This window comes from Sphaerodactylus townsendi, linkage group LG02 (assembly GCF_021028975.2).
Source record: "Sphaerodactylus townsendi isolate TG3544 linkage group LG02, MPM_Stown_v2.3, whole genome shotgun sequence".
NCBI lineage: Eukaryota > Metazoa > Chordata > Lepidosauria > Squamata > Sphaerodactylidae > Sphaerodactylus > Sphaerodactylus townsendi.
Window position 1 is genome coordinate 164,367,579 of NC_059426.1, and position 144,179 is coordinate 164,511,757.

At 46.8% G+C, this 144,179-nt stretch overlaps 2 protein-coding genes across 2 annotated transcripts in view; both read left to right on the top strand.

Moving 5' to 3' along the window:
- The window catches only part of LOC125426938 (ATP-dependent RNA helicase TDRD9-like), a 56,162-nt gene extending 54,173 nt beyond the window's left edge, over window positions 1–1,989 (top strand). Inside the window, exon 23 of the mRNA XM_048485819.1 lies at window positions 1,199–1,989. Coding sequence (XP_048341776.1) covers window positions 1,199–1,300 — 102 coding nt within the window. The 3' untranslated portion in view covers window positions 1,301–1,989. The remainder of the gene's footprint in view (window positions 1–1,198) is intronic.
- A 14,294-nt stretch (window positions 1,990–16,283) lies between these two features.
- Window positions 16,284–116,902, top strand: ASPG (asparaginase). The gene is made up of 18 exons (XM_048485380.1): window positions 16,284–16,484; window positions 28,433–28,562; window positions 35,216–35,327; window positions 42,166–42,291; window positions 43,872–43,955; window positions 46,841–46,967; window positions 58,574–58,686; window positions 64,106–64,291; window positions 69,043–69,156; window positions 76,871–76,990; window positions 78,474–78,569; window positions 79,999–80,167; window positions 80,448–80,452; window positions 99,307–99,376; window positions 100,277–100,286; window positions 109,830–109,929; window positions 114,702–114,759; window positions 116,411–116,902. Exons 1-18 carry the CDS (start codon window positions 16,310–16,312, stop codon window positions 116,458–116,460), a joined length of 1,845 nt encoding a protein of 614 aa, XP_048341337.1. The 5' UTR covers window positions 16,284–16,309; the 3' UTR covers window positions 116,461–116,902.
- Window positions 116,903–144,179: the final 27,277 nt, after the last annotated feature.

Below are 144,179 nucleotides of genomic sequence, written 5' to 3' on the forward strand. Positions count from 1 at the left end.
ACTTGAAATGGGAAGTGCCCAGAAGAGCGAGTCGGCAGCTTTCTCAAAAATGGGACAGTAAAAGGCAGCGGAGACTGGCAGGACAAATTAGTTTAAAGGCAGGACTGTCCATAAAGCGGACATCTGAGATGCCTTGATTTAGATGGGGTTTTCGCGTGGCATGTTACAAGGGAGGGGGCAAAGGGGCATCCCTCAGTTCTTCTTTAGCCACCATGAAGTTTCGATCGTTGGATTGTAGCTCTGTCATCATCGTTCTGGCCTAACAAAATGGCTGAACTGAAGGAGGATACCAAATTTAAAGAAAACAAAAAACAACGTGCTACTTGCAGCACAAAGGTGACCTTGCTACCAGGTTCCCTTTTTAAGCAAAAATACCACCAATTGAATGAGGGACCTTCTGCCTCCACGCATGTGGTCTGCCACTTAGCCGTGGCTCCCAAGAACGATGACGAGGCGTAGCTCGTTCCGAATGGCAGATAGCTTCCACTCTGGGCTCCCATATCCCATGACCCTTCGAGCAGAGATTCAAGGGCTGGGTGAGCATTTCCACAAAGCTCTGTCCTCGTCCCTCTTCTTCACCGTGGCCTTTTCCTGCCAGAACTCAGAAGTCCTCACTTTTTGCTGCGACCTAGCGAAGTACAGTGGGCATAAGGTTTCATTGCCTTCCGGTTTTCGCCGGTTTTAGGTTTTCATCGATTTTTCAGTGAAAATTTGTCTCCGTTTTCATTGATTTGCCTCGGTTTCATCGATTTGCAGCAAGGTGCAGGGATTTGTGGAAAATCACCCGGACAAAGCTGTTGCAGGCCGGGTCTGGAACTTGTTTAATGACAATGTCTTGCCCCATTTCAGACAAATCTTAAAGAGGAGTTAGAAACAGACCTCTTTGGACAGCTTTCTGGTGCGCCATTGGTCCACTGGCTCTGAAGCTGGTCTCCTAGTGTTACTGTTTGTTACTGTTTTCAGCATTAAACACTATGTTTATTCACCAAAAAATGTGGTTTTGGTATTTTTTTGGAGTGCCTAGAACGCATTAATTGGATTTACATTGATTCCTATGGAAAAATTTGCCTTGGTTTTCAACTGTTTCGGTTTTCATCGATACTTTTCGGACAGATTACCAATGAAAACCGAGGTTCCACTGTATTTTAACACCCTTGGAACTGGTTAATAATCTTTCCAATTTTTGTTTTTTCATTAGCTGAAGACGAAATTTGTCATTGACCAGTCTGATGTGCGGGAAACGAATGAGAACAACGTGCCTCTGTACCAGCTGCATAAGTTGATTCTCTTAAACGCCTGAGTCTCCAATACCAAGCATGCTCACTGAAAGGAAATCCCATTGAAATTGGCAAAACTTATTTCTGAATAAATGTAATCTGAATGACGTTCTGGATAAATGTAATTTCAGAACGTTGACTGTTTTAAATGTAATTTCAGAACGTTGATTGTTTAAATGTAATTTCAGAACGTTGACTGTTTAAATGTAATTTCAGAACGTTGACTGTTTTTGCAGCCCTTGTTGTTCGAGTACGAGACAAAAGGAACACAAGAAACGTTTGAAGAAATGCGTCTGAAGTTCTAAAGTTGTGTCTCTCCTCACCCCAATCATCTTTTTGACCCTAAAAAAATCAAAAGTATGTTAATTGTGCCTAAAGTTGGGGTGATGTGGGGAGAAAACCTAGTTCTCTCAATATCTTGTCTTAATCCCCTTCTCTTGAAAGTTTGCTAAATAGCCAAGAGTAGGGGAAATTGGTTAGGGATGATTGTGCTGGGAGAAAAAGGTATTTGACCCTTCTGTGCTATTTTCCTGCTCTAAATTTGATTCTCTTGAAGCATAGTTTTATCCAGTAAGGGGGAGCAGATGGGAGAGATGTATGTCTTCCTTACTGAGGCAAATAGTTCCCCCAGAAAAGCTTTCCTACCCCCCTTGACCAGTCCAAAATCATTCCTAATCTCCCCCCCCCCCCAAAAAAAAAATAAGTTCACATAGACCAGTGGTGGCGAACCTTTGGCACTCCAGATGTTATGGACTACAATTTCATCAGCCCCTGCCAGCATGGCCAATTGGCCATGCTGGCGAGACTGATAAAGGAAATTATCAGTCCATAACATCTGGAAATATAAGAACTCTCCTACTGGGCCTCAAACAATGCTTATTTGGCTCCTGGTTTTCTCTTTTGAAGTTTAAGAAGAGGCCTGTTTTGCTACAGTGAAGAAGCGTCTCTTTGCCGGTAGTTTGCTTAACTGTTCATCTAACTAAAGAGTTTGAGTTTTAACTCTGTGACTTTTCTGCCAGCCTATTGTTCCATTCAGCATTTCTCTTTGAATTAACATATTCCAGTTGTTAACGTGTTGCATTTAATATCAACCCTTTCTGTTTAGTGGGTGCGTAAAAATCACTCTAGGTTTTGTTTTCAAGGGGGAAAAAAGTGAATGAACACCATTAATGGTGACTTAGCATTGGACAAAAAAAAAAATCCTAGCAAAATAACGCCTGAGGCGAAATCAGTTTTGTTTTGCTCTTTCCATCCACACAGTAAAGCGGGAAATCTTGCAATATTTTCCTAGTCCGGTGGAAAATCCTTTTGAAATAGTATCGGTTACTGAACACCAACATTCAGTTTGATTTAATAAAGCCCTCCAGTGTCTTGAGTTGTAGAGATATGGCGGGGTATAAATGTAAATAAATAAGTAGAAGCTGCTGTGAGACTTGTTTTGTCTTCATTGGAAATCAGTGACCTGCTAAAATACAGCATTTTGTGTTGGGGAGGGATGTTAGTCATGGTCTGAATAGCCTCAGTGGTGGCGAACCTTTGGCACTCCAGATGTTATGGACTACAATTCCCATCAGCCCCTTCCAGCATGCCAATTGGCCCTGTTGGAAGGGGCTGATGGAGTATGGTGGAGATATAAAATCCTGCTTCTGAAGTGAATGGACCCACACTTGTGAGAGCTTGGTAGGTCAGCTTGGTTGACCACAGACAGTACTTGGATGGAAGACCATCTAGGGCAGTGGTTCTCAACCTTCCTAATGCCACGACCCTTTAATACAGTTCCTCATGTTGTGGTGACCCCCAACCATAAAATAATCTGTACAAATATCTTGACAACTAGGTGACACAAGACCTTTACGAGGATAGATATGATATGGACTCCTAAATCCTTATGTTCTATAACTAATATTAACATTGGAAACAGAGTTCTCTCAGACCATAGCCCAATTACTTGGGAAATAGGTCAACACAAAAGGAAAAATGTTTGGAATATTAAAGACTGGGTGCTGAGTAACACTAAATGCAGAGAGAAACTAGATAAAGAATTACAAGAATACTGGAAAGTAAATAAAAACTCAATACAGAATAATGGAACAATTTGGGATGCACACAAGGCGGTAATGAGGGGTTATATACAAAGTGAGGCGATTAAGATGAATAAGCAAAAGAAAGAAAAGAGAGAGAAGTTAGAGGAAGAACTTCATAAACTAGAAAAGGAAGTAGAAAGAAGACTGCAAAAAATTTAGAAATAATTTGTCATGCCCTTTTCTTTTTTTTAAAACAATAAAGAGAGTATATTCAATGAAAAAATATATATCTGTACCGCTGGGAACCCAATCTGGATGCTGAGGGATTGGTCTTAGAAACCCCTGTGAGAAAGGGAATTAAGTGTCGACGACCCCAAAGGGGTCCACGATCACGGAGTTGAGGACGCCGCTGATCTAGGAAGATTGGGGCTGCTGTGCAGAAGGTGGCAGTGGCAAACCACTTGACCACTCCGTTGTCCTGGGGTCACCATGAGTCGGTTGCTCATGACCCATGCTTGTCAGATCATGGAAGCTACGCAAGGTCAGCCCTGGTTAATATTTGGATGGGAGACCAGCAAGGAAGTCTCGGTTTCCTGTCCAGAGGAATTTAATAGAATCTTAGAGTTGGAAGAGACCACAAGGGCCATCAAGTCCAGCCACCTGCTATGCAGGAACACACAATGCAGGAAGACGATGACAAACCACCTCTGTTTCTTGCCTTGAAAGCCACATGAGGGCTCGTCATAACTTTGCTGTGACTTGACAGTACTTAATCCTATTAGTTACCTAAAAAGAGCATATTTGATCCCAAAAGGTGTCTATTTTGGGGAGAGGAAGGGAAAGTAGTTTGTAAGCCTCTTTGAGTCTCCTTACAGGACAGAAAAGGGGCTGTAAATCTAAACTGCTTCTTCTCTTCTTCTGCAACACTCTGTCAGATGTCCAGTGCTGCCTGTAGACTCAGAAACACCGGGGACCCTGATCTAGACTGTTTTTCAAACCATGATATGGGAACCATGTTTACAACTGCAATAATAAATCCCATTCTAAACACAATAAAGGAGCCGCGTGGCGTAGTGGTTAAGTGCTTCCACTGCCACTCACACGGTCAGGAGTTTGAGCCCCCTGTGAGTCAGATATCCTGGCAGCTGGCTCATGGTCAACTCAGCCATCCGTTCATTCCTTGGTCGGTAAATGAGTACCTAGCACATAGCTAGGGGGTAAAGCAGGGGTGGGCAATTCCACATAAGAAACAGAAAATATTGTGGAGGGCCAGGCCAAAAGGCAGGGGGGCAAGGGGCTTTTGAAAGCCCGCATGAAACCTTCGGCAGCCAAGACAGCACCCGGCTTCTGCGGGGCTTTCAAAAGGCATCGCTCCCCAGCACAGCAGAGGGAGCCAGTCAGGGTCATCCGGTGGCGGGCGGATGTAACCCGGCAGACCCATATAATGCCCAGGTCTGGGGTTAAGAATAGCCGGGGAAAGCAATGGCAAACTTCCCCACAAAAACAGCTTGCCTATGAAATCACTGCTTGCAGTGGTACCTCAGGGTCGAACACGACTGAAGGAGAAACTTTACCCTTTAAAAACACAATAAAAATGGAAAATAAACTAGGTAGCAGGTTGCCTTTATAAACAATATATTATATATTCCACAGCTGATCTAAATTGATTAATGATCCCTTAGTATAACTAATAATAAGTGCAGATCCGTTTATGGTGTGTTTGTCTACTATTATTCTGATTTTTGTATTTCTTGTTTTTTCTTTGTTTTCATATTGTTTTCTGGGAAAACAATAATTTGTGTTTAAAAGAAAAGAGTGGAAAGGGGAGGCCATGATGGTGTCATAGCTGCCTCAATCATATGTCTGGTGGAACAGCTCTGCAAACTAATTACCCTACCACCTTAAAAGGAAAATATTCTCCTATGAGGGCAGATCAAGACAATAGGAAAGCATGTCAAATACAAATACATGTAATCATGGCATAGTGGTTAAGAGCAGGTGTACTCTAATCAGGAGGAACCGAGTTTGATTCCCCGCTCTGCCGCTTGAGCTGTGGAGGTTTATCTGGGGAATTCAGATTAGCTTGTGCACTCCAACACACGTCAGCTGGGTGACCTTGGGCTAGTGACCTAGAGGTCTGCAGCCTGCGGCTCTCCAGATGTTCATGGCCTACAATTCCCATCAGCCCTGCGAATGGCAGTGGAGTATGGAACGCCCATCGGAGAAACACTGGAATTAAAACCCTCCCAGAGTGTTTGTTGGGGGGAGAGGGAAGAAGAAGAAGAGTTGGATTTCTTGTTGGAGTTAGTGGTGCTTGGTAGTCAGCACCATCGGAATCTCCAGAATATCAGATTCACATGATTAACAGTTATCACATCAAAGCAGCTGACATCCCTCTTTATTGTCCATGGAGTTGTGTCCAGACATCTCAATTAAGCATTGCTTTGCTTGCGACTACAACAAATTGGCTCTTTTGTTAAAAGCTTCATTCATGCGGGACATAGGGTGAAAACTTCCTGTTAGATAATCTTCACTTTAAGGTCACTTTTGTTGCAGCATCTAAATTCAGGTGTTTTTAACAACTTGGTGTTTGGTCCTCCGTAGTTTAAGGCACCCCGTAGCAAGAGCCCATCACAAAGAACCATAAGAACATAAGAAAGAGCCTGCTTGATTAGACCAGAGTCCATCTAGTCCAGCACTCTGCTACTCGCAGTGGCCCACCAGATGCCTCTGAGAGCTCACATGCAGGATGTGAAAGCAATGGCCTGCTGCTGCTGCTGCTCCTGAGCACCTGGTCTGCTAAGGCATTTGCAATCTCAGATGAAGGAGGATCAAGATTGGTAGCCATAGATTGACTTCTCCTCCATAAATCTGTCCAAGCCCCTTTTAAAGCTATCCAGGTTAGTGGCCATCACCACCTCCTGTGGCAGCATATTCCAAACACCAATCACACGTTGCATGAAAAAATGTTTCCTTTCTATAAACCAGTTTCTATAAACTTAATTTGAGGATTGGCTGACTTGGTATCAGATTAAGATATCTTTCTCCACAATTAACCAATGCAACAATACAATGAAACCCATATTAAGCCGATCCTTGCAGATGGGACCGATCACCCACATTGAGTCTACTGTACTTCATTTCTGGGTATCTGCTGCCCCCTGGTGGGCTTTGTAGGTTTACTTAACGTTTCAATTGTTTTGCAGTTCATGTTTATATTTCATTTCCATTAAAAGGTTCAGACTTTAGAGCCTAGGATGCAAAAGGTCGCAGGCAGTCAGTAAAGTTACTCTCACATTACCAGCCTCCAGAGCCCCACCTCTTCGGTCACTCTGGCAGGAGAAGGGCTTGGAACTTGACTGGGAGAGCTGCTAATTTCTATGCAGAACCCAGAGAAATAAAGCTTCAAGATCAGCAGCAGGAAATCATTAAACAGCTCACAGGGGAAGCAGCAGCCCTGCTCTTGTTTAAGATAACATTTTGGCCTCGCTGTTGACTTTGTCTTACTGGGCACGGTTTGCTATGTGCCGTTGTTCGGCGTTCCATTCCTGAAGGGCACTGAAGTTCCTGTCTCTTTAAATTTTGCTACGTTCATAGGCATTATGATTTAGATTTATTTGAGTTGTAAAGTTGTAGGTCTTGTGAAAATGCTTGTTACTTTTAAAGTTACACACAGACATTGCTTGTGAAGCAATTTCACATTTGGTTCTGGTGGGTTTTCCGAGCGGCCACACAGCCCGGGAAACCCACCAGAACCAGTTGAATCCGGCCGTGAAAGCCTTCGACAATTTCACATTTATTTGTCAAACCCAAAGGCTTCTGTCGTTTACTGATTTGAATCGCTTTCTCTCACACACCAACAGGAAAAGGTAGTTAAGGAGACAGATCTGCATAGCCAGAGTTCTGCTGGGTTGCACAAGCATGCTCCAAAATACAGTAGCTGTCTTACCACTGGTGCCACAGGAAATAGGATGAGTAAAGGCAGAGTTAATGATGTGGAAGGCTTCTCTGGTGAATTGTGGTGTGCAGGAATTCTTTTTACTGTACTTCTAGCTCAGGGGTCGGCAACCTTTTCCACCCAAAGAGCCATTTGGACCGGTTTTCTACAGCCCCAAAGGTCTACCGAGCCGAAGAGGCGGCTCCGCACGAAGCCGCCTCCGGTTCGGCCCCTCCACTCACCTTTCCTTCCAGCGCTGGGAGGCGGAGGCGCCAGGCAGGGAAACCCCCTCTGCCTGATGGAGCTGGCAGCCACCTGCTCCATGGGGCAGATGGGGGATGGCGGCTGCTCTGGAGGGACATGCCCACGCTACCCTCCGACCTCCAATGGTCAGAGGGCAGCGTGGGCGTGTCCCTCCAGAGCAGTGCTGGAAGGAGAGGTGAGTGGAGGGGACACGAAAAGCTGTGCCCTCATGCACGGAGCGGCCTTCAGTTCGGCCCCTCCACTCACCTTTCCTTCCAGCGCTGCTGTGGAGGGACACGCCCACGCTATCCTCTGACCTCCAGGCCATGTGGAGCCGCAGTATAAGGCTGAAAGAGCCGCATGCTGCTCCGGAGCCGCAGGTTGCAGACCCCTGTTCTAGCTTATTTCGTGTGAAAAGAGACTGAAAATGCAGGTCTTGCTAGCATCCTTTAGCATTAGCAGATGCAACCATACCTGTGCTGACCTACCATTAAGCATTTCTGTCATTTTGTGTTCTCCGTGAGAACCCAACAAAGCTTTCAGTACCATTCTCCCTTCCTCTACTTTCTTGTCACAACTGACCTGTGAGGTAGGTTGATCTGAAAGGTGTGTGACAGACCCAAGGCCACCTGGTAAAGCATCCACAGCAGAGTGGGGTTTTGAAACCAATTCTGCCAGATTCTAGTCTGCTCTGAACCACACCACCACACTGGCTCCCAGAATGCTGAGAGAGCTTAAGAACTGTGACTAGCCCAAGGTCACCCAGCTGGCGTGTGTTGGAGTGTGCAGACTAATTTGAATTCCCCAGATAAGCCTCCACAGCTCAAGCAGCAGAGCAGGGAATCAAACCCAGTTCCTCCAGGTTAGAGTGCACCTGCTCTTAACCACTACACCACTGCTGCTCCTTGGCTTCTGGTATGGGCTTGGGATCACGTTCTTCTGGTCTTCATGACTTTTGATACCATAGACAACAGTGGCATAGCTAGTTCATTGAGAGCTGGTTCCTAGAAGGCAAAGGTGGATTCATAGACGACAGGTCCAGCAGTGGCCACTGATTGACAGGAGCTCCCACATCCCAAAGCAATGGTGGAGCCACAAGGGGACGGTGTGTGTGTGTGCTGTGCACCAGGCGCATGCCTGGGGGGCACAGAAAATCACCCCCGGCCCCTCCCCCTTGCCCCCCGCAGTGCCCACTCCCACGGCACCCCCCTTCCCACACTTACCTTAGTTCCCTTCCTTTTCCTAGAACTTTTTCAGGCTGAAAAAAGGCCTGTTCACGGTACAGGCTAAAAACTGCCTGAGGAACTACAGTTCCCAGGAGACCTTGGGGCTCACAAGGTATCCTGGGAAGTATAGATCCCATCAGGCCGTTTTTAAGCCTGAACTGCGAATAGGCCTTTTTTTCAGCCTGAAAAAGTTCTAGGAGAAGGAAAGTAAGGCAAAGATGTGGGAAGAAGATACGCTGAAGGAGCATAGGAAATGAGAAAATATAGACTGCGCACTGGGCGTAGTTTGGCCCAGCTACACCTCTGTCCCAAAGCAGTAAACTTCTTAATAGCAATGCTAGGCTGCAACATCAGGGGAAGGGTTTGGTCTCTGTGACCTGTTCGTCGTGGTTGGCTACTGTGTGAAACAGGACATTGGATTAGATAATATCACTAGTTTGATCCTGCAGGGCATCTCTTATACCTTGTGCAGGAAAATGTCACTGTCAGCGTCTAGGAGCTTCCCCGTGTCATTGTTTTCACACCCAAAAGCGCTCAGAGAGGTCATCTGAAGGTTTGCCCCGAAATGCCGTCAGTAGACAAGTTTTAAAGCTGCTGTCCCAAAAATCTCACCTCCCTCTTCAGCCTTAGAGGTGAAGGTATGGGAGAGAAGGAGGTGACTCAAATGTTTCCCCAGTCTGTTTCCTTACTGCCATTGCGAAGCGCAGGGAGTGGAAACCTTCCTTTAGAAAGGGAGCTCTTTCCTCTGGGCCTCTGCCTCTCCTTATTTCTCCGTTTCCTTCTGATTGGGTTGGACACTGCCCTCGTTTTCTTTTCTTTCGTTCCTGCCTGTGGTACCACAGGTCACCTTTAATGACATCATCGACAGTCTGCACTATACAGAACACTTTCCAAGCTTTCTCCTTCTGTCCGGGCTACAGAACAAATCCCACAAACCTTGTCAGGAAAGCGTGTGCATGACAGATGTGGAAATGTTTTTTTCCGACCGTTATTAATAACACCATGGTCCAGAATGACCAGGAAACATGAGTCCCCATCTGCACGTTTTGGGTTGACTGGGCCCTGCACACAAACCCTTAGAGACAATTCAGGACCCTTAGCATTTCTTCCGCAAAGAATAGTTCCATGCTTTTATCCTCCTATTAGAGTTGGCTCGGAAAATTCCTAGAAATTTGGAGGCAGTGACTGCAGAGGGTAGAGTTTGAAAGTGAGGCAAGGAACGCACCCTCCAAAGCTTCGTTTCCTCCAAAACAACAGATCAGTGTACCCTGAAGATCAGTGTAATTCGAGGCTTCACCCTGAAGTTACTTACTAGTCTTAGCAGTGATATGCTTGCTTTGTGTACACTGGTGTTCTTTGAATTGAAAGTGTGGATAATCTTTAATCAACTGGTTATTGTGGGTTTTCCGGGCTGTGTGGCCGTGGTCTGGTAGATCTTGTTCCTTGTTAGGAACAAGATCTACCAGACCACGGTCATACAGCTAGGAAAACCCACAATAACCAGTTGAATCTGGCCATGAAAGCCTTAGACAATCTTTAATCATGCTGTCCGGGTTCAGACAGGTACCTGGGGCAAGCATAGTCCAAAACACAGTCCAGGATTAAAACACATGAATTTAGAAGTCCAAGCATAAACCAGAAGGTCACATTCAAAGCTAGATCACAGTCCAGAAGGCTAAACACACTGAGGTCTAGAAGCCAGAACAGATTGACAACAGCAGGCGTTCCTCGTTGCTTGTGTCAGGAGTCATCCAGGAGCAGGTGCAACGCATCAACCTGCTGTGTCATCCAGGGACAGGTGGAACTCACCAATGGGGCTGTCAGCCTTGATCCGGTGGTGGCTCAAGTTCACAGGCAGAGGTTGACTGTCGCTGGGCTACCAACTGTCCTGGTTCCAAGTCTCTCTCTGGGCCCTGCTTCTACAGTGTTCCAAGGGCTCTGGTGACCCTGGGGGTGAGGCTGGCGGCTGTAACATTTCTACAACAAAGAAATACTTGGGTGCAATGTAACTAAACCGGAAAATGAGGAAGTGTTGCACACATGCTGCCACCACAATTTAATCAGTGCAAAAGTGAAAACAAATATGACATCAAAGATTGCACATACACAGATCCATCAACCAAGTGCAAAGTGAATATACAAAGAACAAAATGCACTGTACAATATATGAATCCAACCACAATATTTCTGAACTTCATTTGACAGACAGACTGTCCCGTTAAAGGTCCGGTCTATATATCCCAACCTCGTGGGAAATGTCAATGTGATGGATCTAATACAGCCTCTCACAAAATGTGGATCTTCTTCCAGAGCTATGTGTAGAGGCATAGCAAGGGGGGAAAGGGACTGGTGCACTGGGGCGTCCTCCGCCCCCATCCCGCCCCAGAACACCCCATCCCACCCCGGAACTCCCTCATCACACCCCCACAGGGGCGCCTCCCCCGGTGCGTTGCTCCCCCGTTCCCTTGGAGCTACGCCTCTGGCTATGTGCCAAATATAAATGTAGAAATAAATGGTACAGATGGTACAATCTGTAGAAATAATATCAGGTTCTCTGATTGATGCTGGACATTTCTACTTCAGCTTCAGGTCCTGGATGTGGAACTGAAGGGATGGTGTGCTGACTTCAGCCTGAGACTTCCCCTCTGCACCTGGCAGAGTCTCCAGAAGAAGAGTTTGGATTTATACCTTGCCCCTTTCTCTCCTGTAAGAAGACTCAAGGCAGCTTACAAAACTCCTTCCTCTCCCCACCACAGACACTTGTAAGGTAGGTGGGGCTGAGAGTTCTGATCGAACTGTGACTAGCCCAAGGTCACCCAGCAGGAATGTAGGAGTGAGGAAACAAATCCAGTTCTCTAGTCTGACGAGCCTTCCTGCAGCCTTCCTGCAGCGGCTAGGGCTGGCTTCCTCACCCAAGGAAGCGCGGGTAGGCAGACTCACGACGCGATTGGAAAAGAACATAAGAACTAGCCTGCTGGATCAGACCAGAGTCCATCTAGTCCAGCACTCTCTGCTACTCGCAGGGGCCCACCAGATGCCTTTGGGAGCTCACATGCAGGAGGTCAAAGCAATGGCCTTCTGCTGCTGCTGCTGCTCCCGAGCACCCTGGTCTGCTAAGGCATTTGCAATCTGAGATCAAGGAGGATCAAGATTGGTAGCCATAGATCGACTTCTCCATAAATCTGTCCAAGTCCCTTTTAAAGCTATCCAGGTTAGTGGCCATCACCACCTCCTGTGGCAGCATATTCCAAACACCAATCACGCGTTGTGTGAAGAAATGTTTCCTTTTATTAGTCCCAATTCTTCCCCCCAGCATTTTCAATGTATGCCCCATATTCTCAAGCACATGTATCAAGTGGGATGGTACAACACTTTCTGCTCCCGTGTTGCAATGTTCAGATTATCTGAAACACCAAAAAAAGTGGCAGTATAGCTACATGTACAGGACCAAATAGTATACATTTCCGCCACATTTTGGTTTGTGGTATTTTTTTTTTAAAAAAATAACTTCTTTACTTAAGGCATTTATGACTGTACCCTGCCCAGGGACTTGTGATGGGTAAAAAACAAAATTCACAGATAAATAAAATAAAAATACATTAACTCCAAGCAGGATGTATTTTCACAAATAAGTCCTCCAAGAAGCATTTCCAAAAATATTTGATCTGACCTCGTCTTGTGCGCCCTCTCTGTCTCTCCCTGTTAGATAACTTTCGCTGGACATGGAGTTTCTCCCAAACAAAATGTACAGCATCTTTTAAATTATTGTCACATACTGTCATAATAATTACGAGAGTGTAATTGTGGTTACAGTGGTTTTATTTAGCAATATGACTGTGCCCGGTGCTCTTCATAATGTGAGAAGACAGTCTGTGCCCCAAGGAGCTTACAGTCTATAGTGATAAAAATCTTCGTAACTTCCTTTGATGGTCCCAGTGAGTTCAGTGGTACTCTAAGGCAACAGAGTAATCTTAAACACAGCTACATCCATCTGAGCCCACTGGCTTCAACAGAAGGGTGTAACTCTGCTTAATTTCGCACTGCCAGCCTACACAGGATTAGCAAAGAAAATTTCAGTTTTACTTGCCTCATAGTTATTTTTGTCCCGTTCTGTTTTTGTGTCTCAACATTCATTTGAAAATACAGACCTAGGCAAGAAATGTCTATTTTTTGCATAAAGCATGGAATATATTATTTTCTCTGAGGTAAGACATAGGTTTTGAAATTATTTTTAGTATGACACAGGGAAGATCTGAACCCAACCCCTTTTGGTTGTGGTGGGTTTCCCGGGCTGTGTGGCCGTGGTCTGGTGGATCTTGTTCCTAACATTTCGCTTGCATCTGTGGCTGGCGTCTTTTTTGTGGAAGAGTTAAAAAGACTGGCTAGGAATTCCCTTCCTTAACTTCCTTCTCTCCCATCCCACCCCATCCTATCCTCACAGCAGACAGGTACATCTTGGTGCCCCCTCCCTAATGGCTGCCCCACTACCCCCATCACTGGTGTTGAGCCTGACACAACTCACAACTTCCAATGCCCAGCCCGCTGCAGCTTCACTCTCACCAATTGATGTTGCCGTCACCAGGGCCACTGTGGCTCCCAGCCACCCACCATATTCCTGTCAGGTGCTGCCGTGCTCCTAGACTCCATCACTCGGCCCATCACAGCTTCTCCTTTCAATCACTGCTGCTCTTGGAGAACTGAATTTGATTCCCCACTCCTTCACCTGAGTGGCAGAGGCTTATCTGGTGAACCAGATGTGTTTCCGCACTCCTACATTCCTGCTGGGTGACCTTGGGCTAGTCACAGTTCTTGGGAACTCTCTCAGCCCCACCTACCTCACAGGGTGTCTGTTATGAGGAGAGGAAGGAAAAGGAGCTTATAAGCCACCTTGAATCTCCTTACAGGATAGAACGGTGGAGTATAAATCCAAACTTGTCCTCTTCTAGATCTAGATCTATAAACACGAAATACCACTGACTGACTCATCAAAAGAACTCAAAAACCACCAAACCTACAAAGTTGAAATTCGGCACACCAGTTCATTATGTGGTTTAGGTGCTCACTAAGAAAGGATTTTTCAAAATATTCAGTTTTACTCGAGTTATTACACATTTACTGTTGAACTCTGGCCATCTGCGTTACTGTTGAACTCTGGCCATCTGTGCGAACATTCTAAAGGTGACAGTTAAAAACCTGCTTGCCAAGCTAAAAGATGCAGTACAGGGAGTAAAAATGATTCGTTTCACAGGAGATTTTAATGAAGGGCACTGACGCTCTACTTCCATGTGTTGAATTGACAAGTTCTGATAATGCACACCAAACAACAAGCACAATTGAGCCAATGGTGGTCCAACTGGATTCTACCACCGACATCCTCACCGCATACAAACCTGTTCCTTCGGTTGAAAGCGAGGAGAGGGATTAAACGCAGAAAGCGATTTATAGATTCGGTTAGAAAAAAACTGCAGGAAGCTGCTGCAAAATATGCGAAAAACAACCTGAAGTTCATAGAGAGGCTGTGAAAAAATATTCCTCTAACAACCCTCATGTTAACCAGACCGCTACAGCCAAATACAATAAAAAATATTACAAATCAAATTATCACCTTGGACTAAAAAATATTTGTCGGGTTTTGAATATGGATCTCACATTGATTACTGTGGAGAAAAGGTGATTGATCTCGGACTTTGATCACCTTGTGCTTGGTGTCAAGTGGTGGGATGAGCACCCAGGAATGTGCTGCAGTGGCAGTAAAGTTCAGCTCCCTGCCATTCAACCCTACCCTGAACCTCTTCACAGCCTTCTCACTCATCAGCATCCAATGGCAGAACACTCTCTTTCTGCTTCCCAGAAATACAATGGATGCTTCCAAATGACGTCTTTTGGAGCCCAAGAGGTGAAAGAGAGCAATTTCATGCCAACATTCAAAAGTGCAGGGGCAGGTCTACCACAGGATAGGAAGCCTCTTGACGGGACACCATCAGCAGCCGTCATTTCTTCAGATATATTTTGTTGGAGATGATAACAATGAGAGGGACATTCAGAGTGCTCCAGAGTTAGTTCACCTGACAGCTTGGTCATCCTTCAACCAGAGAGAAAAACCAAGAATATTGTTTACAGGGAAGTTTTGAGCACTTAATCCAGAGGCGTAGCTGGGCCAGAGTGCGCCCAGTGCACACTCTGGCTCCCCCTCCCCCCCCGGCGCGGAGATGGAGGAGGAGGAGGAGGAGGAGGAGAAGAAGAAGAAGAAGATGATGATGATGATTTTATTTACAGTCAATGACCAAATATTACCCTTTGGTGAGTCAAAGTTCATCAGCTGGTTTTAATGCACGTTTTATTTTGTAAAAATTGAATGTTTTGTAGCCCCCAGAACCTATTCCATTCTCACTGCACTGTATTTAGCAAGCATATGCACCTTCTCCCTTGGCCTGTCCTACAAAGATGACAGGAGAGACATTTTCCAGGATATATAACCTTTTGTGAGCCAAATCTCACCAGCTGGTTTTAATGCACGTTTTATTTTTTTAAAACTTAATGTTTTGGACAGTTGTGGGATTCAAATAATTTAACAACCGGTTCCAGTGGTGGAATTCAAATAATTTAACAACTGGTTGTTTACAAGCACCATTTTAACAACCGGTTCTGCCCTAGCAGTGCAAACCTGCTGAATCCCATCACTGGTTTTAGAGTTCCCAGAATCGACTCCATTCCCTTTGCTCTCTAGGAAAGAACAATAGGGGCAAGGTTTAGTTGTAAAAAATAGACTTAGTTGTAAAATATTACTACTGGGGATAAAAAAAGAAGCGCTTTCCATCTTCTTTCATACTCTGTTGAGGGTCTACTCTAAGAATGTCAGCTTTGCTATTGTTGAGTATTCTGTTGAGTCGCACCAGCGCCAACGACATTTTACAGGATTGGCCCCTTCCGCACATGCAGAATAATGCACATTCAATCCACTTTCACCACTGTTTGAAAGTGGATTTTGCTATTCGGCACAGTAAAATCCAGCTTCAAAGTGCCTCGAAAGTGGATTGAAAGTGCATTATTCTGCATGTGCGGAAGGGGTTTAACGAACATTTTAGAGTCCTCAGAACCGATTCCCTCCCCTTTATTTTATTTATTTATATTTTACATTTCCATCCCGCCGATCTCCCAAAGGACTCGAGGCGGCTTACATAGATATAAGCATCTAAAACGATTTTTTAAAAGCTGTATTGCGCTGTATTTAGCAAGCATCCATCTTCCCCCTCGGCCTGTCCCCTGAAGAAGGCGGGACGGGGAGAGAACTTCTGCCCGCTCCCTCCCTCATCCGCAGCTGCTGAGGCAAACCAGCGGCCGTTGCCACCCCGCTCCAGCCGTCCCCGGGAGGGGAGAAGCCGCCTTTCCCGCCATGCCGACACAGGCCGCGCTCCCTCAGGCGACGTCCCTCCTCACAGTACACCGAGTGGGGCCTAGTGGGCGGGTGGTGGTAGTTCGTCCCCGGGGTAGGCCGGCCGAGGCCCGGCCAATGAGAGCAGGCCCGTTGGGCAAGGGGCGGCCCCGGCAGCCGGTGTGGGCATCCTCACGTTGCGCAGCTCGGCTCGCCACAAGCCGGCGGCGATGGCCGAGTCAGGGCGACTCTCCCCTGGCGGGAGCCGCGAGCTGGGCAGAGCCCTTTCCGCCACCGAGCCTTCCCCGGCGCTCGAGACCGGGCAGGGCTGCAGGGCCGGGGCCGAAGTGCGGGTGCTGGTGGTCAACACGGGAGGGACCATTGGGATGATGCCTCAGTCGGAGGGTGAGTGGGGCGCCCGGCTCGCCTGGGGGGGAGGAAGGCTGGGGATCGCTCCCCGTTTTGCCTCCCCTTCCTCCAAGCCCCCGCCAAGATCTTGCATCCTTCCTACCTGTTATAAGGTTTTTATAAGTAGTTTTTGCCATACACAGTGTTGCTAGTGCGGGACAACAGACAGGTGATTCACCAAGATCTAGTGGCTTTCTTATCCTTTATGAGGTTTCAAAAGTAGTTTTTGCCATGCACAGTGTTGCTCCTACTGGACAACAGACAGGTGGTTTGCCAAGATCTTGCATCCTTTGTATCCTTGCATCAGGTTTTAAAAGTAGTTTTTGCCATACACAGTGTTGCTAGTACGGGACAACAGGCAGGTGATTCGCCAAGATCTAGTGTCTTTCTTATCCTTTATGAGGTTTTAAAAGTAGTTTTTGCCATGCACAGTGTTGCTCCTACTGGACAACAGACAGGTGGTTTGCCAAGATCTTGCATCCTTTGTATCCTTGCATCAGGTTTTAAAAGTAGTTTTTGCCATACACAGTGTTGCTAGTACGGGACAACAGGCAGGTGATTCGCCAAGATCTAGTGTCTTTCTTATCCTTTATGAGGTTTTGAAAGTAGTTTTTGCCATGCACAGTGTTGCTCCTACTGGACAACAGACAGGTGGTTTGCCAAGATCTTGCATCCTTTGTATCCTTGCATCAGGTTTTAAAAGTAGTTTTTGCCATGCACAGTGTTGCTAGTATCGACAACAGGCAGGTGATTCGCCACATTCAGTGTGTCTTTTCTTATCCCTTTATGAGGTTTTGAAAGTAGTTTTTGCTATGCACAAAGTTAATTCCTACTGGACAACAGACAGGTGTTTTGCCAAGATCTTGCATCCTTTAGATCCTGTAGACTGTGGTTTTAAAAGTAGTTTTTGCCATACACAGTGTTGCTAGTACGGGACAACAGGCAGGTGATTCGCCAAGATCTAGTGTCTTTCTTATCCTTTATGAGGTTTTGAAAGTAGTTTTTGCCATGCACAGTGTTGCTCCTACTGGACAACAGACAGGTGGTTTGCCAAGATCTTGCATCCTTTGTATCCTTGCATCAGGTTTTAAAAGTAGTTTTTGCCATACACAGTGTTGCTAGTACGGGACAACAGGCAGATTCTGGCCAAGATTCAGTGTGTCTTTCTCTTATCCTTTATGAGGTTTTGAAAGTAGTTTTTGCTATGCACAGTAAGCTGCTCCTACTGTGGACAACAGACAGGTGGTTCGCCAAGATCTTGCATCCTTTTTCTCCTTCATCAGGTTTTAAAAGTAGTTTTTGCCAAACACAGTGTTGCTAGTACGGGACAACAGGCAGGTGATTCGCCAAGATCTAGTGTCTTTCTTATCCTTTATGAGGTTTTAAAAGTAGTTTTTGCCATGCACAGTAAAGCCGTTCTACTGGACAACAGACAAGTGGTTTGCCAAGATCTTGCATCCTTTGTAACCTTGCATCTGGCCTTTGGGTAAAAGTAGTTTTTGGCCATACACAGTGTTGCCTAGTAATGGACAACAGGCAGAGTGAATTCCGCCAAGATCTGAGTGTCTTTTCTCTTTATCCCTTTATGAGGTTTTGAAAGTAGTTTTTGCCATGCACAGGGTTGCTCCCTCTACTGGGACAACCAACAGACAGGTGGCTCGCCAAGATCTTGCATCCTTTTTCTCCTTCATCAGGTTTTAAAAGTAGTTTTTGCCAAACACAGTGTTGCTAGTATGGGACAACAGGCAGGTGATTCGCCAAGATCTAGTGTCTTTCTTATCCTTTATGAGGTTTTAAAAGTAGTTTTTGCCATGCACAGTGTTACTCCTACTGGACAACAGACAGGTGGTTTGCCAAGATCTTGCATCCTTTTTCTCCTTCATCAGGTTTTAAAAGTAGTTTTTGCCATGCACAGGGTTGCTAGCAAGGGACAACAGGCAGGTGATTCGCCAAGATCTAGTGTCTTTCTTATCCTTTGTGAGGTTTCAAAAGTAGTTTTTGCCATGCACAGGGTTGCTCCTACTGGACAACAGACAGGTGGCTCGCCAAGATCTTGCATCCTTTTTCTCCTTCATCAGGTTTTAAAAGTAGTTTTTGCCAAACACAGTGTTGCTAGTATGGGACAACAGGCAGGTGATTCGCCAAGATCTAGTGTCTTTCTTATCCTTTATGAGGTTTTAAAAGTAGTTTTTGCCATGCACAGTGTTACTCCTACTGGACAACAGACAGGTGGTTTGCCAAGATCTTGCATCCTTTTTCTCCTTCATCAGGTTTTAAAAGTAGTTTTTGCCATACACAGTGTTGCTAGTACGGGACAACAGGCAGGTGATTCGCCAAGATCTAGTGTCTTTCTTATCCTTTGTGAGGTTTCAAAAGTAGTTTTTGCTACGCATTGTGTGTTACTCCTAATTAATAACAGCAGACAGGTGGCTCGCCAAGATCTTGCATCCTTTTTCTCCTTCATCAGGTTTTAAAAGTAGTTTTTGCCATGCATAGGGTTGCTAGCAAGGGACAACAGGCAGGTGATTCGCCAAGATCTAGTGTCTTTCTTATCCTTTATGAGGTTTCAAAAGTAGTTTTTGCCATGCACAGGGTTGCTCCTATTGGACAACAGACAGGTGGCTCGCCAAGATCTTGCATCCTTTTTCTCCTTCATCAGGTTTTAAAAGTAGTTTTTGCCAAACACAGTGTTGCTAGTATGGGACAACAGGCAGGTGATTCGCCAAGATCTAGTGTCTTTCTTATCCTTTATGAGGTTTTGAAAGTAGTTTTTGCCATGCACAGCATTGCTGCTACTGGACAACAGACAGGTGGTTCACCAAGATCTTGCATCCTTTTTATCCTTTATGAGGTTTTAAAAGTAGTTTTTGCCATGCACAGGGTTGCTGGTACAGGACAACAGTTTGACCCTCCAAGATCTTGCATCCCTCTTATCCTCTATCAGGTTTTAAAAGCCGTTTTTGCAGTAACAGTGCATGACAACAGGCAGGTGATGGCATTGCAGTCAATGTGTAGAAAAGAATGGGCATGGTTGTACAGGTGCACATTGGATGGGATAACAATCTCTCCTTTTTTGGAGTTAGTGACCCTGGCCCTGCGTGGCAAATTTTCTCTTTTGACAAAAGGGTTCACGAGTAAACGTGAAGATGTAGTTGCTGCAGAGGTAATAGTATTTATTTTTGCAATCGTTACAGAGGTAATAGGATTTCTTTTTACATCATTTTGCGGGAGTTTGTGGCACTTAAGAGGCCAGCAAGATGTTGCTCCAGCATTTCATGGACTAGAGCCCGCTTAAAGGTAGATGGTAATAAACTTTTGTTGGTCTTTAAGGGGCCACAGGAAGCCACTCGATGGCACTTAACACACACACAAACACACAAGTGCCCCAAAGTCCAGTAAAAAAAAAGGAAGCAATTTTTTCCTCAAACAATTTGATGGCCAAAATTTCCTTTAATTCCAGAAGCATCTGGAATTAAAACTTGCCAAGGCTCCTGCCTGACAGGTAAAAATTCAGCAGGTGAAGCATTATCCATCCATGCAGCTACAGATGCGTGTGTTGAATTTCAACCTGATGCAGCTAAGGCAGTCCCCATGCAGGAACATTGGGCTTAGAATATATGCGTGCATTTACTTGGGGGTTGTGAATGGAGCGTGCCTCTGCGGAGCACTATTCCTGGATTCCTGATTGACTGGGGAGAATGGTATGCGTGAGGACTGCATGCCGACATTCACCTGTGGGGTGGGGTTGGGGAGGGTCCTGCAGCTGCCATCTGCTACTAATATTATTCAGCCGGCAGTTTTCAAAAGCAGGGTGGTTAAAATCATCCATATCTCTTCTGACGGCCAAGAAAGCCAATGCGATTCTGGACTGTATCAATAGGAGCATAGTCTCTAGATCGAGGGATGTAATTGTATTTCTCTATTCTGCACTGGTTTGACCTCACCTGGAATATTGAGTACAGTTCTGGACACCACAATTCAAGAAGGATATTGACAAGCTGGAACGTGTCCAGAGGAGGGCATCCAAAATGGTAAAAGGTCTGGAATCCATGCCCTACAAGGAGAGACTTAGGGAGCTGGGTGTATTTAGTTTGGTGAAGAGAAGGTTAAGAGGTGACATGATAGCCATGTTCAAAAATTTGGAGGGATGTCATGTTAGTGAGAGAGCAAGCTTGTTTTCTGCTGCTCCAGAGACTAGAACCAGGAGTAATGGGTTCAAGGTGAAGGAAAAGAGATTCCACCTAAACATCAGGAAAAACTACCTTCAGGGCTGTTCGACAATGGAATGCACTACCTTGAAGTGTGGTGGAGTCTCCTTCTTTGGAGGTTTTCAAAGAGAGGCTGGATGGCCATCTGTCAGGAGTGCTTTGATTATGTGTTCCTATATTGCAGGGAGTTGGACTTGATGGCCCTTGGAGCCTCTTCCAATTCTATGATTCTGTAATTCTCTTTCAGTGCATGCTATCCACGTTAGTAATTATAAATACAAAATATAGGTACTTAGGGTTGTCAATGGGGAGTAGGATTGCTAGATCTAGGTTGGGAAGCTCCCGGAGATTTGGAGATGGGTTAGGGTAGCTGCCTTAGCCCAGGGGAGGAAAGGGGCAGGATTAGGAAGCTGAGCTGTCTGTCTGATGTACAGCCCCCCACCCCACTCCTTAAAGGAGAAGAAGGAGAAGAAGAGTTTGGATTTATATCCCCCTTTCTTTCCTGAAGGAGACTCAAAGAGGCTTACAATCCCCCCCCCCCCGCACAACAAACACCCTGTGAGGTGGGTGGGGCAGAGAGCGCTCCAAAGAGCTGTGACTAGCCCAAGGTCACCCAGCTGGCGTGTGTTGGAGTACACAGGCTAATCTGGTTCACCAGATAAGCCTCCACAGCTCAAGTGGCAGAGCGGGGAATCAAACCGATTCTCTAGATTAGAGTGCACCTGCTCTTAATCACTACACCACACTGACTCTCCATTAGGGACCCAATAAGGGATGGCAGCCTAGCGATGGAACCTGGAGCCTCCCAGGAACTATAGCCCATTTCCAGACAACAGAGATTGGAAGCCAAAGCCGTTTTGGAGGGTGGACTCCATGGTGTTACAACTCAACCGGGTGTCATGTTTTCTTGGTTCGCACATACACGTTGTCCAGTTTCTGTTGCCAAAGTTCCATTCCAAAGGTCAAGCGCCAAAAGTCCAAAAACTCCTAGTGGTCAGGTCCAGGACAATCTGAAAGCACAAGTCCAGAGATTCAGGCCAAGGTCAAGACAGAGCAAACCATCCTCTGTGCTTTCTCTGCCACCAAGGTGCTTCATGGCAGGGAGTGTCCTACATGGGGGGCCTCACCTCCAGAGTTGTGGATCATCCTGGCCAGGTTTTTTCAAGGACTGGGGGAGGTGCATTTTTGATTCCTGAGGAGGGGGCTTGGCCTGTGTAGGGTAGGGCAACGTTTGATTTCTGCCTTAGTCGGTATCCTAAGCACTTTGAGTCCTTGTGGGTGGGGCTGCGGTGGTGGGGGTCACTCAGAAAACTCATATAATGACCACCTAGCGTGCTTCCATGGCAAACTGGGGATTCGAACCTGGGTCTCTCAGATCCTAGTCTAACCCTCTGACCACTACACCACCAGTTGTTAGTCGTCCGTAGATATGCTTGTAGAATATTTCACATAGCTTTTCCACTAAACTCTTTATTTACATTCTGTGTCTATGATTTATTTATCATTTAACGTCATTCACAGCGTGCCTTAATCACTGAGACTAGTGGATTACAAAATATGAAAACCAATTCAAACAGACAACAAAGAGCACCAGTAAAGAAAGGAGGCGATGCATGCTATAAACACTGTAATTATGGTTGTAATCTTTGTGTTGGTGTCATATTTTAACACTTTACTAATACGTATATGCCATTGGTTCGCAACCTTCCTAATGTTACCGCCAGGAAAATAAACAAAATATTTTCCTGAGTCAGGTTGCCTGGCTACACTGGCTCCATGCCCAAACGCGGAGACTTGTGTGGTTCAGAGGCCTCCATAAGGCTCATAGAGAACGCTTATGTATGCTTGTGCCAATGATATATGGTTTCCCTCTTGTTTATGCCATTCTAGGATGTAATAAAAGCCCCTTTAGAGTTGAATTTATGATTTTCTTACTGTTTAGGATTTTAGTTTGACTAGGTTCTCCAGTTAGTTTAAGGTCCTGTTATTGTTAGGTTTAGGAAAGTCTTGCCTATAAGTATATGTGTTTATCCCTTTAAGGTTTCCCTAACGTTTAAGTTTAGAAATGTTATTTTTGAAATTTGTGTCTGATGGCCAAAGCAGTGGCCTGAAAGGTTTGATATTAAGGGACAAGGAAGTTGGCTCTGGAATGCAGCTTAGACCAACACCCAGCCGACTCCTTAACAAAGACAAAGACCCTCTTTGGACTTGCAAATCGAATCTGTTGCCAGCACCCAAAGGTCCCCAGCCGTTGGGAGACGTGCAGGGACCACCATTGGACAGTTTGAATTTTTCTTTGTTGCAGCAACTTGAGGCAGGAGCCTCAGGGTATTACTGAAGGAAACAGCCATCTGATAAAGGAGATAGCTGGGTGCGGTAGCGAGCCCACCTGGATTTTGTGAATGGACCTTATCTGCTCTCCATTCAGCACCATTGCGAGATCTTGCGGGAAGACGGCTGATAGCGGGATTTGGTAATCCCATTCAGAAAGTGTAACTGTATCTTGCTTTTGAGTTGTTTTGTTTTCCTATTTTTGTTTTGATGAGGGACTTGCCCCCTCACCTCCCACCTCCCTACCCCTTTGCCTCCTTTGAAGTTTGGGAATAAAAGTTCTTGCACTGCGTTGCAAGGCGCGATTCTCCTGACCGAGCTGTGACCATCACTTGCAGATAAAATCCTTTTGCTTTGAAGAACGTCGGCTTCCCGTGCCTCATTACGTTGCTGAGCTGAAATCACTGATTGTTACCCGAGCAGCAGCGGTAACACTAATGCCACGACCCTTTAATACAGTTCCTCATGTTGTGGTGACCCCCAACCCTAACATTTATCCATTTTGTAGATGGAGAACACTGATGCAGAGAGTCTTAGGCGACCCCTGAGAAAGGGTCATTCGACCCCCAAAGGGGTCGCGACCCCCAGGTTGACAACCACTGGTATATGCCATGTCCTGAATTTGCTCAGTAATTATAAAAACGGCACGGCTGGCATCCCCTGGAATTTCCCAGTGGCACAAGAAAGTTCCATCACTGGAGTGTGACTTCTCTCCTCCTGCCTCTCACTGCAAAAGTCAACTTCAGCCATGTACCCGGACCACCCCTGTTGTACCTGAGATTGCGGCAGAGGCACAGGGATGCTGCCACAGTGTCCTATGCCATGTCCCACCGTTGGGGATGGCGGCGATGGCTGCGCACTGGCGGTTTAACCCTTCCGCTGGGGTCAGTGCCCCGGGGTGGCCGTGTGCTGCTCCCATGCGTGGATTTGCCACCCCCCACCTTTGGATGGCTCCACTGATGAAATTTCTATCTTGTCTTTTTTTTTTCAGAGAAGATTGAAGGGATATTCATGGTTATTGTCCAGGCTGCCCCTGCCTTGATGCACTAACATAATCAAGTTTTCCGTGGGTTGCTCTCCGTTGCTCCTCAAGCAACACACCCCAGAAAGTCAAGGTGTAAATTAGATAAATAAACACTGTGGGGGCTTTTAAAAATGCAAATGAAGCCCTCTGATGGGGGAGAATGGCTACCCCGAGGGACTGGGCAAGGGAATTGTGCGGAAGCGCTGTTGCTTACATGCTGTATCGGCAGTTGCGTGCGCAACAGAGAAACCTTATAAGCCTGCCCCTGTGTGGAAACACTGTTGTACATCAGTCACTTGGGAGACTTCCAGGTGCTATGTAAACATTGCATGTTTTGTGCTATGTATTTTTCCAATTATTTCATTGATTGTAACACATGTTGCGTTAAAGGACTGATTAAATGCCCCTTGAAATACATGCAGCCAATATGTATTGTGTTGACCAGTTTTACTTGACTGATATTCTCAGATCTGCCCAGAGCTTAATACTTGCTTCTTTATGATATTGAACTCTTGCATAAGAAGAAAATACTGCCATGGGCCGAACAGAGTGGTTGGGGAGAACCAACCATTTTACTTTTACCATATATACTCATGTATAAGTAGAATTTTTCAGCACATTTTTAATGCTGAAAAAGCTCCCCTCGACTTATATGCGGGTCATTAATTTTTTTTTGTGTTTTTACTTTGCCGGCCAGCAGGGGGCGCAGTTTTTATGCTAGCAACACCAAATTTTCAGGGTACCCTCAGAATACTCTCCTGATGATACCAGCCAAGTTTGGTAAAGTTTGGTTCAGGGGGTCCAAAGTTATGGACCCCCAAAGGAGGTGCCCCCATTCCCCATTGTTTTCAATGGGAGCTATTAGTAGATGAGGCTACCCTTTTGAGGGTCCATAACTTTGGACCCTCTGAACCAAACTTCACCAAACCTGGCTGGTCTCATCAGGAGGGTCTCTTTATGATACCAGCCATGTTTGGTGAAGTTTGGGTCAGGGGATCTAAAGTTATTGATCCCCAAAAGGGTGCCCCATCCCCCATTGTTTACAATGGAAGCTAATAGTAGATTTTCCATTTCTGATAATATCCCTCTTAAAATCTAAGTTGAGTTACATTTGGATGATGATGAGGTATCCAGTTTTGAAGGATTTTAACTTGGTTGCTGATTGAGCTAAAGTTTTTGTACTTTTAAAGTTATTGTTGATACCATATTGTTCTTGTTGATCCTCTTTTCCACTTACAGAGCCAGTTTACTGTTTTTCTTTGAAATAAATATTAAAAAACATTTAACCTACTGATTCCTCAATTGATGTAATTTTATTGGTATCTATTTTTATTTTTGAAATTTACCAGCAGCTGCTGCATTTCCCACCCTCGACTTATACGCGAGTCAATAAGTTTTCCCAGCTTTTTGTGGTAAAATTAGGTGCCTCGACTTATATGTGGGTTGACTTATACACGAGTATATACAGTATATCCTGGTTATCCTTTTCCCCATAGATGAAGCAAAGATTATATCCCATGGCTGCACATTGATAAGTTGGATCTGTTCATGTTTATTTGCTGTCATGCTGAAGTTAGGGAAATATTTATCTTAGTCTGTTTGTGGCTTTGTTCAACAGTGTGTGTGTGAATCATTAATGAACGGTGTTCTGCTTGATCCAACTTTCATTTTCATTTACGAGTTTTGCAGAAGGTCAGCCTTCAAGCTGGTGTAATCTAGATTCTTGTCTTAACTTTAAACAAAAGGAAAGAAATCCGGATATATCTGGTATGGTGTCTGCACCTGTCTACAGGTGGGAGGGGCGGGAAATGAACCACTGGAAACTTCCCTCGAGATTTTAAAGCGGGTTTGCTTTTTCTTGCCCTCTTTCTTAGAAGGATTGCAACAGCGTTGTGTGTAACGATCATTTTTCTGTGCAAACATTTCAAACGATGGTGAAATGTCACCAGGTAGACGAGGTTATATATTCCAGGAACGCAAGCACGTCCATTTCAGGAAAATGTTCCTTTTGCCTTCTGCGACATTGACTTTTGTCCTGCATGCATAATTACAATGAGGATATGACTCAGCTGGAGCCACACTTCGATTTGTATTGCATACTGTTTTTAAATTCTAAGGTCCCAACACTGCATTTTTAAAAGATAGGGTTGGATCCCGTGCAGAATTTCCACTTGCTCTGGAGCGCTTGCGCGAAAGAACAATAGAAAAAGACACTGGTAGCCGCTTGCATTAATTCAGGCTGTTTGTGCCTTGTTTGCATTTCTCCTTGCACTGGATCTTAAATTACCAGTTTCTGAACACTGCAGTACATAGTGATTGAATTGCTAGATTTTTGCTAAAGATCTAGCCCGAGCATAGGCAGAATTGTACTTAAGGCCCCTTCCGCACAGGCAGAATAATGCACTTTCAATCCACTTTCAATCCCACAATGCACTTTGCAGTGGGATTTTGCTGTGTGAAATAGCCAAATCCACTTGCAAAACAATTGTGAAAGTGGATTGAAAGTGCATTATTCTGCCTGCGCGGAAGGGGCCTCCCTCTGTTTCTGTTTGCATCTTGCTGCATCCAAGCCAACGCATCCCCAAAACTTAAGAGAATGAAATATAACTATTTAATTTAGGGTCCCAGTCTTTTAATTCAGCTAGAAGGGTTATCTTCCTTTTGGATCCCTCTCCCATCAATCTTTCACCAGCTAGGCCAGGGGTCTGCAACCTGCGGCTCTCCAGATGTTCATGGACTACAATTCCCATCAGCCCCTGCCACCATGGCCAATTGAACATCTGGAGAGCCGCAGGTTGCAGACCCCTGAGCTAGGCCACTATCTGGACGAGCCACTTGTGCAGTGGTGGGATTCAAATAATTTAACAACCGGTTCCGGTGGCGGGATTAAAATAATTTAACGACTGGTGTGTAACAGACTTCTCTCTGTGATACACCCCTGAAGATGCCAGCCACAGATGCAGGTGAAACATTAGGAACAAGATCTACTAGGCCAGTGGTGGCGAACCTTTGGCACTCCAGATGTTATGGACTACAATTCCCATCAGCCCCTGCCAGCATGGCCAATTGACCATGCTGGCAGGGGCTGATGGGAATTGTAGTCCATAACATCTGGAGTGCCAAAGGTTCGCCACCACGGCCATGGCCACACAGCCCGGAAAACCCACCACAACCAGTTGAATCTGGCCATGAAAGCCTTCAACAATACATTAACAACTGGTTGTTTACAAGCACCATTTCAACAACCGGTTCTGCTGAAGTGGTGCGAAGCTGCTGAATCCCACCACTGCACATGTGCCGAACCAGGAATGTGTGGTGGTGGGGGGAAGCAGTTCACTTGAAAACTGACAGAAACAGCCTTCCAAGCCATGTATCAGCCTCTGTCTCTGGAAAACGGAGGAACACAGGGGAAGGGGAATCAGGACTTGGCAGAGAGGAAAACTTGTAAACCCAGACTCCAACTGCTCCCTGATTAATCCAACAGTTTCTGAGTTTTTCAATCAGTGTTGATAACTAAAGTGGTGATAATGTCCCCGTAAACACCACCTGAATTTAATATATTGCACAATCTGGGGTGATCTCCCAGAAGAAGTCAATAATCACCGGAGTATTTGCGCAAGTTAAATTATGTAAGTAAATTTAGTTAGATCACAGGGGACTGCAGAAGCTTTCAGTTTAATTGACAAAGTGTATAGGAGAATTCTGTGAATCTTTGTCTAACACCTTCCCTGCTAGACTTCATTGAAAGTAGACCTGGAAAAATGTTTTAGGCTAGAGATGTTTTTATTATTTTGCATTCATTGTTTAGTGTTTATATCGATCAGTGGTTCTCAACCTGTGGTCGGGACCCCTTTGGGGGTCAAACGACCCTTTCACAGGGGTCGCCTAAGACTCCATCTGTAAAATGGATAAACGTTAGGGTTGGGGGTCACCACAACATGAAGAACTGTATTAAAGGGTCGTGGCATTAGGAAGGTTGAGAACCACAGATACAGATAGAAATGTTGGTATTAGCAATTGTAGCAGATCCCACCCAGCTGGTGTGTGTTGGAGTGCACAAGCTAATCTGGTTCACCAGATAAGCCTCCACAGCTCAAGTGGCAGAGCGGGGAATCAAACCCAGTTTGGACGTATCTTATGGGATCTGCAGAGGCAGGTCCAAAGTAGCCAATATCTTTTATACTTGAAGTATTGTTACCATTTAAAGGAAGAGCTCTATAAGATCACCACATCTGTAGCGTCACTGTCTTCACCACTGCCCTTATTGCAGTGAGTTGCCATACAAGATAAGCCCACTTGTATCCTATGAGGAAATAATTTTAAAACATTCAGGATAAGTGCAAATCTGTTTTCATTTTATGATTTTTCTTTTCCTGTTGTAGGTCTTGCTCCTGAAGCTAACAAATTAGCAGGGGCTCTGGCAAAGATTCCAATCCTTCATGATGTCACGTATGCCAAGGAAACAAAACTGTATGACCGCCTCGCGCTTGGAGATGACACTTTGGTGCTTCCGTACGTATTGGAAAATTTCGTGTTTCCACTTCTGACAAGTTCTGACTTTTTCTGTAATGTGTTCTATGATTTCAGCTTTTTGCCTTGTGTCTGGCTAATGAACATTATGAAAGCTGTATGCTGCAATTGGGCGGGTACACATAAAATATCTTCCTGAAAATCTCCAAGAGTATTTTAAAAAGCAAGGCCTGGGTCCTGTGAAGGAGTTCCTTGTATCCTAGATCATCTTTGCCACAGAGGACATCCCCTCTTCCTCTAAAAATCTCAAGTTTGTTCAAGGAACCATTGGAAACATTGATGTGGATCAAACGGAAGTTTTAGAGAAAGTGGAAATGTGTTCAGCTCAAGGAACTCGTTCATCCAAGCCCAAATTTTTTACCCTGGGGACCAAATCTTTTAAGCCAATGGGCACCTTTGAATTTTCACACAGGGTGATGAGTGCAACCACAAATTGGCTGCTGCAGGAGATGGAGCCAACCACAAAAAGGAAGTGAAGTTTTGCATAACACAATGTTAATAACTCTTCAGAGTGGCATAGTGGTTAAGAGCAGGTACACTCTGTGGAGGCTTATCTGGTGAACCAGATTAGCTTGTGTACTCCAACACATGCCAGCTGGGTGACCTTGGGCTAGTCACAGTTCTTCGGAGCGCTCAGCCTCACCCACCTCACAGGTTTGTTGTGAGGGGAGGGGAAGCCCCTTTGAGTCTCCCTACAGGAGAGAAAGCGGGGATATAAATCCAAACTACTCCTCCTCCTCCTCCTCCTCCTCTTCTTCTTCTTCTTCTTCTTCTTCTTCTTCTTCTTCTTCTTCTTCTTCTTCTTCTTCTTCTTCTTCTTCTTCTTCTTCTTCTTCAACATTTCAGACAAAACCTTTCTTTAGCAGAATGCCTTTTAAAACATTTTCTTGCATACACACACAGTAACACGGTGAAAAATCCTATGGTGGCTAAATTGCTACAGTGGCTAAAACTTTTCAAAATCTGTAGAGCCAATCAGACCTTCAGTGGCCAATCTGAAGCCCTGCTGGGCAAGCGTCCCACTTGGCCCCACCTACTTTCTAACAACACTTTTTGGACCCCAGGAAAACCATGGTGCCAGTGGGGTCCACGTTGAGGACCCTTGTTGTGATCGACACGGTTGAAGATCTGGAAGTGGGGTATGTGAGCAGCAGTGGCGTAGGAGGTTAAGAGCTCATGTATCTAATCTGGAGGAACCGGGTTTGATTCCCAGCTCTGCTGCCTGAGCTGTGGAGGCTTATCTGGGGAATTCAGATTAGCCTGGGCACTCCCACACACGCCAGCTGGGTGACCTTGGGCTAGTCACAGCTTCTCGGAGCTCTCTCAGCCCTGCCCACCTCACAGGGTGTTTGTTGTGAGGGGGGAAGGGCAAGGAGATTGTCAGCCCCTTTGAGTCTCCTGCAGGAGAGAAAGGGGGGATACAAATCCAAACTCCTCCTCCTCCTCCTCCTCCTCCTCCTCCTCCTCCTCCTCCTTCTTCTTCTTCTTCTTCTTCTTCTTCTTCTTCTTCTTCTTCTATGTCTACTGCAGTTGCTGAATGAGATTTCTAGTGGTTGGAAGAAGAGGTCTCAGTGCCCTGATCGATGAAAGTAGATTGTACAAAATCGCCAACATTAAACTGGATTCCATAGAAAAGGCTGCTTAAGGTGTATTGTCGAAGGCTTTCACGGCTGGAATCGCTAGGGTGTTGTGGGTTTTCCGGGTTGTATGGCCGTGTTACTGGAAAAAGCTACTGGAACATGGCCATACAACACGGAAAACCTGCAATACCCCTCTTAAGGTGTTGGTGCAGAGAGTTTTCCCTTTCTCCAGCAATCAGGGAAGCTGGGGAAAAACTTTGTACTGTGGTGTGGGACCCAACCTTTTATGCACTTTTTGTACTTTACATAAATTACAGTATTCGATATGCAGTAGTACACAGATAAATAGATAAGTTTGTTGTTGTGTCCCCATGGTCATAACAAGCATAAATTCAAAAGCAAAAGCATGTCAAACGCTTTCACGGCCAGAATCAACTGGCTCTTGGGGAAAACCTTTGTACTGTCGTGTGGGATCCAACCTTTTACACATTTTCTGTACTTTATGCAAATTACAGTATTCGATATGTGGTAGTACACAGATAAATAGATTAGTTTGTTTTTGTATCCCCATGGTCGTAACAAGCATAAATTCAACAGCAAGGGCATGTCAACACTTTCACAGCCAGAATCAACTGGCTATCATGTGTTTTCCTGGCTGTGTGGCTGTGGTCTGGTAGTTTTTGCTGCTAGCGTTTCACCCGCATCTATGGCTGGCATCTTCAGATCAATAAGTTCTACATCTGTGCCTACGACCTTGATAATAATTTGACTTAACCACCCTTCTCTTATACCTTCATAAAAGAGGCAATGTAAGATATAATGTCTGAGGTCCTTCCACTTGGTCCCGGGACAGAGGCACTGCTCTACAGGAACTTTATTAGTCCACTACCACTAAAGCATATTTTAAATTAAAATAAAATGGGCTCAAGAACAGGGAGAGGGAGGGTGGGTCACCCCCCTCCTCCTCTTCCTCCCTCTTCCCTCCAGGAGAGCAGCCCATATTGCAGTGATGGCGAACCTTCTCGAGACCGAGTACCCAAATTGCAACCCAAAACCCACTTATTTATCGCAAAGGGCCAACATGGCAATTTAACCTGAATACTGAGGTTTTAGTTTAGAAAAAACGGTTGGCTCCCAGGCGTGCATTACTCAGGAGTAAGCTTGGTGGTAGTCGGTGGCCTTGCTTTGAAGCAACCGTGCAACTCTTCCAACGGGTGAATCATGACCCTAGGAGGGTTTACTCAGAAGCAAGCCCCATTGCCAGCAACCGAGCTTACTCCCAGGTAAAGGATCGTGCTTTAGTTCTTCCCATGAAAATCAGTGGGGTTTAACAGTGCTTAACAGGGTTAAACCTGCTTTCCCAAAACTGGGTCTTAGGTTTAATGCTAGTAATTGAGCGCAGCGGCCCAGGCCAGCCTAGATGTGTGGGAGGAGGTGGGGGCGACTCTGTTTGTGTGTGCCCACAGAGAGGGCTCTGAGTGCCACCTCTGGCACCCGTGCCATAGGTTCCCCACCACTGCCATATTGTTTGGGCCAGGAGGGACTCCTGGTGGGGGAAGGTAGGCGGGATGGAATGGAATGTCATAAGTCCTGCACACCAATTGGCCGGGGGTTTGCTGTTGGACATTCCATCCCTTAGCCATAGGTGTCAAACTCAGGCCCTCCAGGAGTTCATGGACTACGATTCCCATCAGCCCATGCCAGCAGGACCAATTGGCCATGCTAGCAGGCTTCTGGGAATTGTAGTCCATGAACATCTGGAGAGCCTGAGTGTGACACCTGTGCCCTAGGCAATTATGTATAAGGGTGAGTTGGATTTCTTCTGATCTGATTTTAATATTTTGTCAGAACGTGCTGACACTTGTATAGATGCCCTGATGTGTATGGGCACTTCATTTGATAGCGATCTGTTGTTTTCATGGTTGCTGTAAAAAAGGAACAGTTACGTTCTCACTGTTATGTATACCCGGCTGTTTGTCTTAGCAAGAGAACAGGCAACAGTAATTTTAATAATTTACCAGCTGTATGAATAACCTTGGTCCTAGATTGGAAGATAGCCCCAAAATTCCAAGGGGGGAGATGTTGCTCTGGGTTGAATATTTCCACCTTCTTGTAAAAGTAAACACCTTATCCTAAGTCAGTGATGGCGAACCTTTTCGAGACCGAGTGCCCAAATTGCAACCCAAACCCCACTTATTTATTGCAAAGTGCCAACCCGGCAATTTAACCCGAATGCTGAGGTTTTCGTTTAGAAAAAAACAGTTGGCTCTCTCTTCCTCCGCCCCACCCGCTCAAGCAGGGGCCAGCCTGCTGTAGGATCCAGCAAGTCCAACGCGTACTGCTCTGTGTCTCTCTAGCATCTCTGCCCCCTCTGCGCCCCCCGCCCCAGGCAGCAGCCACCCAGAGCATAGGCACCAGACCCGCCAGCCGAGTCCTCCCTGCTCACCGCGGTGCGCACATGTCATGCTCAGTGGCCCAGGCCAGCCTAGATGGGTGGGGTGGTGGTGGTGATTTTCCACCCCCACATGACGAACTCTATGTGTGCGTGCCCACAGAGAGGGCTCCGAGTGCCACCTTTGGCACTCGTGCCATAGGTTCGCCATCACTGTCCTAAGTCATAGATGTCAAACGTGCGGCCCTCCAGATGTGATGAACTACAGTTCCCATCATCCCCTGCCAGCACAATGCTGGCAGGGGATGATGGGAACTGTAGTCCATAACATCTGGAGGGCCGCACGTTTGACACCTGTGTCCTAAATCATACCCTTCATCTGTCAAAATCAGTATTTTCTACTCTGATCGGCAACGGCTCTCCGGGATCTCAGGAAGAGACTTTCACATCACCCGCTGCTTCATGCTGAACCTGGGGCATTTTGCATGCAGAACAGCTAAGCCGGGAATCCTCCTCCTCCTTTCCCAATAGATCAGGGGCCCAGTACTCAAGTCACCATTTCTGTGGATCCGATTGCAAAGCCGTAGCTTCCAACTCAACATGCCATTCAGGGAAGGTGTTTATAGGACTTCCGGATTAGTTTCCATTTAGAAAAGCTGCAAAGACATCTGCTGAGAGGATAGGGGGCAGGCCCACAGTGCACATTCAGCGGGTCCAAGGGACTGTGTCTCAGCTGGGCATCAGTCCCTGGCGTCTCCAGTTAATAGGATCTTGGCATCGGGAAAGCAACAGTTTGCCTGAGTCTGCTGCCAGGCTTGGAAAGTATCGAAGTGGGTTGGCAAAAGGTTTGATTCTATATTAAGGGAGCTGCATATGTTCAGTCAATTTAGATTGAAACACTTCCCAACTGAGTAAAGCTTTTTCCAACGGTTCAGGCAGCAGATTTGGAAAAAGAATACTGCTATTCAACGCAAGGATTTAAAAAAGGGAGAAGGTAATCACCATCTGACAAGGGTCGTTCCGGTGTGGTATAGCGGTTAAGAGCAGGTGGATTCTAATCTGGAGAACCTGGTTTGATTCCCCACTCATCCATCTGAGTGACAGAGGCATATTTGGTGACCCAGATGTGTTTCCGCACTCCTACATTCCTGCTGGGTGACCTTGGGCTAGTCGCGGTTCTTTGGAACTCTCTCAGCCCCACCTACCTCACAAGGGTGTCTGTTGTGGGGAAAGGAAGGGAAAGCCACCTTGAGTCTCCTTACAAGAGAGAAGGTGGAGTACAAATCCACACTCCTACTCCTCCTCCCCTCCTCCTCCTCCTCCTCCTCCTCCTTCTTCCTCTTCCTCTTCCTCTTCCTCTTCCTCTTCTTCTTCCTCCTCCTGGTCTGGATCTACCACAAACGGGGGAGGGGGGGCGCTATTTACACCATCTCTTCTCTACCCCTGCTATTCCTGGGTGTTCACTGTCCACCAGCTGTAGCACTTCAGGAGGCCTTGTGGATTGGAGGCAAGATGTGAGGAGGTTGCAGGTAAAAATTATGTTCATGGAAATTGCTTCCAGATTCAAACAACTATTTTACAGAAGGGGAAAAAATGGTCTCTTTTATGACAGTGGCTGCTAAGGGCTAAACTACATTTTACAACCTACACGAGTCTGCAGCAGCCATATTACAGCGGAGAGTTCTCCACCACGGGGCCCAAATTCATATTAGGATGGGAAGGGAAGGAAGGAGGAGCCAGGCACACAGGTAAGGGGTGAGTGGGGGTTTCACGGGTTCAAACTCCTCCCATTACATGTCCGGCTTCCTTGAAATGGAATGGAACAGCCGGAAAGTCAGCTCAGTCACTGAATCCGCCCCATAAAAAATAGATACCTGCGGCACTGGTTCAAGAAGAAGAAGAAGAAGAGTTTGGATTTATATCCCCCCTTTCCCTCCTGTAGGAGACTCAAAGGGGCTGACAATCTCCTTGCCCTTCCCCCCTCGCAACAAACACCCTGTGAGGTGGGTGGAGCTGAGAGTGCTCCGAAAAGCTGTGACTAGCCCAAGGTCACCCAGCTGGCGTGTGTGGGAGTGCACAGGCTAATCTGAATTCCCCAGATAAGCCTCCACAGCTCAAGCGGCAGAACGGGGAATCAAATCCAGTTCCTCCAGATTAGAGTTCACGTGCTCTTAACCACTACGCCATTGCTGCTCCTTGCCTCCCTCCTGTGCTGCATTCCCAATCTGAATTGGCTCTTGAGGGCGTTATTTACCCCGTCTTGCCCCCAGGGCATGGTCCCCAATCCAAACAGGCTGCCCTGAAGCACTGATAAATGGCATTCCTACAGAGAACTCGCAGCTGCAGTACACTTGCAAGTCCTCGTGGTACTCTTTCGTAGGTTGAAATGTATCGTTTGATGCTAAGATGCGCACAGGCTACATTTTTGAATGAACATCAACTATTTTTAATGAAAAAGAAGAAGAATAGTGTTCAATACAAAGTTTTGCAGATGTGCCTGATTAAGACTGATCGTGGCTTCCAACTTTTGACTTGGCGAGGGACATCCTAAAGTCCAGGCCAAAATGCTTCGGAATATCCCCCCATCCTTGGAGAGAAGGCAAGTGGCAGAAATAAAATCACTCATCCCACAATGTTATTTTCTTTCTCTCTCTCTTTGACAGGCTGTCTAAGGAAAATAAAAGAATAATCTACACCATCATGGAACTTTCCCCACTGCTGGATTCCGCAAATATGACGCCAGCCGATTGGGGCACGATTGCAAAGTGCCTTCAGGTATTCCAGAATTTGCCTTGCAAAGGATATGACATTACACATAGAATTTTGTTTTGTTTTATATTATGATCCAAACTGTTTCAGGGGTCAGATATGGCCTGGCAGACATCAGTATGTGTGCACGCATGCACAGAGATGTTGGAGATGCATCAAGGTCTGTTACTCCTTACTGGACCAATCCAGGTTCTGCAGTTCACACAATTGGCTTTCTTTACCCTCAACAAAGTGTTGTTTACATTCCACCTCCTTTTCAGAACGATCTTCCAAGCTGACTGTGGTTTAAGATTTGTGGAATTACACTTTGTAGTAATCTGCTAAGTGCAGTGCTACACTAGGAGCAGCAGTGGCGTAGTGGTTAAGAGCAGGTGTACTCTAATCTGGAGGGACCAGGTTTGATTTCCCGCTCTGCTGCCTGAGCTGTGGACGCTTATATGGGGAATTCAGATTAGCCTGTACACTCGCACGCCAGCTGGGTGACCTTGGGCTAGTCACAGTTCTTCTGAGCTCTCTCAGCCCCACCTACCTCACAGGGTGTTTGTTGGGTGGGGGAAGGGAAAGGAGTTTGTAAGTCCCTTTGAGTCTCCTATAGGAGAGAAAGGGGGGATATAAATCCTCGTCCTCGTCCTCTTCCTCGTCCTCGTCCTCCTCCTCCTTCTTCTACTACTACTACTACTACTACTACTACTACTACTACTACTACTACTACTACTACTACTACTACTACTACTACTACTACTACTACTACTACAATGTTGGTTCTAAACAAGTTTACCAGAGATGAATAGTTAAGGAGAATTCAAGTAAATAGTTTACCAGAGATGAATAGTTAAGCAGAATCCAAGTGAATAGTTAAGCAGAATCCACATGATGTCCTGCTCGTGGCATTATCTATGGTAAACAGATTCTGGGGTATTTTTTGCCTGTTGCAGAAGTGTATAGGAAACCTTTCCAGTTTTTAGTTTCTGGTTACAATCCATTTGACCACAAGGTGGCGATAGAAGGCAACGTAAAGCATTGCCAAGTTTTCCCTGTGGCATGTTAGTGAGCCTTTTTTGCGCTAGAGTAAAATATGGTAGGTGATTGAAATGCTCCCTGAAGGACAGGCTCTTCACTGCTCTGTCCTACACTGGTTCCTTACTGAATTCCCATTTAAAATACCTGCAAGAGAGAGGACTTTTGGATCCTTTAAAAAAAATGAGATGGTGACAATGTAGGAAAGAGAGGAAAAGCTAACAGCAGTATATGCACATGCACTTGTATTACATAAATATCTCAGAAATCATATAAGTATACAAAAACATTCCTCTTCCATCTATATTAGATGCAAGACAATCTTCTTTACTTCTTCCTCAGGCATTTTCTTTTTCCAGTATTTAATAAGCACAGAGCATCACTGGCCAAATAGGACTTTTGTCTGAATTTTGTTGGAATCTCAATGTGTTAAGCTCTTGTCCTTCCTTTCTCTCAGCACAAGGGTCTGCCAGGCACAGCTGAGATAGGAAGGCCAATGCTAGGGGCATGACGTCCTTTGTGCCACTATGTCTCTTCCAGGGAAAACTGAGCAGTGACAAGGAATTGCTGGAAACGCTGTGGTATCATAAGAACTATCATAAGAACATAAGAGCTATCATAAGAACATAAGAACATAAGAACTAGCCTGCTGGATCAGACCAGAGTCCATCTAGTCCAGCACTCTGCTACTCGCAGTGGCCCACCAGGTGCCTTTGGGAGCTCACATGCAGGAGGTGAAAGCAATGGCCTGCTGCTGCTGCTGCTCCTGAGCACCTGGTCTGCTAAGGCATTTGCAACCTGAGATCAAGGAGGATCAAGATTGGTAGCCATAGATTGACTTCTCCTCCATAAATCTGTCCAAGCCCCTTTTAAAGCTATCCAGGTTAGTGGCCATCACCACCTCCTGTGGCAGCATATTCCAAACACCAATCACACGTTGCGTGAAGAAGTGTTTCCTTGTATTAGTCCTAATTCTTCCCCCCAGCATTTTCAATGAATGCTCCTAGAGGGACTCTACATCGCTTTTGGGTTTCCTCCAGAAGTGACCCAGCTGGGCACAGCAGATGCTGATGTGTTTTAATTTTTTCAAAAGAAACATTTCTCAAACCACTGCAATGGCAGCACAAGGGGGTTCCCTAAGCTCCCGTTCTTCTGCAGAGGCATCATGACCCCACCCCCCAATTTAGAGAAAAACAAGAGTTTGATTTTATACCCCACCTTTCTCTCCTGTAAGGAGACTCAAGGTAGATTACAAGCTCCTTTCCCTTCCTCTCCCCACAAGAGACACCTTGTGAGGTAGGTGGGGCTGAGAGAGTTCAGAAGGAACTGTGACTAGCCCAAGGTCACCCAGCAGGAATGTAGGAGTGTGGAAACACATCTGGTTCACCAAATAAGCCCCTGCCACTCAGGTGGAGGAGTGGGGGATCAAACCTGGCTCTTCAGATTAGAATCCACCATCTCTTAGTCATTGCACCACGTTGGTGCAACCAGGTTTTACTATTACCTGAACTGGACCTGGGGGCAGGGGAGAGAATTAGCTATTACTGGGTTACAAGGGAACAAGGGATCTTTGTGTGTTTTTGTTGTGTATCTCTGGTTTTATTCCAGAATAGTGTCCCCAGGGAAAGAGTATCATCAACCAACTAATTCAAACACAAGGAAGTCTTTATTCATTAGCAATCAATCACACTACTGTGAAATCACTAACAGACTACTGGTGAGCCATAATAAACATCCATAAGCAGCTATAAACTACCCTCTCCTTTCCAAATACATGCCCACACTCTACGAGGATGAGGTTGGGATGCGGAATGAGACAACAAGAGGGAAGGAAGAACATTCAGTTGGGTGATACTGCTTGATCCGGGTTATGTGGGAGAAGAAGAAGAAGAAGAGTTTGGATTTATATCCCCCCTTTCTCTCCTGTAGGAGACTCAAAAGGGCTTACAATCTCCTTCTCCTTCCCCCCTCACAACAAACACCCTATGAGGTGGGTGGGGCTGAGAGAGCTCCAAGAAGCTGTGACTAGCCCAAGGTCACCCAGCTGGTGTGTGTGGGAGTGTACAGGCTAACCTGAATTCCCCAGATAAACCTCCACAACTCAAGCGGCAGAGCTGGGAATCAAACCCCGTTCCTCCAGATCAGAATGCACCTGCTCTGAGCCACTATGCCACTGCTGCGCATGAGAATGTGGGAGGGGAGCCCATGAAGCAGACGTCCAAGGCGGCACAACGGCCCCTTCCTCACAGGAGAGAGGGTTGCAGGCGTGATAAAGTAACCTGCAGTCCTGCTGTCCCGTTCGCAAGCTTCCGTGCAGGCAGTGAGTGGAGCCTGCGGAAGCAATGCAGACTGTCGTCGCGCCTTTGCACGGAGGTGTGTCTTTTAAAAAAAACCTCGCCTCCATGCTGCGTAGCTACGCGGAGAAGACCATTGAAAACCGGGTTTTCAGAGGTCCTCTCCGCGCAGCTACACAGCCATTCGCTCGTGAGTGGCTTCGTTCCAATGAACTAAACCCATGCTAACTACGGGGAAACTGAAGCTTAATGGGGAAATAACGAAAGCCTCTGTGGGGGCATGACACCTAATATCCAGCCGGTACCTTTCTGCCCGTAATTTAGACCCATTATTATAGGTAATCTCCTCTGCTGCCAACAGGAACGGCTCCCCGCCCTCCTCTAAGTGACAGCCCTTCAGATACTTAAAGAGAGCAAACATTTATGTTTATCTTTGCTCGGAACATAACTTTGTCAAACTTCGGAAAATAAAAATAAAATCCTGTTCAGGAATGTTATCAAAGCATAGTTAAATGGGTGCTGTGGATTTTCTGGGTTGTATGGCCGGGTTCCAGGAGCATTTTCTCCTGATGTTTCGCCTACATCTGTGGCTGCAGTGGTGGGATCCAAAAATTTAAGTAACAGGTTCCCATGGTGGTGGGATTCAAACTGGCGTAGCGCCAGTGGGGCTGGACGGGTCACAACGGGGGCGAGGCAGGGCATTCTGGGGGCGGGGCATTGCTGGGCAGGGCTGTAGCAAGGACACAGCCACTGCGTCGGTCCTTGGGCGGGAAACGATGCACGCAGGCGCAGGCTGCCACGCATACCGGTGCACCTCCTGCTAGACTGCTTCCAGTTCTGCGCGCTACTGCTGAGAGGAGGGGCGTAACTAAGGCAAAAACCATGCGGCAAAATCACCAATTAGTAACCCCCTCTCGGCACACACAAATAATTAGTAACCTACTCTCGGGAACCCGTGAGAACCTGCTGGATCCCACCTCTGTGTGGCTGGCAAGTTCAGAGGATCTGATGGTAGTAAAGCAAACGGAGTATGTATACGTGGTATGTGTGTGTGTGCGTGTGTATGTGTGTACCTAATTCACAGTTCAATGAATTAGATGGTGCATAAAATGCATGTGCTATTCCCGAGTTTTGAACGGAAGAGGGCAGTGTTTCTTTAGCAGTTGGCCTCTCTTGAGGTTCGCTTACAGGGCTGCCTCCCCGGTCCACCACAATAGCCTCAGTTTGCTTAATCTGTTCTCGTAAATGTTATAATCCCCAAAGTAAAAGCGGGCGGCAACAACAACAACAAAAAAGTCCGTCCATACGACTCATTTACATATGTTAACATTCCTGTTTTAAAGCCGCCGCTAAGCTTTGCTTAATTAGCAGTCTTCCTCTGGTTAAGAACACATCATTAATATGTATACGTGGCAGTGCGGGTCTTTGAATTTCCCTCATAATTAACAACTGAAAGAAATAAGATTTTATGTCGACTCTGTTCCCGAACAATTAATTATGTGCAACTGGAGAAAAAAATGGTTCTCCTCTGAAAGGAAATATGAAAATGCCAGATAGGAAAACGCAAATCAAATGAGACCTCAGTGGCGTAGCTTGATTTGCCTTGGTCAGCGTGTATTGTGAGGCCTGCTCCCCCCCCCCCCCCCCGCTCCCTTGCAGGTTATTCCCAGCCCTTTTCCTCAACGTTCAACTTCCATCTTTTTCCTGAAATGAGCCTAGCTGTCTTATGCATACAAACATACACAGATGCCTTACATTGAACCTCACCAGTATCATTCCCTCTGTCTGGCAGAGGTGGTCAGAGACAGCTCTTTTCTTAGCCCTGCTATTTGAGAATTTTTCAGTGGCACTGCCAGCGATTGAACATCTCCTGTGCCAAGGAGCTACAGCATTGATGTAAGAAAATATGGGCACTATAAGGGAATGCCGCTCTCCTTGGGAGCATTCCGCGCATTGAGTATCTCAGCACGTTGGGATGAGTTCACGGGGCACTGGCTTTTTTTGGGTCGGATCCAAGTCTTCCGTGAACAAAGTCGCTTTCCGAGAACAATTTTTAACGCCTCCCCTAGCAACCCAAATCCTGACCCTACCCCGTACCCCTGAAAATCCGCTGCTGATGGACACCTAGATTCGAACACCCGAAACAAGATTTTGGGGGTATGCGCTTCTGAGAGGCAAAGCTGCCTTTGTCAGATACCGAAGGGATTTTCGCACAGAGCTGGAGGTGAGATTTCGTCCGGTTACCCTTCTAGCATCAGCCCCTCTTTGCCTAGCTTATTATTGTGAAGGGTCCCCAACTCTCAGTAGCGAATATCTTGGTTGGTGCAGAGAATTTCCAGAGAAGGGTGGTAAAATCACTTCTACAAATACACAATTTGTGATAGTCTGGATTTCACCTGTTGCCTTCAAATGATAAACCAAGTAACTTTAGAAAATATTAGACTACATACATCTTAGCTTTTTATATTGCTTTACATTGAGTTACAATGCCCACCTTTCCATGTTACCTTCTTGTTTCCCAGTCTGATTGGGGGTTTCTAAGGGAAGTGAATGAAGGAGGACTCACAAAAACAAAAAGCAGAAAAATTCAAAGGTGGAAAGCAAGGCTCTATAACAGGGATGGCCAACCTATGGTACCCCAGATGTTCATGGACTACAATTCCCATCAGCCCCTGCCAGCATGGCCAATTGGCCATGCTGTTAGGGACTGATGGGAATTGTAGTCCATGAACATCTGGGGTGCCATAGGTTGGCCACCCCTGATCTATAACAAACAGTGGCAGCTCTTTTTCTACACTGTTTAGTTACTTCAGTATTGAAATGACGGCATCTGAAATACACACAGTCTTAAAAGGTTATTTAGAGAGGAACAGTCATTGTGAATAGTTTTTTAAATCAACAGGCGTGCTCCTGTTCTTAAAAATACTGCGTCCTATCATTCCCTTTTGCAAATGGTGGCATACACCTTCTTCCAATGCAAGAGGCTTTTTTTTAGTGGAAAGCTCCTAGCAGTGGAGGAACAAGGCGTAGTAGTGAACGTAAGAACATAAGAACATAAGAACTAGCCTGCTGGATCAGACCAGAGTCCATCTAGTCCAGCACTCTGCTACTCGCAGTGGCCCACCAGGTGCCTTCGGGAACTCACATGCAGGAGGTGAAAGCAATGGCCTTCTGCTGCTGCTGCTCCTGAGCACCTGGTCTGCTAAGGCATTTGCAATCTGAGATCAAGGAGGATCAAGATTGGTAGCCATACCAATCTTCTCCTCCATAAATCTGTCCAAGCCCCCTTTAAAGCTATCCAGGTTAGTGGCCATCACCACCTCCTGTGGCAGCATATTCCAAACACCAATCACATGTTGTGTGAAGAAGTGTTTCCTTTTATTGGTCCTAATTCTTCCCCCCAGCATTTTCAATGTAGTAGGATATAACCCACCATATTTATTTAATGATCCTTCCCAGTCAGGGTTGGGTTTTTTTCCTCTTTTTCTGAAATTCCCCTTCTTAACATGAGACATTTCTTTTTGGGTTGCCAGGCGAACTACGAACAGCATGACGGCTTTGTGATCCTTCACGGCACAGACACAATGGCTTACACTGCCTCAGCATTGTCGTTTATGTGCGAGAATCTAGGAAAAACCATAATCCTGACTGGGTCGCAGGTAAGTGGTTTCCTTGAAAAGCCCTGAGAGTTAGAAGAAGAGTTGGATTTATACCCCACTTTTCCCTCCTGCAAGGAGAATCAAGGTGGCTTACAAGCTCCTTTCCCTTCCTCTCCCCACAGCAGTGGGGACTGTGAGACTTCCGAGGAATTGTGACTATCCCAAGGTCACGCAGCAGGAATGTAGGAGTGCGGAAACGCATCCGGTTCACCAGATAAGCGTCTGCTGCTCAGGTGGAGGAGTGGGGAATCAAACCCGGTTCTCCAGATCAGAATCCACCTGCTCTTAACCACTGCACCACGCTGGCTCTAAGTTCAGAAGCTGTTTGCCCTAAGTTAGGCCTGAGTTCAGCTGTTTGTCTTACTCAACTATGAGCAGATGTCGCTGAGGGGGAGCATATGAATTTTCAAAAGAAATGACCCAACCCTTGCAGCGACACTGGAGCAGATCTTATGGACAGATTCTGAGTTAGCTGGATGTCTGTGCTGCAGACTACATTTCCTCTTATGCTGTAACTTAATTTGGAAAGATCGGTGGCTTTCAACAGGTCCTTCTGCAAATGGGTGTTTTAGTGGAAGGGGAAACGCACGCTGAGGCAGAGGCGATCACGTTTGCACAGAATTTGTTCGCAGGATGCAGGACCTCGTTAGACGGGTGTTTACTGTCACCACATCAAGGAAGGGAACGTGAGAGTGTGAATTAGCATTATCCCCTAAAGCAGTGATGGCAAACCTATGGCACGGGGGCCAGAGGTGGCACTTGGAGCCCTCTCCGTGGTCACGCGCACACAGAGTTCGTCATGTGGGGGGTGGAAAATCGCCCCCCCCACACACACATCTAGGCTGGCCTGGGTCACTGAGCATGATGTGCGCGCATCGCGGTGAGCAGGGAGGACTCGGCTGGCGGGCCTGGTGCCTGTGCTCCGGGTGGCTGCTGCCCGAGGCGGGGGGGGGGGGGGGCAGAGGAGGCAGAGATGCTAGAGAGGCACAGCGCAGTGCACACAGGACTTGCTGGAGGCTAGAGCAGGCTGGCCCCTGCTCGAGCGGGTGGCGCTGAGGAAGAGGGAGCCAACCGGTTTTTTCTAAACTTTGGCACTTTGCGATAAATAAGTGGGGTTTGGGTTGCAATTTGGGCCCTTGGTCTCAAAAAGGTTCGCCATCACTGCCCTAAAGTCTATATGATGATTGTGCTATCCTCCGCCGGAGCCCAGTAGCCACTGTCGAAACCGGCCGAAATGTCAAAACAAGAAGCAAAGCCACAGATTTACTGTTGGATGGCCGTTCTTGTTGATACGTCTTACACCTTGAATTCACCCTCTCTCCTGCCCCCAAAATATGAAAAAAAATATATGCAAAAGGGAAGGATAATTTCATGAGGCGGGAGAGAATAATGTTTGATATTCAAAGGGAGAAATCCAACCATCTGCCATGGATTAGGATGAAGAAATATGTCCGAGTCCCAGTAAATCATACGATAAGAGAATGTTCCATAAATTATTCATGGCCTTGTATTTGCTTTGAGACAGGAGCTTCCTTTTTTTTTTCTCTTCCATTGCCTGTAATTTCTGTCTTTCTGCTTAGGTGCCCATATATGAACTGAGGAACGACGGCCGGTCCAATCTGCTGGTGTCCTTACTGATCGCTGGACAGTTCGTCATCCCGGAGGTTGGGTTGTCTACGCTGTCCCCAGTCTCCCCTTCCAGTTTTCTGCCGTGGAATCAAATGTGCTGCTATTGGGGAACTGCTAGTTTTGCCAGCTTGCCATAGAAATGAAAGCATTAAAAAAAAAAGCCAACTGGTGGTTGCCCTCGAGGGTCTTGAGCAGAAGTCTTTCCATCCCTGCTACCAGATCCTTTTAGAAGCGTTTGGATTTATATCCCCCCTTTCTCTCCTGCAGGAGACTCAAAGGGGCTTACAATCTCTTTGCCCTTCCCCCCGCACAATAAACACCCTGTGAGGTGGGTGGGGCTGAGAGAGCTCTAAAAAGCTGTGACTAGCCATGGGGTAGGCAACCTTTACCACCCAAAGAGCCATTTGGACCCATTTTCCACAGCCCCAAAGATCTACCGAGTCAGAGAGGCAGCTCTGCACAAAGTTGCCTCCGGTTCGGTCCCTCCACTCACCTTTCCTTCCAGCGCTGGGAGGTGGAGGCGCCAGGCAGGGAAACCCCCTCTGCCTGATGGAGCAGGCAGCTGCCTGCTCTGTGGAGCAGAGGGGGGATGGTGTCTGCCGCCTGCCCGGTGCCGCCACCTCTCCGCTGCGGGAGGCAGCGGCGCCGGGCAGAGTGGGGATGGCATCTGTGGCCTGCCCGGTGCCACCGCCTCTTGCGTTGTGGGAGGCAGCCGCCTGCTCCGTGGGGCAGAAGAGGCATGGCAGCTGCGGGGATGGCAGAGGCGGGATGGCGGCTGCTCTGGAGGGACACATCCACGCTACCCTCCAACCTCCAGGGGTTGGAGGGCAGCGTGGACATGTCCCTCCAACCCTCCAGAGCAGCGCTGGAAGGAGAGGTGAGTGGAGGGAACATGAAAAGTGGCGCCCTCACGCACAGAGCTGCCTCCGGTTCGGCCCCTCCACTCACCTTTCCTTCCAGCGCTGCTCTGAAGGGCTGGAGGGACACGCCCATGCTACCTTCCGACCTCCAGGCCACGTGGAGCCGCAGTATAAGGCTGAAAGAGCCGCATGCGGCTCCGGAGCCGCGGGTTGCAGACCCCTGGACTAGCCCAAGGTCACCCAGCTGGCATGTGTTGGAGTGCACAAGTTATTCTGGTTCACCAGATAAGCCTCCACTGCTCAAGTGGCAAAGCAGGGAATCAAACCTGGTTCTCCAGATTAACGTGCACCTGCTCTTAACCACTAAACCACGCTGGCAAATAAAGTGCCTCCTGCCTGGCCATTCGCTTGCATGCGGCTGCAACCCGGGATTTTTGAAAAGGATCGCTTCTTTAGGGATTTTCAAAAAACCCAGGTTGGGGGAAATAACACATGGCAGACGTGCCTTGGGGGCGGGATCTCCCCCCCCCCCCTGCAAACGGGTTTTTTAGCACCCTACACCCCTGTTTATTGGCCCATGCGGAAGGGGCCAGAGAGAGACTTTTTGTTTTGTTTTCAATTCTCTTTGAGATTTTTCTACTGTATTGGCTATTTTACGTTGAGGACTTTTAAAGATTTATCAGTGGTGTTTTACTGCTGATGGGAGGCAAAGTAGCATGGAATAGACTGATCTTAGAAGCCAAGCAGGGTCGGTTCTAAGATGGGTGACCACCAAGGAGGACTCTGCAGAGAAAGGCTTCTGCTTTTTGGCCACTTCCGCACATGCAGAATTATTCACATTCAATCCACTTTCACAGTTGTTTGACAGTGGATTTTGCTATTCCGCACAGTAAAATCCAGCTTCAAAGTGCATTGAAAGTGGATCGAAAGTGCATTATTCTGGATGTGTGGAAAGGGCCTCCACTTGCTTCAAAAGCCCCTTATTGGATAATTTGGTTTTGAGTTGTCAGTCCTTTGTTACCTTTATTATCAAGCACATTATCGGAGGAGGTGGGATACAAACATTTCAAACAAACAAATAGAAGTAATGTATTGCATTGCAGAGCAGAAAAGACATCTACTCCATCCCTCTGGCCAAATGGAGTAAAAATCACATAATGTGGTAAATGCTACTGTGGTCACCACTATCTTTTAGAGTGCAATGTCAACATTAGCCCAAATAAACTCAAAAATACACACGTTGCACTCTGGCTGTGTCCAATCTTATATATTGATCTTACATATAATTAAACAACTTAACACTTCTATTTGTATTTACATTTCCTTATTTCTCTGACAAAGTTCTTAAAGATACAGCATAAGTCTTCCAACTCTTATAACTAAACATAAATAATCACTTAGTCCATTCAATTCTTTGTTCAGAAACAAAGCTTCAGTTCCATATAGTCCATATTCCAATTCTGTAGGTTCTACATAAAAACGTCTCGCGCGTACAGAACGTTTTTCGTGTGTCTTCCTCAGTATGCCAGTATGTTCAATCAACTTCCAACAGTTCTTTGAGGCTTCTAATGGGTATATCTGAAATTAAAGTTACACAAATATATATAAATACTGAAATCAAAATTATGCCTATTCATCTATCTTTCTTGAACCAGTCCATTTCATCTCTCTTTCCTGCTACTGTGGTGCCATTTCATGATTGGCACTTGACGCATGACACGCCTTTAATCTTCCTCCTTCTTTTTAACGTCTTGGCCCCTTGGATCGGAACCTCAGAAGTTATTGGCAGTCCTTTCGAGCTGGGAAACCTGCTTGTGCTAAGAAATGCCACATGCAGTTAACTTTATATTTGGTTTCTGTTGTCTTTATAACCCAAATTATAAACTGCCAGATGTGGCATTTCTTCAAGCATACAGGATATGAACCTCCCCAACGTAATTCTCATTATATTTTAAAGAAAAAGGAAGACGAGTGTTTGTTTTTTTTAAAAAAAAATTAATTGGTTGGATCTTTTAATTATAAGGTTTGCACCCTGACAGGTTTCTTTTCTTGTCCTGTAGGTGTGCCTGTACTTTTATAATAAATTGTACAGGGGAAACCGGGTGACTAAGGTGGATACCGAGAGTTTCAAAGCCTTTTCCTCACCTAACCTGCCTCCACTTGCAAATGCTGAGGTTGATATTACAAGTAAGCGATGCTGCGATATTTCTCTGCAACAATATCATCTGTAACCCTTGCGTGAACGGTTGCAATGTGGGATTAGGGTTCTGAAATGTTGTCCACAGTATATGTGTGTGCGCGTGCTGTGTGTGTGTGTTGGCTTGCATGCGTGTTGTAAGCTAGTTTCGGGATACTACTCGAGGTTGCTTTGATAAGTACCTAGCTTAAAAACTGGCATGAGGATTCCCCATTGTCCGCACCTGTGAGTCTCTGTGTGGCTGCCCCACAGCTTATCCAAAGTATGGGATGGTATAGAACAGCGGTCTTCAAACTATGGCCCCCCAGATGCTCATGAACTACAATTCCCATCAGCCCTGCCACTTAGCCATGCTGGCAGGGGCTGATGGGAATTGTAGTCCATGAACATCTGGAGGGCCATAGTTTGAAGACCCCTGGTATAGAGGAGGGGGAGGAGTTTGGATTTATATCCCACCTTTCTCTCCTGTAAGGAGACTCAAGGTGACTTACAAGCCCCTTTCCCTTCCTCTCCCCACAACAGACACCTTGTAAGGCAGGTGGGGCTGAGAGAGTTCCAGAAAACTGTGACTAGCCCAAGGACACCCAGAAGGAATGTAGGAGTGCGGAAACACATTTGGTTCACCAGATATGCCTCTGCCACTCAGGTGGAGGAGTGGGGAATCAAACCCGGTTCTCCAGATTAGAATCCACCTGCTCTTAACCACCACCCCACGCAGTCTCTCAAGGCATGTGCTCTCGTGAGTCCTGTTTGCATCACTGCAGGCTTAATGTGCAGCCAGCTGGCACTCCCTGGATGGGATGATGCTATGTTGGATTACAGAGAATTTTTTAGCCATTACTTCAACAAGTTAGAACAGCTAGATTCGAGTCCGGTAGCACCTTGGAGACCAACAAGATTTTCAGGACACGAGCTTTCGAGATTCGACGCTCCAGCACTTAAAAGCTTGTTCCGTGAACATCTGGGTCTCTGTGGTGCTGCTGGTGTCCGGAGCTTTGGCCCTTGAAAGCTCATGCCCTGAAACTCTCGTTGGACTCTAAGAAGCCGCTGGACTTCAATCCAGCTCTTCTACTGCAGACCAACACAGCTACTCTCTGAAACTATGTTAACAGCAAAAGTGCTCTGGGTGAGGCAGGATCTTGCTGCTGGTGTAAATGCCCCTTAATGCGGTGTAAGTTAACTTTACCCTGGCGTGCCGCACAGCTACTTGAAGGCCAGGCACGAAAGCTGCTGTGCTGCCAACAGACCTCTGGTGTAGCAGCCCTGCCAGTGCTGATGGCAGAGGCATAGCTAAGGAAAATGGAGCCTGGTGCAAAATCTGAGTTTTGCGTGCCCCCCATGTTCATTTGTGTTTTTGAGTGGTTTTTCAGTTCCTGGCCTGCAGGGGGCGCAGTTTTTAGGCTAGCAGCACCAAAAAATTCAGGGTATCTTTAGGAGACTCTCCTGATGATACCACCCAGGTTTGGTGAAGTTTGGTTGAGGGGGTCCAAAGTTATGGACCCTCAAAGGTGAACCCCCCATCTCCTATTAGCTCCCATTGGAAACAATGGGGGATGGGACACCCCCTTTGGGAGTCCATAATTTTGGACCCCCTGAAACCAAACCTCACCAAACCTGGGTGGTGTCATCAGGAGCGTCTCCCAAAAAAAATCGCTGAAATTTTGGTACTGCTAGCCTAAAAACTGCGCCCCCTGCAGGCCAAAAACTGAAAAAACACTAAAAAATACAAAAAACAAGCCTGAATTTTTGCACGCCCCCCAGCGTGCGCCCAGTGCAATGCGCACCCCCAGGTCCCCTTGTAGCTTCGCCTCTGGCTGATGGGTACATTCCTAGGGGCAAAGCCCTTCCTGACTCCTTTGAGCCTGGGAATTCTGCCGTTTGAGGATGTAGACTTGCACCAGAAAAAGGGTGGTGTGGCCCATCGGGCTGCAGAGGGGCTTTTCATTGCCCTAAAGGAATATTCCTCGTTTTTTTGCTGGGTGCGGCGCCACAAACCTCTTTGGAGGCAGTAGGGCTGCACCGTTCCCGGCTGCCGCTCATCTATCCTGTCCCCCTCCCAACCCCAGGATTGCACGGCCTGGAAATTAATATCTTGCAAGCTTTCAGCAGTAGGATCCAGTGTTTAAAAGGGGCTTCTTCTTCTTTGTTGTACCTAATTACTTGTCCCAGAATCTCAGATGTGAACAGTGCTTTTTTAAGATCAGAAGATAATACGGGGATTGACAGAACAAGGCCTGGTCTGTCAGTATCTGACTGAAGCAAGGAAGGTGTGAGCCAGCTCCCTGAGCATCAGTATTGCATCATCATATTCTTTAGTTACATCACTCCCAGTACTGGAGGTCTGCCACAGTCTTCCTGATCATCCTTGGTATTGGATTGCTGCCTTGCTCTTTGATGGGTGTTGCTGAGCCCCATCATTTGTCTCAGAGCGACAGAGGAGACTCAAGGTGGATTAAAAGCTCCTTTCCCTTTCTCTCCTCACAACAGACATCTTGTGAGGCAGGTGGGGCTGAGAGAGTCCTGAGAGAACTGTGACTAGCCCAAGGTCACCCAGCAGGAGAATGTAGGAGTGCAGAAACACATCTGGTTCACCAGATAAGCCTCTGCCACTCAGGTGGAGGAGTGGGGAATCAAACCCAGTTCTCCAGATTAGAATCCACCTGCTCTTAACCACTACACCATGCTGGCTCTCTGGAAACCCCTTCAAGCCAAGCTCCTTGGCCAAGCACACCCTCTCTGAAGGGAGGAGCAATTCCACTAATCTGAGCGAGTTCTTGAAAGCAGCAGGCTTTTTGGTTAGGCAACCGGCTGGAGCCACGCTTGCAGTACAGGTTTGAACTCATTCGTTTAGCGGAGCGCAGCAGCTCCAAGAAGCGACGCCTCCCTAAGGAGGGGTGACCAAATTCCACATTGAGAAATCAAACCAGAAAGGCAACTTTCAATGAGATCCGTGCCCCAGACAAACTGCGGCGCTTGCTTCCCACCCCTGACCCTGCGAGGCGAGAGGCGAACCTGCCCCATTACGTCAGCTTGTGCCAGCTTTTGTTCTGAAGGCAGCCAAGAGGTGGGGAATTTTGAACAGCCGATGAGTAGAAGCCCTTGGAGGAGGCATGAGTGCGGTGGAGCAGTTCAGAGTCCCCCAACGGAGACTCAAGGGGCTTACAACATTCTCATTTTCTCTGATTTATTCTCAAAACAGCCTTGTGAGACCAAGAATGCAGGTGGCTGACTCAGAATCACCCAGCAAGTTTCCACAACAATGGGGGGATTTGACCCTCGGTCTCCCAGATCCAAGCCGAACCCCAGGCCGTCCTTATACATAATCCACTAAGGATTGTAACATTGTGATGACGATTCCCCAGTCCATGAGTGCTCAGGACTCACAAAGTGAGTCCTACGTGCCCATTGGTTGGAAGTGCATTTCTCGCATTCCAACCCCTCCCCCTCCCCCTCCCCCTCCCAACCCCAAACAACATGCCTGTTGCCGGGGCAGTGGTAGTTTGACCCCCCCACTGCCCTACAGCCCCCTCTACATTCCCCTGTGCCCTTTCCCAACACCCCCAACAATGCGCTAGGTCAGTCTCCATCCCATTTGGGTGTTAAGGGTGCAATTAGCAAGCTTGATTTGCATGGGTTGGGTGGGATCCACCCACTTAGCATGTGAGTAACCATGAAGATAGCATAATCAATTAGTGAGGGCATCTGCATTGTAGTAGCCTGGCCTTTTGATCCCTTTGATTTCTTACTTCCCAGAGTGGCGGGTGGTGTTTTGTGTGGTGTTCACTAGCCCTTTCATTGCTTACTACCTGAAGACATCCTTTGTCTGGGTGGTGTTCATTAGTCACTGTCTTAATTCTAGTGTTTTTCAGTACAGGTAGCCAAATACCAGGATTATTGTGCAGAGGAAGGCAATAGCAAACTGCCTCTTTTAGTCGCTTGCCTTGAAAGCCCTACTGGCTGGCCATACGTTGGCTGAGACTTGACAATGCTTTACACACAAAGGGAGGTCATGGGAGGATAGGTATCCCAATGTAGCCCAATTTTATCAGATCTCAAAAGCCAAGCAAGGTTGAGTCTTGGAAGGGAGACCTCTAAGAAAGGCTCTGCAGAGGAAGGCGATGGCAAACCAGCTCTGCTTTCAATTGTCTTGAAAGCTCCTTGCTGCCACCTGCGACTTGGTAGCACGTACATACATACGTACATACATACATACATATGTAGAGAAGGCAGGTGTAATTGTCAGGTGTTTCAGGCAGGTAGTTTGGGAGCTACTGGTTGGGGAAGCACATGCACAGTTGAGAATCTTGTCCAAAGAGACCAAAAGTGTGCAAAAGTCCTCAAGTTCTAGGAAATGGGAGTGAACTCTAGTTCAGGGCCTCGGTACCATAAGAATTGCTTCCTGCTAAATGTGCCTCCTTCTGAGAAGGCTCAGTTGAAACAGCTCCACCTTTTGGAGGAGAGACAACTTTGCTACAAGACACAGGGACTTCTTGGCAGTGACCCCCTTGTTATAAAATTGATTGTCTACAAAGGCCTGTTTGATTCAGACTCTTTCCCGCCCACACTATTATCAGTATTTTTTTATGAGAGATGCCGAGTATGGAGACAGCAATCCTAAGAACATTTTCCTGGAAATAACCCTCAATACATAAAATGTAACTAACTTCTGAGTAGACCTGTTTAGGCTTGCTCCCTAATCCTTGGTATATGTAAGGCTTGGGACTTGATGGACTAGTGGCATATCCTTACGTCCTCGCTCAGTTTATAGGTGCGAGTTGTATTGAATGCATTCCATGATCTCTGGCCGGAATTCCATTCCCTTTTTGACATGATTGCTTTGCTCACATATCAGTGTCTTACTCAGTCACTGTCATATCACTTTGTTGTTGTTGTTGTTGTTGTTGTTGTTGTTGTTGTTGTTGTTGTTGTTGTTGTTGTTGTTATTTATTCGATTTGGTAGACCACCCTACCCCCGAAGGGCTCGGGGCGGTTTACAAAACAATAAAACAAAATACATCGAATAAACTCAGTTAAAACAATAAATACATTAAAAACATTTGCCGCAGTAATCTTCTATAGTTAATTAATTAAAATGGATGGATTACATCCGGTATTTAACTTTAGCCTATCACTATGTGTATATGAGAGGTAAGAGATATGTCAGTCATTTCTAAATATATTCTTATTTTATTTATTTATTTATCTATTTTTTATTTATCTATTTTTTATTTATCTATCTATCTATTTATTTATTTATTTATTTATTTATTTATTATTTACTTACTTACTTACTTACTTACTTATTGTTTAGATTTTTATACCGCCCTATCCTCAAGGCAATGTACAACAAGAATCAACACAATATATTCATTAAAAACTTATTAAAATTCCATTAAAACAGCAGCTCATACGATAAAAGGCACCCGGTAGACCCATTTTTTAAGAACCCTCCCCAAAGAAAGGGGGGAAAGGCTGGGCCCCTCCATAAAAGGGCTACCCAGATGTAGAAGGGCAAAAAGGTTCTTATGTAAATAATATCATATATACATAGTGTTCATTTTTTAAATTAATTAATTTTTTTTGGTTGGATTTATATCCAGCCCTATCCCCAAGGGGCTCTGGGAAGGTTACAACATAGTTAAAAACATTCCATAAACATTAAAAGTTAAAATATAAATCTTAACCAATTAACAATTTTAAAAAACGCTGAGATAGATGATGTAAGTTTATCCTTCCCACCTTCCACCCTTCCTTCCTCCCCCTCCCCCCGGAGACCGAAAGATGTTATGCTGTTTTCAATCAATTTCGCAGGCTAGTTGGAAAAGGCCTGGTGGAACAGCCATGTCTTGCAGGCCCTGTGGAATTGACATACTTCCCACAGGAGACAATCATTTTATCTGGTCTAGTGCTGATAATCATTTTATCTGGTCTAGTGCTGTATTTTTACAGGCTCAAGAAAAATTAGCCTGATGCTGCTGCACAAGCAGAGGTATTTGCCTTACATATTTGTTTTGTTCTAAAGGGCTAGGTGTGAATGTTCTTGTGTTCTGAAAGGGTGTTTAGAAAGGTCATAAATAGATCACAAGATGGTGTGGGTGTGGAATTCATGTGGGGAAGATGGACTGCCTATCATTAAGGGTAGCCATGGGCAGTATTCAGCTGTGACCTTGCAGGAGGAAGTGATGTCCCTTCTGGGTGACACTAGGAATTTCCCTTAATCTCTGATAAAGACCATAGACACTAGCACAGGGGTCTGCAACCTGTGGCTCTCCAGATGTTCATGGACTACAAAAGCGCAGGGGTCTGCAACCTGCGGCTCTCCAGATGTCCATGGACTACATATCCCATCAGCCCCTGCCAGCATGGCCAATTGCTGGCAGGGGCTGATGGCAATTGTAGTCCATGGACATCTGGAGAGCCGCAGGTTGCAGACCCCTGCACTAGCAGAAAATCCTTGAACAGAAGTCCCCAACATGGTATACACTGGCTCCATGGCACCCATTGATACCTTTCTTGATGCCCACCAAGTGTTTTTAGAAAGTGTGTGTGGCCCAGGGTCCTTTTGCCGAGCAAGGCTTTTGATTGGCCACTGGAGATTTGATTGACTGCACAGTTTTTTTAAACTTTGCTTTGACAACAGCTTCTATCACAGCACACAGATCTTCAATCTGTGACTGAAGGGAAGCTGTGACCCCCATTTTTGGGAGCCATTTTGTGTCTGCACCCACCACACTGTTTCAGAATTCCACAAGTGCTCGAAGACTCAAGAAACTAGGGACCCTGGCCTAGAATTGCCCTTGTGGGTCACCTTAGCAAAAAGGCTGAGAACTACTGTTCTTTCATCCTATCTGAGGTAAAAACACTGAGAAAGACAAACCACGTACATATGCCCAGCGTGATGTGGTTAGAGGGCTGGCCTAGAACTGGGGTGGGGGAAATCAAGATTCGAATCCGTGCCTCAGGATGATCTCGGGCCACACCCTTTCAGCCTAACCTCTCTCACAGAGTTGCGAGGGTAAAAATGGAGGACGGAAGAAACATGCAACCACTCTGAGCTCTTTGGATGATGAGTCAGGTGAAAATGTGACAAGCAGACAAAAACCGCTTTACAAGTTAGGTTGGGTAGATATGCAAGTTGACATTTTTGTAAGGTCGCACCTGTAAAGTGTAAATGCAGTAAATACCTGGGAACCCTGAGAGGGTGGAAAACAGGCATAAATGCATTTTAAATGAATATAACAGCTGGTGACCAAGGTATTGTACAGCTGTGCTAGCTGAGCCAAGATTTGCTGCATTTCCTTATTGTATGAACACAGTGGCAGGTTGGCCTTTGCTGTCCTTTGTGGGCAGGGCTCCTTCTTTCTCATAACGTCTTACCGTGGACCATATGTTCATATGTTATATTAACGCCAATCTTCATGCTGATGGAATTCATTTGGATGGAATAAGTATTATCAAGTTTTCCCGATGAGCCTTTTGTTAGCAATTATGAAATGAGCTTCTAACTCCATTGCTGGTTCTACCCACGTACCAGTGCTTTGAAAAGGGCTTGAACAGATTTATGGGGGAGAAGTCGATCTATGGCTACCAATCTTGATCCTCCTTAATCTTGGATTGCAAATGTCTTAGCAGACCAGGTGCTCAGGAGCAGCAGCAGCAGCAGGCCATTGCTTTCACCTCCTGCATGTGAGCTCCCAAAGGCACCTGGTGGGCCACTGCGAGTAGCAGAGAGCTGGACTAGATGGACTCTGGTCTGATCCAGCTGGCTTGTTCTTATGACAGGGATGCTCGATTGCTTGTGCTCCTGCAATGCAACCAGCAGGCTAGTTCTTATGTTCTTATGTTCTTAGTGTGCGACATCATTGCTGATTTGGGACTATTGGCTACCGTTTATGAACTAAAAATAACCAATTTTCCTATTGGAGGGCCTTGGTAGAACAATTGAGGATTTCCAACAGCATTGAAAAGATTCCCAAGAGACTTTGGCCGATTCCTGGAGATCCCGGGAGACTTGGATAGAACCTTTCTTTCTATTGAATGATTGTTAAATTAACTTATTTCCTCTTTATTGTAACACGTTTAAGTGTTATATTCATACATCGGTTAATTAGAGGTATTATAAGTAGAGATTTTGTAAGAGGGATAGATGATGCTTGAGAACTTGTTGGTATGAATGTGGTGTATTGCATGAATGGGTAACTGGTTGTTATATTAATTTTCTGCACCATTAAAGGATTTTTTGCACTTTGTAATATCGAGATCTTCAGAGGCACCCCACGGCGAGATGTGTTCCTCTGACGTTTCTGCTTGCAAACATGTGCGTGTTCATCTGAATAGGGTTAGTCGGTGGTGGGATTCAGCCTGTTTGCACCTATCTGGTAGAACCGGTAGCTAATTTTTTGTCTAGTTCAGAGAACTGGGACTTGACCTGGGGCGTACAGACTGCCGTGGTGGTTAAGAAGGCCCAGCAAAGACTGTACTATCTGAGACTTTTAAGGAAACAACAACTGAATGGAAAACTCCTGGTGTCCTTTTACCACTGTGCTATAGAGAGTGTCTTAATCTACTGCATCTGTGTATGGTTCTCCAGTTGCACAGTGGCAGATAGGAAGGCGCTCCAAAGGGTGATCACTACTGCACAGAGGATTACCGGCTGCCCTCTCCCCTCCTTGGAAGAACTCTATAATTCCCGAAGCCTAAAGAAAGCCCAAAATATTCTGAGAGACCCGTCTCATCCAGCACACTCTCTTTTTGAACTGTTACCATCGGGCAGACGATACAGGTCTATCAAAACTAGGACAAAGACGCTTAGAGATAGCTTCTACTCTAGAGCTGTGGCTATGCTAAACTCCGCGGCTTCGTGTTGATGTGTTTGGGGCTGTGTAGGGATGGGTGGAGGAAGGGGAAAGGGAGGGTGGGGTATGAGTCTGAAATTGTGTGCATCGAGGAATGCTGCTGTAAATTTCGTTGTGCGTGCACAATGACAATAAATGTTTATGCTTATGCTTAGTTCAGAGACCTGGTGTAATCCCACCATTGAGTCCTCTCGGGATCGGTTGTTAAATTATTTGAATCCTACCACTGGGGTTAGTGCAAAAAAAGTAATGAGGCCACATTGGCCAGTAAGCGCGGGGACAACGCGCTGGGGAAGTGCAGAGAGGCGGACGCCAGACACGCACCATGCACAGGTTTATGCGTCCCCACGTCTTTCTGCATGCAGCAACTCTGCCAGTCTTTCCAGATTATTTACACGCTGTTGTCTGCAGTGCGTGGATAGTGAGCTTCCCTGGAATTAATAACGAATGATTTGGCATTTAGTAATGGAACTCAAGAGTGACTATTAGTTAAACTGCTGGCATCTGGTTTGAAACATATAATCACACTTAATTGAATCATTGCCATTTTATTTAATCACTAGTAACTGCATTATAAACTCCAGAGATGATTAGTGGTAAGAGTAACAACATCTGTCTTTTAAACATGTGTGAAATATGTGTCACGTTGACAACCGGCAAGGTGGCTTGGCTGAGGGTTCCCTCCCCCCCCCTCCCCCGCCCCCGGCGCATGTTAATAGAGTTGCCCTTGTTAAGTCAAAGGAAGTTTGGATTTAAATAGCAGATTGTGTTTTTATGCACTAGAGTACCTTCATGCCGTGCTAGTGCAAAGCACATAAACACTGAAAACCGGCTGGTTCAGTAGCGCAGAACTGTGACATAGCCGGGCACCGTGGCTCACCATTGAAGATTAGTCTGGGAGTACAGTCTGTATCAAAATTCGGCAGTTTATTGAATCCTCACAGGGGAGAGCACCGCACCCGTTGGATGGGATCCAAGTCCGTCAGTGAGCAGATGGCACTTCTGCTTGTGCACGGGAGGCTCTGCAGTTTGTCGTGCGGTCCCCTCTGCTACTGCGTCCCACGCTGATTCCGAGAGTCTCCTGACCTTTAGGAGCAGCTTTCAGGATGGTGTGGAGGTCGTGCCCTGACCTGCATGGTTACCCCAACTGTGTTCAGTTCCCCCAAGACAAGGTTACCCCAACTGCGTTCAGTTCTGGGCACCGCAATTTAAGAAGGATATTGACATGCTGGAACGGGTCCAGAGGAGGGCAACCAAAATGTTAAAAGGTCTGCAATCCATGCCCTACGAGGAGAGACGTAGGAAGCTGGGGATGTTTAGTCTGGAGAAGCGAAGGTTAAGGGGGGACATGATAGCTATGTTTAAGTATTTGAAGGGATGCCATGTTGAAGAGGGAGCAAGCTTGTTTTCTGCTGCTCTAGAGACTAGGACACGGTGTAATGGATTCAAGGTGCAGGAAAAGAGATTCCACCTAAACATTAGGAAGAACTTCCTGACCATCAGGGCTGTTCGACAGTGGAATTCACTGCCTCGGAGAGTGGTGGAGTGAGTCTCCTTCTTTGGAGGTTTTTAAACAGAGGCTGGATGAACATATGTCGGGAGTGCTTTGATTGGGTGTTCCTGCATGGCAGGGGGTTGGACTTGATGGCCCTTGGGGTCTCTTCCCACTCTATGATTCTACGATTCTACGATTTTAATTTTTCCAGATCTCAGAAGATAAGTAGGGTCTGCCCTGGTTAGTATTTCAGTGGTAAACCCCCAAGGAATGACTATGGATGGGATCGTATTTGGATGAGAGGCCACTAGGGCCGCTGTGCAGAGGAAGGCAACGGCAAAGCACTTCTGTTTCTTGCCTTGAAAACCCTACAGGATCGCTGTGAGTGGCTGGAACTTGACAGCACTTCAAACACACATGCATGGAGATCACACGAGATGAGGGCCAAACTGGAGACCGCAGTGGCACGCTCACATCCTGCAATGGATAATTTAGAAGAAGAAGAGTAGAAGAGTTTGGATTTATATCCCCCCTTTCTCTCCTGCAGGAGACTCAAAGGGGCTGACAATCTCCTTGCCCTTCCCCCCTCACAACAAACACCCTGTGAGGTGGGTGGGGCTGAGAGAGCTCCGAGAAGCTGTGACTAGCCCAAGGTCACCCAGCTGGCGTGTGTGGGAGTGCCCAGGCTAATCTGAATTCCCCAGATAAGCCTCCACAGCTCAGGTGGCAGAGCTGGGAATCAAACCCGGTTCCTCCAGATTAGATACACGAGCTCTTAACCTCCTACGCCACTGCTGAAAAGTAACCTCCTGAAAAGGCCTGAAAAGTAACAACACCCCCTCCCCACCCAGGACTGAGTCTGCAGTACTGGAAAATTATTAACTATTCCCCACGTGTCTTTTTCCTGATTGAAGTTGGTTCCCTGAGCTTCTACGGAAAAAAGGTTCCTTTATTGTGCCTGTTTTTTCTTAGCATAGCTAAAAACAGCTGGGGAGGGAACTATCAGGTTCAACAGGGAGAACAGCTGAATGACTTCGCCCCTGCGGTGTGGCCCAAGTCTAAATCAGATTCCCTGGCAGTTGCCGAATGTAGTAAAATTATACGTTGGGGCTCTCCAAAATCATGTGTTGCTTGGCCTGAAAAAGTATATGCCCAAGGATTCAAAGGTGGGGAGGTGTTTTTAAGCGGAGGGTGTCAGGAATGCCCATAAAAATGAAATATTCTGTTTTCTTTATTGTATCCACAGTTAATTGGGAAACAGTATGGAGATCAAACACCACCAAGAAGTTTGAGGTTCATACCAACATGAACAGCAACGTTGGGCTGCTGCGGATCTTCCCTGGGATCACCACTGCAGCGGTAAATTTCCCCTGACTTTATTGATTTACTTAATTTTATACCCCTCCTTTCTCCCCAATGGGGACCCAGATCATCATTCTCTCCTCCTCCGTTTAACCTCACAACAACCCCATCCAGTTAGTTAGGTTGAAAGTGTATGATTGGCCCAGAGTCACCCAGCAAGCTTCCGTGGCAGAGGGCGGGATTTAAACCCAGAATTCCCAAATCCTAGTCTGACACCATGGTGGCTAGAAGCATCTCTACGGCCCCTTCCGCACATGCGGAATAATGCACTTTCAATCCACTTTCAATGCACTTTGCAGCTGGATTTTACTGTGCGGAATAGCAAAATCCACTGGCAAACAATTGTGAAAGATCATCTGAAGATGCCAGCCACAGATGCAGGCGAAACGTCAGGAGAAAATGCTACTAATGCCATAAGCCCGGAAACCACACAACACCCCAGTGATTCTGGCCATGAAAGCCTTCGACAATAAGTTGTGGAAGTGGATTGCATGTGCGAAAGGGGCCTCTGTCACACAGTACTTCATCCACTGCAAACTGTCAGTGCTGACTAAGTTTCTATCCCAGCTTATCTCTTTCTTCAGCGTGTTTTCTCCATGAATTTTATGTACATATATCCCAACTTGTGAGATTGAGGCTGTAAATAGCAGCATTACCTGCTCTCCCATTATGAAAAAGTAATGCCATGTTAATTTTTTGTAAAATATCTGAACACCCCGTTATCTAGATTCCCTGCGAGCTCCATTATTAGTATGATTATCCTGTTCAAAGGTATGCTTGTGATTATCCATACGTTCTGGATTGACCCTGAGAATGAATGAAGCTGCGTTCCGTTAGCATGGCCCCAAATATCTTTTTAAAATCTTCCAAGAGCTGCCTTCTTCCTGTGATGGAGAATTAAAAAAACACAGAAGAAGAGGAAGAGGAAGAGGAAGAAGAAGAAGAAGAAGAAGAAGAAGAAGAAGAAGAAGAAGAAGAAGAAGAAGAAGAAGAAGAAGAAGAAGAAGAAGAAGAAGAAGAAGAAGAAGAAGAAGAAGGGGAAGAGAAGAGGGGAGGGAAGGGGAAGGGGAAGGGGAAGAAGAAGGGGAAGAAGAAGAAGGGGAAGAGGAAGAGGAAGAAGAAGAGGAAGGAGGAGGAGGAGGAGGAGGAGGAGTTTGGACTTATACCCCACCTTTCTCTCCTGTAAGGAGACTCAAAGGGGCTTACAAGCTCTTTTCCCTTCCTCTCCCCACAACAGACACCTTGTGAGGTAGGCGCGGCTGAGAGAGTCCTGTGAGAACTGTGACTGACTCAGGATCACCCAGTAGGAATGTAGGAGTGCAGAAACACATCTGGTTCACCAGATAAGCCTAATTTCTGCAACAGGATATACTTTGGAATTGAAACATAGAAACATAAAACTGAAAAAGCACCCGGTAGGGTCATCTAGTCCAACCCCCTGCACAATGCAGGGAAATTCACATTTCCCCCCATTTCCCCAGTGGCCCTGTCTCTATGCCCACGGGAAGGCAAATAAACCTCCGGTTCAGCGTTTGACCTGCTAAGATCCTTTTCGCATGCGCTACTGCCAAGAGGAGCCCTGTGGTGCAGAGGGCTAAGCTGCAGCACTGCAGTTCAAGCTGTGTTCACGATCTGAGCTTGATTCCGACAGAAGTCAGTTTCAGGTAGCCAGCTGAAGGTTGACTCAGCCTTCCATCCATCCCAGGTCTGTAAAATGAGTACCCAGCTTGCTGGGGGTAAAATCTAGACTATTGGCGAAGGTCATAAGAACATAAGAACAAGCCAGCTGGATCAGACCAGAGTCCATCTAGTCCAGCTCTCTGCTACTCGCAGTGGCCCACCAGGTGCCTTTGGGAGCTCACATGCAGGAGGTGAGAGCAATGGCCTTCTGCGGCTGTTGCTCCCGAGCACCTGGGCTGTTAAGGCATTTGCAGTCTCAGATCAAAGAGGATCAAGATTGGTAGCCATAAATCAAGATTGGTAGCCAGGTCATGGCAAACCGGCCTGTCAACAAAGTCTGCCAAGTAAACATCATGATGTGACATCCCCCCATGGGTCAGTAATGGTGCTAGCACAGGGGACTACCTTGTCCTTCCCTTACTGCTAAAATGAGTCTCCCCAGTCTGATAACAATGCATTTGATTATTATTATGTTTACTCTTCACAGCTGTCAGTTCTTTATCTGGTGGTTGGCCTTTCATTGCAATTCAAGTCCCACCCAGAGGCCTAGGACATTGTCATATATTGGCATAGAATTTGTGCAGATCCTAGCAGGACTGCTTTCACATCCTGCATGTGAGCTCCCAAAGGCACCTGGTGGGCCACTGCGAGTAGCAGAGAGCTGGACTAGATGGACTCTGGTCTGATCCAGCTGGCTTGTTCTTACGTTCTTATGAATCAGACAGATGCCGATTTTGTCAATGTGAAGGTGTTCTAAGTGCAGCCCCGGTGTTTTTGGAACGGTGCCCAGGGTGCCGATTACCACCGGGACTGCCTCAGCGGATTTGCGCCGCAGTTGCTGAATCTCTACCTTCAAATCATGATATTTAGTGACCTTCAAATGGCTCACAACTGCAATCTATCCGAGCAGCACATGTGCGGCAGCAGGGCTCCCGAGAGTCATGTGGCATTCAGTAGAGCATAGTCCCCTTCCCCGCTTCTCTGTCCCTCCGGGCATCGTGAACATATGGAATTACAAACAGGACACTGGAGGGATACCTTCATCTTTGCTCATCCTCTGCCCCCCAAACGGTCTTCATGAAAATGATTGTGGACTGTACATTACCTGGGAGCCCCGTGGTGCAGAATGGTAAGCTGCAATACAGTAGTCAAAGCTCTGCTCACAACCTGACCTTGATCCTGACGGAAGTCAGTCTCAGGTACCTGGCTCAAGGTCGACTCAGCCTTCTATCCTTCCAAGGTCAGTAAAATGAGTACTCAGCTCTCTGGGGGTTAGTTGTGTAGCTACAAGGGGGCAGGGGGGCTGCGCCACACCTTGGACATGTGCCATTGGGGGTCATGCGGGGGCCGGAAAATCACTTCCCCCCACCCCACCAGGCGCCCCGCCCCCCCTCTTGTGACCCCCCTTACCTCAGTAGCAGCCTGGCCCTGGGGCCCGGCTGGTGGGGCTGCGTGTTGGTCTGTGGGTGGGAACTAGACTTCCCAGGGGACCTTGTGAGCCTCCTTCCCACCTGCCCCAGGGAGGACTCTACAGGAGTTGGGACTCGCAAGGTCTCCTGGGAAATGTAGTTCCCACCCACAGACCATCACAAAGCCCCACCAGCCAGACCCCGACTGAACTAAGGTAAAGGAAGGGGGGGGGGTGCCATTTGGCCCTGGCACCATTTCCCCCACACACACCTCTGCTGGGCGTAAAGTGTAGACAACTTGGGAAGGCAATGGTAAACCACCTTGTCAACAAAGTCTGCCTAGTAAATGTCACGATGTGACTTCACCCCACGGGTCAGTAATGACTTGTTGCTTGTGTAGGGGACTATGTTGACCTTTACTTACTGCCAAGATGACTCTCCCCAAATTCGATAATTGTGCATTTAATTTTTCCTACATACGTGCAGAACTTTACATTTCTCTTTGTTGAAATTCATTTTGTTTGTTTTAGTCCAGTTTTCCAGCCTGTCAAAATCATCCTGAATCTCGATTCTTCATCTACTGTATTTGCCATTCCCCCCCACCCCCCCATTTAATATCACACGGAAGTTAAGCAAGCATCCTCTCTGTTCCTTCATCTAAGTCACAGGTGTCAAACTCGCGGCCCTCCAGATGTTATGGACTACAGTTCCCATCACCCCCTGCCAGCATGATGCTGGCAGAGGATGATGGGAACTGTAGTCCATAACATCTGGAGGGCCGTGAGTTTGACACCTATGATCTAAGTCATTTATAAAGATGTTGAGCAACACAGGACCCGGGACACATCCCTGAGCACTCCACTTTGTCAGTCCTGTCCAAGAGGACGAGGAACTATTAAGAGGAAGGGCTCTTTGGGTGCAATCTCTCAACCAGGGACCTAACAGGAATAGGATCCAAATCACATTTTACCAACTTGTCAACAAGAATGTCACATGGAACTGTAAAGCCTTACTGAAACCAAGATAAACTGTGACCACAGCATTCCTTTGATCCAACAGAGCAGTAAACAAAGAGATAAGATTAGTCAGATATGCCCTATTCTTGAGGAACTCTTAGTAATCGCAGCCAGCTTTCTAAATACTCAAGGACCAGTTGTTTGATGATGTATTCTACAATGGTTATTGTTTGTCAGTTGTGCTTTCAGCACTGGTGGTGTTTTTCAGAGTACAATAAAACAGCTCGCTGCCCAGGCACTTATTATCTCCAGTATGAGAGCCAGTGTGGTGTAGTAGTTGGACTAATGTCTGGGAGACACAGGTTCGAACCCCCGCTCTGCCATAAAAGCTTGTTGGGTGACCATGAGTTGAGAAGGTTGTAACACTGAGAAAGGGAGGATGTTGTATGTCATGTTGGGTTCCCATTAGGGAGAAAGTGCTGTATAAATGAGATAATAATAAGACACAGAAGGAGAAAGTGAAGAAGAAGAAGAAGAGGAGGAGGAGGAGGAGGAGGAGGAGGAGGAGGAGGAGGAGGAGGAGGAGTTTGGGTTAATACTCTGCTTTTCTCAACTGTAAGGGCTCAAAGAAGCTTAGCATTGCTTTCCCTTCCACTCCCCACAACGGACACCTTGTGAAGTGGGTGAGTTGAGAGAGTTCGGAGAGAACTGTGACTAGCCTACCATCACCCAGCAGGCTTCACATGTAGAAGTGGGGAAACAAACCTGGTTCACCAGATTAGTCTGTCACTCATGTGGAGGAGTGGGGAATCGAGTTCTCCAGATTAACCACTACACCACTCTGCCAAAAGAAGGGAGGCGAAAATTGGGATAAATAGGGGAAGAACCAGGGGGCATACATTGAAAATGCTGGGGGGGAAGAATTAGGACTAATAAAAGGAAACACTTCTTCTCGTAACGCGTGATTGGTGTTTGGAATATGCTGCCACAGGAGGTGGTGATGGCCGCTAACCTGGATAGCTTTAAAAGAGGCTTGGACAGATTTATGGAGGAGAAGTCGATCTATGGCTACCAGTCTTTCCTCCTTGATCTGAGATTGCAAATGTCTTAGCAGACCAGAGTGCTCGGGAGCAGCAGCAGCAGAAGGCCATTACTTTCACATCCTGCACGTGAGCTCCCAAAGGCATCTGGTGGGCCACTGCAAGTAGCAGAGTGCTGGACTAGATGGACTCTGGTCTGATCCAGCAGACTCTTCCTTTGTTCTTATATATTCATTCCAGTAGCAGCTTAGGCGTAGTTTAGAGTGTGTGCCCACGGGAGAAAGGTGGATTTTGAAAGGGGAATTTGTTACCATGTTTTTCTCCAATGCAGGTGAAGGCATTTCTTCAGAGTCCAATGGAGGGAGTTGTACTTGAGACCTACGGAAGCGGAAATGCCCCCAATAACCGTCCAGATTTACTAGAGGAGTTGAAGCAGGCAACCGATCGCAACGTAGTGATACTGAATTGCACCCAGTGCTTGCGAGGATCTGTGTCTTTAGTCTACGCCACGGGAAAGGTGAGAAAAATTGAGTCTGCTGCATATGTAGTGTTGTGTCTGCGGTTAGGATCTGTTCAATCAACACAGTTTAGGTAGGGAATGAAGCAGAAATGTTTTGGTTTGGGATGGATATACAGTTATACCTTCCATGAATTTTGATTGAGTCATGTTGGACTCTGTGACACTTTACTGAAGAACAGATTTGTTGAAGCTTATGTTTTTGTGGGATGGGGTTCATTTTACTACCGTGTTGCCCCAAAAATAAGACAGAGTTGTATATTAATTTTTTGCTCCAAAAGATGCATTAGGGCAGTGGTGGCGAACCTTTGGCACTCCAGATGTTATGGACTACAATTCCCATCAGCCCCAATTGGCCATGCTGGCAGGGATGATGGGAATTGTAGTCCATAACATCTGGAGTGCCAAAGGTTCACCACCACGGCATTAGGGCTTATTTTCAGGGGATGTCTTATTTTTTTCCCGTGATTTTGCACCCCCCCCCCCACGTGACCAGATCAGCTGCACCGGGGAATCTGTAACTAGGGCTTATTTTTGGAGTAGGTCTTATTTTTAAGGAAACAGGATAGGTGTAAAATGAAATAAACAGCCAACATTCTCAAGTCAAAGAAGGCATAAAGAGGAGGCTGGTACCCAGTGAACACAATAACAACGGCAACCAAAAAGTTCTTTGTGGTTGTAGTTATCACATTTTCTAGTCAGCTGACTGTTGTGAGTTTTCTGGGCTGCGTGGACAAGATCTGGTAGTTTTTGCTTCTAACGGTTCACCTACATCTCAGGAAAAACACATCTCGCTGTGACATTCCTCTGAAGATGTCAGCCGTAGAAGCAGGCGAAACGTTAGGATCAAAATCTACCAGAGTATGACCACACAACCTGGAAAACCCACAACAGCCAGTTGATTCAAACTGTGAAAGGTTTTGACAGTACATTCTCAAGTCCTTATGCTGGTTCCACAAAGAAGTAACAGTCTTGCTGTAAATTCTGAGATCAGTTTCAGTAAATTGTGTTACAAGAACGCATTGTAACACACACACAAATCACAAGGAAAGCTGGTTTAGATTTGGATGAAGGTGGGGTGAGAACCGATGGAAGGAACATTTTGAGATATGTGGATGACACCACATCACTGTCAGAAAAAAAGCTTGGATGAAGGTTAAAGCAGAAATTGCCAAAACAGGATTACAGCTGAACGTCAAGAAGACAGAAGTCATGATTACTGGGGAGTTGCACACCTTTTAGGTTGACGATGAAGAAATGGAAATTGGTCCAAAGTTTCTCTTCCTTGACTTCATCGGCAACCAGAAGGGAGACTGCAACCAGAAATTAGGAGGAGACTGAGACAGGGAAGGGAAACCAGGAAGAAGCTATAGAGAAGCTATAGAGAAGAGCTGTTCCGCCGGGCCTTTGGAGGAACCCCTTCCTGTGGTGCCCCCTTCCTGTGGCCCCTGACATCTGGGCCATTTGTCATCTAATGAGACTCGCCATGCCTCCCTCTTTGGGGGGGAGGGAATTTTAAAATTGGAATGCTGGATGCCACTCTATTTCATTGAGATTCTTGTATAATCCTTGGAACTAAATTTTTAATTTTTTATCGCTGCTTTTAAATGTTTAACTATTTTATATTGTATCCCTATATGCTGTACACCGCCCAGAGCCCTTCGGGGATGGGGCGGTATAAAAGCCTAATAAAATAAAATAAATAAATAAATAAAAAGATCCTTATGTGTTACCGGTGACCAAGATCATGATAATAGATACTATACTATTCCCCATTAATAATTAGCATAGGAATGAAAGTTGGGCAATGAAGAAAACTGCCAAAAAGAAAGCAAATTCGTTTGAAATGTGTCAGAGGAGAGTTTTACGGATACCGTCGACTGCCGAAAAAGACAAAGGCTGGAACTTGCAGTTTTAATTCGGCATTTTTCTATTATCCCCCCGAGTTGACCAGCCGCTCCCACAAATTTACAGTGCTTTAAGTAGAGCTCACAGTTTTTGTGCCTACCAGATCCTACAGTGGACTGTGGTGATGTGAGAAGCTATATCTCCTCTTTGCCTCTTATTAACAGGCCGACTCATAGCAATGTCGCTACCTTTCTAATCACAGGCTCTTTTTATTGGCTTTTCCTAGAAGTGTGTTGACACTTAAGTTTCCTCTAGGAACAGAAGTATTGTGTCTGTCCCTGTAATAATGTAAAGGAATGAAAGGACGAAGTATCAGGTGCACATAATCGATATGAGTTTAAGTTGCTCCCTTTGAAAGCGTGAAACTACTAGATTATGTGGTCATTCTACAGGAACGGCTGCCTATAATCTGATCTAATGTGGCAGGTGTAATTTGAGGGTTGCTGGTTCAGAATCTTGCCTTTGCACTGTAGTTAGGGAGTGTGACTGGCCCAGCGGCACCCAGCAAGTATCCATGGCATGAGTGGGGATTCGAACACGGGCCTCATAAGAACATAAGAACATGCCTGCTGGATCAGACCAGAGTCCATCTAGTCCAGCACTCTGCTACTCGCAGTGGCCCACCAGGTGCCTTTGGCAGCTCACATGCAGGGTGTGAAAGCAATGGCCTTCTGCTGCTGCTGCTCCTGAGCATCTAGTCTGCTAAGGCATTTGCAGTCTCAGATCAAGGAGGATCAAGATTGGTAGCCATAGATCGACTTCTCCACAAATCTGTCCAAGCCCTTTTTAAAGCTATCCAGGTTAGTAGCCATCACCACCTCCTGTGGCAGCATATTCCAAACACCAATCACACGTTGCGTGAAGAAGTGTTTCCTTTTATTAGTCCTAATTCTTCCCCTCAGCATTTTCAATTAATGCCCCCTGGTTCTAGTATTGTGAGAAAGAGAGAAAAATTTATCTCTCCTACCCCATGCATAATTTTATAGACTTCAATCATATCCCCCCTTAGCCGCCTCCTCTCCAAACTAAAGAGTCCCAAACGCTGCAGCCTCTCCTCATAAGGAAGGTGCTCTAATCCTTCAATCATCCTCGTTGCCCTTCTCTGCACTTTTTCTATCTCTTCGATATCCTTTTTGAGATGTGGCAACCAGAACTGAACACAGTACTCCAAGTGCGGTCGCACCACGGCTTTATATAAGGGCATGACAATCCTTGCAGTTTTATTATCAACTCCTTTCCTAATTATCCCCAGCATAGAGTTTGCCTTTTTCACAGCTGCCATGCATTGAGTTGACATTCCCATAGAACTATCAACTAAGACGCCCAAATCCCTTTCCTGGTCTGTGACTGATAGCACGGACCCTTGTAGCGTGTATGTGAAGTATGCATTTTTTGCCCCTATGTGCATCACTTTACATTTTGCTACATTGAACTGCATTTGCCATTTCTTAGCCCACATTTGCCATTTCTTAGCCCATTTCTTGGGGCTCCAAACACTTTTAATCACTACACCACTCTGGAGTGATGTGATATACAATCTTTGTGATGTAACGTCTTTGTGATGTAATGGTTTATGATGTAATGTTTTGTTGAGCCTATGGGCATTTTTGGGTGCTGCCTGCAGACATGATGGTAAAGGCTCCAGGCCTCTACCTTCTACATCTGAATAAAGCTGATAGCTTGAAACTCTGGTTGGTCTCTAAGGAGCTACTTGACTTGAATTTTTTTCCTACTACAGACTAACATGGCTAGAGTGGAGCCAGCGTGGTATAGTGGTTAAGAGCAGGTGGATTCTAATCTGGAGAACCAAGTTTGATTTCCCACTTTGGTGGAGGCTTATCTGGTGAACCAGATGTGTTTCCGCACTCCTACATTCCTGCTGGGTGACCTTGGGCTAGTCACAGTCCTCTCAGAACTCTCTCAGCCCCACCTACCCCACAAGGTGTCTGTTGTGGAAAGAGGAAGGGAAAGGAGCTTGTAAGCCACCTTGAGTCTCCTTACAGGAGAGAAAGGTGGGGTATAAATCAAAATTCCCCCTCCTCTTCTTCCTCTTCTTCTTCCCACTTGAAACTGCCCCAGAAGTAAAGGCAGGATCATCTCTTTGTTTTGGGCCATAGGTCCTTTGGGGAAGAAGGAAGTGGGCACCAGAAGACCCATTGCTGGGCATTATGGTGCCCATGAGCACTATGCTGGGGATCACTGGGTTTGAGTTTTGGGTTAAGGTTGGAGTCATACCAATCTTTTTTCCCCCCATTTGGCTTCATAACCTGCTTTTCTCTACTGCAAGGAGACTCAAATTAACTTTCAACTCCTACCCTTCCCCTCCCCACAACAGACACCTTGTGAGGTTGGTGGGGCTGAGAGAGTTTGGAGAGAACTGTGACTAGCCCGGGATCACCCAGCAGGCTTCCTGTGGAGGAACGGGGAAACAAACCCACTTCGTCAAATAAGAGTCTGCCGCTCATGTGGAGGGATTAATTCTTATCCTTGGCCCCTTCCGCACATGCAGAATAATGCACTCTCAATCCACTTTCAACGCACTTTGCAACTGGATTTTACTGTGCAGAATAGCAAAATCCACTTGCAAACAATTGTGTAAGTGGGTTGAAAGTGCATTATTTTGCATGTGCGGAAGGGGCCCTTCTATTTGAGGACTGTTGGAAATAAGCCACATTCCAAAAGAAGTCACTTGATCAGCTCTATCTGATTTTTAAAAAAAAATTAATGAATTTTTAAGATAAACAAAAATAGATACTATAATAGCCTACAAAAATGCAAATGAACAATTCATAAATTTGACTCTGTGTGTCTGTTTTCGTGTGTGTGCTTATTGTTGACCAAAGACACTTCTAGATGCAGGAGTAATTCCAGGAGCAGATATGACACCCGAAGCCGCTCTTGCAAAGCTGTCCTACATCCTGGGCAAGCCCCAACTTAGTTTGGCTGAGAAGAGAAAGGTATGTTTTCTTTGCCTTTTGAGCCTGGACTCTGTGTGAGCGGTTCCACGCCAGTGTGGCGTAGCGGTTAAGAGCAGGTGCACTCTAATCTGGAGAACCGGGTTTGATTCCCCGCTCTGCCACTTGAGCTGTGGAGGCTTATCTGGTGAACTAGATTGGCTTGTGCACTAGCCAGCACATGCCAGCTGGGTGACCTTGGGCAAGTCACAGTTCTTCGGAACTCTCTCAGCCCCTCCCACCTCATGGGGTGTTTGTTGGGGGGGGGGCAGGAGATTGCAAGCCCCTTTGAGTCTCCTTACAGGAGAGAAAGGAGGCATATCAATCCAAACTCTTCTTTTTCTTCTTCTGCATGCAGATTCAGATTTATGTTTTTTGCAAACAGTAGACCCCTTACCCTACCCATCGGTTCATCCTCTTGTGAATCTGACACTGTCAGCATTTCCCAGCCTCACCCCGCTCTGGCATGAAAAGTCATGTCAGAAGTGCTCTCTTTCCCCAGGGACAGAGAGATGCAGACGTGGGACAAGAGGGAACGCATTGGGACAAGAAATCTTGCTCTGACGCAGCTCCTCTCTCGGTGCCGTGCAAACAGGAAGCGCGCTGGGACAAGATTTCTTGCCCCGATGTGCTTCCTGTCCCACCATGTGCCAGAGTGCCGGTGGGTAATCGGCCTGAGAGTACTTTCACAAATAGGTAGAGATACTATACTATACTTGTCTGAAGTGCCGTCATGTCACAGCCAATTTGTGGCTAACCCGGAGGCATAGCTGGGCCAAACTGCACCCAATGTGCAGTGTGCCCCAAGGTCTCCTGGGAACTGTAGTTCCTCAGGCAGTTTTTAGCCTGAACTTTAAATAGGCCCCTTTTTTCAGCTTGAAAAAGTACTAGAAAAAAGAAAAGGAACTAAGGTAAATGTGGGAAGGGGGTGGGGGTGGGGCGCTGCGGGGGGGGGGGGCGCAAGGAAAAGGGAGAGGGGCCGAGGACGATTTTCTGCCCCCAGGCGTGCACCCAGTGCGTGCCCCCCTGCCCCCTTGCCATTCCGCCACTGGGCTTACCTGTCTATATATGTATGCAAGTATATATGTACTACCAAGTTGCAGGTGACAGCAAGGAGCTTTAAAGGCAAGTGAGAAGCCGGGTAGTTTGTCATTGTCTTTCTTGGCAGTCTTCCTTCCAAGTACTGACCCAGTTTGGCTTCCACGATCTGATGAGATTGGGCAAAACTATGGCCCCTTCCGCACATTCAGAATGATGCATTTTCAATCCATTTGCAATGCACTTTGCAGCTGGATTTTACTGTGCGGGATAGCAAAATCCACTTCCAAACAATTGCAAAAGTGTGTTGAATGTGCATTATTCTGCATGTGCGGAAGGGACCCAGTAATCCTATATAGTAATCCAGTAATCCTATATAGGGATCTGCATTTCTAATGGAAAAATCAATTATTCCATTGAGCATTTCAAAAGCGTTGGAGGTGGTTCAGTGGAAGAGCTTGTAGGGAAAAAAGCCAAACTACTTGGATATGTCCCAGGCTGGTGTTGACCTTTGACTCTGTCACGAAAATAAAGCTAGTTTATATGGGGTTCTTAGGAAGCCTCTCATCCAAGCACTTGATTGTACATTGACTGGTTTAACTTCAGCAAGATTGTTCAATCAGGTGTCTTCCAACCATATCCTGGAACCGTATCTTCTACTCCTTTAGCTGCTTCTATCAAACTTGGGTTTCCATATTCAAGTCCCCCACATCTGTTGTGTGAATCAAGCACGGTAATTGCTGTGTTGTCTACCGATTGCTTTACATCTTCCTCCTGTTAAGTACCGCAATAGTTGGGGAAGGATCATAGAAAACACGTCTCTACCTGATCCTTTGCTCGTGCCAAGATTTGTTCGGGATCTTTTCTAAGACAAAAGCAGACCTTATTTTGGGGAGAAGGTGGAATGTAAGGAATCAGTAAGGTCCAGACCAAAAGTAACTGTAAGAGTTCTTTATTAGCTGGCTTTCATGATCAGCTCTACAGACAATGCAGATTCTGACCCCCTCCTTGTCGGGCGACCGCTTTTATGGGTCTCTTCTTCCCGCCAAGAACTGGACATAAACAATATCCCATTCCCACAAACCAGAAGCAGTTTCACACAGACAGAAAGCAAGGTTAAGTACGCGATAACAACTATGCTGGGCATTCAGCCCAACGCGGCTGAGGAATCTCTTCCAAGGCCAAACCAGCCTGCTAACTAAATCACAACCTTACAGGGAAGGCCTGATGAGATTGGGCAAACTATGGCCCCTTCCGCACGTGCAGAATAATGCACTTTCAATCCACTTTCAATGCGCTTTGCGGCTGGATTTTACTGTGTGAGATAGCAAGATCCACCTACAAACAGTTATAAAAGTGGGTTGGAAGTGCATTGTTCTGCATGAGTGGAAGGGGCCCTAGTATTTTCCATGAAACTTAACCTTCAATTAAACGTGGCTAGAGCTGCAGCTGTAAAGTCTGATCCAGACTTGTGAAGAAGCCAATGGTATCCATTTAATCGGGGTTAGCTTTCAAGTAAATGTGCGCAGTGTTGCACACCGAAACCTCTGGAATATTTTCCAACAACATGCAGTAATATTGGGCCAGGATTTCTCAGCACAAACATTTAAGAAACAGGCTGTGAAAACTCAAGACGAATGTATCAATGCAAAACCTCGACCCGTTCACTGGTCCCCAAGAAGTGCAGTCACTGATACTTTTCTTTAAAATAACTTAATGGATTGTGGTGGGTTTTCCGGGCTGTGTGGCCGTGGTCTGGTGGATCCTGTTCCTAACGTTTCGCCTGCATCTGTGGCTGGCATCTTCAGAGGAAAGTCTGTTACACACTATGATACACACTGTGATACATTCTCTCTGTGATACACCTCTGAAGATGCCAGCCACAGATGTAGGCGAAACGTTAGGAACAAGATCCACCAGACCAAGGCCACACAGCCCAGAAAATCCACCATAACCTGTTGAATCCGGCCATGAAAGCTTTTGACAATACATTTAACTTAATGGAAATGGAGCAGGAAATGGAGCTACCAATGGCTACTGAAGGCCCTCTTGGCAGTAGCAAAGCAAAGCTTTCCCTTGGGCTTCCCATGCCTGTCTGCTCCAGTCTACAGCTTCACTCATTGGCTAAACCAGCAGGAAGGTGGAGGAAGCCTGTTTCCATGAAATAAATTGGAGGGACAACTCTGCTCCTGACCCCAAAGTTAATCCATCTCCCTGCATAACACAAGAAATTCACAACTATCCCCCTGCTCTGTGCTCAGAAGAAATCAAAACGTCAGGATCCCTCGGCCAATCTGACCTACAGGAAAATTCCTCCCTGACCCCAAGGGGTGATTGGCTGGCAGGCAAAAGCTGACCTGCAGGGAGGCCGGGGGAGGGGGGACTTGGCGGCGGGCAGCTGCAGCGCCTGCCTGGGCCGCCTGTGGCCACTGATCCCCACCCCCAGCCTCCGTACAGTCCGGCTTTTGCCCTCCCCACGCCCTGTCAACTTGCACGGAGCCCCAGGGGGGCATGTTAGCCTGCACAGAAGCCGAGGGGCAGGGTTCGGCGGCGGGCAGCCCTGCCCCTCAGCCCCACCACCCCGAATGCGGGCGGCGCCATTTCCAAGCGCCATTTCCCTCTCACGATCTGCCTGGTCACAGAAATGAGTCTAGTTGTTAACAAGCAGCATGCCCAGATTTGAAGGTGGGTAGGATTAGGTTTTCTCCAACCCGACTCATGCTACTTATCTGGCTGGGATTCACCTTAAAATGGTTGTGGGCCCCTGAATCGGTAACAGAGCATGAGGGGGCAGGAGCGGACTTGAGCCTGCCCTGCCTTCCATCCCTGCCATTTTTGACAAAGACCCCCATTGGGGTGGTGGGATGGACTATTGTCTCACTGCTGATTCCACTGGGCCAGGGGTCTGCAACCTGCGGCTCTCCAGATGTTCATGGACTACAAATCCCATCAGCCCCTGCCAGCATGGTCAGTTGGGGCTGGTGGGAATTGTAGTCCATGAACATCTGGAGAGCCACAGGTTGCAGACCCATGCCCTGGGCAATGTGGGTGCTCCATGTTAACTGGTGAGAAGACCATTTGTAATGGCAGAGTCTCCATGTTAACCATATGGAAGGGAGCTTCCGGCCCTCCTCGTTTGTTACTTCAGAAGGTCAGGACACCAAGAAAGGTGCTGCATTACACAGAGCTTCGTGCGTCCTTCCTTCCTGTGGACCTTACCATTTGCGTTAACCCCATGATTATCTTTCCACTCCTCAACTGCCTGGTGATTTACAAGGCAATTTGTATGGCTTGTTCGTGGGTGCTGCGTGGCTTGTGATAATTACACGTGCTAAAACACGTGTTTCAGAACTCACACTTGGTCCCTGTGTCCCCAGGGTAAAAGGACAGCTGTCGGATGTCTTCAGGGTTAACTATTAAAGCGAAACACATTGCAGGAACACGCGTTGCGGGTTAGTTTTTCACATCATCGAAGGAAGGGATAGAAATGTTGTCGGTGAATCGTTTTAACGCTGCTCTAAAACATCTTTGTGCGTTCCACTATTGAACAGCCCTGTCTATCAGGAAGTTCTTCCTGATGTTTAGGTGGAATCTCTTTTCCTTCACCTTGAACCCATTACTCCTGGTCCTAGTCTCTGGAGCCGCAGAAAACAAGCTTGCTCCCTCACCAACATGACATCCCTTCAAATATCTAAACACGGCTATCCTGTCACCTCTTAACCTTCTCTTCACCAAATTAAATACACCCAGCTCCCTAAGTCTCTCCTTGTAGGGCAGTGATGGCGAACCTTTTCGAGGCCAAGTGCCCAAATTGCAACCCAAAACTCACTTATTTATCACAAAGGGCCAACACGGCAATTTAACCTGAATACTGAGGTTTTAGTTTAGAAAAAACGGTTGGCTCCGAGGCATGCGTTACTCGGGAGTAAGCTTGGTGGTAGTTGGTGGCTTTGCTTTGAAGCAACTGTTCAACTCTTCCAATGGGTAAATCACGACCCTAGGAGGGTTTACTCAGAAGCAAGCCCCATTGCCAGCAACCGAGCTTACTCCCAGGTAAAGGATCACGCTTTAGTTCTTCGCATGAAAATCAGTGGGGTTTAACAGCGCTTAACAGGGTTACCTACACTGCTTCCCCAAAACTAGGTCTTAGGTTTAATGCTAATAATCAAGCCCAGCAGCCCAAGCCAGCCTAGATGTGGGGGGGGGGGGGGGCTCTGTTTGCGTGTGCCCACAGGGAGGGCTCTGAGTGCCACCTCTGGCACCCATGCCATAGGTTCGCCATCACTGTCGTAGGGCATGGACTCCAGATCTTTTACAATTTTGGCTGCCCTCTTCTGGACCCGCTCCAGCTTGTCAAGGATGGGGCAATGGGAAGATTGCCCCCCCCCTCCTAAACATTGTACTTACCACATGAGAACATGTCACTGCATAGCAAATTGGTGTCTGCTCCCCTGAAAAAGAACGATAAAATATTCCCAGCTCGTAACACCTACGGTCTTTTCTTTTTTTCGACATTTTTTCTTTGTGAGACAAGCCTAAACAGTACCAAATCTGGGGGGAAGTCGTCCTTCCCACAACACTCCTTTTTCTTTTCGCTTTACACAGCTGGATTTCCAGATGTTATCACCACCAACTGTGTTCCCAGGCTCATCCTTCCCAATAAAGCAACTCTGTGCTACAAAAACTGGGAATCCCCAATCCAGCAAGACTTCTACACATATCAGCTTTGTGTGTGTGTGTGTGTAGCAGAGCTTCTGCTTTTTCCTTTTGAGAGCCAGCATGGTGTAATGGTTAAGAGCAGGTGCATTCTAATCTGGAGAACCGGGTTTGATTCCCCGCTTTGCCACTTGAGCTGTGGAGGCTCATGCCAGTTGGGTGACCTTGGGGTAATCACAGTTCTTCCGAGCTCTCTCAGCTCCATCTACCTCACAGGGTGTTTGTTGTGAGGGGGGAAGGGAAAGGAGTTTGTAAGCCCCTTTGAGTCTCCTTACAGGAAAGAAAGGGGGGATGTAAATCCAACTCTTCTTCTTTTTGAAAAGCCGTTTCCCGTTATGGCTGCAGGACCTCTTCAGTCCCCTTTTGTTGAGGTTATGAAGTGATGGAAGTAGCGTTTAGAAAAACAGACTGAGAAGCCATCTGGTCCCATGGCATAGTTTGTTCAGAGCCAAAGTATGTATCACAGTATTAGCAGGGTGTGGTGGTTAAAAGCTGTGGACTCTAATCTAGAGATCCAAGTTTGTTTTCCCTGCCCCTCCATACAAAGCCTGGATTCTAATCGAGAGAATCCCTTCTCCTCCATATGAAGCCTGCTGGGTGACCTTGGGCTAGTTGCAGTTCTCTCAGAACTCTTTCAGCCCCACCTTCCTCACAAGATGTCTGCTGTGGGGAGAGGAAGGGAAGGAGTTTGTAAGCCGCTTTGAGATCCCTTACAGTTGACAAAAGTGAGACATAGGCCGTTTCCCCACTTTTAAAATGACGTCCATTTCGTCTGGTCCAGGACCTTTTTAGCCCGAGGGTCATGTTCCCCAGGCTTCCCCACTGCCCCGCGCCCTGTGCCGGGTCATCAAAAGGCGCCGTTTTGAGCAGCGCCAGAATGACCCGCGCTGAGGGGGTGCAAGAGCAGCAGAGTCGGGGCGGCTGCGTTGTAGCCGCCCCTGTAGTGGGGAGTGCAGATGAAACAGTGAGTGGGGAAAGGGCCATAAATCCAATTTTTTCTTCTCAACACCTGACACAACTACAGTTCCTTAATTATTTGTGGAAAGACATTGGGGTTGCCAGCTCAGTGCTCACAGCCCGCAGAAGACCAGTGGGTGGACTGCCAACAAATGGCATCTGTAACAACACGGCATTACTTCTGGCACGAACCTGGAATTGCCCTAACTGCATCTCCATGATTCTCCAGGTCTCACCCAAAACTCTATGGTAAGTTTTGAATGAATCCTGGAGCATCATGATGACATGATCACTGGCTTTTTGGGGCTCACACCAGAAGTGATATCATGGTGATGGAACACCTATCTCCCACCTCAGATTTTGCCCTTCTTGCTCCACTGAGCCAAGAACCTGGAATCGGGGTAGGATGTCTCCTGGAATGGGGGTGGGGGTGGGGGCGGATCTCCTACCACCGCAGGAGATCCAGCATGTCTAAAACCTGTGGTAGTTTGTTTAGAGGGCAACCAGAATGGTAAAAAGGTCTGGAATCCATGCCCTACGAGGAGAGACTTAGGGAACTGGGTATGTTTAGTTTGGTGAAGAGAAGGTTGAGAGGTGACATGATAGCCATGTTTAGATATTTAAAAGGATGTCATGTTGGTGAGGGAGCAAGCTTGTTTTCTGCTGCTCCAGAGACAAGGATCAGGAGTGATGGGTTCAAGGTGAAAAGAGATTCCACCTAAACATTAGGAAAAACTTCCTGACATTGAGGGCTTTTCGAAAGTGGAATGCACTACCCCGGAGTGTTGTGGAGTCTCCTTCTTTGGAGGTTTTTAATCATATCTCAGCCGTGCTTTGATTGTGTGTTCCTGCATTTCAGGGGTTGAACGTGATGGCCCGTGCGGTCTCTTCCAACTCTATGATTCCCAACTTGTTTATTTATTTATAGCATTTTTGTTTTGCTTAATTCATGCATATTGAAAAACAGTCTGAACAAAACATGTGGATTTCTGCTTTCCCCCCACAGATGCTGAGTGAGAATTTAAGAGGAGAGAGAACTGTTGTGCCCATAGGAACTCGAATCACTCTCAAAGACAGCAAATTTATTCAAGGGATCGCCAAATATCTGTATATCAGCTGCAAGGAGGTACCTGTTCAAATGGCATTTGTTAGAGCAGGAAACCCACTTCAGAATACACAGTGTGAAAAAGGGTGAAAGCATCATGCAGGGCCTTAGGATGAAAGCAGGATGGCTTTTCCGGACGCAGCTAGCAGCACAAATGACCTGTGACTTTTTCAAGCCTCCAGTCAATGGGTTTTCATTGGATTCTTTTAGCTTTTCGTCCCCTGCTGTTCTTTAAGGATTCAAGACCTGGTTAAAATAAGCCACATATAAAGCAGTTACTGATGCTGCCTAAGCCTGTGCATTTGATCACTGTTGGAATAATTAAAATCCCTAACAGGTTTAGAGATGATGTTTATGTTGTGACAGTGTTGAAAGGTCACCTGGTGCAGCCTTGCTGGATCAGAACAGTTTTACATCTGGTCATAAGAACATAAGAACGAGCCTGCTGGATCAGACCAGAGTCCATCTAGTCCAGCTCTCTGCTACTCGCAGTGGCCCACCAGGTGCCTTTGGGAGCTCATCTGCAGGATGTGAAAGCAATGGCCTTCTGCTGCTGCTGCTGCTCCTGAGCACCTGGTCTGCTAAGGCATTTGCAATCTGAGATCAAGGAGGATCAAGATTGGTAGCCATAGATAGACTTCTCCTCCATAAATCTGTCCAAGACCTTTTTACAGCTATCCAGGTTAGTGGCCATCACCACCTCCTGTGGCAGCATATTCCAAACACCAATCACACATCGCATGAAAAAATGTTTCCTTTTATTAGTCCTAATTCTTCCCCCCAGCATTTTCAATGTCCAGCAGCTTTTCAAGGTCCAGCGGCTTGTCTCACACAGTGGCCAACCAGTGACCCTTGAGGGCCAACCACTGGGCATAGAGGCAGTGGTAGGATTCCAGGAATTTAACAACCGGTATCTGGTGGTGGGATTCAAATAATTTAACAACTGGTTGTTTACAAGCACCATTTTAACAACCGGTTCTGCCAAAGTGGTGCGAACCGGCGGAATCCCACCACTGCATAGAAGCCAAAGCTGTACCCTGGTGTTGCCTCCTGGCACTGGGAATCAGAATTTTACTGCTGTTGAGCATGGAGGTTCCTTTTAGTCCCTATGACTAGTAGCCCCTGTTCTCTATGAATCTGTCTAATCCTCCCTTTAAGGTTTCTATCTTTGTGGCCATCACTACATCCTCTGGCAGCGAATCCCTCATTTATTGGCTTGTTAAGTAAAGAACTATTTCCTTTTGCCTACCCTAAATCTACCTTCCCTTCAGCTCCATTGGGTGCCTTTGAATTCTAGTATGTTGGGAAGGGGAGAAAATGTATGTTTGTCTACCCTCCCTAACCCATGTGTAATTTTATAAACTTCTGTCATGTTGTAACACTGTCCACTGTGTGTCACAAGGAAAGCAGATAAGACGTGTAGGAATCAGTAGATAAAGATTACGGTACGGGGGTGTCAGGGGAAGTAGATGTTCTCTGTAATCGTTGATTTTTGCTTTTTCAGGAGCTAGAGGCGATTAGGGATGCATTGACTCCTGCTTTGGCCTGTGCAGCTGCGAAAACTGGCGATTTGGATGCCCTAAAAGCTTTACAGAATTTGGTAAAAGTCATTTATTTTATTCAAGCATGATAAGACTGCTCCCCCGTCCCTATTCACATGTCTCAAGCGCTCTTTCGGTGGAGATTATTCGGTGCCATCCAGCCTCTAGTCATCAACCCAGACTAAAAAACCCTAAGATCTAAAAAAAACTTTCAGCAAGGAGTCTTCTCAAGCTGTTAACTTGAAATTGCGCGAACTGATAAGTTTTTGATCCTTTTCACGTGTCTTCCCCGTCTTGGATTGGCATGCAGGAGGTGATCTCAATACAGAATCCTCTGCTTGAACCTAGAGATCATTACAAAACATGGACTTGTTCTTGCAACAATGGCGTAGTGGTTCAGAGGAGGTGTACTCTAATCTGGAGGAACCGGGTTTGATTCCCCGCTCTGCCACCTGTGGAGGTTTTTCTGGGGAATTTGGGACTCTGAGGTTTATCTGGGGAATTTGGGACTCTGTAGTGGAGGTTTATCTGGGGAATTTGGGACTGGGGCATTTGGGACTCTTTAGTTTGGAGAGGAGACGGCTGAGGGGGGATATGATTGAAGTTATGCATGGGGTAGAAAATGTTGACAGAGAGAAATTTTTCTCTCTTTCTCACAATACTAGAACCAGGGAGCATTCATTGAAAATGCTGGGGGGAAGAATTAGGACTAATAAAAGGAAACACTTCTTCATGCAACGTGTGATTGGTGTTTGGAATATGCTGCCACAGGAGGTGGTGATGGCTACTAATCTGGATAGCTTTAAAAGAGGCTTGGACAGATTTATGGAGGAAAAGTCGATTTATGGCTACCAATCTTGATCCTCTTTGATCTGAGATTGCAAATGCCTTAGCAGACCAGGTGCTCAGGAGCAGCAGCAGCAGCAGAAGGCCACTGCTTTCACACCCTGCATGTGAGCTCCCAAAGGCACCTGGTGGGCCACTGCGAGTAGCAGAGAGCTGGACTAGATGGACTCTGTTCTGATCCAGCTGGCTTGTTCTTATGTTCTTATGTTCTTATGAATTCAGATTAGCCTGTGCACTCCCAACACACGCCAGCTGGATGACCTTGGACTAGTCACAGTTCTTTGGAGCTCTCTCAGCCCCACCTCCCTCACAGGGTGTTTGTTGTGAGGGGGGGAAGGGCAAGGAGTTTGTAAGCCCCTTTGAGTCTCCTGTAGGAGAGAAAGGGGGGATATAAATCTAACTCTTCTTCTTCTTCTGCTCAAGCCCTGATAGACCAGTGGTGCTATGATTTCATTTATTTATTTTCAGAATTTATATCCCACCTTTCTGCCCTTACAGGGGTCACCAGCAATAAAAAAAAAACCAGGATAAAATTACATTCTAAAACCATTAAAATCACGCCCCCCCACAAAAAAATGATTAGCATGTGGACGAAACCCCTTGTGCCATTTTTAAAGGACACTTCTCTAAACAAACTTTCAGGGTGGCAACTTGAGCTCTGAGGATTATGATGGGCGTACGCCTCTTCACATTGCATCCTGCGAGGGCAATCTGGAGATAGTAACCTACCTACTGGAGTCTGGAGCAACAGTATATGCAAAAGACCGATTTGGAGCTACCCCACTGATGAATGCTATCAGATTCAGGTATTGTTGAAAAAAAGTATTTTGTGTGATGCTCTTTGGGAGAGCAAGACCGTTGCTACTTTATAGAAACACAGTTCTTTGATCCATCGCTGTTGTGAACGGCACGCACAAATGCCTCGTGCTTTATTTCTGCAGAGTGATCACTTTGGGGATGTTCACCTTTCCCCAACTCTGGACATGCCTCAGATATCCCTGTACTTTGAGCGTCCACGTTTGCTGGGCAGGGGGAAAAGTTGCATTTAGATAAGGTGACATTGCCACATCCAAGTCTCCTTTTGGTAGAAGATAACGTTAGCCTGTCAAGTGTGCTAAGTAGACATTGCGTGGCTTTTCTGCCATAGCTAAAAGTTTCCTTCAGTTAATTTTTTTTCTGAAGAAAAGCTCTAGAACACAGGTGTCAAACTGGCAGGGGATTATGGGAACTGCATCATGCTGGCAGGGGATTATGGGAACTGTAGTCCATAACATCTGGAGGGCCGCTAGTTTGACACCTATGCTCTAGAACAGGGGTAGGGAACCTGCGGCTCTCCAGATGTTCAGGAACTACAATTCCCATCAGCCTCTATCAGCATGGCCAATTGACCATGCTGGTAGGGGCTGATGGGAATTGTAGTTCCTGAACATATGGAGAGCCGCAGGTTCCCTACCCCTGCTCTAGAAGATACCCAGGAAGTAGTTTGGCTGGATGCAGTAGGATGTGTCATCTTGCTGCCCATCATAAAACCATGATGTTACATGCAAAATCAGGATACATCTATTAAGGTAAAGTAAAGTTTCCCCTTCAGTTGTGTCCAACCCTGGGGTACCACTGCAAGCAGTGATTTTATAGGCAAGCCTCTTTTGTGGGGTAGTTTGCCATTGCTTTCCCTGGCTATTCTTTACCGCCCAGCTATGAGCTAGGTCAGGGGTAGGGAACCTGCGGCTCTCCAGATGTTCAGGAACTACAATTCCCATCAGCCCCTACCAGCATGGCCAATTGGCCATGCTGACAGAGGCTGATGGGAATTGTAGTTCTAAGTACTCATTTTACCAACCAAGAAATGGATGAATGGCTGAGTTGACCATGAGCCAGCCGCCAGGATATCTGACCCACAGGGGGCTCAAACTCCTGACCGTGTGAGTTGGCAGTGCAAGCACTTAACCACTACACCACGCGGCTCTTACATCTATTAAAGGCCTCCATAAATCTGCCCCATCAGGTTAACAAGAGGTCTAAAACCGTGCCTGAAACTGTATATCTGGGACCTACCTGTCCCATCAGTGCTAGGTGGGGAGGGGCTGTGGCTCAGCATCAGTTTGGCATCCAGAAGGTTCCCAGTTCAATCCTCAGCTTCTCCATTTAAAAGGAAGGACTCTGCCTGAGACCCTGGAGAGCCCATCGGAGCAGACAGTGCTGAACTTCACGGGCCAAAAGGTCGCATTTAATACAAGGCAGCTTCATTTGTTTGTGTGTTACACAAATCACAATTTTCTCCCCCTCTCTGCATATTAATGGTATTCTGAGCAAGCAAAGTTTCCTCTGGGCAGAGGTGTATCTAGGGAAAATGGAGCCTGGTGCAAAATCTCCCCGAGGCTCCATTTTCCTAGAGCTACCTCTGCACTACTGAGGGGTAGGGAAAGGAAGAGGAGTGTAAGCAGTGGTGGGATCCAAATATTTTAGTAATAGGTTCCCATGGTGGTGGGATTCAAACTGTGGCGTAGCGCCAATGGGGCTGGGCCGGGCATTCCAGGGGCGGGGCATTCCTGGGCAGGGCTGTGGCAAGGATGCAGCCACTGCGCCCGGGTCCCTTGAAGCGAATGCCGCGCCAGGCAGGCTGCACGCCGCCCGGGGCACCTCCTGCCTGGAACTGCTTCAGTTCTGCACGCTACTGCTGCTGAGAGGAGGGCGTGGCAAGGCAAAAAATCCATTGGCAAAATCGCATTAAGCTAACCCCCTCTGCGGCTTTTACAAATAATTAGTAACCTACTCTCGGGAACCTGTGAGAACCTGCTGGATCCCACCTCTGAGTGTAAGGGCGATTTTCCGCCCCCCATGTGATTAAATGGCCTCTGCCTGGGGACATTTGTCCCCATATGTCCCTCTGGCAGGTACACCCCTGCCTCTGTGTTGTCCAAGTGTTTATGGCTGGAATCAACTGTCTGTTGTGGGTTTTTCAGGCTGTGTGACCTACGGACTGGTAGTTTTAGCTCCTAATGTATCACTCGCATCTATGGTTGGCATCTTCAGGGTCAGGTCACAGCGAGACTGTGCGGAGAGACGTACGTCTTACTGTGACGTGCTTCTGAAGATGCCAGCCATAGATGCAGGAGAAACATTAGGAGCTGAAATTCCCACACCGCAGCCTGGAAAACCCACCATAGCCGGAGTTTTCTCCTTAAGAATGGTGTTGAATGCCTCAACTGGTGCAGAACTCCTGGTTTAGCATTTTGCACTGTAGAAGGAGTCTGCTCAGTCACTCGGAACAAAACTTTAACTGTCGCTATGACAGTCGGATGGTTCACCGTGCTGTTCTCAGGAAATGTCGTAAGAATCTCTAAAAATTCCCTCCAGCAACTCCAACAAGACTCACTGCAGAACAGAGTTGGCCTTCTGCCAGCACGCCTATGTAAGACGTCCTGCAAACAGCTGTGCATTTGTGTGTGTGTGTGTGTGTGTGTGTGTATCTTAGCCGCACCCAGCGACCGCCTGAGGAATTTCACATGAGTTTGTTATTCAGATTCTTTCGCTTTACCACTCCCGTAAGAGACTCCTGCCGGGACTCTTGATTGCTTTAAAGCTGCCGAAAGCGGGGAGGGAGAGCTGGCAAATGAAAACGAATCTGTGCTTGTGGCTCAGGCTTTCGCCCCTGTCAGGTTGAGAGGAGCAAGTTAAATCTGTTGCCTGTTCCATAGAGACGGTAATGATCGCTCCGGGCCTGCTCGGCCGACGTCGTCCGCCTCAAAGCTCTCAAGTGGAATTGGATGGATTGTGTGGAATTAGTTTAGCTACTTCCACTGCAGGTCTTGGCCGAACTCTGAGTTAATTCTGCACGGGGAGAAAATGCTGCAGAAAAGACCTTCGCTGTGCAAAGACAGCCAATCTATAGAAGTAGGGTGGAGATATTAGAAGCAAGCCTTTATTGGCATAGACAGCAGTACAATAATAAACAAAAACGGATTAAAAAGCAAATGCAATACAAAATACATGTTAGGTTGAAGGAAATCTACTGGCGTTTAGTAATTTCCAGGAGAAAGTCTGCCACTATCATACAGAGAGAAGGATCAGGGTTGTCCAACAAGTAGTGTAATCTAATTAAATCGGGGAGATCGGGTAAATGTAAAGGAGTAAGATTCACATACTTGGATCTGATTTCCTTGAATCTGAGACAGTGAAGTAATTGGTGGGTGGAGATATTAGAGCAAATGAAAGGAGGCATGTAAATGCTGCCCTGTACTGCTGTACTGGGACCCTTTCATTCATAAAAATTTCAAATAGATGTATTTTCTATTCTACGACAATATAAGGCCACTTCACCTGATCGAAAAGAAGCCCTGGCCACATTCTCGTGTCCACTTTTGGCCACCTGAGTTAGCCTTTATCCTCCGTTCCTTCAGATTGGAACGTACCATCGACAGAGAAAAGCAGAAATTGGGGCAAAAAGGAGCAGCAGTGGCGTAGTGGCTAAGAGCAGGTGCACTCTGATCTGGAGGAACCAGGTTTGATTTCCAGCTCTGCCGCTTGAGCTGTGGAGGCTTATCTGGGGAATTCAGATTAGCCTGCACACTCCCACACACGCCAGCTGGGTGACCTTGGGCGAGTCACAGCTCTTCTGAGCTCTCTCAGCCCCACCTACCTCGCAGGGTGTTTATTGTGAGGGGGGAAGGGAAAGGAGATTGTTAGCCCCTTTGAGTCTTCTTCAGGAGGGAAAGGGGGGATATAAATCAAAACTCTTCTTCTCTTCTATCTGCAGCACAATGGACAGGGATGCTCGATTGCTCGTGCTCCTGCAATGCAACCAATCCAGATCTAACCTTCCTTACCCCATTCTTTCTGCAAATCCTCTTTCTTAAACCAAGGCACGATTGTTTGCACACCTCTGAGGCCCCCCTCCCCCATTTAGCCCACACAGTTCACGAGAGAACGTCAAGCGCAAACAAGATCTGCCGAACAGGGAGCTTCCAGTGCACTGAGCCAAACCGCACGGTAGAGTGGGAAGAATTTCTAAGCTTTCTCTGTGGCAGTGCTTTCCAAATCACTGGTAGCTGAGTCACACTTTGTTTCTGAGTTGGGATTGAACTGAAAGGAGAAGCACGCCTCACCCTTGTGTCCCTGAAAGGTTTGTTTTACGGGGAGTTAAAATGTTAGAAGTGCCTTCTCCGAGCAGATTCCACCCTCAGTGTTTCTGCCTGAGTCACTGTTCTAAGCACCCTTCCTCTGAGGACAGGCGTTGCATCTCTGCTTATAAGGTTACTTCATGACCCAATCCATTGCAGAGATATGGCAATACTTCCTTCCCCCAGTGAAGACTGATTTAGAGGGTGGTAAGCTCAACATGTTTTATGCATACCGTGTTTCCCCGAATATAAGACAGTGTCTTATATTAATTTTTGCTCCCAAAGATGTGCTATGTCTAATTTTCAGGGGATGTCTTATTTTTCCTGTGTTCTGTTCGTCGGGCATGCTTCCAAACAAAAACTTTGCTATGTCTTACTTTCGGGGGATGCCTTATATTTCTCACTTCAGCAAAACCTCTACTATGTCTTATTTTTCGGGGATGTCTTATATTAGGGGAAACAGGGTAGGTGTGGCATGCAGCTTCTCTGTGGATGGATGCGGTGGGCCTATGTCAAGGAAGAAGAGAAGAAGAAGAGTTTGGATTTATACCCCACCATTCTCTCCTGTAAGGAGACTCAAGGTGGCTTCCAAGCTTACAAGATCCTTTCCCTTCCTCTCCCCACAACAAACACCTTGTGAGGCAGGTGGGGCTGAGAGAGTTCCGAAGAACTGTGACTGGCCCAAGGTCACCCAGCAGGAGTGCGGAAACACATCTGGTTCACCAGATAAGCCTCTACCACTCAGGAGTGGGGAAATCAAACCTGGTTCTCCAGATTAGAATCCACCTGCTCTTAACCACTACACCACACTGGGAGGCATTTGCTCTCATCTACAGTAGTTAGAGGATTGGACTACAATCTGGGAGATGAGTTTGAATCTCCACTCTGCAGGGCAAGCTGGTTTGGGCAAGCCGAGCAGAGGAGAGCTGAAGGGCGTTGTAAGCTGCTTGCTTTGGATCCCCATTCAGGAGAAAAGTGGGGTATAAATAAAATAAAATAGGCAATGGTTCTATTTTCCAGCCACGCGAACAAGACTTTTTTGTTATCTCTTTTGGAAAGACAAAACGTGTAGCTGAACTTGTTTATCTATCTGTTCACCAAAAGTTTCCACCTGCCTTTTGGCCGTGCATGGATTGCACAAAAGGAATAAACCAGATTAAAAACCCACAAACAACCTTGGCAGCCTCACATAGGCTCAAAGGCACAAGACACTTTTGTTTACTGGTGGCCCAGATAAATAAGATAGCTTTCCTAGAGTTCACAGATAAGAGCGGTTCCAAGTGGGAACATCCCTTTGAGGAGGGTGCTTCCTGTAAGCGGGGTGTCACTCTGCCAGAAAAAATCTCCCCTCTTGATTCTATTTTAAGCAGTAAAGCATGTTTATTTTATGTATTTACAACATTTTAATCTCTTTTTATTTTTATGAATATAAACAGAACACAAAAAGGTAAAACTAGAAACAACATCATAATGACCGTTTCAATTGCATCAAAAGGAAATGAAAATGTCATACCTATCATATAATCAACAATAAACATTAAATGGTGACAGCCACTATTATGAGCAGTAAATAAAGGCATAATAATCAGCATTGGATAATAATGATCGTCATCACAATAAATCTTATCACAGATCATAATATACCCTATGCAATATTTAATAAACATGGTAATCATGTTATATAACATATGATCATATGGTAAATCGTGATGAAATAGAATAGATAAAAAAATCCTACAATGATAATCATTTATGACATATTTCCAAAAATACCTCCTGAATGTTGAAAGTTAGGTTCATGTATTGTAATCACCTGTCCATAATATGTTTGACTGTTTCCTCCCTTTTCCTCTTGACCTTGGGCTAATCGCAGTTCTTTGGAACTCTAGCCGATTCCCCATGGTCAATTAGTCGCGTGATACTCACATGAAATATCAAGGATTCAGGAAGAACTCCCCACTGCCCGATCGATGATCATTCCTCCGGTTCTGTCCTCCCCCCACCCACCTGCCATTTCTCCACTTTCCCCATCCAATTTAGAGGTCCATTCCATCTGTTCCATTCCACCTGGCTGTCCACCCATGTCAATCTGCATTAAGTGCTATTCCACAAGATATTTCCTTCAAACTATTGGCTTCCTTCCTCTTCCACCATTCCATCCATTCACTATACCACTGTTCATCTCCACCTCTTTCCTCCCCTCCACCTTTCTTTCTATCTTTGGCTGCATTTCCACCCCACTCCACCATTTCCTCTTTCCAATCCATTTCTGTCTTCATTTCATTTCTATATTTTCTAAATTGCCTTATGTATGGGCTGTGCCATCCCTGCACCACCTTTCCCTCTTGTTTCCTTCTAGCTCCATTATGTCCATTACTACAGTGCCTGTCCATGTCCCCCCCTCTGGGCTTTTTGTGTTTGCTCCTTCACTGTCTAAAGTTGGGGCATATTTAAATTCTATTTCCATTATTCTTTCTGTCTGTCATGCTGCAAGGGTGTGTGGCTTCACTGTTTCCTTCCAGTTCTTCATGCTGTGGTTCCTTATTTTCTTCTACCACCTGTATCCTTCTGGGTCTCCTGGTCCGTGTGGCCTCCTTGGTCACTGCTGTGGTGTGTCTTTGTGTCTCTCTCGGCCATGTTCATGGCCGATTCAGTTCCTGTTTGGTTTAAAGGTTCTAGGGTTCGATCCACTCAGTGTGGGTTTACAGTGAAGCTCTTCTGGGATTAGCTCTTGGCTCCTTTGTGTCCTCTGGTAGTCATCTGTCCCTGTGGGGTCCTTGGTCCTCTTCCTCCTTTGTTGTGTGGGTCCATACTGCTGGGGTGTGAGTCCTGGGCTGCTGGGAAGTTTGTTCCATGTGTGTTTTGGGGCTGTTGGTCCTCTTTGTGTCCTCCTGTGTGTGGGTCTCGGTCGGGTCCATGTCTCTGGTCTCGTGCTTCTGTGTCTGGGTGTGTCCATCCATATTTCGTGGTCTTCCATTTCCTTGGGTCCATTCTAGGCTCCATATTCGATTCTATCCACCTCTCCTTGTCTCACCACCCCTTCCTGTGTGTGGTGTGTGAGGCTGGCTGTGTGCCTTCGTCCACCTTTGGTGTCTGGGAGTCCTCCATTCCCTCAGACTCCGTGCCATGGATCTTCGGTCCTCCTCCTCTTCCTCCTCCTCCTCCTCCTTCCTCCTCCTCCTCCTCCTCCTCCCCTCCTCCTCCCCCTCTCCTTCTCCTCCTCCTCCTCTCCTCCTCCTCCTCTCCTCCTCCCTCCTCCTCTTCCCCCTCCCTCCTCCCCCTCCTCCTCACTCCTCTCCTCCTTCCTCCCTCCCTCACTCCTCCTCCCTCCTCCTTCTCCCTCCCCACTCCAGGTCCCTCCTCCTCCCTCTTCCCCTCCTCCTCCTTCTCCTCCTCCTCCTCCTCCTTCTCCTCCTCCTCCTCCCCCTCCTCCTCCTCCTCCTCCTCCTCCTCCCCCCCTCCTCCTCCTCCTCCCCTCCTCCTCCCCCCCCTCCTCCTCCTCCCCCTCCTCCTCCTCCCCTCCTCCTCCTCCTCCCCTCCTCCTCCTCCTCCCCTCCCCCCCCCCCCTCCCCTCCTCCTCCTCCCCCTCCCCCTCCTCCTCCTCCCCTCCTCCTCCTCCCCTCCTCCTCTCCTCCCCCTCCTCTCCTCCTCCTCTCCTCCTCCTCCTCCCCTCCTCCTCTCCCCCTCCTCCTCCCCCTCTCCTCCTCTCCTCCTCCTCTCCTCCTCCTCCTCCTCCTCCCCCCTCCTCCTCCTCCTCGTTCTTCTTCTTCTTCTTCTTCTTCTTCTTCTTCTTCTTCTTCTTCTTCTTCTTCTTCTTCTTCTTCTTCTTCTTCTTCTTCTTCTTCTTCTTCTTCTTCTTCTTCTTCTTCTTCTTCTTCTTCAGTGCCCCTTAGACCACGTTGCTATTTCCTGCCTTGCGTTCCCCTCCTATCCTCCAGCCACTATGCTTTTCTCCAGTCTCATGCTACACTGTCCCGGTCCTTGCCGAAAAATATCTTCTATTCTTTCAAAACGTACGTAGAATAAAATGACTCCTTTTCAGCTTGTTCGGAGCAGGGCCTTCTGCGAGTGCCAACCTGCAAATGGGCAAAATCAAGCAACTGCCCGTACATGTGCTTTATCTTCTGTCATCCCTACCTTGTGGAACGGCCTGCTTGAGGAGGTCAGGAAGACTCCCACTTTCCTGGCTTTCCTCAAACTGTGCAAAATTAAATGATTTAAGAGGGCTTTTCTGCTGAAAAAGGAGAAGAAGAGTTTGGATTTATACCCCCCCCCCCCCCAACATACACACACTTTCTCTCCTGTAAGGAGACTATAATAACAGACACCTTGTGTGGTAGAAAGTTCTCAACAAACTGTGATTAGCCAAGGTCACCCAGCAGACTTCATGTGTAGGAGCGGGGAAACAAATCTGCTTCACCAGATAAGAGTCTGCCGCTCGGATGGAGAAGTGAGGAATCAAATCTGGTTCTCCAAATTAGAATTCACCTTAACCACTATACCACTCTGGCTCTCTGGCTCTGCAGGCGTTAGAGTTGTGCTGCATGATTCAACAGAGTTACTTGGAAAAATTCTTAGGGACTGTCGTCTTCACTACTGTGTGTCGTTTGCTAAAAATTGGATCCTAATTTTGCATCATTACCTATGTCGCGTTAATGCTTATGCTTTGCTTCAGTTCCATTTTTTTAGATTTCTGGGGTTCTACAACCCAAGTTCTATTTCACTGTTTATTGAATGTCCCCTCCTGTTGATTGTATTAAGTCCTTGAGACCCGGCGAGAGAGTCAGAGCACTGTAAATAATGTGAGAAAGGTAGACTGTAAATAATGTCAATAAATAAATACGTTTACTTTTCACAATTCTTAGGAAATCCTTGGCACAGAGGGTGATGAAATTTGGGTTGTGGGTGTGTGACGAAACATGTCTCCTGTGTGGGTATAAGATATAAATTGGCAATTGCTTCACAGATATGTTAACTACTGTACATTAGCACATATCCTGTATGGGTTTTTTTTTACACTGTGGGAAAAAATCACTCAAAATACCCCATAAACATTGAGTGCACTGGCTCAAGGGGAGGAGTATGGATGGCTCTAAACTCCAAAATGGTGTAGTGGTTAAGATCAGGTGCACTCTAAGTTGGGGAGCTGGGTTTGATTCCCCGCTCTGCCACTTGAGCTGTGGAGACTTATCTGGTGAACCAGATTAGTTTGTGCACTCCAACAAATGCCAGCTGAGTGACCTTGGGCTACTCACAGTTCTTTGGAGCACTCTCAGCCCCACCCACCTCACAGGGTGTTTGTTGTGGGCTGGGTGGGGGAGGGAAAGGAGGTCTCCTTACAGGAGAGAAAAGGGGGATATAAATCCAAACTCTTCTTATTCTTCTTTACTTGAGGCGTTGGGGTGGGCCTGAAGATGGATCCCGGTGGGAAGGGGTGATGTGCACCATCCCATCCCATCCCACCCACCCACCCACCCATCCATCCATCCATCCATCCATCCATCCATCCATCCATCCATCCATCCATCCATCCATCCATCCATCCATCCATCCATCCATCCATCCATCCATCCATCCATCCATCCATCCATCCATCCATCCATCCTTATTTTTATCCTGCCTTTCCTCATGATTCAAGGTGGTTCAGCATCCATCTGAATGACATTTAAAAAGATGTCTGCAGGGGTTCTTGCGGGAGAAGGGAAAAGCCTGGTCTTCTGCAGATCTGGGCTGAGGTATCTCAAGTGAGGCAACAGACGAAACTGTAAATCAAAATGGCCAATTGTAGTCTGGTTCTAAAAACCAGGTAGGTATGGAGGAAGAACCAGGTGGCAGGACTCCTGCAGCCCAGGAATGAAGGGAAGGCATTGTTGAAGATTTTCACAGCTGGAATCAACTGGCTGTTGTGAGGTTTCCAAGCTGTGAGACCGCGGTCTGTTAGTTTTTGCTCCTAACATTTTCCCTGCATCTATGACTACATCTTTAGAGGTGCGTTCACCGTAAGATGTGTTTCAGAAGGGCATGTTCATGGGAAGATGTTTCTCAGAGAGGCATATTCACAAAAAGATATGTTTCTCGGAGAGCAACACGTCTTGCCATGAACATGCTTTTGAAGATGCCAGCCACAGACAGTGACGAAGGGAAGGGGAACTTCGCCCAGGGCATGAACTGCCTGCACATCCCCGACACGTCCTGCCCCCGACACGTGACTGCGATGGCGGTGCCTGGAGTGAGCCGCCCCAGATGTTCCATTGCAGCTACACCTCTGGCCATAGATGGGGGTGAGACGTTGGGAGCAAAAATTACGAGACCATGGCCACACAGTTGGTTTATAACCCCCCCCCTTCTCTCCTGTAAGGAGACTCAAAGGGGCTTACAATCTCCTTTCCCTCCCCCCAACAAACACCCTGTGAGGTGGGTGGACTGAGAGAGTTGCAAAGAAGGTCACCCAGCTGTCATGTGTTAGAGTGCACAAGCTAATCTGGTTCACCAGATAAGCCTCCACAGCTCAAGTGGCAGAGCGGGGAATCAAACCCGGTTCTCCAGATTAGAGTGCACCTGCTCTTAACCACTACGCCACACTGGCTTTGTGAATGTATGTGAATGTATAGAAATTGTCTCAATAAATCCATGCCTGTAGGCCCCGTTCCTCCAACATATGTTTGGTACAGGGAAGAAACGCAAGAGAAAACAATGTGGCAGAGAAGATACACAAAACTGAGACTTTCTTGTGTCCTCTGCTTCAACAGAAACTTGCATGCTGGGATGCTGTTTGGTCCAGCCTACTTTTTTTTTTCTTTAACATTAACTCTCCAACCCAAATGTCAACCGGCAGAAAACGTATAGCTGCCATATACCCCAGCAATATGTGGAAATTGGCTCTGGAAGATCTTATTTGACCGGAGATTATGTTTGATTGACATTTGTATTTCGGTAACTGCTGGAAAAAACGGTGAACCTTGACCTCTTCATATCCGCCTGCTACCCCCAAATGGAAAAATGTGAGCCATAAGAGCATGTAAGCGGGCAGGGAGGCATCCAAATCCCCCTTTTCTTTCGAGCTCTCCTCTCTTCCCCATATATCAAAATGCCACTTTATGAAATCCAAGGATGCTTATCATAGTCCATCTTCAGAGGGAAATGGCTGTTCCATTCTGATCACACCTGTCAGGGGGAAAATTATGATTCCGCTGGAACTTTGACCATGCCTCTAATACCTGATTATCCTTCCGGCGAAGTAAAATATGGAGTGGGGTTTTTATGATCTTAATCTGTTATCTGTCCCGGCGGTTGCAAAGACCGCATAAAAAAAAAGGCATGTGGGGCAGGCTGGCTAATAGGAACCGTATCCTTGAATGTGCTCCGGAAAGAATTATCTCCCCCTCACGCAGAATCTCTATCCTACTTATCAAGGCTCTTCACCAACAGAGATGTGTAATCTCTTCTCTATCTGGGTGACACTTCCCAGCTATAAATATCTCAATCTCCCATGGGCGGCCGTAATGGTCTTCACGCGGCGAGGGGAAGAAGAATGAATGTGTAAGAACTCCTGGAAAGATAAGGAGGCGTAGTGCCCGGGCTTCTTTGCGACATCCTCTTAAGACAGGCCTGGACAACTTGTGATCTGCCAAACTGAATACTGCTCACCGGCCACGTATTGTGGCCTGCAGGGATGGAGCAAGGGGGATCTGCACCCAGTGTGTGCACGCACCCTGCACCCCTCCAAGCCCCCGTCCACCCAGGCACGTAGGTAAGGGGGGGGGGTTTCTCAGGTTTGAACCCCCACATTCATGTCTGAAGCTCCGCCCACCCGTTTGTGAGTTTTTAAAACATTTTAGTGCTTTTTCTTTTTTGGCCTGCAGGGGGCGCATTGTTTGGGCTAGCAGCACCACACTTTCAGGGATTGTTTGGGGGACTCTCCTAATGACACTACCCATGTTTGTTGTGGTTTGGTTCAGGGGGTCCAAAGTTATGGACTCCCAAAGGGGGTGCCCCCATCCATTGTTTCCAATGGGAGCTAATAGAAGATGGGGGCTACACCTTTGAGGGTCCATAACTTTGGACCCCCTGACCCAAACTTCACCAAACCCAGGACGTATCATCAGGAGAGTCTCTTATTGATACCACCCAGGTTTTGTGAAGTTTGGTCCAGGGGGTCCAAAGCTATGGACTCCCAAAGGGGGTGCCCCCATCCCCCATTGTTTCCAATGGGAGCTAATACCCTGTTTCCCCTAATATAAGACATCCCCGAAAAATAAGACATGGCAGAGGTTTTGCTGAAGTGCGAAATATAAGGCATCCCCCGAAAGTAAGACATAGCAAAGTTTTTGTTTGGAAGCATGCCCGATGAACAGAATACAGGAAAAATAAGACATCCCCTGAAAATAAGACATAGCACATCTTGGGGAGCAAAAATTAATATAAGACACTGTCTTATATTCGGGGAAACACGGTAGGAGATGCGGGCTACACATTTGAGGGTCCATAACTTTGGACGTGTCAAAAAACGGACCGGAAAAATTATACAAGACACACGTATGCTATTTCACATAGGAAATAGATATATAGAACCACATGCAATACTTGAATGACATCCATTAAGAGAGTAACAAGATTTGGAATGACAAGGATAATGGCAAATACGGAGCACTGAAGAAGGCATCGAAAAGCTTTAGTTACGCGACTAGCTTCTGCTTGCCTGAACTAGTTTTGCTTGCTGATTTTTTTTCTCCGCATTGCAACAAAGGCTCCGCTAAATGGACTCCAGCAGGAGCTCACGTAAGATTTCAGCCCACGTATCCAAGAATAACAACATACTCTTTGAAGAATAAGAACTTTGTAAATGTCAGGATGCAATATCCTATGACTATGGTTTTGGATAACAAATATATGAAGAGCAGAGACTAATCACGCTTGGACTGTTTTGAGTGTGCACTAAACTGAGAGTGATGAACTGTTTCAGCATAGCTGTGAGAAAATCCCTGCAACGCTCCCCTTCCAAGGAAGTCCACTTGGAATAGAAATACAAAATAAGCATTGTTGCACTTGGTACACACAGCACACACAACCTTTTATGTATGATTAGAAATATAAGAGGGTAATACATTGGAATGCCACTTCCTTTAGCAGCATGCGTGTGTCTTGTATAATTTTTCCGGTCCGTTTTTTTGACAACCGCTCTTTGAGACGCACGTTTCCTATTCATAAATTTCCACTTAACTTTGGACCCCCCTGAACCAAACTTCACCAAACCTCCTAAAGATACTCTGAAAGTTTGGTGCTTCTAGCTTTACCATTGCACCCCTGACAGCAGGCACCCCCAAATTTCCCCAGATTCTCCTTTTAAATCCACCCCCTTCTCGGGCATGGATTTAAAGGGAGAATCCTGAGCTCCCTCAGTTTAGGAATACCAAGAAGAAGAGAGTTTGGATTTATATCCCCCCTTTCTCTCCTGTGTAGGACATTCAAAGGGGCTTACAATCTCCCTTGCCCACTTGCTCCCTCACAACAAACACTCTATGAGGTGGGTGGGGCTGAGAGGAGAGTCTCCGAAAAGCCATGGCCCAAGGTCACCCAGCTGGCATGTGTGGGAGTGCACAGGCTAATCTGAATTCCCCAGATGAAAGCCTCCCACAGCCTGGTCAGAGTGGCAGAGCAGGGAATCAAACCCGGTTCCTCCAGATTAGAATGCACCTGCTCTTAACCACTACGGCACATTGAAAGTGATGCTGTTTCAGGGTGGGGGATAATCCACCCCAAAACAGCATCACTTTCATCATATTGTTTAACTAGGGACCCCCAGATTCTCTCTTTAAAGGTGGATTTTAAAAAAGGAGAATTTGGGCTCTCTAGTTTAAACACCATTGAAAGTGAAGCTGTTTGGGGTTGGATTCCAGCATCACAGCGGCTGCCGGGGGAGGGGGCGCAAAATTCAGATTTTGCACCAGGCTCCATTTTCCCTCTATGCCTCTGCCCAGAGGGGAGGGGCAGGGGAGGGCAGGGCAGGGGAGTCTGCCATCCCCGACCTCGGAGAGCTGCTTTTATAAGCGCTAGGCCAGGGGCGGGGCTTGGGGAGGTGTGGCCATGCCCTAAGGGCGGGTGGGGGTGTGGCCCCACCCCCAACCCCCCCTAAAAAATCTATACCTATGTCCCTGCGTCCACCCCTGGAATGTCCCCCCCGAATGCCCCACTACGCCCGTGGAATGCCCCGGGACCGCCTCCTCAGGGGCACATGCCCGGGGCTTCGGCACCCTCCATTCCCTTGGCGCTACACCTCTGGTGGCTTGTCAGGCAGTTGATAACTTTCCTGTTTTTTCAGAACTAGTTTAGGCAATGGTAATAGGTAACAGGTAATATCACTATTAAAAGAAGAAGAAGAGTTGGATTTATATCCCCCCTTTCTCTCCTGTAGGAGACTCAAAGGGGCTTACAAACTCCTTTCCCTTCCACCCTCACAACAAACACCCTGTGAGGTAGGTGGGGCTGAGAGAGCTCAGAAGAGCTGTGACTAGCCTAAGGTCACCCAGCTGGCATGTGTTGGAGTGCATAGGCTAATTTGAATTCCCCAGATAAGCCTCCACAGCTCAAGCGGCAGAACGGGGAATCAAACCCTGTTCCTCCAGAGTAGGATGCACCTGCTCTTAACTACACCACTGCTGCTATGGAAAGCAGTGCCCATATCCCAAAGGTGATACTAAGGTCTCTGTTGTACTATTTTTAGTGCTCTGAAAAATCTGGATCCTGCCCAAATCTGCCATAGATGAGTAGGAATTCTATCCCCACCCCAACTCATCTTTCTTGCTGCTGCTTAAAACAGTAACAGGAGAAAGGGTTTTTTTTAACGGCCATTGGGCTTACATTGTGAAGTCACTTCCAGGGAAACCCAGCAGTGATACCAGTCCTCTCAAGGAATTGCCAGAAACTCTATGGTTTTATCATAGAGCGTCTGGTAATTTGTAGAGAGGTGTGACATCACTTTTGTGTTTTCCCCAGATATGACATCAAGCCATTGCTGATCAGAGGTGTAGCTGGGCCAAACTGCACCCAGTGCGCATTTTATATTTTCAGGGGGGGGCCACGGCGCCCCCCCCTTCCCCTCTTCCCCCCTTCCCACACTTACCATATGTCCTTTCCTTTTTGAGAACCTTTTCAGGCTGCAAAGGCCTGTTCACAGTAAAAACGGCCTGATGGGAACTATACTTCCCAGGAGACCTTGTGAGCCCCAAAGTCTCCTGGGAACTGTAGTTCCTCAGGGCGTTTTTACTGTGAACAGGCCTTTTGCAGCCTGACAAAGTTCTCAAAAAGGAAAGGAACTAAGGTAAGTGGGGGAAGGGGGAACCGTTGGGGGAGGGGGGAAGGGCCTGGGGGTGATTTCTGTGCCCCCCCAGGCATGCGCCCGGTGCACGGCGCACCCCTCCTTCCCCCTTGGAGCTTCACCACTGTTGCTGATAGCTGCCTTCTATGGTCTCGTGCCTGTTGGGTTCCACGACAGACAGACAGACAGACAGACAGACAGACAGACAGACAGACAGACAGCACACCAACAAGATGTATTCATTCAGCGCATTGCTGCTTTCTTCCCGTGCCTGCAAAGTCTTCTGGAGAAAGCGTTACCTGGGCCTCTTCTTCCCACTTACGACGATTTCGCTTGGCGGCGCTTGCCTCCCAGCGCTGGACGCGATTTGGCGGCCCAGCGGGGTTGTGTTCCCCACTGCCCCGCGCTCTGCTCTGCTTGTGAGGCAGCGTCAGAAGGGTGCTGCTTTCTTCAGCGTCCAGAAATGACCGCACGCCAGCTGAGGGGACGTGAGGAGGCGCAGAAGTCATTTGAGCTGGCCATTGCGCTTGTTCTCCGCCCGGACTTGTGGGGGGCACCGCTGGACCACACGCTATTTGGGGACAGTAGCGCGCAGCAAACGGTAAGTGGGGAAAGGGCCCTGTCTGCTTTCCTCCACACTGTCCCCTCAGTTGAGGTTTATTTCTCAAACCGCATTCAATAAGCTCTGCATAAATTTGGAAAATAAGTAATACATGTTTTTTAAGTGAAGCTTAGGCTGCATTCAGATATTGCGCTACGTTGCAGTGACCACAAACGCAGATTGTTTCTCACATTCGCGTGCTCCTCTCCCTCCTCTCTCCCATTCTTCTCACACAGCTCACAACTCGGAGTTACTCGGCACAAAACAAACCCCCCGTTTCCCATCACGTTCAAATGCAGAGGCCTGGATGAGTCAGAGCTTGTTGCGACAACCTTGGGCTTAGTACGTCGTCTCAAGTGCATCTGCTTGGAGGGGGACTTCCCATGGTTTTGATTAAATGTACTTCCAAGTAATACCCTGAATTGTCAGCTGCACGATGCCAGAAGTGCATGCAATTAGAAACAATGTGGAGCTGCTTTGCCCTTTTTGCGTACGGAAATTGAAACTCGTACAGAACGCGGCAGCCAGGCTTCTTGCGGGAGCCTCGAGCAGGGACCGCATTACTCCAGTCCTGTACCATCTGCACTGGCTGCCGATCGAGTTCCGGGTCATGTTTAAAGTGTTGGTCTTGACCTTCAAAGCCATTCACGGCCTTGGACCTGCATACCTACGAGACCACCCCGTTAGGCCCTTGCGTTCATCGGAGGAGGATCTCCTGGCGATCCCTGGCCCTAAAGCTATCAGGCTGGCCTCTACAAGGGCCAGGGCTTTTACAGCCCTGGCCCCTACCTGGTGGAACAGGCTTCCAATGGAGATTAGGGCCCTGCACGACCTGCAGAATTTCCGCAGGGCCTGTAAGATGGACCTGTTCCGCCAGGCATTTGGCCAGCCTGGTTAAATACATCGCTGCCATTTCATCTGGCCTCCCGTGGGCATAAAGGGAGAGGGGGGGGGGAGGCGAAACGCCATCTGATGCTGTACGGTTCCGGGTTTTATTATTTCCAGTTAGTTTTTATGTTATGTTTTTAAGCTGTTTTTATCAATGTTGTTCACCACCCTGAGTCCCTGGGGGAGGGCGGTTTAGAAATGAAATGAAATGAAATAAATGAACAAACAAACAAATAAAAGTTCACTGGATAAGAGTCTGCCACTCATGCGGAGGAGCGGAGAATCAAACCTGGTCGCCCAATCAGAGTAGAAGAAGAAGAAGAAGAGTTTGGATTTATATCCCCCCCTTTCTCTCCTGCAGGAGACTCAAAGGGGCTTACAATCTCCTTGCCCTTCCCCCCTCACAACAAACACCCTGTGAGGTGGGTGGGGCTGAGAGAGCTCCGAGAAGCTGTGACTAGCCCAAGGTCACCCAGCTGGCGTGTGTGGTCACCCAGCTGGCGTGTGTGGGAGTACAAAGGCTAATCTGAATTCCCCAGATAAGCCTCCACAACTCAAGCGGCAGAGCTGGGAATCAAACCCGGTTCCTCCAGATCAGAGTGCACCTGCTCTTAGCCACTGCTCTTAGCCACTGCGCCACTGCTGTACACCACTCTTAACCACCACACCATGCTGGCTGAAAATGTGGAGGGAATCTTCATACCTCCAAATACCACAAGAACACATTATTCCCCAATGCACTTGTTCCCCAATGCACTTTAGACACAAAGGAGCCACCGAAATCATTCCTGTGTCAGGTGGAAACTGGTTCTTTGGCTTAGGTTCTTAGAGCCAGCATGGTGTAGTGGTTGAGAGCAGGTGCACTCTAATCTGGAGGCCCGGGTTCAGTGGTGGGATCCAAAAATTTTAATAACAGGTTCCGATGGTGGTGGGATTCAAACAGTGGTGCCGCCGCACACACGCACCTCCAGCCCCTATTAGGCAGGGAGGTTGCTTTAGTAACCCCTTCTCGGCACTCAGAAAAAATTAGTAACTATTTCTAGAGAAGTGGTGAGAACTGGTTGGATCCCACCTCTGACCGGGTTTGATTCCCTGTTCTGCCACTTGAGCTGTGGGGGCTTATCTGGTGAACCAGATTAGCTTGTGCACTCCAACAAATGCAAGCTGGGTGACCTTGGGCTGGTCACAGTTCTTTGGAGCTCTCTCAGCCCCATCCACCTCACAGGGTTTTTGTTGTGAGAAAGGAAGGGAAAGACCATTGTAAGCCCCTTTGAGTCTCCTTACAGGAGAGAAAAAGGGGATATAAATCGAAACTCCTCCTCCTCTTCTTCTTCTTCTGGAGAAAGGCACGTTCAGAATTAAGGAACTGAAAGAATTTCTCTGTGTACCTGTGGCATTCTAACCCTGCCATGGCAGAGTATCCTGAAGTTTCTGTACTTGCAAAATCAAAGCACCACCAACTAATCCAAAGTAGACTGCATCAATAACTCCTCCAAGTCATTTCAGTCTGCTGTGTTAACCAGCTGTTGAGCTGGTGTCTCCAAGCTTCCATATGCAGTGTTCATTCAGGTGTGAACGGCGAGATGAAACCTTTGGGTTATTCGGCCAGCTGATGGGAAACAGGAAGAGGGGATACCCTTTGACCATGAAAAACGCTATGTTGGGGATCATAGGATCTGCGTGGGCTAGCCATGAGTGATGGGAACTGTAATAAGAAGGGGAGCTGAATCAGGCAGAGCAAAAAGATGGCTGGATTTAACCCACTGTCATTTGAATATGTTTGATACCCTAAATGAGCAGCAGTTCCTTAATGTTCATTCTGTAGAACTGGCCCTTCACCAGAGGCTTAGCTGGGCCAGAGTGCGCCCAGTACGTACTCTATGTCCCACCCCCACAGCGCCCTGCCTCCCCGCCCCCCTTACCTTACCTTACCTTACCTTACCTTTCCTTACCTTAGTTTAGCCTGGAAAAGCGGCCTGTTCCCTTCAGGCTGAAAATGGCCTGGTGGGAACTGCTCTTCCCATGAGATCCTGGGGCTCGCAAGGTCTCCTGGGAAGTGTAGTTCCCAGCAGACCATTTTCAGCCTGAAGGGAACAGGTCGCTTCTCCAGCCTGCACTGTTTCATTAAGGTAAGTGTGGGGGGGGGGCGCCGCAGGGAGTGTGTGATTTTTTGGAGGGGGGCCAGGTGCGCACCCGGTGCAACGCGCCCCGCCCCCCCATCCCCTGGTAGCTCCGCCTCTGTCCTTCACTCTTTTTGTTACTGTGCTCCTCCACTCAACGTGCACTGAAGAATAATTATCACTTGGCTTTTTTTAAAAATGGCAACAAACACCCATCCTGTATTGATCCTTGTTCAAGAAGCTAGCTTTGAGTCCAGCCGTAGAGACCAAGAAGATTTTCAGGGTATCACCTTTCAAGAGTCAAAGGTCTCCTCGTCAGATCCTATTACTTTCTAAAGCTTATAACCAGAAAATCATGCTATTGGACTCAAATCTTGCTCTTCTACCAACGAGGTTATCCTGCCTATGAGCTTAGCTCCCTTCTCAACCTTTTGATTTGAGTCAGGAGCCAGTCCCTTTTATAATGAAATTCAACTTGAAGACTTATTTGTCAGAGGCGCTTATGAAATCTTTCACCATATTACTAATCTTGTGTATATCTAAGATGGTGGAAAGGACATAATAAGTGATGCATCTGATGAAAGAGTTTTTTTAAAGTAATGCTCCTGACTCATAATGAAGGAAAGGGCTGGAATCCGAAAGGCAATTTTCCCATGCCAAGAACATCATTAACCCAATATATGAACCGTGAGGCAAATGGTTTGGTTAAGTAAATGACTTGTGCTAATCAATTTCATTCTCTTTAATGGGGATGTTTTCATTAGCTCGCAGTAGCACAGATATGCCAGTGTGTAACACGCTTAGCTGCGAGCGTCTCTGACGTCTTTATAAAAAGCCCCATGAAGAATCATAAAATTGGAAATCAAATAGTTAAAAGCCTTGTGTATGTAGAGCCGAAACCTTGCTTAACTCTTTCCCACAGAACTGGGCTTTTTCTTTCAACATTTTTGAAGCTGTACGAAAAGCGAAAACATTCCTGCTGAGTGATAGTGGGCTAGCCTCCATTCACCTGTTCGCTTTTGAGGTGAAGTTGGTCTCCACCTGCGTCACCTGCTTTTCACAGAGAAAATGGTGCTTGCTTACCCAGAGCCCCTTCTGAAATGTTTAACACAGGGGTGTCCAACTCTGGCACTTCAGATGTTCATGGACTCCAATTCCCATCAGCCTCTGCTGGCAATTCCCATCAGCCTCAATTGGCCATGCCAGCAGAGGCTGATGGGAATTGTAGTCCATGAACATCTGAAGCGCCAGAGTTGGACACTTACAGAGTTATTCTTAAAAGAGTATTTAAAGTGAGTCAGAACAAAGTTTATTTCAGAAAATACCTGTGACTGAAGTAAATATCAAAACTTAACCAGGAGTTCCAGGCTGTTAAGTTTTATACAGTATGTGCCTCAGTGAAATGCTCTCTCAGACAGGTTTATAATGTGTCACCACAAATTCCTGCTGCGACCAAGGGTCAAGCTGGATGTGACAAATGATTTTAAAATACCTTGAGGCCTTGATCCGGTGTGCAGCACACACTGAGCTGAGGGGCTCTGCCCCCCACCTTCGGGGGTAGGGCGGTATACAAAACAAACAAACAAACAAACAAATAAATAAAATGGCCACAACTCCTTCCCTGTAGCTGATTTGACAATTCAAAAGGTGTTCAGGAGGGGTAAGAGTACCGTGGGCACTTACGGCATTTTAAAATCACTTTAAAATGATGATTGCATCCTTGTAGCAGCCACAAGGACAGTGTCACGGCTAGTTTGGCCCTTAGTTACACACCAGGCCCAACCCTTTCCTGCCGGCATACGATAACGCCTCAGCACACCCTGGCGAGAAAATGTATCCCAAAAATCTGATATCCTCTCAGATTTGTATCGTCGAAGGCTTTCACGGCCGGAATCACTGGGGTGCTGTGTGGTTTCCGGGCTGTCTGGCCATGTTCTAGCAGCATTCTCTTCTGACGTTTCGCCTGCATCTGCAGGCGAAATGTCAGGAGAGAATGCTGCTAGAACATGGCCAGACAGCCCGGAAACCACACAGCATCCTCTCAGATTTTTACTTCACATTCCTGTCAGACTAATCGTCAAAACATGGCTCACAATTGCCAAAGGCTTTTACAGCCAGAATCAACTGGTTGTTGTGGGGTTTCCAGGCTGTGTGGCCTTGGCCTGGTAGTTATTGCTTCTAATTTTTCACCCGCATCTATGGCTGGCGTCTTCAGAGGACCCGGCAGTAAGCAATGTGAAAAACCTTTGACGAAGCCCATGGAGAGCTGCAGTCAATACTGACCTTGAAGGCTGGATTCAATATATGAAGCTTTATTGGTTCATCTGTTATGCTGATTGTATTTCTCTCTTCCCTCTCCCTGCATTAATAGTATTCTGAGCAAATGAAGTTTTCTGTGTACTGTCAAAGGTGGTTTCTGCACAGCACACTAATGAAGTGTGGAACACATTATTAATGAACCAGATTCCCCTGTTTGCCTTTGCACTGGAGATATCACCCCTTCAGGAAGCGCTTGCAAACAGTCTGGGTTGCTGTAGCTCCTTGGGTGTCTCCAAAAAGATAGGCTCATTCCGCACATGCAGAATAGTGCACTTCCAAACTGCTTTCAGTGCTCTTTGAAGCTGTGTGGAATAGCAAAATCCACTTGCAAACAGTTGTGAAAGTGGTTTGAAAACACATTATTTTACGTGTGCGGAAGGGGCCATAGTTAGTTCAGCAAAATTTGTAAAACCCATGTTGAGGGAAATATAATGGGCTGAACCCTTTTTGAGGAAGAGCCCTGTGCGAAGTTCTTCCCCAAAACGGGATAAACAGCTTCCTCGGCCCATTATATTTGGGCTGTGCAGAAACCACCATTGACTTTCATGGCTGGAATTAATCAGCTGTTAGGGTTTACCCGCTGAGCGGCCATGGTCTGGTAGTTTTAGCTTCTAAGTGGCCCTCTGAAGATGCCAGCCTTAGATAACGGCAAAACGTTAGGAGCAAAAACTACCAAACTATGGCCGCACAGACTATGGCCCACAACAACCACATAACTTGTGACTTTCGCTCTTCGAAGTCTAACTAGTTTCCTCAACCTGAAAACCTACGTACCCTGTTTCTCCTAAAATAAGACACCCCTGAGAATAAGACGTAATAGAGGTTTTGCTGAAGTTCTAAATATAAAGCATCCCCCGAAAGTAAGACGTGGCAAAGTTCTTGTTTGGAAGCACGCCCGTTGACCAGAACACCAGAGCATGCAGCTGTGGAGCGGAAAAATAAGACATCCCCTGAAAATAAGACATAGCGCATCTTTGGGAGCAAAAATTAATATAAGACATTGTCTTATTTTCGGAGAAACACGGTTACAACAGTCTTCCCCTTCAGATCTCAGCTGTACCTGCACAGCTCCTTCTGGCTATTTCAGAGCACTGCTGTGCTTAAGAACATAAGAACATAAGAACAAGCCTGCTGGATCAGACCAGAGTCCATCTAGTCCAGCTCTCTGCTACTCGCAGTGGCCCACCAGGTGCTTTTGGGAGCTCACATGCAGGATGTGAGAGCAATGGCCTTCTGCGGCTTTTGCTCCCGAGCACCTGGACTGTTAAGGCATTTGCAATCTCAGATCAAAGAGGATCAAGATTGGTAGCCATAAATCCACTTCTCCTCCATAAATCTGTCCAAGCCCCTTTTAAAGCTATCCAGGTGAGTGGTCATCACCACCTCCTGTGGCAGCATATTCCAAACACCAATCACACGTTGCGTGAAGAAGTGTTTCCTTTTATTAGTCCTAATTCCCCCCCCCCCCCCAGCATTTTCAATGAATGCCCCCTGGTTCTAGTATTGTGAGAGATGCTTGTCGGCTGCATCTCTGGAATGCATGTCCGTACTGAGCCTATCACAATGCACCTTCAAGTTCACCATTGGGTTGGGGGCTAAATGTGTTCCCTGCCCCAGTGATCATGGCTGTCGATGACCACTCAACCTGACTGCTCCAGCCTGTCTTCCGAGCCCTCCCCTTTAAGTAAATGTAAACAGGGTTTCAGAATGTGAGAAAGCAATATGGAAAATTAAGAGAGACACTTGTTGCTCACTGAATTTGGGGTTTTATATAAATGCACAGCACAGACCCTGTCTAAGCCTTGACTTTTCTTTGGTTCAGTGGTAGAAGCCACACATTACATGCAGAAAGGCCGCCAAATCAGTCCCTGGCAGTGGTGCAGCAGTGGCGTAGGAGGTTAAGAGCTCGTGTATCTAATCTGGAGGAACTGGGTTTGATTCCCAGCTCTGCCGCCTGAGCTGTGGAAGCTTATCTGGGGAATTCAGATTAGCCTGCACACTCCCACACATGCCAGCTGGGTGACCTTGGGCTAGTCACAGCTTCTGGAAGCCCTCTCAGCCTCACCTACCTCACAGGGTGTTTGTTGTGAGGGGGGGAGGGCAAGGAGATTGTAAGCCCCTTTGAGTCTCCTGCAGGAGAGAAAGGGGGGATATAAATCCAAACTCCTCCCCCTCCCCCTCCTCCTCCTCCCCCTCCCCCTCCCCCTCCTCCTCCCCCCCTCCTCCCCCTCCTCCTCCTCCTCCTCCTCCTCCTCCTCCTCCTTCTTCTTCTTCTTCTTCTTCTTCTTCTTCTTCTTCTTCTTCTTCTTCTTCTTCTTCTTCCTCCATTAAAATAATTCTAGCTACCTGGTGTTTGGAAAAACTCTTTTTGGCTGAGACCTTGAACAGCTGCCGCCAGTCAGAGTAGGCAGGCGACTATCTGGCTTGTTACAAGGCGGCTTCATATGCTTGTGCTTCATTTAATCTGGCTAATTTCGATTTGAGTTTTAATATCCAGTCACTCCTCCTTTGAATTGCGCAGCAACCTAGAAGGGCGCTTTTTTTTTTTTGCAATTGCTTTGATCTCACATAGGACAAAAGGGCACAGCAGATTCCTTCCTCTGGCCTAGGATCACGCTGCGTATCAACAGCCCAAGAACCCGGAGACTATTTTGAGTGCTTGACAAACCTGGAACAACAGCCTTGGCTCCTCTTCCTTTCGCCTCTAGGGCGGCTGCAGCCGGAGCATTCCACTGTTCAACTTGCGATGCTTCTTAAGGACCTGCAAATATTTTACTAACTCTCAAGGATTAAGAAATGGCTTTGGACAGGCCAGGAACCACGCAACTCCTCTGGTTCAGTTAGAGAATGACCTTTCTCGGTAAATTCTTGGAGGTTTTCGTCAGACATTTCACCTAATTCTGTTTGTGCAGCAAATCAGACTTTCGGGTAGTGGTTCAAACTATGAAAATCTAAAATACTTGACTATGAATTGATAAAATGTACTTTGTCCCACCCTTTCCCTGAAGGCCGTGGGTCGCTGTAGAAGAAGATCAGCACGTTTTATCCTCACTACAACCTTGTAATGTGGGCTAGACTGAAGGAGAATGATTGGTCCAAGATCATGAGCTAAGCTTCATGGCTGAGTAGGAATTCGAACCTGTGTCTTCCTTGTCTGATTCCAAATCCAATCCTCTGTATAGCTGTAGCTCCAATTAAAATAATATAATACACCAAGAAAGATCCATCTTGGCTGAAATCACCACATGCCTGCTTAATAATCCCTTTCCTTTGAGTGACAGCTCATTAGGAAGCTCTTGCGGTGCTGCTGGAAAAATCCCAGGCTTGATTTTTGGAGAGGAGCCAGAAGATCCAGGGGTGGATCCCACGGAGTGTTTTCCATGAAGCAGAAGGATTTCTGTCTGCAGAGCATGCCTTTTCTAACTCCCCCTCCCGCTGCAGCCCAAAGTGCTCCAAAGTGTCCCCCGACCCCGTGTTGTGGGACAGCTTCCAAGGACAACCACGTGCCCTCATAAATATGGACTTGCCTCGTTAGAGGGTGTAATCAAGACATTTCTCCTCACACCATCATAAAAAAAAACATCCAGGAAGATAAGAGATGTAGGTCCCAAAGTTTACAAGCCAGGGCTATTACAGGTCTGCAGCACTTGCATAACTTTTGACTGAATAATGAAAAATTTGCTGTCTTTAGAGATTTTTTTCAGACTTGGCTCGTGAAGGAGCTTCCCAGTGAGGGGGAGATTGTACACGAAAACCTACTTGTCCAAAGTGTCCTGATCGATGCCGATACTTTTTTAAATCACTAGGGTGGCACTTGTGGGGGGCTGAGGGGGATACTTGGCCTCCTCTGTGTGTGAAGTGCTGTCAACTTGCGGCCAACTTAGGCCCCTTCTGCACGTGCAGAATAATGCACTTTCAATGCACTTTGCAGTTGGATTTTAGAAGAAGAAGAAGAAGAAGAAGAAGAAGAAGAAGAGGAGGAGGAGGAGGAGGAGGAGGAGTTTGGATTTATATCCCCCCTTTCTCTCCTGTAGGAGACTCAAAGGGGCTGACAATCTCCTTGCCCTTCCCCCCTCACAGCAAACACCCTGTGAGGTAGGTGGGGCTGAGAGAGCTCCGAGAAGCTGTGACTCGCCCAAGGTCACCCAGCTGGCATGTGTGGGAGTGTGCAGGCTAATCTGAATTCCCCAGATAAAGCCTCCACAGCTCAGGGGGCAGAGCTGGGAATCAAACCCGGTTCCTCCAGATTAGATACACGAGCTCTTAACCTCCTACGCCACTGCTGCTCTTTTACTGTGCAGAATAGCAAAATCTGCTTGCAAACAGTTGTGAAAGTGGATTGAAAGTGCATTATTCTGCATGTGCGGAAGGGGCCTTATGATGACCGCTCATGGGGTTTTTGAGGCAAGAGCGGTTCAGAGGGACTTTACCATTGCCTCCCTCTTCATGGCAACCTTGAACTTCCTCAGTGGTCTCCCATGCAAGTACCAACCCCAGCTGACCCTGTTTAGCTTCTGAGATTTAACAAAACTGAGCTAGCCCGGGGGGGCTGATGGGAATTGTAGTAAATGAACATCTGGAGAGCTACAGGTTGCAGACCCCTGAGCTAGCCTAAGCCATCCAGGTCAAGAGATGGCCTCCTGTAGAAGACCAGATTTGACCCCAGAGCTTCAAGTTGCTGACTCCAGTTTGGCATCTGGAAATTAAACAGAGTAACCTTTTTTTGTTAGCCTGCCCACTGCTTCTTCATCCTTCGTTCCGGCAGTCCCCTCGAAAGCAGAACAAAACGTAATTCTGAACACAGGCTATGCATCCTCTGTAAACTGCGTTTCACAGGACGGGACGTGTTGTGAAATCTGAAACTGCCGGTGCCTTTCCCCCTTTGGTCATGGGCACACCCACTGGGCGAAACCAGCCTGCCGAAAGCTTTTCCTAGTACACCCCTAGTAATTTAGGCGACTGATTCATCAAGTGGTATTGCTTGCTCAGCGGCTTAGAGTTTTTGTAACCCTGTTCCTCCGCTCCTGGCAGCCATTTCCCAGTGTTTTGTTTGCCTCACCGCTCAGAGGGATTTCGCACAGAAGACGACTATAATGATGGTTCAAATTGTAGCAATAGGGTTAAGGTTGCGGCATGATTCTTGCTAGCCTTGTGGGACTTACCCTGCAAAGTGCCAAAAGAGCCGGTATGAGTGACAAGAGGGACAGACTAGGAGCAGAGTGACCCGATTTCAAATACCCCCCTTTTCTAAAAGGGTGACTTTGGACCTGTTGCTATTTCAGCCTAATGTACCTACATCACAGGGTTGTTTTGTGAGGGTAATAGAAAGGAAGATAGATGCATGAATTCCACCTGAGCTCCTCGGAGGAAAGGCAGGATTATAATGCAATAAATAAAAAATCTTTCCAGAAAGGCTTTTGAATAAGAACAGAAGAAAGAGGCTAATGGATCAGACCAGAGTCCATCTAGTCCAGCACTCTGCTACTCGCAGTGGCCCACCAGATGCCTTTGGGAGCTCACATGCAGGATGTGAAAGCAATGGCCTGCTGCTGCTGCTGCTGCTCCCGAGACCTGGTCTGTTAAGGCATTTGCAATCTGAGATCAAGGAGGATCAAGATTGGTAGCCATAGAAAATGAGTGAATATATATATATAGTGGCCGCGTGTCAGACAAGGGGTGGAGAGATCTGAGTTGGATTCACTTAGCCCTGAAGCTCACAATGTGATTTTGGACCAAGCACTCTCTAAGGCTGACCTACCTTACAGGGTTGTTCTGAGGATAAGATAAAAGTAAGAGAGAGTAATATATTCATTTTATTTTCACTTTGCTTCTATCTCACCTTTCTTCCCAGTGGAAACCCAAAACAGCTTACTTCATTCTCCTCTGCTTCATTTTATCTTCACAACAACCTGGAGTTTGGTTAAGTTTGTAGTAAGGTTTGTAAGACAGTTTTACAGTCAGCAGGAACAAGCAGTCCAGCTGTCCCACTTCAAGTAAGTGGCGAAGAACCACAGCAGAATCCATTTTGGCTCCCTTTACATGTGATTTTTCTATATGGAAGAAGAAGAAGAAGAAGAAGAAGAGTTTGGATTTATATCCCCCCTTTCTCTCCTGCAGGAGACTCAGAGGGGCTCACAATCTCCTTGCCCTTCCCCCCTCACAACAAACACCCTGTGAGGTAGGTGGGGCTGAGAGAGCTCCGAGAAGCTGTGACTAGCCCAAGGTCACCCAGCTGGCGTGTCTGGGAGTGTACAGGCTAATCTGAATTCCCCAGATAAGCCTCCACAACTCAAGCAGCAGAGCTGGGAATCAAACCCGGTTCCTCCAGATCAGAGTGCACCTGCCACTGCTCTTAGCCACTACGCCACTACGCTTCTTTAAATAGGATAGGGGTGTCCAACCTATGGCACTCCAGATGTTCGTGGACTACAATTCCCATCAGCCCCTGCCAGCATGTTGGCAGGGGCTGATGGGTATTGTACTCCATGAACATCTGGAGTGCCATAGGTTGGCCACCCCTGAAATGGAATGTCCAAAAAGAAAATCCATCCCCAATATGCACTGCCTGAAATGGTTTACTAGGCCAGGGACGGATGAACAAAAAGGCCTAGCTCTGGTTCTTTGGAGCATCCTATTTCATTTGTGACATTTGGGAAGCACGGACTACAGAGGGTTGAGTGTGTGCTTGTGTAAAAGCACTCGCACCATTAAGGCGGATGCTGTCAATAGGAACAACACTGTTATCTGATCGTTCTTCTAGTATCCCATCTACATAACAAGCATAAATCTGTTTGGAACTGGTTTGACCGTCACGCCTTTCTCACCAGAGAAAGGAGATGCGCGACTGGAAATGTGTCATCACCACACGTTGCGAGTTGGGTAATGACCGTGGATGGGATTAGCCACCTGAAGTCACGTCATGCCCTTAGAACGACAAAGGGAATATCTTCTTCAAAGTATTATCTTGGGTTACTTTCTCCTGTCAGAATCCATTCCTGAATGAACGACAGGGTCCGATTCTTAAGTTTCAAAACAAAAAGTCCTATAAGAGCAAGCCACATTGCCAGCAACCGAGCTTACTCCCTGGTAAAGGGAGTAATTCTTCCCATGAAAATCAGTGGGGTTTAACAACGCTTAACAGGGTTACCTATACTGCTTCCCCAAAACTAGGCCTTAGGTTTAATGCTAATAATCAAGCCCAGCAGCCCAGGCCAGCCTAGATGTGTGTGTGTGGAGGGGGGGGTGATTCCCCCCCCCCACATGATGAACTCTGTTTGTGAGTGCCCAAAGAGAGGGCTCTGAGTGCCACCTCTGGTACCCGTGCCATAGGTTCGCCATCACTGTGCTAATTAATTTAGGGCTTTAAAGGGAACGACCACTTTGAATAGGACCAGGAGGCAAATTGGCAGTCTGTCAACCTGCAATTACCAAAGCATGAATTCTAGTGACCAGTTCTCTATCTGATGAAGGTATCTGGCAACAGGGGGTTTGAGCCTCAAAAGCTCATACCCACAAAATCTTATTGGTCAAATCAAATCAAAAACCTTTTATTGGCATAATAAACAGTACAGATTAATTGTGATCGCAGGGTAATACAATCATGGTTGCAATTGAATGACATAACATAGGTACTTAGCTGCCGTTTCAGAGATAGCACAAGGATTGTTGTTTAATAGATAAGAATTTTTTTTGGTTGGTCTGATAGATCTTCTTTATTGAGTAAAAGGGTAAATAAGTTGGACCAGACCATCTTGTAAAGTGGGCAGTGTAGAACCATGTGAATTACCCGTTCGGTCTGCTTTATGCTGCAATAACAGATGCTGTCCTGGTAGGGAATTTTTAGACGTCTTCCTTATTGTCCCTAAGGCGCTACTGGACTTGGATCTAGTTGGATCTTGGATCTAGTTCTTTATCTGCTCAGCTCCCAGAATTTCTTTCTTAAAAGCCACGGCACTTCAACAGATCTGCATCTATTTAAACTTGGTAAATCCACTGGGGCATCTCAAGACGATGTACTAGAAGAATCATTCGTCTGGCTCTGTAAGATTGCTTGCATGTTTTATAGTTATTTACAGAGTATATATTAATATATATTTTTTTCATTTTCCCAGTCTTGCTTTGAAGGGAGATATTGATGGGCTGAGAGCGTGGCACCTGGCTGGCGTGGACCTGGATCAGCATAGTTATGATGGGAACACTCCGCTTCGTGTGGTAATTCATCACGTGGACCTCTATGACAGGCATTTATTAGAACTAAACACATTATTAGATTATTTAGAGCTAAAGATGTTGGGGGAACCGTGACTGGATTCATAGTAATTCAGCTGGGAAAAGTATATGGTGGTGGGATTGGGACTACTATTCTGGTAAAGGCGGCTTTTAATTATTTTGCCATGCCATGTTCCCTGGCCTTGGAGAGATACACATCTTACCTTTTATAGAGTTATAGGCAGTGGTGGGATCCAAAATTTTTAGTAACAGGTTCCCATGGTGGTGGGATTCAAACTGTGGCGTAGCACCAATGGGGCTGGGCGGGGCATGACGGGGGCGTGGCCGGGCATTCCTGGGTGGGGTGGTGGCAAGGACACAGCTGCTGCGCCGGTCCTTGGGTGAGAAACGAATGCACGCATGCGCAGGCTGCCACGCACGCTGGTGCACCTCCTGCTAGACTGCTTCAAGTTCTGCGCGCTACTGCTGAGAGGAGGGGCGTAACTAAGGCAAAAATCACATGGCAAAATCACCAATTAGTAACCCCCTCTCGGCACACGCAATTAATTAGTAACCTACTCTCGGGAACCTGTGAGAACCTGCTGGATCCCACCTCTGGTTATAGGGTCTCTGAAGGTGCCAGCCACAGATGCAACCCAAACATTAGGATCAAAAGCTACCAAACCATGGCCAAATAATAGCCAGTCTTGGTTGTTTTTCTTTTTGGGGGGGTGGGCGGGCAGACAAGACAGGTGCAAAATGGGTGTTTGTCAGTCCAGAAGGAGTTTCCTCCCCCTCCCATTATGCATCTTTACTGAATCCTGTCTCTTGGATCCTTTTGCCTATCTTGGTGGGGGGGAAAAGGCACAATATTGGGAACTTTCTTTCCCCCTCTTCTGCTGGGGTTAAAGCAGCTAATAGGGCCATTTTTGTTTTAGGAAACAGTTTTATTTTGATTTATTTTATTTTCTTGAACTTTTATACTGCCCCATCCCCGAAGGGCTCTGGGCGGTGTACAGCATAAAGGGAACAATGTAAAATAAAACAGTTAAAAGCAGCGATAACCATAAAAAACTATTTCTAACGAATATATAATAAATCTCAATAAAATAAATGGCGTTCAACCGTCTGTTTTTAAATTCCCCTCCCCTCCCCCGAAAGGGAGGAGTGGCATCCAGTATTCTAGCTTTAAAATTCCCTCCCCTTCCAAAAGGGAGGGATGGCGAGTCTCATCGGATGACAGTTGGCCCAGATGTCAAGGGCCAGATAAGGGGGGGGGGGCACCATCAGCGGCCGGTTCCTCCAAAGGCCCGGCGGAACAGCTCCGTCTTGCAGGCCCTGCGGAACTCACTAAGGTCCCGCAGGGCCCGGACGGCTGGAGGAAGAGCGTTCCACCAGGCCCGGGCCAGAGCCGTAAAGGCCCTGGCCCGTGTGGAGGCCAGCCGCATCGCTGAGGGGCCAGGGACCACCAGTAGATTGGCCTCGACTGATCGAAGAGGCCGTACAGGGACTCATGGGGTGATGCGGTCTTTATATAGTTATAGAAGCTCCTCCTGCCTCATAATCTCACCTCATAGTCTGGTCCTTCATTTCATACTTTTCGTCGGGATGCGTGTGTTATGTGCTGTCAGGTCACTCCTTCTTTATGGCAACACTGTTTGTTTATTATTTCAATGTTTTTTATGCTGCCCTATCCGGAAAGGCTCGGGGCGGGTTACGACAATTAGACACCAAAAAACATTTTAAAACGACATTTCCTGGTAAATTAGTAGAATCTATCATTAAAGATAACATTATAAAACATGTAGAAAAGCAAGACCTGCTGAGAAAGAGTCAGCATGGCTTTTGCAGAGGCAAATCCTGTCTTACAAACTTACTAGAGTTCTTTGAGGGCGTAAACAGGCATGTGGACAGGGGTGAACCGGTGGACATTGTCTACTTGGATTTCCAAAAGGCTTTTGACAAAGTTCCTCACCAGAGACTGTTGAGAAAACTCAGCAATGAAAGGGAATAAGAGGGGAAGTCCTCCTATGGATTAAAAACTGGTTGAGAAACAGGAAACAAAGAGTGGGTGTAAATGGGAAGTTCTCACAATGGAGAGATGTGGGGAGTGGTGTCCCCCAAGGATCCGTTTTGGGACCAGTGCTCTTTAACCTATTCATAAATGACCTGCTGGAGAGTAGAGGGTGGAGTAGCGTGGTGGCCAAGTTTGCAGATGATACCAAGATTAGGTAGGGGTGGTGAGAACCACAAAGGGATTCTTGAGAAAGAGCTCCAAAGCGGACCTTGATAAATTAGGTGAGTGGGCTCCCAGAAATGGCAAATGCAGTTCAATGTGCCAAAATGTAAGAGTAGATGCACACACAGGGGGCAAAAAAAATCCAAACTTCACATACTGCGCTACAGAGGGGTCAGTGCTATCGAGTCTGAACCAGGAAAGGGATTTAAGGCGTCTTAGTTGATAGTTCCATGGGAGATGTCAACTCAATGCATGACAGCTGTGAAAAAAGACAGAGCCAAGCTCTATGCTGGGGATCATTAGGAAAGGAATTGATAATAAAACTGCAAAGAGATTGTCATGCCCGCTTATATAGAAGCAGTGAATGCGACTGCGCCGGAAGTACTGTGTCCAGTTCTGGTTGCAGCATCTCAAAAAAGGATATTGAGGAGATAGAAAAGAAGTGCAGAGAAGGGCAACAAGGATATTGATTGAGGGACTGGAGCACCTTCCCTATGAGGAGAGGCTGCAGCGTTTGGGACTTCTTTAGTTTGGAGAGGCGGCTAAGGGGGGATATGATTGGGAGAGTCTATAAAATTATGCATGGGGTAGAAAATGATGTTGACAGAGAGAAATTTTTCTCTCTTTCTCACAATACTAGAACCAGGGGACATTCATTGAAAATACTGGGGGAAAGAGTAGGACTAATAAAAGGAAACACTTCTTCACTAGCGATGCTTGATTTGGTGTTTGGAATATGCTGCCACAGGGAGGTAATTTGAGTAAGTGGCACTAACCTGGATAGCTTTAAAAGACTAGGGCTTGGACAGATTTATGGAGAGAAGAAGTCGATTATATGGCTGCACCAATCTTGACGATCCTCTTTGATCTGAGATTGCAAAATGCTACTTAACAGACCAGGTGATGCCGAGGGAGCAACAACTACGCCGCATGAAAGGCCGACATTCTTGCGTTCACATCCTACATGTGAGCTCCCAAAGGCACCTGGTGGGCCACTGCGAGTAGCAGAGAGCTGGACTAGATGGACTTTGGTCTGATCCAGCCGGCTTGTTCTTATGTTCTTATGTTCTCATTAAAATTGAAAAACGGCTACAACCTATTAAAACAATAGATTAGCAAAGAATGTTTAAAAATAGATGGCGTTTTAAGAATCAGACCGTCTCATCCCCTCTCTCGCCCCCCTCACCCCCCGGTTTCGGAGGCCGAGAGGAGCTGCTCGTACCGGCTGGCTAGTCGGGAAAGGCCTGGTAGAACAACCAGGTTTTGCAAGCCCTGCGGAACGAAGATAGAACCTGCAGGGCTCTAACCTTGGCTGGTAGTTTGTTCCACCAGGCTGGAGCCAGGGGCGAAAAAACCCTGGCTCATGTCAAAGCCAATCGGATGTCTCTTGGGCCGGGGACTGACAAAAGGTTCCCTTCTGATGAGCGGAGGGGCCTTGGAGGGCAATATGGGGAGAGGCGGTCATGAAGTTATGCAGATCCAAAACCACATATGGCTTTGAAGGTCTGGGAATCAGTTTCCTCCAAAACATCCTCTGGCTAACAGTCTTGCTCAGGTCTTGCACATTGAGGTCTTGCACAACTCGCAAGTGACAAAGTTGACTCTAGGACTCACTGGAAACTCTATGGTGAAACTAGGTTTTCCTCAGAAATGACATAATGACAATGCAACACCATCATTTTTTTTTCACTCCTGTCTGGGAGCTGGGAGCCTCCTGCCCTGACTGAAGGACAGGCAAGCCTAGGGTTTATATCCTGCTGATTTGGTTCAGGGAACATCTGGGCAACTTACCAATTAAAACAATACAACACAAAATAAAATTGACATTAAAATCTCTCTAAACAAATAACCATTACCGGTAATAGAAAACTGAGTATCAAGTGGCCAAAAATTGATGCAACGTAGTTTTTAGCCCTAGAAACGAAAGATCCATCTCTAGCAATGTTTTTTCCATTACCTCTTTATCTCTTTGTGTGGCAAAGAAGTTGAGCCTTGTAGAGTAAATACATTTCTATAGTTTTCCTGTAGGCTCCAGTGGACCAACGAGAAGCGGGACAGTCATTTCAACCGGGTCACTTTTGCTCAGGGCCCTAACTCCTATATCTTCCACAAAAGGCTCTATGTTCCACCAAGCCCTGAAGGAGCCACCACAGAGAAGGTCCTTCTTGGAGATTCCAGTTTAGCTAGAAATGTTGAGGGGAATTTAGAGCAGCATCCCACCTGAAGTTTGCAGTGTATGACGGAGGGCTGGAGTGAGAGAGAACTGTGCCCGAGGCATGTGTGTGTCCTGCACCCCTGCCACGCCCCTTCCCGCCCCGGACACATGCGCCCTGTGCCCCTGCCACACTCCTACCCACTCCTGGATGCGTGTGCCCTGCGCCCCTGCCACACTCCTGCCCGCCCCTGGACGCGTGACCAGTGCGTTGCGCGCCCCCTGTTCCCTTGGTGCTACGTCACTGGTATAACAGCATGTACACACATATATATGTGCAAATTATGTAATAGTGCTTACCAGCATTGAAATTTTGTTCTACAGGCCAAGATTATGGGACGTACAGAAGTTGCTGCATTTTTAAAATCTTTAACCAAAAATGGTAAGGTTAATTTTTTTTCTTTCCAAAACATATATTCCTGTTGAATGTGGGATAGTTAATTTGGATGATGGACTAAACTTTTAAAAAATGTTTATATGCCACCTTTCTGACGGGACAGTCACCAATGCTTTATAATATTAAAGCTGCATTTTAAACAAATGTATAAATATTTTAAAATACAATGAAAACTCATTAAAAATACAGACAACCAAAGCAGGGAAGAGAGCCAATACAAGTGTATTGAGGGGTATGCCAAACAACAAAAAATGGAAGACAATAATAGTTGAATCTCCCTGGGGAGAGATTTCCAAAGTTTCAGCACAGCCACCAAGAAGGCCTTCTCTTAGGTTGCCTCCACCCCTCTAGCCTCACCTGGTGAGATCATCTGAAGCAAGTCCTCTGAAGATGACTGGAGTGGACAAGTAGGTTGGTACCAACACCTGAACTCATAAAGATGTCTCATACTGAGTTGAAGTGTTGCTCTGGCAAAGTCAGTATTGTCTGCTCTGACTGGGAGTGGCTTTCCAGCGGCGGAGCTCTTTCTGGAGAATTGGGTTCGATTCCCCCCTCCTCCACATGAACAGTGGACTCTGATCTGGTTAACCAGGTTTGTTTCCCCACTCCTCCACATGAAGCCTGCTGGGTGACCTTGGCCCAGGCACAGTTCTGTCTGAACTATCTCAGCCCCACCTGCCTCACAAGGTGCCTGTTTTTCATTGGGGTGGGGGGAGGAAAGGCGATTGTCAGCCACTTCGGGACACTTTAAAGATTACAAAAGTGGGGTATAAAAACCAACTCTTCTTCTTTCATATCACCTGATTCTACAACTGGTGATGCTGAAGACTGAAACTTGGACTTTCCGCTTGCGTAGCAGATGTTTTGTCACTGAACTATAGCCCTTCCTTAATAATAATAAAACTCATGACAGTAATAGAATCACAGAGTTGGAAGGGGCCACAAAAGCCATCTAGTCCAACCCATGCTCAATGCATGATCAGCCCAGACTAGACTAGAGCATCCCTGACAAGCGCTTGTCCAGCTGATGCTTGAAGACTGCCCAGTGAAGGGGAGCTCGCCCCCTCCCCAGGTAGCCGATTCCACTGCTGAACTTTCCTAATGTCCAGGTGGTACATTTCTGCTTCCAATGTCAGTGGGGCTATAAATGACCCTGACAAGAACAGACAATACAGTTCACAAAAATGAACAAGTGGTAGGGGGCTGGAAAAACTACAGGGAAATCGAACTCATTCTCGTCAACTTCTTCCAACTTTTACCCGCTCTTAAGACAACTCTTGGCCATCACTGTGGCCAAGAGCAGGTTTCAAAACTATGATGATTTGGAATCAACGGTCACTTGATTATTCTGTATTTATTAGGGAGATTTTTGCATGCGTTAAATGTTTTATTGTTTTATAATTGTTGTACGCTGCCCTGACCCTGAAAGGGGATGGGTGGGATATCAAATATAACAACAACAACAATAATAATAAAGTTGAGGGATACACAGATCATAAAGATTAAAAATAAAGTTTTACCATTTTCTCCCAACCCTCCAGGCTAAGTTGGTTCCGTTTTTCTGTTGAAATGAAAGGTAGTGCTTAGACAGAACTACTTAGATTGAATATTGTGACTGTGTTTTGTGTTTTTTTAGATTTGCAGAAATCTTCTGCGACTAGAGTAATACTGAAGACACCAAACTGATTTTTGCTGCTGTGGTTACAATGACTGTAGTGATGATATCTATTTTACATTAAACAAAGAACAATCTTTTTGAAATAAATGTATGTAAAGGATCAAGCGGTACAGTAAATTCTGCTCACGTATCGATCCACTGAAGCTGTTAGTCTTCAAAGTGTTTGTTTCATTTCAGAATAGTATCATTTAACACTGGTGTGACTTCTGGAAATGTATCTGGTGTTTGTATAACCCTGATCTATGTATGCTAGGATATTCGTGTCTGATAAAATTCTGTTCTCACATTTGATCTCCCATTCCCGCAAATGATCACAGATCTGAGCAAATCTGAAATATGGAAATGGATTGGGATTTTAATATTTCTTTATTTTAAAGAAATCGTGTGTTTGCACTGCTATTGTTGTACTGTTGTCTATGCCAATAAAGGCTTGCAAAAAATGTGTTTGCACTGGAAAGAGCAGCATGAGTGAGTTCAAAGTTTCAAGCTAGTTTTAGAAATTTGCTAGCCGGTTTAGCGCAAATTTCACTCAAATCAAAGTTTATTTCTAAAAGAGGTTAACAGCATTTTGATGATTTGCAAAAACATTTAAAAATAAAAGTATTTTTGTGAAGCTTGCTGAAAGTAAAATCTGAGGCCCCTTCCGCACATGCAGAATAATGCACTTTCAATCCACTTTCAGTGCACTTTGCAGCTGTGTGGAATAGCAAAATCCACTTGCCAACAATTGTGAAAGTGGATTGAAACTTCGTTATTCTGCATGTGTGGAAGGGGCCTCAGGCAGATTTGAAGGCACCTGTACAGGAAAAACATCAGGGGGGGAATTGATAAAATTGTTAGTAACTGATTTTATTAAAATCTGCAACATGGAGCTTTGCTCATTTTTAATGTCACGTGTATTTGCATTTTTAAAAATAGACTTATGTGGCCCCCCCAAAATGGTACAAATGGTTATTCTTTTCTGATAAAATGTTTGAAAAATAAGTTTATATTTATTCTGAGAATTGGTTGGGTCCAGATCTCTATTGGATGTCTTATTGGATGTCCCATGCTGCTGATTGTATTGACCTACTATGTGTAATCTGTCTGAGTCCCAATGAGGAAAGTGGACTATAAACAATGTAAACAAATAAATGTGCTGTCTCTCCACAGGCCTGATATAGATGGGGTGCACAATGTGAAAACAATAAAGTAACAGCTTAAAGACATCACTGTAAGAACTGCCAATACAATAGGTAAAGGTAAAGTTTCCCCTTCAGTCGTGTCTGACCCTGGGGTACCACTGCAAGCAGTGATTTCATAGGCAAGCCGTTTTGTGGGGTAGTTTGCCATCGCTTTCCCCAGCTATTCTTTACCCCCTAGCTATGTGCTAGGTACTCATTTACCGACCGAGGAATGGATGGATGGCTGAGTTGACCATGAGCCAGCTGCCAGGATATCTGACCCACAGGGGACCCGAACTCCACTACGCCACACGGCTCCTGCCAGTACAATAAAGAGCCATCAAATGAACAGCATAAAATGACATTCAGCAATTTTAAGAAGTTATCCACCAAACAATCCTCAAGTTAGAAGCAGGCCAATGAAACAGTTTGAAAAAAGATGGAAACCTTTAGGATAAATGTCTGAAATATTTTGGTCTGGTGCTGAAAGGGTGAGTAATTGGATTAGGTTCTAGAGAGCATTCATAGTTTCATTATCATCCATATTCACTCTAGCTAACATACGATTGCTGTCATCACGAGAAAAGAAGAGAGAAGAGTTTGGATTTTATATCCCCCCCTTTATCTCCTGTAAGAAGACTCAAAGGGGATTACAAACTCATTTCCCTCCTGCCCCCAAACAAACACCCTGTGAGATAGGTGGGGCTGAGAGAGCTCCGGAGATCTGTGATTTAGCCAAGGTCACCCAGCTAGCTTGTGTTGGAGTGCCCAGGCTGATCTGGTTCCCCAGATAAGCCTCCACAGCAGAGCAGGGAATCAAACCCGGTTCTCCTGCTCTTAACCACTACACTACCTGCTGCTCCTAGGCAAATGTATTATGCTGTACAGCTATAATAGCAAAACCAAACCAAAATAAGTATAATGCGCACGCATGGAAATCACAGAGCCTGTAACGCTATAACTAGGCTGCCCTCGAGCTCATATAAACCATGCGTACATAAGAACCAAGTGAATATTCAATATATCACATGCAAATCTATATTAGACTCATCAAAGCTCTCAAAATCACTAAGCACATCCAAATGATGACAAAAGTCTCTTAGAGAATCCACACAGAGAAAACAGAACTATTAGGTGAATGTTTGGGGTGCTGTGATTTCTATGCCTACACACTATACCTGTTTTGGTTTTGCTCTTTGCTTGAAAGGGTAAGTAAGGCCAGATTCAAGGGGGTAGGCATGCTGAAGGTAAGGGCCACCACCCTCAACCTCTGTTGCCACCAACCTCAACCTCTGCTTATAGGGACAGAGAGAGCAGGGCTTATTGCCCCATAATCAGTCTGTGGAATCAGCCCATGAGTACATAGATAAGGAGCAGCAGTGGCATAGTGGTTAAGAGCAGGTCCACTCTAATCTGGAGGAACCGGGTTTGATTCCCAGCTCTGCCGCCTGAGCTGTGGAGGCTTATCCGGGGAATTCAGATTAGCCTGTACACTCCCACACACGCCAGCTGGGTGACCTTGGGCTAGTCACAGCTTCTCGGAGCTCTCTCAGCCCCACCCACCTCACAGGGTGTTTGTTGTGAGGGGGGAAGGGCAAGGAGATTGTGAGCCCCTTTGAGTCTCCTGCAGGAGAGAAAGGGGGGGATATAAATCCAAACTCTTCTTCTTCTTCTTCTTCATCTCTTCACCAGTGCTCCAGAAGGGCTGAATCCTTTAAATTGGGCTTTTGTCAAAGTTTGGAGTAGTTGATAGGAATGTAATAAAAACACACTCCTTTCGGGGGGAAGAAGGAAACCCTGCTCGGCAGAACATACCACTTGGAGGAGACAACGTAATTAAGCTGCCACCATGCTTGGGAAAAGACAACTACAACCCCTCTTCAAAAGTGATGAGAGTGTCTCACTTAATTAAGATTTGTTTTCCACAAGCACCAACAGGATCTGTCCATAAGTTCAGAATGACACATCAACTCATCAGTCTCCAGCTGTGATATCTTTATTTCCTGCACTATGTCCCCTGCCTCTCAAGAGTCTCCCGCCAGCAGACAAAGAGGCGTCAGGATGCGCACCTGGGCTAAGGGAATCGGTTCCGCTAAGAGGGGGGGCGGTGCAAGTGCTGACCTTCTACATACCTACACTTGTCATATGTTAATGGGCCTTCTGTTCCTATGCCCTTAGCAATGTAGATAACTAGGCTGACCCTTCCTGAGACTCCGGGAGGGAGGAGGGAGAACCGGAGGCCGCGGGCACAGCCCAGCAGGAAGCTATCGCTTTGGCCTTGGGATAGTTGTCTTTGAAAACAAAGTCTTTCACACCTCATTGTTCTCACATTCTACGGGAAGATGGGAGGGGGGAGTCTAGGGGAGTCAAAGGGGCATAAATATTACTGTAAAAGGCAGGATCGCCAGAAATGGCTTTCTGAAGCCTGAGTAACTTGCTACCAACACAATAAAGACTACTGATCCTGTATCCAGAGTCTGCTTATTGATCATTGGTCCAAGACCTAGCACTGCCCCAGAATTCTATCATTTGGAACAGGGCAGGAAGCTGTTCCTGTTGGCAGCAGAAGATAAGGACTCTTAATAATGGGTTTAAATTATGGATGGAAAGGCACTGGCTGGTTATTAAGATTTTTTTACAGTAGGCAGTGGAATTGGCTGCCCAGGGAAGTGATGAGTTCCCTCTTATTGTCAGTCTTCAAGCAGTGGCTGGACAAACACTTGTCAGGGATTCTTTAGACAGATCCTACAACGAGCAGGGGGTTAGACTTGGTGGCCTGTATGGTCCCTTCCTATTCGATGATTCTGTGGCAGACTTTGATCAAGATCCAGCCCATTTGTGCCTACAGGGCAGAACATGGTGGCTCAGTGTGAAGAGCAGAGGGAGCTGGCAAATTAAGATCCTGTATATGCCATACATTTCAACCCAGTTCGTCAATCCAGCATTGGCCATAAATATTGTATTTTGACGCATTGTTACATCTGCAGATGGGCCCCCAGTTATCTGACCAGATGCCCCCACTGCGGGGGGTGGGGTGGAGGGGTTGCTGACATTAATATCCCACACTGGCTAAGCATCAGCTAACCTAGATGCCCATGTGCTGACCTTTAAGGCCTTATGCGGCCTGGGACCATCGTATCTTCGAGACCGCATCACCCCATATGTCCCTACACGGCCTCTTCGATCGGTAGAGGCCAATTTACTGGTGGTCCCTGGCCCCTCGATGATGCGGCTGGCAGCAGCACTCCGCAGCGGGCCAGGGGCAGCTGCGGCTCTGGCCCGGCACTGGTGGGCAGCTCTTTCCTCCAGCTGTCCGGGCCCCTCGCGGGGACCTTGGAGAAATTCCCACAGGGCCTGTAAAGGGCGGACTTCGTTCCGCCGGGCCTTTGGAGGGACCAGCCGCTGATAGTGCCCCCCCTTTTTAGGCCCTTACATCCGGGCCGTTTGTCATCAAATGGGACTCGCCGCTCCTCCCCCTAGGGGAGGGGACTTTGAAAATTGAGTTGTTGGACGCCACTTATCTTAACATTTGTATTTATTATATTAGTATACTTAGTTTTATTGTTCTTATCGCTGCTTTTAAAGGTTTTAGTTATCTAATGATTGTACCAGGCTATATGTTGTACACCGCCCAGAGCCCTCGGGGACAGGGTGGTATAAAAGTCTAAAGTCTAAATAAAAAATATAAATAAAAATGTGCCCCATGATCCGTCTGGACTTGGCCTGTCCCATATCTGCTTTGCAAAATCCCTTCCCCACACCCTTTCTAAAGGGATTAAGAGAGCATAGTACCTCTGTGTTGGAAAGTGTTCCCGTCTCCAGCTGTGGGTGATTCACCCTTGCGAAGACAAAGGACTTGCCCCGAGTGTTCCTGCCCGTATTGTATTAACCCCAAAACTTCTTCCTCTGACTGATCTAACGGCTCCCTCATTTGCATTGCCATTGTTTGTCAGTTGTGATTAACTCAGCACTCTGCCCACCTCCAGGCACTCGTAGTTTAGCCCATCAGGCTAACTACGTAAACCATTAGATTAGTGACTCAAACCATTAAGGTTCATGTCTGTCTCTTGTCTTTCCCCGGAAAAGTTTCTTTTTGGCTTGCTACTGCTGGTGTAGCCATGACTTCTTCCTAACCTAACAATTAAGCATCACAAACACCAATAGTGTTGCATTAAATTTAAAAAGGGCACAGGTCACTTAGATGTGCAACCAATTTCTAACAGCCCCCAGACAATTTCTTATGCTATCTCTTGCTCGCAGAACAACCATCTCCTAGGACTGTGAGCTGTGAGTTGGTGAATACCTGCAGATTTTGGGGCTGGAAACTGGGAAGGATCGTGTTTGGGGAGGGGAATGACTTTCTCCTTTGTCCTGGGAGATTAAGGACCACTCTACATAACCCCGAGGGTCCCCTTCTCCATATAAGAAGCCTCCTGTCTCAGTAGCCAGTGTTCAGTATCTCTGGACACCTCTCTGTTTATTGATATTGTCCCCAACACATTGATCTTTTTCTTCTAAGTGTGGGTCTCTCAGCTCTGTTCATTGGACCATTCTACTTCAAGATCAGGCGATTATAGCCCATATTCCTCAAACCTTTCCCCTCAACACTGCTTTCATCCTAGGTCTGTGTGTGTGTCTGTGTTCTGCTGCTTTGATTATTATGCGTTTGTGTACCCCTACTATCCCTTAATAAAATTGTTACACTTTATTTTGCTCTCCTGCAGATTTCTTGAAAAAGCTGGCTTTTGTAAACATAGGCAACAAAGATCTCGAACTTGTCTGACCTTTTTTAAGTCAAGGAGTTTGCTCTAGCTAATCCCCCACTCAAAAAAGGAACACACACACACACACACCATTTCAGGTAACATCTGCCCCATCCGACCCTCACTCAACCATCCTTAGCTGTGGCAGAATTATTCCTTGTCCTTCTGTGTCATGACCCCCGCTTCTTTATTTTCTTTTTCAGTGTTTATGTCATTAGTCACAGAGACCCTACCCAGTACCTTCTTAACTATCTTCTTGGATAGAGAAAACTGAGATACATTCTGGCTCAGGATTGCCCAATGAACTTGTAGGTCAGACTAAACATTCAAACCCAAACTTGTCCTTGTCTAATGGTCAATGTAGACAAGATGCCATGCCCCAGTTCAAATGAGGGGTACACCTCCATTTTGTATAGTTGGAGAATGGCTTTTAAGAAAACTGCTGTGGCCCAGCTCTGGTCAGGACCAGCATGGAAACAATGCACTCCTGCCTTCCCCTTGTGCAACTTTTCTGACATGAAACAGTGTGAGAAAGGCATGTTGGATAAGAATGACCTGAAGTAATTTTGAGATGGAAAAACAGCACAAGAAGCCCCTCCTCTCCTTAGTTGTGATGTTCCTGACCATAATAGGGCTCCCATAGTGCCCTGAAAAGCCATTCCTGGATTCTACCAAGTACATTCGATACTGGAGGCAGTACCTTGTTTAACTTAGCCATAACATTTTAGGCAGTACGCCACACTGATTTAGCATTGCCAATTAGATTGGGAAATCCCTGAAATTTGGGAGTGGAACTTGGGGAGGGCGAAGATTGAGAAGGCAAGGGACCTCAGCAGGGTATAATGTCAGAGGATCCACCTTCTAATGCAGCCATTTTTTCTAGGGGCACTGTTGTCTGAAGATCATTTGTCATTCTGGGAGATATCTCTATCACCTGGAGGTCAGCTGTTATCTCATGAGATCTCCAGTCACCACCTGGAGCATGGCATCCTTATTTTCCATCCTAGCCTTTGCAGCGTAGGACAGATGAGTAGGGGGAAATGGTACCCGGGGCAACACCTGCTCTGCCCCCCTGGTGCCCCCCATGCCCTCCTTACCTTAGCCTGGCTGGGCTGCTGCTGGGTGCCCCTCGGCCCTGCACCACCAGGCAGCTCTGCCGAGGCCGAGGGGTGCCCAGCAGCGGCCCAGCCAGGCTACTCCTTCGGCCAGTGGAGTAGCCTGGTGGGCGGGCCCAAGGGGAGAGGTGTAGGAGGTGATTTTCAGCTCCCCCATGACCAACTGGCATGCGCCCGGGGACATGTGACCTCGTGAGCATTCTGCCTCTTGGGTAGGACTGCTGTGATGTTTGTGTATCACCTGAAAACAAGAGGTGTTTCCTTCCCTTCAGTGTAATGCAGACCTGGGCATTATACGGCCCGCAGGCTACATCCGGCCCGCCAGATGACCCTGACTGGCCCCCCTGCCGTGCTGGGGAGTGAGGCGTCTTTGAAAGCCCCGCAGAAGCTGGTTGCCTTGGCTGTTGGCTTCTGCGGGGCTTTCAAAAGCGCCTCGCCCCCCTGCCTTTTGGCCCGGCCCTCCACAGTATTTTCTGTTTCTTATGCGGCCCCATGGAAAAAATAATTGCCCACCCCTGGTGTAATGGATTGGATCCAAAGGAGAGTTTTGCTGCTAGTTTCCTAGAGTTAAATGATCAAAGGATCTTCTAAAGCCGGGGTGGCGAACCTTTGGCACTCCAGATGTTATGGACTACAATTCCCATCAGCCCCTTCCAACATGGCCAATTGGCCATGCTGGAAGGGGCTGATGGGAATTGTAGTCCATAACATCTGGAGTGCCAAAGGTTCGCCACCACTGTTCTAAAGCAATACTTTAATTTTACTAAAAGACTTTTTCAGGTTGTAGGTTCCTAAGATTTTTAACCAAATTTAACATAATTCTAAATGAATTGTGTTTGGTTGTACATATGTTTTATGATTGTCTCTTTGGATGTATTTTCCCTGATTACAAACGTCCTCCGATGAAGGCACAAGATCAGGAAGAAACAATAAAGGGTTTATTCAGCACAGTAATTATTCTTTTCTGCTTGCAGCTACTGATACGGATCTGACTTTTTCCTAATTATAGGAGAAAGGTGAGGGCAGAAATATTTTAAATTAATAAAATAAATCTTATAAAGAAACCATGAATGGGTACAGCGTTAGTATCAACTGCAGGAGAGAGAATCAGCAAACGCCGTTTTCCTCTCCTCCACAGGCAACAGCAGTATACTTACGCCTGTAAAAAAAAACACAAGCGCTGGATCATACCCACAGTTTTAATTGCATATATATTTATGGATGCATCTGATAAGGTGAGCTCTGACTCCAAAAAACATATGCCAAAATAAATGTGTTAGCCTTTACAGGTAATAAAAGGGTTTCTTTAACATTTTGGCTGCAGCCGACTCTCACAGCAATACTCCTGGAATGTTTATTCATTCAGAAAAAAATTATGCCACCTCTCTTGGTGGCGTAAAATTAATAATAAAACAAAACATAAGACATTAATTAAAATAGAGCATTAAAAATGCAGCCCAGCAAAAACAAACAAGCAATCTGTAAAAACACAGCAATGATGGTTTAAAAAGAACGTCCAGACTAAAATAGTGTTTAAAGGTTAATTAAAAGCTGGGAGAATGAAAACATTTTGGCCAGGTGCCTGAAAGAAAGAAACAGAGGCACCAGGTGAGCCTCAAGGGACAAGGGCATTCTATAAACAAGGGGCCACTCCTGAAAATGCCCTGTCTCTGGCTGCCACTCAACCACCTCTCTAAAGATGCAGGCAGAAAGAGTAGGCCTTGTGAGTCTCATCTTAACTGGATTATTTTCAAAGCCAGCATTGTGTATATAGATCTATATAGATTAAATAGTTTCATGGTGTGAAACCCAAAGCTATTAATCCACTAAGATTTCTTTAGTCAGAGACGGTCCCAATTGTAATGTAATATTTTACCTGGAGCAGAGAGATATTGCAACAAAGGTTGGTTTTCACATGCGAACAGAATTCTGTGTTTCAAGTTCAAATCCCAAGTAGTCCTCATGTGTATTTGAAAGGGGAGGCATGAAGCAAAATATGCGGTGAGGCAGCTCCTCTTTTGAGTGCTGAGGTATCACAATGAAACTTGGGCCCCTTCTGCACACGCAAAATAATGTGTTTTCAAACCACTTTCACAACTGTTTGCAAGTGGATTTTGCCATTCCGTACAGCTTCAAAGAGCACTGAAAGCAGTTTGAAAATGCATTATTCTGTATGTGCGGAATGAGCCAAAGTGCAAATGTTTACATTCTCTAGCCATTGCGAGTTTTCCTGACTGTGTGGCCATGGTCTGGTAGTTTTTGCTCCTAATATTTTGCTTACCGGTATATGTATGGCTGGCATCTTCAGAGGCAAGGAACAGTAAAATCTATTTCTCTCTGTGGCAAGATTTACAGTATCTGTTTGATATTCAAGCTTAGACTCCTACATCCATCTGGGAGAAGGAGACAAGCTAGGAATCAAAGAGGTTGACAAGTCTAATATATATCTGATCAAATATATGAAATATACATTTTACTGCACTAGGCATAACTCTTAACGATAGAAAACTATACATGAAAATATCAATAGAAAATATACATCAGTATCTAAAAACATGTAAAATATCACAATATCACAAAATATACCACAAATAGCCACAAGCAAGACCTCAATGGTTAAAATCATATACAAAATATCCCAGAATCTACCCCCCCGCCAAAACCTGATGCATTTCGATTTATATATATAAACTATATAAAACCAAATGGTTCATGTAGATAGCTAAGGTTTATATTGTGAATCCTAAAAAGTTCATATTCACCAGGTAACTTTTCAGAAGAAAACTGCTTGGCACACCTGGGCCCTTTCCCCACCTACCTTTTGCTGCGCGCTACTGCCCCAAACAATAGCTGGCGTGAAGTCCAAGTCGAGATTGCTCCCCACGAGTCCGGGCAGCAACAAAAGCTGCGTAGCCCTGACTCTATTAACAACTCTAACGATCCAGCTTCAACGCCGCGTAATTTCTGACGCTGAAGAAATGGCACCTTCTGACTGCAGAGCGCGGGGCAGTGGGGAACACGACCCCGGGGCGAAAATTGCTCGTGCTCAGAGTAGTGCACTGCAAAACGTAAGTGGGGAAAGGCCCCTGCTCTGGACTGAAATGAAATCAACTATGCGGGGTCTAACATCTATCAAACATCTTGCAAAATCTTAGTCCAGCTGCACAATTAGATTTCCAGGCAAGTCCTTCCCTTCCCTTCTTAGTTTTCTATTCTAGTACCTAGCATTTGGAACCTCCATGTTCAATGGCAATAAACCTTTGAATACCCATGCCAGGAAGTAACATCAGCAGAAGATCTTGGTCTCTAGTTTGGTGGAACTTCAGAGTCACTGGTTGACCACTATGTGAAAGAGGGTTCCGTAGTAGACAGTCCACTAAGTCCCTGAAAGTCAGGAAAGGGCTCTTCTGAGTACCCACATATGTTTAATTATTTCTAGCCATTCCTTATCCCTGCTTCCTCCACTGCGTAGGGAGACTCAAAGGCCAGAGTATATATCAATGTTTCCCCGAAAATAAGACAGTGTCTTATATTAATTTTTGCTCCCAGAGATGCGTTATGTCTTATTTTCAGGGGATGTCTTATTTTTCCGCTCCCCAACTACATGCTCTGGTGTTCTGTTCCATGGGCATGCTTCCAAACAAAAACTTTGCTATGTCTTACTTTTAGGGGGATGAACTTTGCTCTGGCTGGCGCTTCAAATAGAAACCTCTAATATGTCTTATTCTCAGGGGATGTCTTATTTTCGGGGAAACAGGATAATATAGTAGCAGGTTGCAGGAAAACAAAAACCACAAAATAATTATTAGAATGAAAACAAACACAAACAAAATAATTATTCAAATGAAAACAAATTTTTAATTAAAAAAATGAATACAATGCAAATTAAAACAAGGATTGAAAACACATAGAACAACAAGACAATGATGACACAGAATAAAAACCCACACAGATTAAAACTACAGCTTGTTATTCTATAATGGGATTTATAGGCTATTTTGTTGGCTGTCCCAGTTAGTTGTAGCCAACTTGGTCACTAAGCGGGAGGTTGTAGCAAACGAGTTTATGACCATGAAATAGCTTATTGTTAACAGTCATTTCATTTCTGTATTGACAAACTGGTTTCGTCTGACCTAAGTAAACGAAAGGTTTGATTTCACTTCAGGCAGCCGAGAGCATTGAATGGCAAAAGCCAACTGAAAGCAGGGTGCAAATATGTTCTATACTTTATTTGCACCCCATATTACATGTGGGCAGAGATCTGGGGGATGGTGGTCTACAGAGTTGATCAGAAAAGGGAAGGACTGCCCCCCCCCCCGTGTGTGCCTGAGCAAACAGACCAGTAGGTGGGACCACAGTTGTCCAGTTTATAAGACCAAGTGGAATCCTATTGGCTCCTTATGCCATGTGACCCCTGCTAAGTAGGTGGCCACAATGCCACTTCTAACCATTCGCAGTGATGTCACTGGAAGACAGCAGTCAGCAGGCCGGGAGTCTCCTCCTCTAGTAAACTAGCGGTGTAAAGTGCCACAAACTCATAGCCGGCTTATGGCAACCCACAGGGTTTTCAAGGAAAGAGATGTTTTGCTGTTGTTTCTCCCTCTGAAGCAACCCTGGAGTTCCTTGGTTCTGGTGGTTTTTCCAGGCTCTGTGGCCGTGGTCTGGTGGATCTTGCTCCTAACGTTTCGCCTGCATCTGTGGCTGGCATCTTCAGAGGTGTATCACAGAGGGAAGTCTGTTACATACTGTGATACACCTCTGAAAATGCCAGCCATGGATGCAGGCGAAATGTTAGGAGCAAGATCCACCAGACCACGGCCACACAGCCCGGAAAACCCACCAGAACCAGTTGAATTCGGCCGTGAAAGCCTTTGACAATACACTGGAGTTCCTTGTTGGTCTCCCATCCTTGTACTAACCAAGGCCAACCGCTTGGAGCAAGCACGGTGAAGTGGTTAAGAGCAGGTGGATTCTAATCTGGAGAACCGGGTTTGATTCCCCACTCCTCCACCTGAGTGGCAAAGGCTTATCTGGTGAACCAGATGTGTTTCTGCACTCCTACATTCCTGCTGGGTGACCTTGGGATAGTCACAGTTCTCTCTGAACTCTCTCAGCCCCGCCTACCCTTCAAGTTGTCTGTTGTGGGGAAAGGAAGGGAAAGGAGTTTGTAAGCCACCTTGAGTCTCCTCACAGGAGAGAAAGGTGGGGTATAAATCTAAACTCTTCTTCTTCTCTGTATGTATTAAAAATATTTGACGTATAAAGATGCCCGGAAGACGGAAATAGAAGCTGTCCAAAAACAAAACAAAACCCGGCCGGCACCAGTACTCGGATATCTGAGATAGTTGTCGGGGCAATTTGGCTGTGACCTCTGTCACCCCTCTGATTTCCAGGGTTAATTTGGCGGATCCGGTAAAATATCTGCCTTGCATGCAGAAAGTCCCAAGTTCAATTGCCAACTAAAAGGATCAGATGATGTCAAAGACTTTTGCCTGAGATCCAGGACAGCCACTGCCAGTATGAGGAGACAGTATCGACGTGGATAGACCTATGGCCTGACTCAGTATCCTGTGTCCGTACCTGCCCACCTGACGACTTCAGTCTCAAGTGACAACTGCACCCAGGCAGCTGTGAATCTCAGAATGTAGAGCGAGCCGCCATATAGCCCTGCAAATAAAATGCTGTTTTGGGCAGACGCTGCTCACACATTCCTTGAGTAACCAAAGAACGAGATGGAGAAGTGAAATATGGGCATGCGTGTGAATGGGAAACCAAACAAAACACAGACACAACCCCAATTTATTGTCGAAGGCACAGCTGGAATCGACTGGTCATGGTGGGTCTTCTGGGCTGTGTGGTCATGGTCTGGTAGTTTTTGCTCCCAACATTTCTTGGCTTTCATGGCTGGCATCAAGTGGTTGTGGTGGGTTTTCTTAGTTTTTGGTCCCAGTGTTTCTTGCTTTCATGGCTGAAATCAACTGGTCATGATGGGTTTTCTGGGCTGTGTGGCCACGGTCTGGTAGTTTTTGCTCCTGTTTCGCCCGTATCTATGGCTGGCATCGTCAGAGGCACATCACAATAAGAGGTGTTCCTCTGGGTAGCCATGGAGAGAAATGCCTCTCACCGTGACATTGCCTCCGAAGATGCCAGTAATAGATACGGGTGAAACATTAGGAGCAAAAGCTACCCAGATACCGCAACCCTATATTGCCCAGAAGCCCAGGAACCCCTCGACCCAATTGCTCTTCTAGGAAAAGGCAGCAGAGAATGGACTTTTTGTGCATTTCAAAGCCTGGATGGAGACAGATAGAAGAGGAATAATAGAATCATAGAGTTGGAAGAGACCACAAGGGCCATCAAGTCCAATCCCCCTGCCATGCAGGAACACACAATCAAAGCACCTTTTTTAAAAAAAATGATCATATGTCAAACTTGTATGTCAAACTTGTTTCTCGGGCGGGTGCCTTAAGGAGCTGGTTTCACTCACTCCCCTTTTAAGAGGGCACCCTGGCACGGGGAGAGTTTGCAGGGGAACCTCAAGTGCTGGGTGGAGTCTCCCTTTTCCAAAACTCGCCTCTTCTTTTCATGATGAGGAGGATGATTTCAGGAACCACCTCTGGCTTTCTGGGAAACCTGTTGAGCAGTTTTCTCTCGCTCCCCCTCCCGGGTGCCCAGGCTTTGGAGCGCACCTGGGGGGCGGGGGGAAGGTGCATTGGTGTGTGGGGTGGGGGGGGGAGGGAGGGAAAGGCTGTCAAAAGGGCTCCCCAACCGGTTCGCCTCTCTGCTGACGTTGACACCGCCCCAGATGATCCTGGGAGAAACGACCGAAGGGAGGACTGGCGAGAGGGGAGGGGAAGCCAGCAGGCGCCCCGGCCGAGCACCACCTTCGCCTCGCCTGCTGCCGTTTGCAAAGCCGGCCTGGAAAAACTGGTCGCGGCAGGGCGCGGGCCGCATTCTTGCCTCCTGCTGCAGGGGACGGCGAGGGAGTGGGGCAGGTATATAAGGCGGGGCAGGTAGAGGAGCCCGAGCGCAGATCCGGACTGGGGAGACGCCGCCAACTTGCCAGCGTGCCTGCCTTCTCACCTGCTCGCCTACCTGCCTCCGCCGGGCTTGCCCAGAAAGGTGCCCGCCGCCCGAGGAGGATCGCCACGCGGCGGGAGGATCCATCGGCGGGCGAGCTTGCCATCGACACGCACCCGCCCCGATGCAACCGCGGGGACACCCAGGGCCGAGGGATCCCGGCCAGATCTCCCCCTCCCCGGCCCGGCCACGCGCTCCAGCATCTCCTCTGCCCCTTGTAAGTGGCTCGGTTCGCAAGCCGGATTTGCAAGCCTTGTAAACGCCTCGGGTTTGCAAGCCTTACCAGTGGCTCAGTTTGCAAGCCGCGGAAGTGGGGTTTGCAAGCCAGAGCTGCCAGTGGCTCACTTGGCAAAACAGATTTGCAAACCGCGTAAGTGGAGTTTGCAAGCCAGATCTGCCAGCCGCCTTCCACACCGCTCTTTGCCCTTTGCCTTCCCTGTGTTTTCCCCCCATTTCTCACCCTTGTTTGTTTTGTCTGGTCCGCAGGTCACCGGAGGGTCAGAAGGCGAAGCAGGAGCCCCCCCGGCCAGCGCCTCCGACAGCCCCCCGGGTCCAGTGGTTCTTAACAGTTCAACAGTTCTGTAGCATAATTGTGAAATGTTTAGGACCACTTGATCCGGGCCGGCCTGGGCACCGCGGCGAGCCGGATCGGGACCGGGAAGGAAGCCTCGGGCCGGATCCGTTTGCTGGTGTAAGAGATGGATTTGGGGTTGGGGTGGAGAGGCACTTGCCAGAGGAGAGGATCGCCAAGCCATCAGAGCAAGATAACCTGCTTTCCTTGACCCTTTTCAGAAGGAAAGGTGGACAAAATTCAGAGAGGATTTGGTCCTGATCCCTGCTCCTTCCAAGCTATAACCCAAGGAGCCGAAATACACTCAAGGACATAGAAGGGAAGTTTGATTTTAGTCCGTAAAGCCTTCCTACCTCAGAGAGGCGGAGTCCAGATTTAAATTCTTTTGCCAAGTTTCTAGTCCTCAGGAAGCTCTCTCGAATTTCAGTTAGGAGCAGCAGTGGCGTAGGAGGTTAAGAGCTCATGTATCTAATCTGGAGGAACCGGGTTTGATTCCCAGCTCTGCCACCTGAGCTGTGGAGGCTTGTCTGGGGAATTCAGATTAGCCTGTACACTCCCACACACGCCAGTTGGGTGACCTGGGGCTAGTCATGGCTTCTCGGAGCTCTCTCAGCCCCACCTACCTCGCAGGTGTTTGTTGTGAGGGGGGAAGGGCAAGGAGATTGTCAGCCCCTTTGAGTCTCCTGCAGGAGAGAAAGGGGGGATATAAATCCAAACTCTTCTTCTTGTAATGCTCTCTTCTTTCTGCGTGGCATTTTAATATATTGTTTTGCAGAGGGCCAAAAGACAGGCAACTACCCCTCGGAGCTTTAAATTTGGCATTTTCAAAGGATGTGCTGCCATCTTTGGGAAGGAGAACAGTGGTGATAATTATTCCAATGAGACTGGCATTGTCGGGCACTTAATATAGTGGTTAGTGCCCTAAAGACATTCTGAGCCAGAGAGAGAGCAAGAAAGAGAACTGTTGACACAGTAGTGGTTCTAGGGGGCAAAGAAATAGTTTCAAGCAATCATTTTGGTGGGAGTAGTTGATAGAGGGAACGGAACTGGGCATGCAGGCTTTCAAGTCGCACAGAGCTCATTGGGGAGGAATGCAAAGAAATGTCAAACATTCACCTATACTGCACGCAAGGTGCGTTTGTCTTTGCAAACAGGCCTGCTACTCTGTGCTCATCGGCCCAAGGGAATCTTGTCGCAGAGTGGGCAGGTGGCAAAATTGTCATCGGATAAAAGTGTCGTGCCCAGATTACCGGTGAGCTCATGGCAGGCTGAACAAATTGCTTTCTTGGTTCTGGCCAATGGCATGTGGTGCGTTTGGACAGATGTTAAAAAGGGGGTTGGGCAAGACTGGCAGGTATTTTTCCTACATGCCAGTGAGAGATGGGAAAGCTGATAGATAGAACTATTCCAAAGGAAAGAATTTGAGGCTGAAAGCGGCTGGCATCTTGTACGCTGCTTATCCTATAAGAGTTCCCAGCCAATTTTAATTTCCATTGTATAATTTATATATATGCCATTAAAGGTTTCATCTTCATCTTCTATAAGAGTTCCATTCTCAGTGGTTTCGTTGGAACAGCTCTAGAGGAAATGTGCATGGAACAGAGTGCCATACACAACTTCTAAAGCACTTGATGTATCTTATGTGCTTGGACAACGTTTACGGGTTCCTACGTCACATAGACTACAACTACACGCCGAAGCCACTGCACAGTTTGGGGGTTCACAAGTACTTAACCACTAAGGTCCCAATCCTAACCATTCTTGCTCAGGAGGAGTAAGTCTTACCGATTTCTGTGACGTTTCCTCCCAAGTACTCTTAAATTGATCTGTATAAGGGAAAGGATAGGGTGAGGAAAAAATGCTCATTTTTTTGGTACTGTTTTGCAAGACTTGTACTGTTTTGAATGGTCTGATATTGACTACTACAGAACTGTGGCTGGACGAGGTAAGTGGTTTCAAGGACTCAGTATTGCAAAGGTCCATATTTGATTCCCCACCTCTTGTTCCCTAACTTATTTGTTATAGCTAATAAGTTACTCAATTAAAGATTAACAAACGGATTCATCTGGTTTTTCTTTTCTGGACTTGTCGGGGGTGTTGGATTTTAACAGGGGATGGGTCTAAACAGAATTTCTCCTTTGCCTTAACCCTGGTGGTTCAAGCTAGAAATGGTCTCAGTCCTAAGGGATTAGTACATGTCTATATGGTGAAAAGTCATGGCTGTGTAGATTCAGCTGACATTTTCTGTCTGGGTTGGTTTGGAACTTATTTCCTGGAGAACCATGGTCAGTCAGAGAAGACTGGTTATACCAATGACTTAACTCAGTAGTGGGATCCAAACATTTGTAATAACAGGTTCCGATGGTGGTGGGATTCAAACAGTGGCGCCACCGCACACACGCACCTCCAGTCCCTATTGGCCAGGGAGGTTGCTTTAGTAACCCCTTCTCGGCACTCAGAAAAAATTAGTAACCACTTCTAGAGAAGTGGTGAGAACTGGTTGGATCCCACCTCTGACTTAACTCCATATAAGGCAGTTTTTATTTCTGGTGAGTTCTGTTTTAAGGATGTATCCTAGGGAGAATATAGGTGCCCATTTTCCAAGGAGTAACATCCTTACTGTAACACAGTGTGGTCTGGATGACGCCGCTTACCCCTTCATAGATAGGAATCTGGCTGAGAAGCTCATGTATCCGCTTTGAATTCGACAACAAAATATACCTGTAAAAACCTGCCAAATTGTGAATGGGATTTTAACAGTCGTTCCAGTCTTCTGGCTTCCTTATTAGGGGCCAGTGTGCGCTGCCATTCTTCTGATTATTTAAAAAATCAAGAGGGGCCGCAGGGTGGGGAGGGGGTAGGGGCAAGCAGGGAGACACTGGGCATGTAAATTGAAAAGCCCCATAAAGTCTGATCCACAGGTCTTCCCACTCGCTTCCAGAACAGTAGTCATTTGAGAAACAGCCGTCAGAACGCTCCTGTCAAATCAGACCTGTGCAACTGTGCACCCAAGCTGACCATCAGACTGACAACCCAGAAGACATTGGCAAAATGTTTCTCTCAATTGCTTGGGCCTGGATAAATAAATAAATAAATAAATAAATAAATAATGGACAGAGGTGGGGGGGAGTTGAGCCCTGGCAAGCCCTCGTAAATACCTGCTTTTGAGGAGGGGGCTTTGTCACGGTGGCTCCCGAGATGCAGAAGCAAACGTCAATTGCACACTCAAAAGTTTTGCAAACCACATGTCTCCCAATGTCTGCTTTACAACATTCTGGATATTAGGCAGCTGCTCTGGGATTTCCCCCTTCTTGTTTGTTTTGTTGTATACCTGGAAAATCCCCTTATTCTGTAGACACCCCTGCTATATCCGTGGGTGGTCCGGCTGAGCTGTTTCCATCCTCTGCTCAGGGGCAAACCAGTTCGGTGAGACTCTTCAGGGCAGTTTCTGATTTAAAATCCGAACCAGGATTAGCGTCATCTTCGTAGGGTCGCGGCGGCAGAAGCAGACTAGTTAATTTGGAAGCGACGTGAACTTAACTCAGGTGTGCTTAAATGTGAACAAGAAAGCAGGTGAGAGTGCACAGACATCAGTCTAATTTCATAACCTACAAGCAGCGCCCATTTGATGTGGCATGGGAGAGGCATTTAAAGAATGTATAGTCAGTAGGAATTTTTCCACTAACAGTGGAAAGGCTTAGAGATCGATCCAGTCTTTCAAGCCTCGTTCATTTCAGCTGGAAGTGGTTCTCACACCCCACCCCTGCCACAAGAATGAGACATGTTGACTTCTTTTAAAAGATTGGCATCTTCAAACTCTTTTCAGGAAAGTAGACTTACTGCATCCAATTGGAATTCTCCTTGGCAAGTAAGAACATAAGAACATAAGAACGAGCCAGCTGGATCAGACCAGAGTCCATCTAGTCCAGCACTCTGCTAATCGCAGTGGCCCACCAGGTGCCTTTGGGAGCTCACGTGCAGGATGTGAAAGCAATGGCCTGCTGCTGCTGCTGCTGCTCCTGAGCACCTGGTCTGCTAAGGATTTGCAATCTGAGATCAAGGAGGATCAAGATTGGTAGCCATAGATCGACCTCTCCTCCATAAATCTGTCCAAGCCCTTTTTAAAGCTATCCAGGTTAGTGGCCGTCACCACCTCCTGTGGCAGCATATTCCAAACACCAATCCCACGTTTGTAATGCGACTATCACAAGTGTTTTCTTCTTTACTATTTTTCAAAAGTTATGAAAGTCAACCTCTTTCGGCCTGAATCACAAAAAGTGAAAATCCAGTTATTAAAAATATAAATGTTGCGTGTTGTACATAGGAAGTGTCCAAACACCTGCTAAAACCTGAATGTGGCCGCCAAAACTAAAGCAACGTTGAGTCTCAGCAACTGAGATTGTAAAGGCATATATTTTCCCATCAGATCAATGGGGGGGGGGGGGGTTGACCCCGAATCACGCTTGAGAAATGAGTGTAGACCAGTGATGGCGAACCTTTTCGAGACTGAGTGCCCAAACTGCAACCCAAAACCCACGTATTTATCGCAAAGGGCCAACCAGGCGATTTAACCTGAATACTGAAGTTTTAGTTGAGAAAAACTGGCTGGCTCCGAGGCGTGTGTTACCCGGGAGTAAGCTTGGTGGTAGTCGTTGGCTTTGCTTTGAAGCAACCGTGCAACTCTTCGAACAGGTGAATCACGACCCTAGGAAGGTTGACTCAGAATCAAGCCCCATTGCCAGCAACCAAGCTTACTCCCAGGTAAAGGATCGCGCTTTAGTCCTTCGCATGAAAATAAGTGGGGTTTAACAGCGCTTAACAGGGTTACCTACACCGCTTCCCCAAAACTAGGTCTTAGGTTTAATGCTAATAATCGAGCCCAGTGGCCCAGGCCGAAAGCCCTAGATATTATTATTATGTGTCGTGGGGGGCGATTCCCCCCCCATGATGAACTCTGTGCGTGCCCACAGAGAGGGCTCTGAGTGCCACCTCTGGCACCCGTGCCATAGGTTCGCCATCACTGGTGTAGACTTTAAAACAGCGTCCTTTTTTTTTTTACATTCGGTGAAAAAAAAAAGAATTTTAAGTTGTGCTGACAAACTTGAGCTGGCAGAAAAACAATAAGTGGTTATACCAGCTAGTCGGGAGGACCAGACTGCTGAAAAGGTACGACCCACCCTGTCTCCGATCTAAAACAGGTTAGGTGAGGTTAAGACAGTCATAATGAGTTTCATTTTGCTGGGAATCACCCTTGGGTTGCCCGGGAGCAGTATTTTGTAACCTAGTGGCAGGCTGAAACAAGCCCAAAGAAATGGAGGCGGGGTAGGAGACATGTTTTGTCTGCGTCTTGCCAAATATATCACTCCCGAGTCTTGACGGCACCTTCGTTCTCCACGATGAGTGCTGGGAATGACAAGTCATTGTCCACCTATTTAAAAACACAGCGAAACATCAAAGATGGTTGTGTTCTGAACGATTACTTAACACGGGTTGTCTCCGATCGCCTCCCAAATGTATGCAAAGTATAGAATCAAAAGTATTTTTGATTAAATTAAGTTTGAGATCCACAGCCAACTTTTCTCCCCGATGGGGATCCAAGAGGTAATTCTCCCCTCCAATATTTTATCATCACAACAAACCTGTGAGGTAGGTCAGGCTGAAAGAGAGGGACTGGTCCAAGGTCACCCGGCAAGCTTCCATGGTGCAGCATAGATTCAAACCTGGGATTCCCAGATCCTAGCTGAACCGCCATACCACCAGGGGCATAACGAGGCAGCCCTGGGCAAACTGTAGCCCTGGGCAAAACCTGAGTTGGATGCCCCTCCCCCCCACCATGGGCGGCCACTCCACCACGACCAAATTTTTTTTGCACCAGGACATTGGTGCCTGCAGGGGGTGAAGTTTGTAGACATATCAGCACCAAAATTTCAGCATATCACCAGGAGACTGTCCTTATGCTACTCCCCAGGCTTGGTGAGGTTTGGTTCAAGGAGTCCAATGTTATGGACTCTCAAAGGGGGTGCCCCATCCCCCATTGTTTCCAATGGGAGCTTATAGGAGATGGGGACTACAGTTTTGAGGGGTCCATACCCAATTGCAGATTACCACCTAGAACCAAACTGCAGGCTCCCAAACTCTGGGGGGGGTATCATCAAGGAGGTAGTCACCCTGATGAAGACCCTAAAAGCTTTGAGACTGTGTGCCTTCAGAAATGTTCCCCCAGCCTGCAGCCCCATGGACATGGCTTAATACAGAAAACTCAATGCCAGAACCAAGAGATTCTTGGGGCAAATTTCTGGGATGTTCCTGCAAGGGTGCGCATTTTTTGGATGTATCAGCACCAGGGAGAATTTCAGGGGTATCATCTGGAAACTGTCCTTATGGGTACCCCCAAAGTTTCGGGTGCAGTTTGGTTCAGGGTCCAAAGTTATGAAGACCCTCTCAATGGGGTATCCCATCCCACATTCTTTGCTAAGGAGATGGGGCTACCCTTTTGAGGGTCCATAACTTTGGACCCCCTGAACCAAACTTCACCAAACCTGGGGTGCCATCAGGACAGTCTCCAGATGATACCCTGAAATTCTTGGTGTGATGATACGTCCAAGAATGTCTCCCTCCCTGCAAGAACATCCCGAAATTTGCTAGAATCTTTGTTCTGCATTGAGTTTTCTGCATTGCTGTCAATGGGGGTTGCAGGCTGACATTTTTAAGTCACAGTCTGATCAAAATTTCAGGGTCTCATCAGGAGACTGCCCTAATGATTCCCCCCAAGTTTGGTGCAGTTTGGTTCAGGGGGGCCAAAGTTATGGACCCTCAAAACTGTAGCCCCCATCTCCTATTAGCTCCCATTGGAAACAATGGGGGATAGGGGCACCCCTTTTGGGAGCCCATAACTTTGGACTCCCTGAACCAAACCTCACCAAACTTGGGGGGTAGCATAAGGACAGTCTCCTGATGATACGCTGAAATTCTGGTGCCGCTAGCCTAAAAACTGCGCCCCCTGCAGGCCAAAAATGGAAATCCCAAAAACGAATCCAGCATTTTGATGCCCCCCACAAGGTGATGCCCTGGGCAGCTGCCCACCTTGCCCAATGGGCATTACGCCAGTGCATACCACACTGGCTCTCTCCACACTACACACACGCACACACACACACACACACACACACAGGCACGTATCTGCATTTCAAACCCCACCCCCAAATTTCCAATAACTATAGATCTCAGGCTGTTTCCAAAGAGTCTTTATCTAGTTTCTTAAACACATGTGGCATAATTAAGCACTATTGTAACGTATGGGGAAATCTATGGGATTTATCTTCTAAGTAAAAGTGTTTGCAATTGGGGCGAGAGGACCAGATGTTATGCTTAGCCGGGCCAGTATCAACACGGCCAGCCATGCAATTCAACAGCATCAAAATGATCCTCCATAGAACGAACCTCCAGCATTGTTGACACTGGGCTGGTTCCTTGAGTTGCTAAACTCCGAGCGGGGCCTGGACATTTTCTAGCATTACAACTGATTTCCAGCTCACGGAGGCCGATTACACACATTTGGCCTCCTTTGCCTTCAGCGTACATTCCCTTCAGGTTGGATTCACGGTTATGCATGCTTCCCTCTCTTCAGAATTCACTGTCAGAGTCAGAGGCCCCTTCCGCACATGCAGAATAATCCACTTTCAATCCACTTTCACAATGGTTTGCAAGTGGATTTTGCTATTGCGCACAGTAAAATTCAGCTCAAAGTGCATTGAAAGTGCATTATTCTGCATGTGTGGAAGAAACCAGACTCTCACCTCAGTTTCCGAGACTGGCTAAAGTGCGACTTTTTGGGGAAAACCAAACAGAATGAGGAGAATCAACACATTTCGCTTCCTTCAGGTTTCCTTGCTCCTCCCAGCTTTCCCTGCTCAAACAAAGCAGTTCCAATCAGACAGAACAAGGAAGAGTGGGGCAGGAGAATCCTGTTCGAACAAAAAATCATGGGGAAAACACACCGTGAAGCACACAACACTGCAAGCATAAAACCACCGCATGTATAAAAGTCCATAGATCCCCTGGAGAAAATTGGACTGTGTGGAATTATAATCCAAGGAGTTCCCTCCCATTTCCCCAACCTCAGCCTCCCCAAGGCCCCTTCCACACACGCAAAATAATGCATTTTCAAACCACTTTCACAACTGTTTGCAAGTGGATTTTGCCATTCCGCACAGCTTCAAAGAGCACTGAAAGCAGTTTGGAAGTGCATTATTCTGGATGTGCGGAATGAGCCCAAGTTCCACTCCCAAACTCTTCAAGCATTTCTCAACCCAGAGTTGACAACCTGACAATGGTTTCTTGATGCTGTGCAAAACCTGTGGTTGAATTTCATTGACTTGGAGTTGTGTGATAGTTTGGAAGTGGACCACTTTTTAAACTGTGGCTCCTTCAAACTTTGGCTGATTCTGCATGGGCCAAAAAACAGCGGTGTGAAAACGGTGTGAAAACAGTATAAACCCTTTTACACCATTTAAAACCCTTTTACACCCTTTTTGCACCGTTTCACACTGCTGTTTTTGGCCCATGCGGAATCAACCTATGGTTAAGAACATAAGAACAAGCCAGCTGGATCAGACCAGAGTCTATCTAGTCCAGCTCTCTGCTACTCGCAGTGGCCCACCAGGTGCCTTTGGGAGCTCACATGCAGGATGTGAAAGCAATGGCCTTCTGCGGCTGTTGCTCCCGAGCACCTGGACTGTTAAGGCATTTGCAATCTCAGATCAAAGAGGATCAAGATTGGTAGCCACAAATCGACTTCTCCTCCATAAATCTGTCCAAGCCCTTTTTAAAGCTATCCAGGTTAGTGGCCATCACCACCTCCTGTGGCAGCATATTCCAAACAATTCAATCACACGTTGCGTGAAGAAGTGTTTCCTTTTATTAGTCCTAATTCTTCCCCCCAGCATTTTCAATGAATGCCCCCTGGTTCTAGTATTGTGAGAAAGAGAGAGAAATTTCTCTCTGTCGACATTTTCTACCCCATGCATGATTTTATAGACTTCAATCAAATCCCCCCTCAGACGTCTCCTCTCCAAACTAAAGAGTCCCAAACGCTGCAGCCTCTCCTCATAAGGAAGGTGCTCCAATCCTTCAATCATCCTTGTTGCCCTTCTCTGCACTTTTTCTATCTCCTCAATATCCTTTTTGAGATGTGGCGACCAGAACGGAACACAGTACTCCAAGTGCGGTTGCACCACGGCTTTATATAAGGGCATGACAATGGAAAGTGGTTTAATGACCCTGGTTAGTCCTCAGTTTGGTTTCATGCGATGTACAAGCGTCAACATCTGGCTAGGTTTATGGGCTTGTTCTCAGGTTCAGGGCAGGCTGGGAGAGCAGGCCAAACTGTGGCTGTTTTTGCACAAGTCACCTAAAACGTTTTTAAGGCGTTTTAGATCCCTCCCAAATAACACAAGTTTTGTCCTCCTTGAAATGATTTCTGGCTGCCATTTTCTGTTTTACCCTGTCTTTTCCCAGTGCATGGACATATCCGTGTTTCTATACTTTGCAATGCCAAACTGCAACTCCCTGAATTTTCTGTAGTCAATGCTATGAATGAAGATCAAGCATCCTCCCCCCACCCACCCCGTATCACAAAAACACTCTGAAATGCTCCAAAAAACAGGGCAAGGGGGGCTTCTGCAGGCAAAGAGCAAGCTCACAAAATGGCATTGATGAAGTGCAGGGAAGGCAGAGGCCCCTTCTGCACACGCAGAATAATGCACTTTCAATCCACTTTCACAGTTGTTTGCAAATGGATTTTGCGATCCCACACAGTAAAATCCAAAGTTTCAAAGTGCATTGAAAGTGGATTGAAAGTGCATTATTCTGCGTGTGTAGAAGGTGCCAGAGAGGCATCTTCAAGGGACAGCGCAGGCAAATGAAGCCTTTTAAAAAATGTTTCAGAAAATATTTAAAGCTAGCGGGGCCCGGCCACGCGTTGCTGTGGCAATTGTCCTTCTCATCACAGTCCGCAACCCACACAGATGTCCATGCAGGTCCAATGATCCGCAGCATAGCCTTTTGGGGTAGTCAAATGGAATCCCTCTTTCCCTTTTCAATTCACATTGTTATATGGTGGTGTCTTGTTTTTTTTAGTATAAGGTAACCCTTTCCATTCCACAACGGAACTGTCCAGAGTGCGAATCCCGCTGTCCATGAGGCTGGTTGAGATGCACAGTCCTGACTTGGGTAAGGCAGAACTGGGGCAAGCAGGCTGTCCCAGTCAGGCAGCAGAGGCAAGGTGGTGAGGCGCTCAGATCGAGGCCAGATCCCTGGTTTCTTAAAGGGCCACGTGCAAAAGAAGCGGAGCCAGTAGTGTTGGTTCGCCCCCACCCCGTGGATTTTCTTAGAAGAAAAAGACAAACTCCAGCTCACTTTTAGTATAAGAGAGGTGTAGCAAATATGGGTGAGGAAGTGGGTAAGTGGTGGTTGGATGTGAGGGAGGGCAGAGTGAGGTGTGTGAGGATGAGCTGGATGTGTATGAGAGTATGTGTGTTGTGTGGTAGCAGTGGGTGAGGCACAGAGAGTGAAAGTTACCTGCGTGTGAGGGGGGGAACCCCACCTGACGTCTCACACGGCAAAGTGTGTATGTGTTTCACTTCCACTTGTATTACCTAACAGTATTACCTATTTACTGTTTTCAGTGCTCATCTCTGGCCATCTGCGCAAACATTTTAAGGGCATACCAACCCCTCAGGCCACAGACATGCTGCACGAACATTCTAAGGGTGGCAGTTAAACACAGCCAGCCTCATGGCCTGGTGCGCCAGGAAAAAGATGTTTTACCTGGCTCAGGTATGGACTTTCGGCGATTTGAAGGTCCGATTACCTGCCCGCAACAGGGAGGAACATCATGTGACAATTTGGGGGCGATCCGTCCAGCCGTTTCGGCGTTAGGGCATGACTAACAAAGTCATGGTTAGCTTTTTATATATATAGATGGGATTCATTTAAAATGTTTTGAGGCTGCAAATAAAATGTTTTGGGGAAGAACAATGCAGAACTCCTCAGAGGAAACATTTTATTTCCTGCCTCAAAACGTTTTAAGGTGTCTGTGTGAAAAGGGCCTCTTTGCGGAGAAGAGCAAAGTTTACAAAATTGGCATTTGTTGAGGCAAATCAAGGCCTGAATGCTCATCTCCCGGAGGCCTCCCGGAAGTGCCCGCTTCAATGCGGTGTACCCCAGGGGGCGCTGTTATCCCCGCTGTTATTTAACATCTACATGCGACCCCTTGCTCAGCTGGTGCGGAGCTTTGGGCTGATTTGTCATCAGTACGCTGATGACACACAGCTCATTCTGTTGATGGAGGGGGGAGCAGCCGCCGCCCCTGCGGCTCTACAGCACTGTTTGGAGGCGGTCGCTGGTTGGTTGCGACAGAGCAGGTTGAAACTGAATCCATCGAAGACGGAGATCCTCTGGCTTGGCCGCGAGGGGGAGGCCGGGACTTTCCAGCCGCCGGTGTGGGAGGGGGTCACATTGGCGCCGACCCCCTCCGTTCGCAGCCTGGGGGTCCACCTGGATTTGTCTCTTTCAATGGAGACCCAGGTGGCCCATATAACCCGGGCTGCTTTTTTCCATCTGCGTCAAGCCCGGCGGCTGGCCCCCTTCCTCTCCCAAGTGGACCTGGTCACGGTGATCCATGCAACGGTCACCTCCAGGTTAGACTATTGTAACTCGCTCTACGCGGGCCTTCCCTTGCGTTTGATCCGGAGATTAAAGCTGGTTCAGCATGCAGCGGCGCGTTTGCTGACAGGTAGCGCCGCCTGGGATCACATCCAGCCTGTATTGCGTCAGCTGCACTGGCTTCCAGTAGAGTTCCGGATCATCTTCAAGGTGTTGGTGCTGACCTTTAAGGCCTTACGCGGCCTGGGACCGTCGTATCTTCGAGACCGCATCACCCCATATGTCCCTGCACGGCCTCTCCGATCAACGGAGGCCAATTTACTAGTGGTCCCTGGCCCTTCGGCGATGCGGCTGGCCTCCACGCGGGCCAGGGCCTTTACGGCTCTGGCCCCGGCCTGGTGGAACGCTCTCCCACCAGCTGTCCGGGCCCTGCGGGACCTTGGTGAGTTCCGCAGGGCCTGTAAGATGGAGCTGTTCCGCCGGGCCTTTGGAGAGACAAGCCGCTGACTGTGCCCCCCCTCCTCTGGCCCCCAACACCTAGGCCATTTGTCATCTGAGGAGACCTACCACTCCCTCCCCCTTTTCTGGGGAAGAGGGAATTTTTAAAGTTGGAATGTTGGACGCCACTTATATTATATTTAATTTACTGTGATTTGATGTATTGCTGCTAGAGTTCATTCTATGGTTTTACCGCTGCTTTAAAGTTTAATGTTTTAAGGTTTTAACTGTCTTATAGTGTTTTATATGTTGTACATCGCCCAGAGCCCTTCGGGGATGGGGCGATACAGAAATCTAAGACATAAATAAAATAAATAAATCTCTAAGCTGAATCCAGGTTTGGCAAATAAACCATTATTTCGCATTACAGCTGAACCGGAGCATTAACAGCATCATCCTAGGCAGTTACACCTTTCTAAGCCCATGGGTATAAGTCTGTTTAGGATGGCATAATTCCTCTGTTACTGTTACAGCAGTGGCGTAGGAGGTTAAGAGCTCGTGTATCTAATCTGGAGGAACCGGGTTTGATTCCCAGCTCTGCCGCCTGAGCTGTGGAGGCTTATCTGGGGAATTCAGATTAGCCTGTACACTCCCACACACGCCAGCTGGGTGACCTTCTTCTTCTTCTTCTTCTTCTTCTTCTTCTTCTTCTTCTTCTTCTTCTTCTTCTTCTTCTTCTTCTTCGCTTCCAAGATCTGACAACACTGAACTATCCCATACAATTCCATATCCCAGACACCCCGAATGACCATTTGATTTCAGTATTTTCAACAGCTGAACTTGGACGATTTTTAAATCTTGTGACGTATATTCTGTGTAAACAACATAGTGAGGAAACAGCTGAAAGGTGGAAGTGAAACTGCCAAAAATAAA

Bases quoted from the DNA above. Each gene is read 5' to 3' on its own strand.
- ASPG (XM_048485380.1), top strand. From the start codon at position 16,310: ATGGCCGAGTCAGGGCGACTCTCCCCTGGCGGGAGCCGCGAGCTGGGC. The intron at 43,956-46,840 runs GTTGGGTTGTCT...CTTGTCCTGTAG, and splicing joins GACAGTTCGTCATCCCGGAG to GTGTGCCTGTACTTTTATAA. The intron at 58,687-64,105 runs GTAAATTTCCCC...TCTCCAATGCAG, and splicing joins CTGGGATCACCACTGCAGCG to GTGAAGGCATTTCTTCAGAG.